The sequence below is a fragment of the Leguminivora glycinivorella genome, chromosome 27, assembly GCF_023078275.1.
Source record: "Leguminivora glycinivorella isolate SPB_JAAS2020 chromosome 27, LegGlyc_1.1, whole genome shotgun sequence".
NCBI classification, from domain to species: Eukaryota; Metazoa; Arthropoda; class Insecta; order Lepidoptera; family Tortricidae; genus Leguminivora; species Leguminivora glycinivorella.
This window is the reverse complement of record NC_062997.1, coordinates 4,728,583-4,865,178: the sequence shown is the minus strand read 5'-3', so window position 1 is coordinate 4,865,178 and position 136,596 is coordinate 4,728,583. Positions and strand designations below refer to the sequence as shown.

Genomic DNA, 136,596 nt, shown 5'->3' with positions numbered 1-136,596 from the left:
CAATTGATAAAAATACAATTTAAATCGATCAATTAATCTTAATCGATACATTGGTCTGATCAGCAATCTCTCGTCCTAACTTATTGCTGTGTCTTTATACGATCTACAATATTCCACTCGAACAAACCGGACAAACCGGATCGTGATCATGGTTCGGTACGCCCGTTTGGTACAGCTTTAAAAAAACCATTACCAAAGATTTTAAGCGCGCTCCAGACCCAGACTATGCGTGTAAATCACGGCGCTAGGCCGCGAACGCGCGAGTGTGAATCCGATACGCAGAAAGTTCCACACTCGCGTTCGCGGCGTCGCGCCGTGATTCGTGCGCATAGTCTGGAACGGGCTTTATATATTACCGTTTTGAGCATAGAGGAATAAGTAAGGGAAGAGTTGTAACTCCATACATCAGTAAATAAATAAATAAATAAATATTGGGGGACACCTTACACAGATCAACTTAGCCCCAAACTAAGCAAAGCTTGTACTATGGGTCCTAAGCGACGATATACATACTTAAATAGATACATACATACTTATATACATAGAAAACATCCATGACTCAGGAACAAATATCTGTGCTCATCACACTAATAAATGCCCTTACCGGGATTCGAACCCAGGACCGCGGCTCAGCAGGCAGGGTCACTACCGACTGAGCCAGACCGGTCGTCAAATGCGAGTTATTTGTATAGGCACAGTTAAGTTCTAGCGACAATCACGCGTCAATCACGCGTCAACTAGCGTAAATTATCAGTACTGCTACTTGTCAATAAATGTCGCGACGAACGAAGAGTCTAATGCTCACCAAGTTTTAGCTAATATTACAATAGTATTAATCAGTATTCTGTTTTCAATTCCTTCTGCTTGTAATATAAGTTGTAAACTGTTCTAATGTAAAATTTTTGACCGACAAGACACTGTTGCCACCTAGTATTGAGTAGTGGTACTGATAATTCACGCTATTTGATGCGTGATTGACGCGTGATTGTCGCTAGATGTCACTTATCTATGCCTATACAAATAACCCGCATTTACTGATGTATGAAGTTACAATTCTTCCCATATTCCTCTTCGGTTTTGAGTGAAGTCGTCTTAAACCGCGACTGTATGTATTTAATATAAAACATAGTTATATAAGTAGCATAATTTGATACGATGCACCAATTGTATATAGTAGCATGTAAACCAGTGATCTCTCAATATGTAAGCTTGGAGCGTTATGTAATGTCTTAATTATGTGGAAATAAAAATATGGTAACAGTAGAAGGTATTTTATTCGATAAACACTTCATAAATTTGTTTTTTTATCATGCAGAAACGTCTGCGAGCGATATTACATATTTTTTAATTACAGGAAAAATGGAAAAATTCACACCTCCGGCAGGACTCGAACCTGAGACCTTTGGTTTTGCCGGAGCCAGCCGCGCTTCCAAAGGCCAAATGTTTTGGGTAAATGTTGCTTACGCCACCCTAAGGCGTTTAAGAATTGAGGGAAGGCATGGATAAATTCGCACACATCCATCAAGCCTCCGTGGCGCAGTTGGGAGCGCGGCTGGCTCCGGCAAAGGCAGAGGTCGCAGGTTCGAGTCCTTCCGAAAGTGTGAATTTTTAAATTTTTCCTGTAATTTAAAAACACTACATAAATAAATAAAAATAAATATTATAGGACATTCTTTCACAGCTTGACTGAGTCCTACGGTAAGCTCAAGAAGGCTTGTGTTGTGGGTACTCAGACAACGATATATAAATATACAAATACATACACATAGAAAACATCCATGACTCAGGAACAAATAGCTGTGCTCGTCATACAAATAAATGCCCTAACGGAATTCGAAACCCAGGACCATGGCTTAGCAGGCACTACGAACTAAGCCAGACCGATCGTCAAAACAACTTTAACATGGCCACAGTATAATTAAAAAGTATAGTGGGTTACCCTCATCTGGCAGAATAATTTTGTTCAAAAACACACTTCGCATAACATGTTTCGCAGAAAAACATACGAATGGTAATTTTGTAGAAAATCTAGTTGGCATTATTACTACCACGCATAAGACACATTTGGCAGAAGATTGTTTTACAGAACATTACTTTGGTCGACTTTGATTTAGCATAATTTTATGTACCATAATAAACGTATAGCATACCATTACAAGAGCAAAATTATGACACGCTATCGAAAAGGAAATACTGCCTCAGAGCCCCCGTTAGATACGACGACGAGCGAAGCGAGGAGGAGTGTTAGAAACCTTGCATCCCCAACACATCTGACTCGCTATCAAAAAGCAAATTGCAACTTTATGCCGCCTAAATTATGCACAAAATATTATTTGCGAAAGTACTATTCGACTAGAAGACTATTATGCTCATCAACATTATGTCAACGTACGATTCGGTAGGTATTATACAAATCTGCGAAATGATTTATGCCAAAGCATATTCTGCGTAAGGTATTTCTGCCAAACGTGACTTCTGCCAAGAACTATTATGCAAATCAAATATATGCGAAAAAAGTTTCTGCAAGACAACAGTGAACCGTGAATAGTAATTATAGTGAATAATATATTATATGGCGCAGTCGGTAGGATACGGACCTACGCTAGGAAATCTGATTTGGATTCAGGTAGATTCTGATTTAGATTAGTGGTATTTGGTCGAGGTGGTGAAGTGGTTCAACACGTCAGCCGCGGCTGGAGACCCAGGTTCGATTCCCGGCTTCGCCATCAGTGGGCTTGATCGCTTTTTCTTTAGTATATGATAACTGTATACTATATGGTATATATTTAACTTTATAAGTACAAGATTTGTTATAAATATGAGATTCGGCGTCGTTGAAGGCTGGCGTGAAGTGTCATGCGTGGCGTTTTTTAGCGCCATCTATTAAATACTATCATAACTACACTGACGTTGTCTATATTTTTTTTTCGAAATGTGTATTGACGTGATCTCACGATATTAAAATAAAGAAGCATGTCATTTGTTCTTATAAAAAATAAAAACGCAAAAATATTTGGGGAAAATAAGACTTAGGCCACTTCCAAGCTGCGAAACAGCGCCATCTAGTTTTAAGCCTAAACATTTCAGGGGTACGCTTTCCAGTATTATATAGTCCTGGGTAGTACCATAGTAAGTAAGCATTTGGCCTATAGCTGAGAATGTCCTAGCTGACCGTACAGTCAACAACACAGCTGTGCATACAGACAGTCATATAAATATTAAAAAAAAAATATCAAAATTATTCATTTGTATACATTTTGTACAAAATCTTACAGTTGCTGGTGTCTCCTTTTAAGTTATTTGCGAAATAACCTGTGCTAGGAGGCACCGCTCTTCATAACTATAACGTAATACATCGTCACTACTTTGAAAAAATCTCGTATCTCACGCTGCTTCTCAAAGTTAAAACGCAGTAAGTCTATATGAATTCCATACATACTTACTACAATTTTCTTTTCTTTTGTGTGTGTGTGTGTGTGTGTGTGTGTGTGTGTGTGTGTGTGTGCGCGTGCGCGTGTGCGTGTGCGTGTGTGTGTGTGTGTGTGTGTGTGTGTTACACACCTACCTACATGTATACACACCTTAATGTACAGGGAATAAAGTTCTGTATACATATATTTGGCACTTTGTCTGTGTTGTTGACTGTACAAAGTATTTCCGCAGTAGTTTGACCACACTATTAAAGACACTTTCGTACACAAGTCACCCTTCGATTTGAGAGCATGGCGGTGACAGTACTTATATTAAATGCAGATGGGGAGTCTGTTTGTAAGTGCTCTGAACCAGGACGAAATAGGATCATTAAATGACATGAATAAAATAGTATTTTATGCAACAGGCGTTTAAAGGAGGTCAAAAAAGACGAGTGGCGTGAGTAACAATTTGAGGCGAAGCCGAAAATTGTTATTGAGACGCCACGAGTATTTTTTGACTCAGTTAAACACCGTTGCATACAATACTTTTTCTACGACCATGCACTTAGTTTTTAATAGTTTTCTTAAATAAATTTCGTGAAATTCATTCTGTTTCCTATATTTTGACTCAAAGGTTTGCACTGTCAGCTCGGCTGCGCAAAGCCTTCCCGCGCACGCCCGCAGTGTCGTTATAAGGCGTTGCCATGGTTACAGAGCCAAACAATGCGTTTTCAGTTTTTTCGATACTGCGCGCATGCGCGGAAAGCCGGCGGACGCTGGCTTTGGGGAATAGACCTTTATGTAGGGTTTTAAAGATCTGTGCACGACCCTGTAAATGACGAATAACAGTTCGGGAGTAGAAAAAACACATTACAATAGCAAAGTTTTATTAAATCGAGAATATAAGTAAGTATAAAAGCTAATTTATATGTTTTTTTTAATTGACATTAACGTAAACTACTAAGGTAAGGTAGATAAGGTAAGGTACACTATTTCCACATACTCAATGTACACATCCTAGAATTGTGCAAACTCGCGATACATGCATTTAAGACCAAATAAAAGTAACAAACTACCCGGTAGAGTAGTTTATATCGGTGTATCCTTCAAAGAAATCTAATTAAGATCGCCATATTATTGGGCTGTATGAGGTATATCGTTCGTAAAAGTTTTAAATTAGTTTATTTAATTTTTAATACAAAAGAAAATCATTGCTAAGAGATGAATAAAAGTTTTTACATTTTTTAAAAAATTCTGAAATATAAATCAATAGAAATTAAAAGAAAATATCATAATTCATGTCTATAAAAAATCCAAAACAATGATTTTAAACACCCACAAGACCAATAATAAAACGAAAAATTCAAACCGAAAATGGAACACACACCCATTGATACCAACCGAAGAGCATAAACAATATTTTATATTTTTTTAAAGCGAGGGCGCGGCTAGAAAATTCATCCGATCGCTTACCGAGCGCGTAGAATTGTTAGAAACCAGCGTAACATGCCTCAAAAACCGTACAAACCCTAAGAATTCAGAGACCGCATATAAACTGGTTAGTAGAACTTTAGGCCACTTTGATTCGGTATGAGTTTCCGAACGTACCCCCAGTGGGCGGGTGATATAAATATAAAGGTGTGAGCACACGTCAACCGCAGGACTACATGCGCGTTTATTTTGTTGTCACCTCATGTGTGGACGTCTTTACTTGTTTTTTTTGGACCACGATTTTTCGACCTATACGTTATTTTATTAATATTCAGTTGACGCAGTTTTTTATTTTTCAAATATAACATTTTTTATTAGCATTTTGCGGTATTTTGAGACCGATACGACCTTCCAACTTTCAAGAAAAGTGCTTACACCCATTTTAAAGTCCAGAAACGCACCTCGAAGCCTTCTGGTGTTTCGGTTGTCCATGGCTGGCAGTGATCGCTTACCGTTAGGCGACCTGTCTGCTAAATTGCATCTTGCATTGCAAGTTGTTTGTTTTTTAGGTATTTTTAAAACCAGAAAAAATATTTTTAAAGTTTTTTTTTTTAGTTTTTTGACAACACCGACATAGTTTTGTAGAACTCAAACTGTATTTTTAACCGCCTTCCAAATCTCAAGGGAAGGGGTTCTCAATTCGTCTGTATGTCTTTTTTTTTAATGTTTGTTCCTCGATATCTCCGTCGTTACTGGACCGATTTTGAAATATTTTTTTTTAATGAATGTATATGCATACAGATTGGTCCCATTTTTCTCAGAACTCAGTTCTGGTGGTGGGATCCTGGAGAAATCGAGGGAACTCCTCAAATCTGAAAGGCATACATATGGTAATTTTTGTGTTTTTAAAGGAACAGCATGCATTTACGTACGGAACAGTGACATTTGGTGCAGTGGAACTCCTGATGATGGTCAGAATGGAACTCCTGAAATCTGAACGGCACACTTATAGTGACTTTGGTATTTTTATAAGAACAGCATACACTTACGTCCAGAACAGTGACATATGGTGCAGTGGAACTGCTGATGATGGTTAGAATGGAACTCCTCAAATCTGAACGGCACACTTATAGTGACTTTGGTATTTTTATAAGAACAGCATGCACTTACGTCCAGAACAGTGACATTTGGTGCAGTGGAACTGCTGATGAAGAGTGAGCCGCCCCTGGTTAGGGTTCCGTTCTGATAATCATTCTCATCTGTAAGTACTTCAGAATCATCCAAATTTCAAAATTGGTTCAGAAATGACGGAGATATCGAATAACAAACATTAAAAAATTTACAGACGAATTGATAACATAATCCAACATTTGAAAGTATTTATCACCAGAACCCCAAAGGCAGGCGGTTTTTTTTTCTTAAAAATTATTTTGTAAAATGTTTTTTTAGTTTACATAGTTTTTAGTTTAACGTTTACAGATTTATTAGTTACTTAGTAATCATTGAAGACCAGTGGAGATCTTTTCGTTTGTGTTTTACATAAAAATATACCTAATATAATTCAGTAGATTCCTCTTAAAAATTCGACAAGCGATTAAAATAAACAACCGGTTAACTCACTAAACCGTGTTATCACTTATTCAAACTTCAAAATCACGGCACTTTGATCTCAAAATCACAGATTATACAAATCAATACGAACCAGATGTTGACAGCACACTCCCGCCAAAACTAAACGTCAAACGCACGCGGTCCAAACGAACGTCGCGCACCCTTAAAAGCGCAGCACAAACTTATTCTTACACTTACCGTGGCGCTACTATCGCTAACAATAACAAACATTTACTGTGGCGGAGTTTTAGTTCCAATTTTCGCCACGGAAAAGGAAAGTTGGTCTAAAAAGGTCATTACAACGATTTGCTGCGATTAAGATTAGGGAGTCCGTTTTGAGGGGCGCTAAGTGTTTACTTATTTATTGAATTACGAATATGTTTTTAGTGGTAATGTTGTCATAGATTTCGATCGGTCTAAACTAAATGTTAAAAGTTAAAGTGAGTAATTCGATATGGCGTGGCCTAGGGGTTCGTGGCGTTAGCCCGGATTGCTAAAGACGCCGGTTCGAATCCGGCCTTCACCACTGGTGGTGCTCGTCATTTTTTCTTTAATATTACATCGTATTTCGATTTTTAATTTATATAGTAGTATGACTACTTAAAAAACACATCAAAATATTTGTTAAAAATAATTTGATTTGTTCCCATAGTTACGTAGAGATAGTCTGAGGCTATAGTACATTACGATACAAGTGCGTAAAAAAGGAAGTTCGAAATGAGTGGCGATAGATTAAAACACGACCGAAGGGAGTGTTTTAAATCGACACGAGTTCCGAATTTCCTTTTCGCACGTGTATCGTACGACGTTTTTCAGTACAGATGAGCCTCCGAAGTTTTGACCTGGCATATAATGAACCACTTCTCGCACTAGTGCGTAAAAAAAACAACATCTGTACTGAAAAATATATTACTATTCTTTCCAAGTCAGAATTGGTCAGAATTTCATACAATTACCTATATCCCCCGACTACCCATATGTTTATTTTTCCCCATAACTTCAAACCATTATACACAATACACATGTAGATCAAAGGGCTGTATCTGACGCGTATCCCCCCCCCCCCCCTCCCCCTCCCGAGACGCAATCGCATATCTTTACTTCAAAAGATTTGGATCGAGATGTGTTTAATGGAACAATTTCGATTATGGCGCATATAAGACAGAGGTATTGTTTTATTTCGATATAGGAGGTATTGTATACTATTGCGGTTGTTTACATATCTTTGTTATTTCCTACAAACTTCGACACCCTACCTAATGACCAATTCTAGGGTATTTTTTTGTAAGTTTTGGTATAATCTTCATTACAGCTCCTATTGTGCCTGAGCTGTAAGTTCACATTTTTGACACATTTGTTTTGAAGTATGTTGCGATGTGGCTAAGACGTATCGTTTGCCAAATCTAGCGATTATTTACGAATTGGTTGAATCGATTAGGCGATTTCTATCAGTATACTGAAATGTTATTTGAATCTAAATGAGAAACTCTGCCACATCAGTAGTTTAAAAGAAATGACTGATTAAATGACGTAATAAGTAAATCCTGCGTGATAAAAGAATATGGTAAAATGCTCACTAACGAAGATCCGCAAAAATGTAATGGTAGATTATGTTTAAAGTAAGCGATATACTATTTTTAAGGACTTGATTTTTAGGGTTCCGTAGTCAACTAGGAACCCTTATAGTTTCGCCATGTCTGTCTGTCCGTCCGTCCGTCCGTCCGTCCGCGGATAATCTCAGTAACCGTTAGCACTAGAAAGCTAAAATTTGGTACCAATATGTATATCAATCACGCCAACAAAGTGCAAAAATAAAAAATAGAAAAAAATGTTTTATTAGGGTACCCCCCTTACATGTAAAGTGGGGGCTGATATTTTTTTTCATTCCAACCCCAACGTGTGATATATTGTTGGATAGGTATTTAAAAATGAATAAGGGTTTACTAAGATCGTTTTTTCATAATATTAATATTTTCGGAAATAATCGCTCCTTAAGGAAAAAAAGTGCGTCCCCCCCCCCTCTAACTTTTGAACCACATGTTTAAAAAATATGAAAAAATTCACAGAAGTAGAACTTTATAAAGACTTTCTAGGAAAATTGTTTTGAACTTGATAGGTTCAGTAGTTTTTGAGAAAAATACGGAAAACTACGGAACCCTACACTGAGCGTGGCCCGACACGCTCTTGGCCGGTTTTTTAAAATTTCATTAGGTTGCGCGAGTTTACGTTTTGTCGTCATGTGTGAAAAATGTGAACTTACAGCTCTGGGACTATTGTCTTATTAGCTTAAACCAAAATAATCCAAATCCCGATTCAGATAAGGAAAAATTCCAGTTTTAGATTGATTTTGATACGACTAATGTAATCGTCAAAGTCCTTCAAAATAAAACCTAAAACAATTATCCAAAGGAAATGTTCAAACGAACAAGACATGATTTTATAACCTTCCAAGAGTTCCAAGTGCTGGATTTTGTCATCCTAAAAACTATGTAACCAAATTAAGTAAGTAAAAGTAGTTGAGCTGTAGAAATTTAAAAATACCAAAACGATTTAAACTATTCGACGACCGGTCCGGCTTAGTGCGTAGTCAGCCTGCCTGCTACGTCGCGTCCCGGGTTCGTATCCCGGTAAGGGCATTTATTTATGTGATGAGCACAGATATTTGTTCCTGAGTCATGGGTGTTTTCTATCGTTGCCTGCTCAAGAAGGCTTGTGTTGTGGGTACTCACAACACAAGCCTTCTTGAGCTTACCGTGGGACTCAGTCAATCTGTGTAAGAATGTCCTATAATATTAAAAAAAAACATAAACGTGTAGTATACTCCAGTAAATCGAATTATCTATTTAGATTTTTTCAGTACAGATGGTGTTTTTTTTACGCACTAGTGCGAGAAGTGTTTCATTATATGTCAGGTCGAAACTTCCGAGGGCCATCTGTACTGAAAAACGTCGTTCGATACACGTGCGAAAAGGAAATTCGTAACTCGTGTCAATTTAAAACACTCCCTTCGGTCGTGTTTTAATTTATCGCCACTCGTTTCGAACTTCCTCTTTTACGCACTTGTATCGAAATGTACTATTCTATTCACGAATGACCAGAAATATTATAAAGATATACATAAAACCAAAACCAATAAAATAAAGGCACTAATCCGTAAAACATTATTAACATTAACGCCACGCGCCCGCCACGTTTCAGACACACGGCGAGAGCATATGTTAGAGCGAGAGGGGAGGTTTTGTTTTTAAATCCGACAATGGGACATGGGATTAACTGGTGGCAGACGGATGGGACAACGTTGACTTTGATTTGGAACGAAAATAGTTATTTGTTATACAAGGGGGCAAAGTTGTATTTTAACGCCGAGTGTGGAATTGAAAAACGAGCAAGTGAAAGGATTCTATAGTTGAACCACGAGCGAAGCGAGTGGTTCGAGAATAGAATCCTGAACTTGCGAGTTTTTTAACACACGAGAAGTAAAATACATTTGCACCCGAGTGTAACACAAAACTTTTCCCCTCACTATAGCGAGGAAACTACAACGCAAAAAAATGCGTTTATGACTGCTTCCAGTAGTTCCACAGGTGGTAAATCATCTTTATTACTAGATTCAATTACTTTTATCAATTTTAAAGCAGTTAATTTGACTTTATTCAAGATCAAATTACTTTACCCACTAGTGGATAAAATGCGTTTTTACCCGCTGGTATTAAAGGACAAAACACGTGTTTCCGAGCTAGTGAGGGGAAAAAATATTAATGATCTTTATTGAATGACGAGACTGATATTTTATCCCGCCAGGCGGCGCCTGTGCAAGTGTCTAGGCATGCCACTGTCCTTCATATGTGAGAGAAAGAAAAAGCATATCATCTTCTCGCTCTCACGTATGAAATTCTTTATCTGTGCAATGCAAGTGCCTTTGAGTGTGGCTCCTCTTTACATAAAACAAATATCAAAATAAAAAAAAACACTTGTACTTAGCAAGTTTCGTGGCCTAAACATGCTACTCATACTATATAATAATAATAATAAATGTTTTATTGCAGGCAAAAAAAAACCCATACATGTCTTAAGAACTATCTATAAAACTATCTATAAACTAGCTAATATTAGTATTCCAAAATAATAATTCTATTATTATTTCCGATTCTCGTTCTGGTGAACAGATAGCCAATGCCTAAAAATATGACTATTTGGGTTCTCGCAGATTGTCTCTAAAATTTCGTTTTTGGAGTTCCTAATTGCTGTCCAAAATGAGGCAACTCTAGCTCTTAGGATCGCGAAAAAATCAGGTACTCTGGCCGTCGCAAACATGTCTGATGCACTGCAGTATCTAGGCTTTCTCATCAGGATACGATATGCATCATTATATTGTACCCTGATGCTACTGTATGCCCGTCTCGTGTACTTTTTCCACAGCTGACACGTATAAAAACTTTGGCAATATGCTTTAAAAAGTCACGATTTTATATAATACTATTTTTCTCAAACATGCAATGAAATATTGTCTTTACGTTCCTTAAAATGGGCTGGGAAGTATCGCTTTTTGGGCGCAACAACTCGAGAGGACTGTAAAGGGATTTCATATTATTTTTTAGGCCTAGGCCTGCAAAGTAACTTTTTTTTATAAAATATTGTCCTTTAGAGCATTTTTTTTTATTTCATTGTATGTTTGAGAAAAGCACTATACATGCCTCGGCGTGAAAACGGATTCCCGGCTTCGTATCCCTATCCGGCCTCGCTCGCACGCTCGCTCGGCCGTATATACCCACTTGGCCGGAAATCCTCATTTTCCCGGCCTCTGATGTAATGTACTATTGAATCGATGCCATAGTTAGCCCCAGAAACCAACAAAATTAAACGTGAATTTCGGATCACTCCGCGATTCTATCGCCGCGCTACAACATGTCGGCGGCCGCGACTTCGCGGCCCTTTCAATGCCACGTTTCCACGACCTTCGCGCGGCGCAATTGAATTCAATGTCAGTTGCTCGCAAGCGGTCCGTTTCTTTATGTAGGTAAGAATTTAGAATGGCGGCATTTTGTGAACATCAAAGGAGTGCGCCTTCTGTACTTGTACTATCATTATATTTTGTGGAAGAAGCCGAAACACGTATGCCTACAATTTATATATTAAATATGTAAAATCGGGTAACTCGCGTAAAATTATCGAAGATAGCTCAACATGTTTCGTTCGTTTTCACATTTTCCGATCCGATATCGGAGGTCGGAAGGATTTCAATGGAAAAAATCCAAGAAGGCGCCTGTAATGTATGGGATACGGTCCGACATCCAATATCGGATCGGATAATGTGAAAACGCACTAACGAGGAGCATTTTCATTGAGCACGCGCGATGCTGATAGTATCCCGACGCAGATTGCGGGCCGCTCCTCATTATGGAGCAGAACATGTCGAGCGATCTTTGACAATTTTACGTGAGTTACCCGATTTTACATATACCGGGCTCTACGCGGCGCTACGACATTTTCGCTACATACGGGGAAACCCATGTAATCGGCTACGCTTCTACGAGCGGTGTACCCGACAGTCGGGTTCTTGGTAGCGAAAGTGTTAATAATGACAGTGTCTCATGGTAGTTATATTATTAAAATTCCTAATTTATTTTCAGTAAATCTCTAATAGGAGCGAAATCCACTAAATGCACGCATTTCCATGTAAATGACAGCCACAGGTGGCTGACATCGCTCACGGTTGTCAACATCGACATATGTTCGCTTGTTCAGCTGAACGCGTAGCAGTTAATATGGATTTACTAGCCCATGTGAATAATTACTTACTAGCAAAGTGGTTTGTACGGCAAATCACGAGTTCAATCACTTTTCACCACACCAACTGGTAAAGGCTCTCTTTTCTATTCGAAAACGGATAGCAAAATTGCATTTTATCCACAAGAGAGCAAAGTATTTCATACAAATTTTAACCTGATGCCCTAAGCTGTTTGTTAGGTTACATGCATTAATGATGATTTTGGATTATAAATGTAAAATAAATTGATGGATTTGCTTTAGTTTCATGTTTTACAGTTAATATTTTCATAGAGTTGGTGAAAAAAAAAGGATTCCACATTCTGAATCACTCGCGTACGCTTGCTTGGGTTGGGTATCAATTTTGGCATCTGCGGTTAAACAACAACTTTGCCCCCTTGTAACACAAATAACTAGTGGATAAAGTAATTTGACCTTGAATAAAGTCAAATTAACTGCTTTAAAATTGATAAAAGTAGGTGAACCTAGTAATAAAGATGATTTGCCATCTGTGGAACTACTGGAAGCAGTGATAAACGCATTTTTAGGGTTCCGTAGTCAACTAGGAACCCTTATAGTTTCGCCATGTCTGTCTGTCCGTCCGTCCGTCCGTCCGTCCGTCCGTCCGTCCGTCCGCGGATAATCTCAGTAACCGTAAGCACTAGAAAGCTGAAATTTGGTACCAATATGTATATCAATCACGCCAACAAAGTGCAAAAATAAAAAATGGAAAAAAATGTTTTATTAGGGTACCCCCCCTACATGTAAAGTGGGGGCTGATATTTTTTTTCATTCCAACCCCAACGTGTGATATATTGTTGGATAGGTATATTTTAAAAATGAATAAGGGTTTACTAAGATCGTTTTTTGATAATATTAATATTTTCGGAAATAATCGCTCCTAAAGGAAAAAAAAGTGCGTCCCCCCCCTCTAACTTTTGAACCATATGTTTAAAAAATATGAAAAAAATCACAAAAGTAGAACTTTATAAAGACTTTCTAGGAAAATTGTTTTGAACTTGATAGGTTCAGTAGTTTTAGAGAAAAATACGAAAAACTACGGAACCCTACACTGAGCGTGGCCCGACACGCTCTTGGCCGGTTTTTTGCGTTGTAGTTTCCTCGCTATAGTGAGGGAAAAGTTTTGTGTTACACTCGGGTGCAAATGTATTTTTCCCCTCACTAGCTCGGAAACACGTGTTTTGTCCTTTAATACCAGCGGGTAAAAACGCATTTTATCCACTAGTGGGTAAAGTAATTTGACCTTGAATAAAGTCAAATTAACTGCTTTAAAATTGATAAAAGTAGGTGAATCTAGTAATAAAGATGATTTACCACCTGTGGAACTATTGGAAGCAGTGATAAACGCATTTTTTGCGTTGTAGTTTCCTCGCTATAGTGAGGGGAAAAGTTTTGTGTTACACTCGGGTGCAAATGTATTTTACTTCTCGTGTGTTAAAAAACTCGCAAGTTCAGGATTCTATTCTCGAACCACTCGCTTCGCTCGTGGTTCAACTATAGAATCCTTTCACTTGCTCGTTTTTCAATTCCACACTCGGCGTTAAAATACAACTTTGCCCCCTTGTATAACAAATAACTATTACTTCTCGTGTGTTAAAAAACTCGCAAGTTCAGGATTCTATTCTCGAACCACTCGCTTCGCTCGTGGTTCAACTATAGAATCCTTTCACTTGCTCGTTTTTCAATTCCACACTCGGCGTTAATACGACTGCCCCCTTGTATAACAAATAACTATTTCGCCCTCTTCATTTTCCTTCGTCGTAGAATTCCGACTCTGCTCTCAACGTATAACGTTTCAGCAATTTGTGGACACCCGATAGTTTCCCAGAGTATAGTTTTCCTCGTAGATGTGTCTTTATTGCACTTACATATTGGTTTACAATGTTTGTGTACTTACATACTTACCTAAAGTATCTTGTATGCGATCTGATTATAAGATAAGATAATCATTTATTGCACGTTTTTCAATTCCACACTCGGCGTTAAAATACAACTTTGCCCCGTTGTAGGTATAACAAATAACTATTACATAGGTATAGGTACACGCGATCACATGGCAATCTTTCTTAATAACTTTCTTATTTCTTTCTTAAAAAAAAAAAAAAATAATCTGTTTATTTCTAAGAAACGTACATGCATTTATAACATACTTACCTGCTAATCTTAAATTGAAAAGATTATTTGAGTTAAGGAGTCTAGTTACATATGAATTGTTATTTATTTTATTGATACATAATGAAGATGGTCTAAGAGCGATGATTGTAAGAGCGTTTTCACATATTTGTCTGATCGAATATCGGACAGTAGGGAGTCAAAATTCAAAAATCAAAGATTTTTATTAAAGATTATCGGTCCTACATCCGATATCGGATCGGATATTGTGAAAACGCACTAATAGTCCGCCGTATCAATACAATAGAGTTCAGAAGTTCTTTCTGTCTGTATGTCTGTCTGTCGATTTGTCTGTCTGTCTGTCTGTCTGTCTGTGAAAGCTGTGTTAGTCAGGAGTGTTCTTAGCCATGTTTCATGAAAATCGGTCTACTCTGTCGCGGTCGGGAGTTTTTTCAAAATTTTAATTCTGTGGTTAGGTTACGTATATCTAAAAACCGGCCAAGAGCGTGTCGGGCCACGCTCAGTGTAGGGTTCCGTAGTTTTCCGTATTTTTCTCAAAAACTACTGAACCTATCAAGTTCAAAACAATTTTCCTAGAAAATCTTTATAAAGTTATACTTTTGTAATTTTTTCATATTTTTTTTAAACATATGGTTTAAAAGTTAGAGGGGGGGACGCACTTTTTTTCGTTTAGGAGCAATTTTTCCGAAAATATTAATATTATCAAAAAACGATCTTAGTAAACCCTTATTCATTTTTAAATACCTATCCAACAATATATCACACGTTGGGGTTGGAATGAAAAAAAATATCAGCCCCCACTTTACATTACCCTAATAAAACATTTTTTTCCATTTTTTATTTTTGCAATTTGTTGGCGTGATTGATATACATATTGATACCAAACTTTCAGCTTTCTAGTGCTTACGGTTACTGAGATTATCCGCGGACGGACGGACGGACAGACAGACATGGCGAAACTATAAGGGAAACTAAAAATGACCCCTCTTAAAAATAGTCAGCTTTCTACCATTAGTAGAAAAAGTAAAAAGTAGAAATAAAAAGGTCAAAATTTATAGAAATCGAAACGATACTACAATGTTTCCTATTTTGTGCCAGATTTTTTTGCCAGACTGCAATACAGCGAGAACTCCAAATTTTTTTGGGCCGTTAACACTTCATGCCTTTTTAATTTGCCACGTTTCTACTGACGGGAATGGCTTGACAGACTATACCTTCTCTCGAGTCTGTAAAGAGCAACCAGTCAGTTCCCATCCATCAATGTTTTTCGCAACCGGACACCGAAGAGTTCCGCAAACAGCCATGTTTGTCGAGATGTTAGCGAATTTAACAGGGATCACTCTTGTTTGCCGTGTAAAGTAAAAGAGTAGAATATACACCCCGTTTTTATTGAATTCCGTTAACTTTTAGGGAAGGTTTTTTAGATCAAATACAATTAATTTCTCTAAGAAACTAGCGTCTTAACTCTTACGGTTATCGAGTTATTAAAAAAAATAAAGATAATTACTGAACAGGGATCATCCACATATTACGTCACACCAAATTTCAGGTTTTTGGACCCCTCCCCCCCCTATGTCACGCTTTTTTGTATCCCTTTAACAGGGATTGTTACATTTAGTATGACCCCTCCCCCCCCTTACACTGTGACGTAATATATGGATGACGCCACACGTGTGTGACAGCCTTTACCAATTCCTAATGTTATTTGTTTTGACATGTGCCGTCAATAACTTGACACTAACTTGAATGTTATTCTCGCGTTATTCTTAAGTATCTCTCATAATAATAAATTTCATTTATTATATATGAAAATGATGAATTTTTTTTGCGAATTTAACTAAAAGTGATACCTATACAGGGTGGTTCCTGGTAATGAATCTAACTACGTGTCGATTTTAACGGAAAACAAAAAAAACACGGTGTAGATCGATTCTTCTTCAACATTTTGTCAGGAGTTACAAATGGTTTTGATACGATCTTGGCATTCATATTGGTAATTCAGGGACATCTCATAATTTTTAACCGTCGCCTCATATCTCAAGAAGGACGGTTATCAAGTCGTCTGTATGTTTTTATTTTTTTATTTTTTATGTTTGTTCCTCGATATCTCCGTCGTTCCTGGACCGATTTTGAAAATTTTTTTTTTGATTGAATGTATATACATACAGATTGGTCCCATTTTTCTCAGAACCCAGTTCTGATGATGGGATCCTGGAGAAATCGAGGGAACTCCTCAAATTTGAAAGGCATACATATGGTGATTTTTGTGTTAATAAAGGAACAGCATGCATTTAGGTACGGAACAGTGACATTTGGTGCAGTGGAACTGCTGATGATGGCCAGAACGGAACTCTTCAAATCTGAACGGCACGCTTATAGTGACTTGGGTATTTTTATACGAACAGCATGCACTTTCGTCCAGAACAGTGACATTTGGTGCAGTGGAACTGCTGATGATGGCCAGAACCAAACTCCTCAAATCTGAACGGCACGCTTATAGTGACTTTGCCATTTTTATAAGAACAGCATGCACTTTCGTCCAGAACAGTGACATTTGGTGCAGTGGAATTTCTGATGATGGTCAGAACCGAACTCCTCAAATCTGAACGGCACGCTTATAGTGACTTTGGTATTTTTATAAGAACATCATGCACTTTCGTTCAGAACAGTGACATTTGGTGCAGTGGAACTGCTGATGATGGCCAGAACCAAACTCCTCAAATCTGAACGGCACGCTTATAGTGACTTTGCCATTTTTATAAGAACAGCATGCACTTTCATCCAGAACAGTGACATTTGGTGCAGTGGAATTTCTGATGATGGTCAGAACCGAACTCCTCAAATCTGAACGGCATACTTATAGTGACTTTGGTATTTTTATAAGAACAGCATGCACTTTCGTCCAGAACAGTGACATTTGGTGCAGTGGAACTGCTGATGATGGCCAGAACCAAACTTCTCAAACCTGAACGGCACACTCATAGTGACTTTGGTATTTTTGTAAGAAAAGCATGCATTTAAGTTCAGAACAGTGACATTTATTTAGTTATGTTTGTTAAGCATATGTTTTGAAGTCAAAGTTTGTCAAGCTTCGATTTCTTATAATATAATCGGATTCATGAGGAATTGAGGAAACTCCTCAAACCTTAACGTTATACGTATATTAATTTGTATTTCCATCTAATAATTAAAGCATTAAAAGCAGTTTTAAAAAATACTTACACATTTCTACATAATCCAACATTCGCAAGTAGCTTTCACCAGAACCCGAAAGGCGACGGTTTTTTTTTTCTTAAAAATTATTTTCATAATATTAGCCCCCCTTAGAACTTGTACACTCCTTTATGCAGTGTACTTAACACAGCAAAAGGGAGTGTTCAAGTTTTTAATGGGTTGTCCTTGACATCCTTGAGTTGCCGGCGTCCATCGGTTAGACAGACACGGCGACATGGCGAATCTATAAAGGTTCCTAGTTGACTACGGAACCCTAAAAAAGATTCAGACCAAGATACATTAGCAATGATTTTGATAGCCTGTTAATTACTGTACAAAGTAAAAGAGCAGTTTGGAGGTTAGTGTTAAACGAAATTAAATCGTGATCCGAACGTTATTATTTCAAAGACTTTTGACATTTATGGTACATTTAATTCATACCTTTTTCTACTCCCGTACTGTTATTCGTGAGTTACAAGGTCGTACATAGAACTGTAAAACCCTACATAAAATATGTCAGGACAAGTCTATCTAGTCTATACCCTGAAAACATTTAGTAGCAGTAGCACGATATAGCTGTTACAGTTCAGTAAATACATTGCTACCAACCTAACAAACCAATTCGCAGAGTCGAGACTCCTTCGTTTTCTGCTGCGTTCATTGGCGACGCGTCGAATCGCATTCAAATGTATGAGAACTCGATTCAACTCGGCTCGATTCGTCTTAGTGGCCAGGCTTCAAAGAACCATACCATAGACAGTTTTATTTTCATGTTTGCACTCAAACTGCTTATTCAAAATGGTAGGCGGTCCACTAGATAACTAAGATGACTGAAAGTAGGTATTTGTTGATTTATAATTTTCTTTCAAAATAAGTGCTTGGTCGTAGAAAAAGTATTGTATGCAACGGTGTTTAACTGAGTCAAAAAATGCTCGTGGCGTCTTTATTAACAATTTTCGGCTTCGCCTCAAATTGTTACCCACGCCACTCACCTTTTTTGACCTCTTTTAACCACCAGTTGCATAAAATACTATTTTCAACAGGTATAAAAAAGTTACATTCATTATAAGATAAGATAGAATATACCTAATGCATGCATAGTTATTTTACTCAATCTCTAGACATCATGAAGTCCGGACCACATAAAGTTTACAACCACGTATTCGACGCAAATTCTTATGCAAGTACTACATAGAGACGTGTAAGATCAGTTATTTTTATTCTACAATGGTGGTGAACAATAGTAACATCACGATACAAGTGCGATAAATAAGAAATTCAAAACGAGTGGCGATAAAAAATAAAATACGAAAGTAGAGAGTTGTAGAGAGCTTATAAGCACACGTATCGTACAACGTTTTACAGTACATGTAGATATTTAATTTTTTTACATATTATAGTTGCTTAATGAGAATAAGCTCATAACCTAAGAAGTGCGATAAATTAGCGTCACCTGTAATAATCATAATAAGACTCACTTAAGAGTGAAACAATAATCAAGTAGTCACTATGAGATCTTAGCTCTTGATTCCCACGCCCACGGCAAACACGTGCAAAACGCCAAGAATCCACTTTAAAAAAACAACATTCTTCAACGGATACAACTTAATCCAAAAAGGCCACACACAGTTTAAAAAAAAAGTATAAACATTGCCCTCACCCCTTCGAATTAAAAAAGTAAAAAAAATACGCTTGAACGCACCCAAAAGGCACAATAGGTGACAATCGTAAAATGGCGACTAATTTGACGTTTAAAAACGCGCCAAATACATTGTCACGTAATTTATCGATGTTGTGATGACAAAATGTGTTTTATTAATGATATTTGCTCGTTCTTTAGAAAGTTTTATACCATAAATAATGCTTTTATGTTTACGCTACAGTTGCTTTTTAAACTAATGTTTACAAATTGCCTTGTTGGGAAACTGGTTTGAGTTTTTGACGTCTTAATTAAAAATTATTACGGTACATAAACTCCTTGAGAGTTTTCTTTCATTAGTACCATTAGTTTAGCGTTCAGCGTTGGTTTTGAAATGGTCGCTAATTTGCTATACTTACTTGTACCTACTATACAATTATATTGACTTTGAAACCGTATCGGGCCCATAACCTATTTACTTTCAGTGCCTAGAAAGAAAAATTTGTAATTAAAATAAAAAGTATTAATAATTGTCAAAATTTTAACAACGTAGTAGAAAGAATACGTAGGTATAACCAAGAATCCAAGATAAGCAGTGCATGATTGATATTTAAAAAATAACAGGGCTGTCAATATCGCTGTCAGCTTAATATAACTCTACATAACTTTTAATTTTTAGGAAATATTATTATGAAAACATGTGCTTTTTAGTTAAAAAAAAAACCACAGTTACATACCGTTTCTTTTCACAATTTTAGAATTCACCTTCCAAACCTAAATTGTTATTTCATTCGCGTACCGTATTTCATGAACACGAAACTTTTCGCCGCACGTCATCGCCAGTTAGAAAATTGAACTTTGAATTTCGAATTTAGAGTTCTCAATCATAACGGGTGCGGCGGGCAGCTGCCAGTCCGTTGTTTAGGTTTAAAAAGTTTCGAACGGTTTGAAAAAAAAAAAGTATCGGAGCACAGGTATTCTGACTTGCCTAAAGTTACGCCATTTTTAGTTCGGAAATTGTATCATTGAATTTTCGATGTTTATGATGTATTTATGCTACATTTATTTCAGTGTTTTAACAGCACCGCACCTGTTTGTAAGATGTTTACTTTTATATTTTTGAAATGTTTTAGTAATAGGTTTTTTTTCAGTATTTCCATGTTTCTTCTGGTTTCCAATTACTTATTGAACCAGTGTTATTATTTTCAAGCACATACATATATATATTGTGCTGCTTTTAAACATTGTATCCATTGATGTATCAAGATTGTATCACAATATAGTATAGTAGGTATTTGGTAGTAAGGTTATTTCAGGTCCAATAATCACTTATAAAATATTAAAAACCTATTTTATCACTAACACTCATTAATCAAAATCTAAAGAAAACAGTATTGTCCCAGCATTGTCATTACAGCTTATTGAAAGGGGTCGCAATTTTACGAGATTTTAATGTTGCCATATGCGGGGTCGTAACTAACGCGATTGAATATCTGTTTAATAAATATATGGCAACATTTCATGGGTCATTAGATTGGTTTTTGATTTATTATTTGTTATAAGATAAAGTTTCAACGAGAGATAGGGTTAAGAATATCATAGCAACGATGGGGTGTATATAGGCAAAAAAGTTGTTATAGTCAGATACAGTTTAGTTTAGAGGGTGCGACTTTTTTGTCGTGACCATGGGCTAGTATGAAAGTGCGCCCACGAAGCGACGCAACTTTTCATACAAATATGTCCATGCGACAAAAAAGTTGCAGCGAAAAGTCGCCCCTGTGCGCGCCCTCTTAGTAGTAGTAGTAGTTGTGGTAGTAAACACTTTATTGAACAGAACAAATTATATGTACAGTACAGTGAATAATTATAACGGTTATGTACAAAGGCGAGCTTATCCCTTTAAAGGATCTCTTCCAGCTAACCTTAAAATAACTGAGAGAGGAAAATAGATGGTAGACAAACACAACTATAAAGTTAGTTTACTTTACAGCGATGTTGATAGGGCGTATTTTAGGCTTGTAGCTCATTTTGCATCGAATAGTGAAAAGTCTACTTTATTCAAGGTCAAATTACTTTACCCACTAGTGGATAAAATGCGTTTTATCCACTAGTGGGTATAAATCTAATTTCATGAATGCTTCACCTGAAGCAAATCAGTAAGTCAATCTGGGAATAGGTAGCTTGAATTATTATTAAATATCTTCTAAATGAAACATCATATCTTGCGTTAAAAAAAAATGCATTTAGACCGTCATCATCATCCTCCAAGCGTTTTCCCGGCATTTGCCACGGCTCATTGAAGCCTGGGGTCCGCTTTGACAACTAATCCCAAGATTTAACGTAGGCACTAGTTTTACGAAAGCGATTGCCATCTGACCTTCCAACCCGAAGGGTAAACTAGACCCTATTGGAATTAGTCCAGCTTCCTCACGATGTTTTCCTTCACCGGAAAGCGACTGGCAAATATCAAATGACATTTCGCACATAAGTTCCGAAAAACTCATTGGTACGAGCCGGGGTTCGAACCCGCGACCTCCGGATCGGAAGTCGCACGCTCTTACCGCTAGGCCACCAGCGCTTTTTTATTTCTTTTTATTATTTAGACTGTCATACCCTCAATAAATATACTCAAAAACCAAGTTATAAAAAGTAGTTAAACATAATATTTGCCTCTTCCAGTACCAGAAAAGCAAACACATACAAATATCATGGGTGGACGACATCCGAAAAACTGCGGGGCACTTCTGGATGAGATTAGCCCAGGACCGGGATAAGTGGCGTACACGAAGGGAGGCCTATGCTCAGCAGTGGGCGATTAATGGCTGAAATGATGATGATGATGATGATGATACAAATATCATTACATGATGAACCCAATGCGATATGGTAACAACAAAATGTTTGCCTCTTCCAATACCTAAGCAATACCAAAACAGTTTCTATTCTCTCTATTTCCGAACGTGGAAATTAAAAAATCAAGCTGTCAAAATCAAACGGGCCCGCGCTCGGAACAATTACGGCTGACGGACACGGCCCGCGGCGGCCGCTGATTGGCGTTCGGCCGGCTACGAAATGGAATTTTAATTGTTTCAGTAAATACTCCTGCGGGAATTTAGATGTAAATCGTAATGAGATACCTCCACCGGTATTAATAGCGGAGTATAATCATAAAGGAATAAGTAACTCTATGTTATAATTTTAATTTCTTTTTCTATTTTAGTCATTGTTTTGAGAGTCAATCGGTCCTTGACGGTACGGCCTACGGGCGGCCGGTTGCTCTTTCATTGGTAACGGCTGGTTTCATTGTGTTTTGTAGTGGTGTTTTATGATATAGGTTAGATCTGATAAGGTGGTCAGGTCAGGTAGGTAATAAGAAATGTTATAATGTACACGTTGGTATTTTTGATACCGTAAAACCGTAGAGGAATCATCAGTAAATGCAAGTTAATTGCAGTGACATCTAGCGTCATACACGCGTCAACCAGCGGAAATTATCAGTACGGGTCGGAATTTACCTTGTGCCGGTGTGCCCACGCGAAATATCTAAACTAAACTCGCAATGATTTTTTTTACTGGATTATATAACTATTGTTATTGAATTATTTGACTATACGAAACGAAATATTATCCACCTACGTCGTTAAAAATGAACAGTAGCTACCACTGCCATCTATCGCCAAGTAGACGAACTAAAAACGGGGCAGTACAAATTAAAAATAGTTATTGCTGCCACCTCTCGCTGAGTAGATTAACTGACTTACACCTGACATCTTTGGTTCAGTAAAGTAGTGTTTATTATGATAAGAGATGGCGCTATTCATATCATCAAACAAACGCGTTTTTTAACCCCCGACGCAAAAACGACGGGTGTCACAAGTTTGACGAGTTTGTCTGTGTGTGTGTCTGTCTGTGGCATCGTATACTATCGTATACTATCGTGTTCTTAGCTATGTTTCATGAAAAAAAATCGGTCTACTATACCTAGGGCTGCCATCCGTCCGGGTTTCCCCGGATTTGTCCTAGTTTGGAGGCCGTCCGGGCGGGGAGTCAAGAAGTGTCCGGGAAATGGATGAAAATTAAAGGTCATGTTTTTTAAAAATAAATTCTGACCCGTCCGGAAAAAAAATGCGATTTACGCCAAATGTCCGGGTTTTTTGTATCTTTGTCCGGGTTTGGCGAAATTCGAGATGGCAGCCCTAACTATGCCGCAGTCGGGGGTTTTTCAAAATTTTAATTTTGTGGTTATTTGTAGTCTGAATATATCATTCAAAAAGTTGTAAGCAAGTGTTTGTAGATATGATATCATATCAGTGGCTAAACAAGCATACGCGCCGCCTGATGGTGAGTAATCACCGTAGCCTATACACGCCTACAAATTCAGTGGATTTATGTCTTCAAGGAGTCCTGATCCAAAAATGGGGATTATATTCAAATAAAAGACAAAAATCACTTTGGTAAGCGGCATATTATTAAAAAAATAGATACCTTAAAAAAATTACACAAAAATATCACTAAAAAACTTAATTATTCTTGTCTGTTCACAATACTAGCGCTCTCTCGTTATATTGATTTCAAAAGTAAGGACAGGCCCGTACCTATTCGTCTATGAATCGCTGTCACACTTTTTGTAGAAAGCTGTTAGCACACGGGCAACTTTTGGCAGCGACTTTTTTGTCGCTCACATCATCGATCTATGGGCTAGTATGAAAGTGCGCAAACGAAGCGACGCAACTTTTCATACAATTACGTAGTTAGTTTTATTGGGCATTTTCCGCAAGTCGACATCCGTCGTGCCTATTTTACAATTACGTAAGTCGCCGAGCAACTTTGTCGCCCGTGGGCGCTCACCCTTAAAAAGCTTATTTTGACACCACTGTAATTAAGGCCAGTCTTTACTTAATTTAAATAAATCAATGTTTTTCATTAAATTCCTTTAACCCTTAAATGCATAGTGATGTATATATGCATCAGGCAATTCAGGCATTTTTGACTCTATTGACAGCATGTCAAAATTCAAATTTGAATCTTTGTCAAGGTCATGCATTTAAGGGTTAAGAGTGACGCCATAGTGAACAGTGTGATGACACGCTACAATCTCTTGGTAACATAATTAAGGCACTGGCCACCAGAAGCGAGTATAGTATGATCTTATATTTAATCTATGGTGCGACCAGTGCCAAAGATTTACAAATACCTCACAGCCTGCGTTTTAGAGGCCAACATGAAGGCTTGTCGTCTCAATGTAGTTTAAAAAGTTTGACTAAAGCTAACAACAGATGGCGCTGCAATAGTTTTCTATCTTGTCTCAAAGTTCTAATGGTCCAAATACCAAAATATTTAAATCTTAAACGCGTATGTATACAAATAAAAATTACAATTTAGCCGAAGTTTATTGTATATGCCCTTATTTCCAGTTTAAACCAATATAATCTGTGAGTTTTGTTTGATTTGTCACTTTTTCTATAGTTCAAAAAAGAGTAATGCATCCATACTAATGGGAAAGTGTTGTCTGTTTGTTTGTCCGTCTTTCACGCCAAAACGGAGCGACGAATTGACGTAATCTTTTAAGTGGAGATAGTTGAAGGGATGGAGAGTGACATAAGCTACTTTTTGTCCCTTTCTAACGCGAGCGAAGCCGCGGAAAAAAACTAGTTATTATATAGTTATCTAGTTTTTCCCCATAGAGACCACAAGCCTTATGAAATGTAAATAAATTAAGATTAATTTTCAGAATGTTTGTTCGTAACCGCCCTGCGGTTTCAACTCCGGATTAGAACATTTTAGACAGTTGATCTAGAGAATATACTATGTCGCAGACTGGGGTATTATCAAAATTTTAATTTTGTGGTTAGGTTATAAGAACAGGCAAGTTCTTTATTCTCAATCATCTAGTCCATATTCTAATTGCCGCGACGCTTATTAACTTAAATTACCACTTAATATTTAATAACAATATTAGGAACAACGAATCAAGGTGCATTACTTAATTCATTATCACTATATCACATAAGTTAGGAGTGTAAAAGCCCATGATTTTATTTCATACACAAATTATATGAAAATAGCTTATTTGCAACTCAGAAAGCTATATGAAAAGTCATCACTCTTGGCTATTTGACAGATATATATTTTAATAAATTATACAAGTTTTGCATATACATAGATACAATTTGATACAAATTTGCTATTGTTTTCAAATTATCAATATTAGAAAACTAATTCATAATTCGTTGTAAAGCGTTTGTGTGATTATTAATAATATATATCAAATTGAGTAGAATAAAAGTGGCTAAAATTATAAAAAAAAAATTAGTGACAAAACGATTTTAATATTATTTTTTTTAATGGATTTTCCATAAATAATGCTTATAGTAAAATACATATTATGCATTTATTAAACACAATTAAATTCCAACTTTTAGTTTACCAAGGACCATATAATACGGGACAGGCGAAGCCCATACAAAAAAAGCGTACCCCTAAAATGTATGGGCCTTTTAGGGTTACAACTAGATGGCGCTGTTTCGCAGCCTGGCAGTGGCCAAAATCATATTTTTCCCAAATATTTTTGCGTGTTTTTATTTTTTATAAGGACAAATGACTTGCTTCTTTATTTTAGTATTATTATATCACGTCAATACACATTAGAACAAAAATTTTAGGCATCATCAGTGTAGTGTAGTGAACCTTCAAATCAAGAGTGAACAGGCATCTTCTGGGCGAGCTCACTCCATCGTAGGCCACGTCTTTGCCTTTGGCTAGTCTGTGGCCAAGAGTGCCCATTTATAATAATAAAAAAAAAGTTATGATAGTATTTAATAGGTGGCGCTAAAAAAATGAGGTACAATTCTTAGTATGGAGACTATAAATCCATACTAATATTACAAATGGGAAAGTGTGTGTGTCTGTTTGTTTGTCAGTCTTTCACGTCAAAACGGAGCGACGACGTGATTTTTTAGGTGGAGATAGTTGAAGGGATGGAGAGTGACATAGGCTACTTTTGTCTCTTTCTAACGCGAGCGAAGTCGCGGGTAAAAGCTAGTCCTACATAAATTATCCTTGGTTTACTAATAATTCTCATACAAATATGAAGTCACACATTTTCGCCACTTTTATTAAACATAATTTTATTTACAATTTAAAATCAAGGTTTATAAATTGATTTTGGGCTGTATTAAATATAATTTGCACTGCAAACTTAAAATCTAATGTGTCATACTAAGTAAAGACCATAGCCCCTTCACACTTAAGAATCAAATACTCCAGTATAGGGTTGTAAATAGAAAAAAAACCAAATGTTTTTTTTCAGAATTATGAAAAAAAACATGAAAAAAAACCGAGCACCTTGGTTTTTTTTCTAAATATGGTTTTTTTTCAGATGAACAAATAATACGACAATAACGGTTTTTCGTGAGTTGTAACGTGTTTCAATAACAATAACGTACATTTTAATTCAGTATACAAACGTTTATTGGGGAATCCCCGATGCGGCGTGCAGCGTGGAGAGGCGGTGGTGTTGCCAACAGTAAATAGTGATAACTACAAACTACAGATTTCGTAAATGTTACTTTTATAAGACCAGAAATTAAAGTTATTTGATTAAATTCGTTTAATAGTTAACATTAAGTCTAAAAAACCGTATAAAAGTATTAACTACTTTGCAAATTTTGAGATTTCGTACTTTAGAAAAAAAACATACTCCAGAAAAAAAACTGTTTTTTTTTCACGGTTTTTTTTCATGTTTTTTTTCAAGCCAGAAAAAAAACCGTTTTTTTACAACCCTACTCCAGTAAAAATAAAAAAGGTAACAAGATTTAATAGTTATTAACCCTTCAATGAATAGTGATGTATATACAGAGACTCTGTATATACATCACTATTCATTGAAGGGTTAATAACTATTAAATCTTGTTACCTTTTTACAGAGTGTAACAAAAATGGTGGTGATCTGTTTAAGGGCGTATTCAGTATCGTATTCTGATCAGGAAAAAGTAGAAAAATTTTTTTTCGCGAAAAAAATTTTCATTTTTGTATGGGCCGGGCCGCGAGAATTGGCCGAACCGCCATACAAAGGTAAAAATTTTTTTCGCGAAAAAAAAATTTTCTTCTACTTTTTCCTGATGAGAATACGATACTGAATACGCCCTTAAAGGGATCACCACTATTTTTGTTACACCCTGTATACATCAATGCATTTTTTACTCTATTGACAGCATGTCAAAATTCAAATTTGAATAAATCTTTGTCAAGGTCATGCATTTAAGGGTTAATTAGTACCATAAATGGGGTTGGCTTTCAATCATGGGGAAACATTGATCACCAATTTTTTGAGAAATCTGGTGGATTTGTAAAAACAAGTTAAAAAAGATTTTTTTTCTTGCAACTATTAAGGGGTCATCCATATATTACGTGACAGCGTAAGGGGGAGGGGGGCGGTCATAATAAGTGTGACAATCCATGTGTGAAACAAAAATGAAGTGATGGATGGGTTAAAAAATCGAAATTTCGCGTGACGTAATATGTGGACGGCCCCTATCTGTAACCCCAGATTTAGCTAGTTATTTTAGACACAATTTCACCCACGTTTCAAAGGTTATTCAATGACTGGTCTTTTAAAAACAGGAATGTAAAACTCAATCGAAAACTTACATACATATTTACAAATTACAATATAGCAAACTATCAAACCTAGTTAATCACAATTTGTAAACTAGGTGGCGCTGTTAAAAATGTATAAAAAATAATTTTAGGGAATTCGGGCTAAAGTATATAAATAATTATTAAATTTATAGAATCACTCAAAAGAATGTTTGTAAAGTTGTTTTGCAGGTCGTTCATATAAAAATAAGAATTTGTTTTGAATCAATTTTGATCAAGAAAATCAAAATTCCAAATTTGGCTAACACACATATTACCTTTGATTATTGCCATAGTTAACTGAGCATTTCTCTTTTTTTCGCCACTTTTATGAAATGTGATATTTTTGAAAAAAATATGGTATTTCTACTCAGAATCACTAGCTTCTTCAATCCTAGTAGTTAAAAAAATTGTCCCATATGATTTTTCTTATTTTGTTACCGTTTTCCATACATGTTGTGTGGGGTAACCAAAGTGGAAAGTAACAAAAATGTATGGAAATTCTCGGACACTTTTTGTCTCCCAGTGAGATTGAAAGTACTCGTGATTCTGAGTACAATTGACCTAAAATTCCCTAAAAAAATCAAAATAAAAAAATGCCAAAAAAAAGAAATGCTGAACTTCAGTTGAGTATAATAATAGGTATTGTAGAACATCATGATTTAAAATGTCATAAAATTAATCAAGCAAAAATTGATAAGTATTGCATTTTAGTTGAAAAAGACAGCCTACTGTCTGCTTCTCTCTTTAGTTAACTGACTGAAAAGATAAAATAAAAAAAGTTGAGTGAAGCAAAAATCAATAAATTTTGACAGTGATTCCATAACCTAGGCTAAACCTGCATTTTGGGAACCATAAGAGTTAAGTGTGTGATAAAAAAATTCTATCTATATTCATCAAAATCGATTCTAAAGCGCCACTTAGCTTTAAACTAACCTAAGTATATATACTTAAAAGCACACATCACTATGACACTTGCATTTCCTCTTGGCACTCGTCTTTCTTCACACTTAAGTTCTGTATCAACTCGTTCTCACTAGGTTGCACTTCACTTACTGCACCGTGTTTAAACTCAATATGTTTATCCAGGCTAGATTTCTGAACACACTTGTACGGACAATGCGGACACTTTACAGATTTCTGCCTCGGCCGGTAAGGTTTCGTTTGACTCTTCAAATCAACTTTTTCACCGGCTTTCTCGTTCAAATGCCTCTGTTTATGTTTAGTTAAATTTGTCTTTTGTACACAGCGGTAACTACACTGATCGCACGAGAACGGCTTTTGATCTGTATGTAGATACATATGCTTCACTAAGTTTGGTTTCTGAACAGTCCTGTAATCACAGTACGGGCAAGCGAACGGTTTGTAACCGGTATGTGTTCTCTCGTGAACGACTAAGTTATTTTTCTGCGCGCATCTATATTCGCAGTATTGACATCGAAATGGTTTCTCTTTCATATGAACTAGAATATGTTTAGCCACATTGTTTTTCTGACCTGATTTATAATCACAGAACGTACATGAAAAAGGCTTTTCACCGGTGTGAGTTCTTTCATGAATTTTCAAAATGGCTGGCGATTGACATCTGTATGGACATTGAGAGCAAACGAATTTTCCAAGTTTTTCCATAGGATCATTGGCCTCTGTGCACGTTTTCGCATGTTGTTTCAAACCTCTCTTCGTTGAGAAAACATCATTACACTTATAACAAGAATATTCTCCTTTAATATTCATAGACAGCTCTTCGGTCATCTTATTTTGAGCGCTAGCATCATTTTCATTTTTCTCTGGAACGAAATCGTCCTGAAAATTTGAAAATGGAATCTTTCTGTTCGGTTTCTGATTTTCTTTCGGTTCTTCCATTTTCTTCGGGACATCTTGTGCTAACTTTTTAAATTCTTCTGCGTAGGGACTGGCGTTCTCGAATTGTCTATGGACGACTAGGTTCTCCGGGTTGTCTCTGACGTTGGTGACGTATTGTACGTAGTTCTGTGGTCTTTGGTAGAGGTCTAGGGAGTTGAGTGCGGGGACTGCTGTGATGTGATTGTTGTAGACGGCGTACATTTGGTCCTGGTGTATGGCTTGTTGAGGATGCTCTGTGTGGACGGGAATGTGACCTGAAAATTATGGTCTTAATTAATTATCAGGCAAATGCTTTGCAGGCAGACTTTGTCCTAAGCATGAACATTAATAGTACATTACATCAGAGGCCGGGAAAATGAGGATTCTCGCCGTTTTCACGCCGAGGCATGTATAGTGCTTTTCTCAAACATACAATGAAATAAAAAAAAATGCTCTAAAGGACAATATTTTATAAAAAAAAGTTACTTTGCAGGCCTAGGCCTAAAAAATAATATGAAATCCCTTTACAGTCCTCTCGAGTTGTTGCGCCCAAAAAGCGATACTTCCCAGCCCATTTTAAGGAACGTAAAGACAATATTTCATTGCATGTTTGAGAAATAGTACATTACATCAGAGGCCGGGAAAATGAGGATTTCCGGCCAAGTGAGTATATACGGCCGAGCGAGCGTGCGAGCGAGGCCGGATAGGGATACGAGGCCGGGAATCCGTTTTCACGCCGAGGCATGTATAGTGCTTTTCTCAAACATGCAATGAAATTAAAAAAAATGCTCTACAGGACAATATTTTATAAAAAAAAGTTACTTTGCAGGCCTAGGCCTAAAAAATAATATGAAATCCCTTTACAGTCCTCTCGAGTTGTTGCGCCCAAAAAGCGATACTTCCCAGCCCATTTTAAGGAACGTAAAGACCATATTTCATTGCATGTTTGAGAAAAAGTAATTTTGAGAATAATTGTTTCATTTCATTCTAATCTAAATCTAATCTAATCTAAATCATTATCATCATTATGTATTTACCTTCTTGGACACTCTATTGTTTATTCACCTTCACTCGTTTCGAATTTAGAGAAAGCATGGATTATCATAACCTAACCACCTAATTAAAATTTTGAAAAAACCCCTGACATAGTGGACCGATTTTCATGAAACATGGCTAAGAACACTCCCGACAAATTCAGATTTCAAACAAAAAAAAAATTAAATCTCAATCGGTTAATCCGTTCGGGAGCTACGATGCCACAGACAGACATACACGTCAAACTTATAATACCCCGTCGTGTTTGCTCTGAATGAATGTAAAAATGTAAAGCGTAGTGGCCGACTCCAAATAACGGGAATATTGGCATTTGCCACGGCTCATGGGAGCGCGGGGTCCGCTTTGACAACTAATCCCAAGATTTGGCGTAGGCACCAGTTTTACGAAAGCAACTGTCATCTGACCTTCCAACCCGAGGGGTAACTAGGCCTTATTGAAATTAGGCCGGATTCCTCACGATGTTTTCCTTCATCGTCGTCTGGGTATCCACAACACAAGCCTTATGGAGCTCACCGTGGGACTCAGTCAATAATAAATAAATAAATAAATAAATATTGGGGGACACCTTACACAGATCAACTTAGCCCCAAACTAAGCAAAGCTTGTACTATGGGTGCTAGGCGACGATATACATACTTAAATAGATAAATACATACTTATATACATAGAAAACATCCATGACTCAGGAACAAATATCTGTGCTCATCACACAAATAAATGCCCTTACCGGGATTCGAACCCGGGACCGCGGCGTAGCAGGCAGGGTCACTACCGACTGAGCCAGACCGGTCGTCAGTCAATCTGTGTAAGATTGTCCTATAATATTTATTGATTGTATTGTATAAAATGTTTCCAAATTGTCTTACCACTCATCCCATTTACATTGATCGCTTGGCTGATTTGGTTGACATTCTCATAGAAGTACTCTTCGTCCTGTTCCAACTTGATGTGGAAGGGCTGCGGGATCTGGTGGTGATGGTCCACCTGCCTAGGTTCTTCTAGCACCATCCTTGAAAAAAAAAAAATTGGTAAGTATTCACAAAGAGGATTATAGTTTTTTTTTATACTACGTCGGTGGCAAACAAGCATACGGCCCGCCTGATGTAAAGCGGTCACCGTAACGTATGGACGCCTGCAACTCAAACAGTGTCACATGCGCGTTGCCACCCCATTAGAAACTTGTACATTCCCTTTTGTTGGGTTAAGTACACAGCAAAAAGGAGTGTATAAGTTCTAAGGAGGGTTCCGGGTTACTATCGAAGTAAAATGTGTAATCACAGTGCATAGACTGCCATCTCTCGACACAGGCTTAAAACTTTCGAACCTCAGTTTTGACAATTTGGCCCATATTCTTAGCTTGATATGTGTTAAAATGTCAAATGAAATAAAAATATAATATGTGTTAAAATGTTAAATGTCAAATGAAATTTCTGATGAATACCAAAGACATATAACTCCGTATAGACAGATAAAGTCTAAGAAAAAAACGTACCTCAGTACCATACAGAAAAAGGTACGGTGGCCTAGATGGCATTACACCTTTGGGGTACGCTCAGCTAGGTGGCGCTAATATTAATATTTGACATTTTAAAACATATCAAGATAATATCAAGCTAAGAATATGGGCCAAATTGTCAAAAGTTTCAAGCCTGTGTCAAGAGATGGCAGTCTATGCTCTGTGATTACACATTTTACTTCGACAGTAACTCTCTATAATACTCGATCCTCTTTGCGCTCACGAAACGAAACGCTCGTTGATATCTATCTCTATCGCGCTTGCATATGCCACCGACGTGGTATAAAAAAACCGGCCAAGAGCGTGTCGGGCCACGCACAGTGTAGGGTTTCGTAGTTTTCCGTATTTTTCTCAAAAACTACTGAACCTATCACGTTCAAAACAATTTTCCTAGAAAGTCTTTATAAACTTCTACTTTTGTGATTTTTTTCATATTTTTTAAACATAAGGTTCAAAAGTTAGACGGGGGGGGACGCACTTTTTTTTCCTTTAGGAGCGATTATTTCCAAAAATATTAATATTATCACAAAACGATCTTAGTAAACCCTTATTCATTTTTAAATACCTATCCAACAATATATCACATATTGGGGTTGGAATGAAAAAAAATATCAGCCCCCACTTTACATGTAGGGGGAGTACCCTAATAAAACATTTTTTTCCATTTTTTATTTTTGCACTTTGTTGCCGTGATTGATATACATATTGGTACCAAATTTCAGCTTTCTAGTGCTAACGGTTACTGAGATTATCCGCGGACGGACGGACGGACGGACAGACATGGCGAAACTATAAGGGTTCCTAATTGACTACGGAACCCTAAAAAACTAGAAAATAGTACTTCTCACCTAGTCTCCATCATGGCATCCATTCTCCGTTCATCCATGTGGCTCATCAGCTCGTGTCCCAATTCCATATCCCTTCCCAAATTTTGAGGCAGCTCGAGCCTCAAATCCTGGTTGAGGCGGGATAGCTCTTGCTCATTCAGTTGAAGGTTTTGAGCCGCTTGCAGTTCCAACTCGTTTAGTCTGAGGTTCTGGTTGATGTCTTCGTTGCGCATTTGAGTTAGGTCGTTGAGGTTCTGCGCTAGGTCTAGCTGTAGACAAGACACGGAATTTGAGATAATAACCTAACCACAAAATTTAAATTTTGAAATAACCCCCGACCGCGACATAGTGGACCGATTTTCATGAAACATGGCTAAGAACACTCCCGACTAACTCAGCTTTCAGACAAAAAAAACTAAATCAAAATCGGTTCATCCGTTCGGGAGCTACGATGCCACAGACAGACACACACACAGACAGACAAACAGACAGACAGACAGACAGACAGACAGACGGACGGACGGACGGACGGACGGACGGACGGACGGACGGACGGACGGACGGACGGACGGACGGACGGACGGACAGACAGACAGACAGACAGACAGACAGACAGACAGACAGACAGACAGACAGACAGACAGACAGACAGACAGACAGACAGACAGACAGACAGACAGACAGACAGACAGACAGACAGACGGACAGACAGACAGACAGACAGACAGACAGACACGTCAAACTTATAACACCCCTTTTTGCGTCGGGGGTTAAAAAGTAAATAAGTATAATTATGTGACGTTATCCGGGTACCTTATTGTAGATGGCGCTTACGGCGTTATAAGCGATGTTCGTCTACAAATACGACCCCGCATGACGTAAGCGCCATTAACAATAAGGGTCCCCCATATCTAGCGTCTCGCGAGCGTCACGTCGGGCCAACTGTATGGGCAAAGCCTGACGCTGCGTCGACGTCGCGTCGACGCGGCGTCTTTTTCCATACAGTTGGCCCGACGCGACGCTCGCGAGACGCTAGATGTGGGGGGACCCTAAGGTCCCTTTACTAGAGCGTGTTGGGCCACCCTCAGTGTAGGGTTCCGTAGTTTCCCGTATTTTTCTCAAAAACTATTCAACCTATCAGGTTCAAAACAATTTTCCTAGAAAGTTTTTATAAAGTTCTACTTTTGTGATTTTTTTTCATATTTTTTAAACTTATGGTTCAAAAGTTAGAAGGGGGGGGGACACATTTTTTTGAACTTTTGGAGCGATTATTTCCGAAAATATTAACAATATCAAAAAAATTATTCTCGGATACCCCTATTTTTTTTTTATAACACGTTAGGATTGGAAGGAAAAAATCACTCCCCATTTTACTTATGGGGGGGAGGTACCCTAATAAATATTTTTTTTCCACTTTTTATTTTACCACTTTGTCCGCGTGATTGATATACATATTGGTACCAAATTTCAGCTTTCTAGCGCTAACGGTCACTGAGATTATCCGCGGACGGACGGACGGACAGACAAAAATGGCGAAACTAAAGGGTTCCTAGTTGACTACGGAACCCTAAAAAAGTCATATGTCACATATTAAGGGTCCCCCCACATCTAGCGTCTCGCGAGCGTCGCGTCGGGCCAACTGTATTGGCAAAGCCTGAGCCGTCGACGCGGCGTCTTTTTCCATACAGTTGGCCCGACGCGACGCTATCGAGACGCTAGATGTGGAGGGACCCTAAAAGGTCGATATCTACACTTTTACTACATGTATACCTCTAAATTCCTGGGCAGATGTGCAGGTATCTGGTTGAAATGGTTGGTCTTCAGCATGAGACTAGATATCTGTCTGGGAGACAGAGGCAGTTGGAAGTTGTGCGCTATGGTGGAGTTGATCGAGGTCTGTATTTGGTGCAGTTGCTCCATGGAGAGTGCGTGTTGATAATCTGGTTCCATGTGGGTTTTCTGAGCCTGGGAAAATGATACTTTTAATTACACTGTCGATAATTATGTTAGATGGGTTGCTTGCAAGCGTAGATTCAGTGAAAATTACCCCCTTTTCTCAATTAAATAAGGGTTTTTTTTTATTATTATAAATGGGCTTACTCTTGGCCACAGACTAGCCAAAGGCAAAGACGTGGCCTAAGATGGATTGAGCTCGCCCAGAAGATGCCTGTTCACTCTTGATTTGAAGGTTGCCGGGTTATATGGGTTATGTGAGTGAGTGTTATAAGGGTGTAAATTTGACTTTTGCTCGCAGCTTCGCTTGCTTAGAAAGAGACAAAAAGTTATCTATGTCACTCTCCATCCCTTCAACTCTTCTTCTTCTTTGCCTGTCCCTCTTCCCAGTTCATCTGGGGTCGGGTCTCCTTGTATTTCTGCGCCAAAGTGCTCTGTTCTGGCTTGTCTGCGTACTCAGGTTCTCACTCAGAATCTCTTTTTGCATGTCTGACCACCAGGTATCGGGTCGTCTTCCCCTTCCTCGGGATTGGTTGGGTATCTTTAGGGCTTTCTTAACAGAATGGTCCTCATCCCGTCTGAGGATATGGCCGTACCAGCGCAGCCGGCTTTCCTTCACCTTTTCAACTATCGGTGCTACCTTAAACGATCCTCGGATATGTTCGTTTCGGACCTTATCCAGTCTGGTAACTCCTCCCGCCCATCTCAGCATTTTCATTTCGCTGGTGTGGAGCTTTTGTTGGTGTACTTTCTTAAACGTCCAGCACTCTGCACCATATGTCATGGCTGGTCGAACCACCGTTTTGTAAACTTTTCCTTTTACTCTAACAGGCATTTTGTGATCGCAGAGGACACTAGATAGTGATCTCCATTTAAGCCATCCGATGTTGACACGGTGATCTACGTCTTTATCGACTTTTGCATCCGAAGTAAGCACCGAGCCTAGATACTTGAAACTGTTTACTTTGGGTAGTGCTTGATTGTCTATATAAATGTTGCATCCAGTTTCTTCTGTACCTCCAAAGTTACATTCTAAGTATTCGGTTTTACTCCGACTTATACGTAGCCCGTGACTTTCTATGCGTGTTGTCCACTGACAGAATATTTCCTGAAGGTCTGCTGCATTTTTCGATAGTAAGACGATATCATCCGCGTAAAGCATACATTCTGGTGTTGGCTTTTGTATGTCTCTGGTGATGTAGTCCATGCACATGTTAAACAGTACAGGGCTTAAAGCTGATCCTTGATGGACCCCTACTTCTACGCCGAATGCATCGCTAAGGCCGGCAGGGCTTTTTACATGTGTTTTGGTGTTTTTATACATATCTTGGACTATAGTTATGTAGTACTCTGGGATGTTTTGCTTTCTCATCGCCTGCCATACTAGCCTTCGAGGGACTCTATCGAAAGCTTTTTCTAAATCGATGAAAATGAGATATAAATTTTCTTTATTCAAACGGTGTTTTTCCATCACAATCCTGAGTGTTTGGATAGCATCGATCGTCGATTTTCCAGGCGTGAAGCCATACTGGTTTTCGGTTATGAGGATATGATCATATAAACGTGAGGCAATGACTCTTTCGAAGAGTTTTAACGTGTGTGACGTGAGCTTTACTCCTCTGTAATTGCCACACTGTGCAATATCGCCTTTTTGCTTATAAATAGGGCACAGTGTGCTATTACGCCAGCCTTCAGGGATTTTGCCATCTTTGATAATGCAATTGAACAGTTTAGTCAACCAGGGTAGTGCCGTTTGGTCCGTCTTCTTCCAGATGTCCGCTGGTATCTGATCCGGCCCCGTGGCTTTGTGATACTTCATTTTGGTTAATGCCTTCTTTACTTCTTCCACTGTTATGCAGTATATGGGTCCCTGGGTGGCAAGCTCATGTAGCATAAGTGCGTTAGGGTATTCCTCGTTCATTAGTTGTTCGTAATATTCCTTCCAACGGTTGTTGATATCCTTATTTGCTGTAAGGAGCCTGCCTTGGGTGTCCTTGATGTATTTGTTAGTTTTGATATCGAGCGTGGATCTGTAACGTTGTCGGGCAATTTTATAAATGGCATTCTCCGTTTCCGCCTGTTCTAGTTTATCATAGAAGTCTTCTCTAGATTTTGCTATGGATTGTGCTACAGCAGATCTTGCTATCTTCTTGTGGTTTTTATACTCAAGACGATCTTCTTCTAGACTTGACTTTTGCCACAGCTTGAATGCCTTTCTCTTTGCTTTTATTAAGTCTTTAACACTTTCGTTCCACCAAGAGGTCTCCTTATTCAGACGCAGGCCTCCGCGCGATATTCCTAGAGATGCTTTTGCATTCTTAAGGCAGATGTGTTGAAAGTCGTCCCACATTTGGCTGCCCGACTTGTTCTCCTCCATATCTTCTATCACATAGTTGGCCGCCCATTCAAGGAATTGTGATCCCTTGGGAGTATGTAACTCTTTCCATTTTATGCTCTCTGACCGGTCTATGTGCATTTTTATAGGCTTGGGTAGAGTCATCACTGCGACTAGGAGTCTATGTTGTGACGTAAGTGCATTACCTGGGATCACTTTGCAGTCCTTATAAAGTTTAAGGCTATTGCTACTGGTTACAATGAAGTCTATCTGTGTTTTATGGTTTGAGCATTTATAGGTGATAAGATGTTCAGCTTTCTCCATCCCTTCAACTATCTCCACTTACAAAATCACGTCAATTCGTCGAGTAATATTAGTATGGATATTATGGAGGTCATTTGTGTGATGGGCTTAATTTATTTCGACATAAATTAAACTAACACTTGCCACAAAAATTGGAGCTTATGAGGAAAACACACAAAACCACAATCTTTGCACAAAAAACTACAATGAATTTCCTTAACAAATTTAATAAACTATGCCAAATTGTTTCAACACTTTTTGAGCAATCAAGTAGTGAGATCTTGGAACAAGCTCCCAGAGGATGTGGTCTCAGCACAAAATGTGAATCAGTTTAAAAAAAGACTAGACAAGCACATCACATCTACAACTCGGCTATGATTACTGTCACAATGATCACTGGATACAGGCTATATCAGTTCTTTAACTGCCTGCCTGCTTATTAAATAATAATAATAATAATCTTATACTATTAAACGAGCAATTCTTGTATATTTATTTATTTATTTATTTATTTATTTATTTATTTATTTATATATACCGACGATCTCGGAAACCGCTCTAACGATTTCGCTGAAATTTGTTTTGTGGGGGTTTTCGGGGGTGAAAAATCGATCTAGCGTAGCCTTAGATCCCGGAAAACGCGAATTTTCGAGTTTTCATGAGTTTTTCTTTCGCATTTGTAAACGTAAAATATGGTCCTTAATTTCGCCGCGCGCGCATCGATTCCGCGTAGCTCAGTCGCACGAGGTCGGTCTAATGTACGCAGATAGATCGTAGGTGTCAGGGTTTCGAATCCCGGCCAGAAATTAAGTTTTTGTTTTTTGTCTTTTTTTTGTTTTTGTATTTATAAGAGTTTTTTTTTTATCTAAAGACGTGATATATTAAAATAGAACCGAGCGAAGCTCGGTCGCCCAGATATTAATAATAACGCTGTCAACTTCAAACGTGTTTTGCTAATCTCTCTAAAAAATTTTTGTATATTTTGTATTTACATGTTGATTTTTGAGTTACTTTTTGTGGAAACCAGAACCCAAGTCAGTTCTATTTCACGATAAAAATGATCGACATGTACGACAAGACAAATATCACGGAATGATTACGAGAAGTAAAGCACGCGGACAATCAGCGGTTCTACAAAGCGCACGCCCACCACCCTCGCCCGCCTCGTCCGTCTCCTCGCAACCGCCGTCGAGCGACGAGTTCGCCACCGCCGCGGCTGACACCAGCGAGTCGAGCGACGAGAGCGGGCCGCCGCCACCGCCGCCACGACCACCTGCGCGACGAGGGCGGCCACCGCTGCCGGCACGCTTGGGGCCTGCGGGACATCCTGCCCCGCCCACGGCTCCCGCTGCCGGTGGTGTAGTGCGCCGCATGAGATGGTCTCAGTTGATGAACGAGAACGTCATGCGAGCGTACTATGGGGCTACAGAGGGGGGAACTAGGCTGTCAGCGTATCGTCCAAGAATGCTGCTTCTGTTTCAGACGCTTGAACCCACCACCACCGTATCGGAGCAGCGACTATCGGATCAGGTGCGCGTCATTCAGCGGTCAAGGCGGTTGGATGACGCCACACTTGATCGGCTTCGCCAGGAGGCTCTCGCTGCTCGCGCGGACCCCGCCTCGGGGCGGAATTTGCCCGCCATGTCGCCGGACCCGGTGCCCGAACCCGACCTGGCACCGGATGCGCCGCGGGTTGATTCCGGTAACGACGGCGGGGACTTCGCGAGTCAGAGCGTGAGTGAGCCTGCTAATGAGCAACTGAGGAGGTCTTTGGAAGAGGCGATTACGCAGTATCGCTCCACAAACAATCCTAGGCCACGATTACCACGTCTGCCTATGAATAGACGCAATCTAGCGTTAATGGGAGCCTTAAACGCTTTACTAGAGCCATTTATACGGACTAGATAGATAGAGACCTTTTTTGTCTAAAGTCTTGGAAAAGGCTGTTTATGAGCAGTTCTACAAATATATAGAAGACAATAATATTCTACCTGACGTGCAATCAGGGTTCCGCAAGGGAATGGGAACGGTTACAGCTCTAATGGATGTAGTAGATAACATCATTTCAGAGCAAGACAATGGCAAGGGTACCTGTCTAGTGTTATTAGATTTTTCTCGCGCCTTTGATTGTATAGATACTGCCTTGCTAATCGCTAAATTGCGTTTCTATGGAGTAGGTTCGAGATCACTGGCGTGGTTTAGTGATTATCTGAATGGACGCACGCAATCCGTTAAATTAACTAAGTACGATGGTACAGTAATGATATCTGACTCTAGAAACCTAACCCGAGGAGTGCCTCAAGGCTCTATACTCGGCCCTTTACTGTATATTATATACGCTGCTGATATCACCAAAAGCATCAAAAACTGCAATTATCACCTATACGCAGATGACGTTCAACTATATTATGCAGCCCGTCCAAGTCAGTTCGATGAGGCACTACAAAAAATAAGTACAGACCTGGAAAATATCTCCACTTGGGCAGATAATAACGGATTACTGTTGAACCCACTTAAATCAAAGTTTATGATACTCGGATCCAAAGTACAACTCTCTAGGATTTTATGTAATGAACCTAAAATTTTTATAAGGGGTTCACTGATCGAACGCGTAGACGAGGCTAGAAACTTGGGATTAGTCATTGACAACCAGCTGAGGTTTGAGAAGCATATAGGAGAATTAGTGAAGTCGTGTTTTTTTCGTCTTAAGGTCTTATACCAAGTACGATACCTCTTAAATGAGGAAATTCGTAAGTTGTTGTGCGAATCGCTGGTACTCTCTAAGTTAAATTATGCAGACATTGTGTACGGGCCACGACTATTGGAAAAAACTCGTCGTCTTATCCAAAGAGTCCAAAATGCCTGTTTCCGTTTTTGTAGCTCAATACCACCGAGAACACACATTACACCATACCTTAACAAAGCATCCATATTAAACATGTCCTCACGGAGGCACTTACATCTAGCTAGTCTCTTATTTGGCGTTTTGAATGACAAAAAGCCCCATTACTTATTCTCTAAAATACGCATATCCTCTTTCCATGAACGACATGGTACACGGTCTACCAGGCGATGTCTCCTAGAAGCTCACCCTCACAAAACTGTTGCTTTTACAGGCTGTTTCCGGTATCTCGCAACCAGGTGCTGGAACAATATCCCGCCCCCGATTCGTAAAATTAAAACTAAATTTACTTTTAAACGTCATTTTAAAAAATATCTTTTAGAAAAACAAAGTTTGGGTATCCCTTATGGCTACCTGGTTGCAGATTACCGGATTTAGCTTCAGGTTTAGCTCTAGCTGTAGCAATTATTTTACTATCTATCGATCTAACAGATCAAACACACATTTCTTTTCATCATAGCATTCATCTCACTCGTTTCATAGGCAATTATTTATAGATATTTTAGGTATATAATTTCATCTCTTTACAATATTTCTTATTCAATCAATTATGTGTTATCGTGATCTGATCCGGTTCCGGCAGAATATCAGTGCTGCTGCCTCAGGGCGTAGCGTAATACTGAGCCGTGACCCTTTTGTCTTGTTGCGACGCGCACAGTATCATAGTGCGCTATTGTAAAAATCTGTGTAATTTCCTGTTTTCCAATTTGCTTATTATGTATTCTAATTCTTTTTTGTAACTTATTTCTTTTGTGCCTGTGTGGTGACGGGTTAAGAATTTCACCTCCCCCTTTCTTCCCGTGGGTGTCGTAGAAGGCGACTATGGGATATGGGTTAAATTGTGGTGTGGGCGAGAGGCTGGCAACCTGTCACTGCAATGCCACAGTTTCGTTTTCTTTTAACCCCTTATTTGCCAAGAGTGGCCCTGAAGCTTTAGTAGTTTCATGTGCTCTGCCTACCCCTTTATGGGATACAGGCGTGATTGTATGTATGTATGTATGTATTTCTTTTGTGTATTCTGTGTGTATTGTGACAAACAAATAAACGTATATCTATCTATCTATCTATCTACTAGTAAAGATCTAGATGATACACACTCGATCATGTACTGCGGAGCCATCGCGGCGTGCCGTGTTGCTCGAGTCAAGTTTCCGGACGCTGACCGTGCAACTAGGACCGTCGGAGGTGTCCCTGCATGGCAAGTACGGATCGAGCGTCGTATCAACTCGTTTAGGACTCTCATTGCAAAGCTGATCTGCTTCAGAGGGGGTAATAATCGCCCTCGAGTAATGCGTTTTGTGAACCAGGCATTCGCGGGGACGGACATCAGGCCCCGCGACTATTTGGCCAATGTCACAGAGCGCATCGACTTCCTGAAGCAGAAAGTCTATGCATGGGCAAGCCGTATTCGCCGCTACAGAAAGCGTGTGGACCGATTCCAGCAGAATCGTCTTTTTCAAAGCGACCAAAGGAAAGTATACCGAAGGTGGGAGGAAACCGACCCTCGTGTGTCTGACGTGCGGCTGCCGGATGCTACTGCCATGTCTGATTTCTGGCGTAGCATCTGGTCGGTGCCCGTCGAACACACGGAGAGTGAGTGGATGACCGTTGTCGAACGCGAGTGCGAGAACATCGAACCTATGGGGGCTATCACCATCAGCCCCGACGACGTAAGTTGTGCTACCCGTACGGCCCAGAACTGGAAAAGTCCTGGACCGGACGGATTGCACAACTTCTGGCTAAAATGGTTTCGATGCTCGCACTCGCGTTTGGCAACGCAATTTCAACAAGCCCTCGATCTTGGTTCTCTCCCACCTTCCCTAACAACTGGTGTTACTTTCCTGCTCTATAAGTCCGGTAGTACCACGGAAGCAAAAAACTACAGACCCATTACGTGCTTGCCTACACTTTACAAGCTCCTTACATCCATTTTGAGAGCAAAAATTAACGCGCATATTGTCGCTAACAACATTCTGGCTCCCGCTCAAAATGGATGTAGGGTTGGGTCCCGTGGTACTAAAGAGCTCCTCCTCATAGACATGACCATCTGCCAACAAGTTCGGCGGAACAGGGGGGCCATCTCGGCCGCTTGGATTGACTATAAGAAGGCCTATGATTCGGTGCCTCATTCATGGCTGAGAAGGGTATTGGAGCTGTATAAACTTGATGCAGCTTTAATATCCTTCCTGGCTGCATGTATGAGGCAGTGGACCACAGTCCTTCGTCAACCAGGAGGCAGGGATGGCCCCCTGGCCCGCAGGACTTCATAAGGATTGAGCGAGGAATATTCCAGGGTGACAGTTTGAGTCCATTATGGTTCTGCCTAGCTCTGAATCCCCTCAGCACGCTGCTGAAGGATTCTGGGCTAGGTTGCCGGCTTCGGAGAGAGGGTGAAGTCATCTCTCACCTTCTGTACATGGACGATCTCAAACTATTTGCACCGAACACCCAAGACCTGATGGTGCTATTGAAAACCACAGAAGTTTTCAGTACCGCCATCAGAATGGAGTTTGGTGTCGATAAGTGTGCGGTCATGCATGTACAGCGGGGGGAGGTTGTAAATTCAGAACATTTTCAACTTTCTGAGACGATGTCGTTCAGATCTATCTCTGAATCAGAAACCTATAAGTACCTTGGTATGTCACAGTCGTTGGGTATTGAGGATGTTGACATTAGACGGTCGGTGAAGGAGCGCTTTTTCAGTCGGCTCACAAAAGTCCTTAACAGTCTTTTGTCAGGAGGCAACAAAGTGCGCGCCTTTAACGCCTGGCTAATGCCTCTACTCACATACTCCTTTGGCATACTACGGTGGACCCAGACTGAGCTGGACGCCCTGGATCGGAGGGTCCGTTCACTGCTTACCACACATCGTATGTTACACCCGCGCTCGTCTGTTATGAGATTGTACATCCCACGGAAGTGCGGAGGTCGAGGCTTCCTAAACGCCAAAGATCTCCACAACCGTGAGGTGTACAATCTCAGGAATTACTTCCTTAACAACGAGTGTGGGATGCATCGTGATGTGGTGGCAGTTGACGGAAACCTCACGCCGCTCTCCTTGGCGAAAGAGAACTGGCGCAAACCTGTGGTACTAAGTACTGCGGACCGCAAGGCGGTATGGGAGAGCAAGCAGCTACACGGGCGGTTCTACAAGGCCCTCACGGGACCCGATGTAGACCTGCTCGCATCGGTGAACTGGTTACGATTCGGGGACCTCTTCGGAGAAACCGAGGGTTTTGCCTGTGCAATTGCGGACGAAGTTATGATGACGAACAACTACCGGAAATATATCCTGAAGGACGGTACGGTCGACATTTGTCGGGCATGCCGCCGTCCCGGAGAGTCACTCAGGCATATCATTTCCGGTTGTTCTCATCTTGCTAACGGCGAGTACTTGCACAGACATAATCTCGTAGCCAGGATTATTCACCAGCAACTTGCTCTTCAATACGGCCTTGTGGACCGCGAAGTACCGTACTACAAGTACTTACCTGCGCCAGTTCTTGAAAATGGTCGTGCCACGCTCTATTGGGATCGATCTATTATCACTGACAGGACTATTGTAGCCAATAAGCCTGACATTGTGATAATAGATCGACTGCAACGCCGGGCAGTGCTCGTTGACATCACCATCCCCCATGATGAGAATCTCGTGAAAGCCGAGAAGGACAAGTCCAGTAAGTACCTAGACTTGGCTCACGAGATAACCGCCATGTGGGATGTTGATTCAACGATCATTGTTCGATAGTCGTTTCAGCGAACGGTCTCATAGCGAAGAGTCTCGACCAACATCTTAAGAGACTCTCGCTAGGTGGCTGGATCAAGGGCCAGATGCAGAAGGCGGTGATCTTGGACACGGCGCGGATAGTCCGACGGTTCCTCTCTCTGCAGCCCTAACCACCGGCAGCTTGGGCCCTGCCCCGCTGCTGGCGGCACCCTAGGTTAGGTTTTTTATAATGTGTTTATATGTTTTTTTATATTGTTTTGTATGTGTTTTTGTATTTTACTTTTATATCCATATTATAAACAGCCTAGCCTAAGATAGAAAATAAATACTGGGAATAATAATAATAATTAGAGATGGGCCGAATATTCGGTAAATATTCAGTATTCGGCATATTCGGCAAGTTTTTCAATGTTCGTATTCGGCCGAATAGTTCGGTTATATTGCCGAATATTTACCGAATAAACAAAGTAAATAAATAGCGTAAATTGTTTCGTAATTCTTGGGATAATGACATCCTATTTCAGGATTCTAAGGACCAAAGGGGGTTAAAAATGCGTTAAATATAAGTACCTACAATAAATATGTAAACAAGTAAAAATAACGTAGCTTAAGAAACAAAAATCTAAATTTTCTTATGCACTAAATTATAGGAACATTAAGAGCCTTAGTTAGTACTCATTACCAATCATTGAAAAGTTTTTAACTCTTAAGCCAGGATTTAAAATATAGTGGAACCGAATATTCGGCCGAATGTTCGGTTCGGTACCAGCTGAACCGAATGTTCGGCCGAATATTCGTATTCGGCAAAGTCCGTATTCGGCCCATCTCTAGTTTCAATTATGATGACAATCACAACTAAATGATAATTGTACATGCAAATAGCAAAAGAAACTTAAAACAGGGTGTTAAAAGTTTGACGTGTCTATCTATATGTTTGTCTATCTGTGTGTCTGTCTTCCTGTCTGTGTGTGTCTCTCTGTGGCATTGTAGCTCCCGAATGGATGAACCGATTTAGGTTTTTTTTTGTTTGATAGCTGAGTTAGTCGGAAGTATTCATAGCCATGTTTCATGAAATTCAGTCCACTATATCGGGTTTTTTTTTTTCAACATTTTAATTTTGTGGTTAGGTTATCTCTCAGGATATTAACAATTTAAAATTTTTTTATAGATCTTTTCAAATTTTTAATTATTTTGAGAATTACCTTTTATAGATATAAATGGAAACTGGTTTTTGCTCCTAATTTTTACAAAAATAAAATCTAAAACCATTGTTAGTGCATAGTTATGGGTAATATATCAAATTATGCAACATATTTTACATAATGGAAACATTCAGAGAGTAATATGGAGACTATTTTGGTATATAAAGACAGTAATCCTTTTTTTTCTGAGAATATTGTTAAACATTTTGTATTAATAGATTTTTTTTTAATTTCTGTTGACATGTAAAAGTGCCCCCGTGGCCTATTTGCTGAATAAATGATTTTGTATTTTGTATTTGTATTTGTATTTGTACGACACAATTTTAGTTCCTCATATATAATAACTTAACAAGTGGGATAATAAAATAAAATGACCATTTCTGGTAGAAAATGGTCAGGAAAACAGCTTAGTTTTATATTTAAAATTTATGTACTGCTACTTAGTACATCATTTTTATTTTTTGTCACATTTCTGAAATATTGTACCTATGAAGAATAGCCATTTAATGACCAACAAGGACATAAATTACAATATGATGTTAGACAAAGATACAAATCCCAAAACCCAGGAAAGCTTAAGAATGAAAAAAACTAAACAAAAACCGTTGGATCAACCTAAAGCGTTACATTAAATTTGTTGCATACTTTAAATTTCCAATTATATACTTACATTCTCCATGTATAGTTTGTAGTGTTGTTGCAATTCATCGTCGATTATTGCTTGATCCTCCCGTTTTACGAAATCCATGCCTTGTTGAAGAGAAAACAAAGAGAACTGCGATAAAAAACTGTTTTTTCGTAACGAACAAAACCTAACCTCTCCAGCATTTATTCAAGTTCAAGCGTTTACAAATTCTTTGTGTACTAGAGAGGAATGAAGAAATTACATAAAATTTAAATACGTTATTAGGAGTGTTTGATAGAAAACAGTGATTTTATAATTTCATTGTTGAATAAAAAATTACCGAGTGAAAGAAAGGAAGCAGCACATAGACAATATAGAATTTGCATCAACGAACATCTGTCGGGCTTGGCTATTTAGGGCTGCCAGACCGTTATTCAGAATTTTCTGTGATCTGTCAGAAATTTTACTACTCATTTTGTACACATAGTAAATAAGCATTTTTTTCAGTACATATGGTGTTTTTTAAGGGGATATTATTAAGCGCACAGCAAAAAAATAATCGCCTATCAATTTATCGTCATCAATAATATACTTCTGTACATCAAATTAATTACTTCACTGCAAATAAACTAAATGATTAACAAAACTAGTAATGCAGATTATTCCAAAATACACATCAGCACGACATTACTTTTTTCCTCTAATGCAAGACAATTAAATTCCTTTAGGAACAAAAATACAACAATCTTATCAAAAATACTAATTGCGCAGCAATTTACCCGTCTTCATAGCAAATTATTCAATTCGAAGAGCATACATCCTTTTTTCTTATTTTTTAAGTATTCACGTTCAGCTAATTTAATAATTATTATAGCTACAATATCTTAATTCATTGCATTATTTCTAAGGAACAGAACTGTCACCGTCACGAAAACAAACTTTTGCTAGAAAATTGGGTTAGGTTAGGTTAGAACTGCGACCCTCACGGAAACAAACTTTTGTGAGAAAAGTGGGTTAGGTTAGGTTAGAACTGTGCCCCCCCCCCCCTCCCGAGGGTGCCCACCTTGCCGTGGTGGGGGGGCTTAGTAACCGTGGACTGGTCACCCACGGCGAAGCTTAAGAGGTACCCAGGGCCGGCTTGTTGCTGGGCGAGCTGGCCCGAGGAGGATGCTCCAAATGGGCTTGTAAAGCCCACTTGAGACGCATTTGGGAGGACTGCCGTGGGAGGGAAGATCCGGCAGTATGGGATGCCGCTCTGTGCCCTCCCACGGTAGCCGAGGTGGGATCGCAGGAGGAGAGGCGTGATGGTATAGCGGTGCGCCACTCTCCCTACCCCCTGCGACCTTGGCGGGGCCGCTCCGCTGTAGCGGCATTGGTGGGGCCGCAAGGGAAGAGGAGTGCCGGTATTACGGTGCGCCGTTCTCCCTATCCTTTGCGGCCGACTAGGTTAGCGGTGGAACCAAAGACCATGTCCACCGCCGGGCGCCGGAACTCTTCTGGCGCCCATGGAACCTGCGGGTGATGGATCGGGAGTCCCATCACCCACCTAAACGAGGTTCCGAGCTGGAAGGCCCTCCCGCGTTCCGAGGGCCTTCAGCGGAGTAAGCTGCCTAAGCAGTCTTCGAGAAGGGCCCGCAAGGGCAACGCTGACGGGGTATCGGAGGCCTGCAACCGAGTGCCCGAAACCCCGTCCAAAGAGCGAGCGGCGGAACGCCCCAGGGGGTTTAGTCCGTGCGAGTCGGACATACCCACTGGCTTCTCCCGGGCCAGTGGGATCCATAACGGATTCCCCTGGGTCAAAAAAAAAAAAAAAAGGTTAGAACTGTGCCCAAGGAGGCGGCCATCGTTGAGTCTTGGGGGCAAAGTAATGGTTCAGTGGACGTTAGGGTTGAGCATGAGGTGGAACAACTCGGAGCTGCGCTGATTCGCATCTGCGACGCAGCGATGCCTAGAGCAAAACTTCTTTCGACGAAACGACGGGTGTACTAGTGGATACCAGAACTCATTGCTAGAATTCACTGCCAGAATCAATTGCGAAACGCTTGCGTGGCTGCGCGCCGTCAATACACAAGAAGTAGAAGAAGGCGCATCCGAGTTCAAGAAGAGGAAGATGCTTTTTACGAATTGTACAGGGCCGCTCGTAAAACGCTGCATAATGCTATCGCGCAGGCCAAAGAGGCCAGGGAAGCGCTCAACAGGGATCCATGGGGCAGATCGTATCGGAGCGTAAGGCAAAAGCTCCGGCCCTGCCCCCCCCCCCACTGACCAGCAGTCTCGAGCCAGATCTTTTGGAACGAGTTGTCAGTGCTCTTTTCCTAGAAAGGGGCGGCTTTGTGCCACCAGCTATGGCATCTGGTTGTGCCATACCACCAGACGTGGTTAGAGAGGTACCGCCAGTCACGGAGGTCGAACTGAGTGTTGCTGTCTTGAAACTCCGTTCCAAAAGACAGCACCCGAGCCAGACGGCATACCTGGGCGAGCCCTGGTAGTCGCGCTCAGCGAGATGGAGGAAAGAGTCAGAAACCTTTTCACTGCGTGCCTAACCCAGGGGCGTTTTCCCGATAGGTGGAAAACAGGCAAGTTGGTGCTCCTTCGGAAGAACGGGCGCCCACCTGATCAGCCGTCAGCATATCGCCCCATAGTGCTGCTTGACGAGACGAGCAAGGTCTTCGAAAGTATAGTCGCCGCCCGTCTCGTTAAGAGCATGCAGCCGGGTCTGAGCGATTGCCAATATGGCTTCCGTCCTATACTGCAGTGATACGGCCTATTCTTGCATACGGCGCTGTGGTTTGGTGGCCTAGAACCAAACTCACCACAGCGAGGAATAAACTGCAGCGTTTCCAAAGGTTAGCAAGCATTGCTACCACGGGCTGCATGCGAACTACACCCTCAGAGGCCCTGGAGGTCCTTTTAGGACTACCGCCCCTGGACCTATTCATACAGCAAGAGGCGGCCTCCGCGGCGGTGAGGCTTAAATCACTCAACCTCTGGGGTGCATCGAACGGGGCTCACACCATGATCCTTAGGAACGCCATTGACTACCAACCACTAATGATGGCTCCTAATGACAGGGTACCCAAAGTATACGTCTTCAACAGAAAATACAACATACAACTTGTTGAGGAGGAAAACGATTGGTCGAGAATACACGAACTACGCATATACACCGACGGTTCTAAAACCAAGACAGGGTCGGGTGCGGGCGTGTATTCTCCCGAAATAAACACGCATATCTCAACAGCCTTAGGCGAATATAGCTCCATCTACCAATGTGAATGCTTCGCCATTATACAGGCTGCCAACGCAGTGGCTAAGCGACGTATCACAAACCAAGAGATACGCATCGTGTCTGACAGCGCTGCAGTACTGCGAGCCCTAGATAGTAAGACCATTCAGTCCGGGCTCATACTAGAGTGCCACCGAGCATTGGAGGTGATAGGGTCAAACAACCTAGTCACGCTACAATGGATAAAGGGGCACAGCGGCTCTCTAGGGAACGACGCAGCAGACGAGCTGGCCAGAAAAGGTTCGGACCGGAAAGCGACTGGGCCAATCCCGATGCTTCCCTTACCGTTTGGTCAACTCAGGTCATGGATGCGTCAAAAAACCAGAACACAACACGCTGAACAATGGGCAAACACCAGTACCTGTAGACATTCCCGGGAAGTAGTGCCACACCCGGATACGCGCTTAACAAAGCGCCTACTAACTCTGAATAGAGCATCGCTACGAATAATCGTAGGCAACATTACTGGACACTGCCCACTTAACAAACATTTACATGTTATAGGTAAGACCGACAGCCCTCTATGTCGAGGATGCCTGTCGGCCGAAGAAACGGTCGCCCACGTCATCCTGGAATGCGAGGGAGTGAACACACAACGGGCTCAAATCCTCAAAACGACGAGGTCACTCCGAGAAGCCTGTGGAGACACCAGGAGGATCCTGCGCTTCTGGGCGGAGTTAGGCTGGCTAGACCCCTAGCTGGCAAATACAGCACGCACAATGGCCTCTATCTTTGAGGCTAAGTGCGGAAACCGGAGCCCATAACCATAACCATAACCATAACCATGGCTTCCGTCCGCAGCGTTCGACACTAGACGCAATTGCCCACGTAAGGGACTTCGCAGAAGAGGAGATCTCCCAGGGTGGGACTGTGATGCCTGTGTCACTAGACATTTCGAATGCATTCAATACCTTACCCTGGGAGACAATAAAGGCGGCACTCAAATATCACAATGTGCCCAATCATCTACAAAACACAGTGGCGGAATACTTTGCCGGGCGGCTTGTGGTATTCCCAACTAAAGATGGCTGGGGAAGACGGAAAATGGCGTGCGGTGTTCCACAGGGCTCGGTGTTGGGGCCGCTCCTGTGGAACATTGGATACGATTGGGTCTTACGCGGGGCCACTCTGCGGGGGGTCAGCATCTCCTGCTATGCTGATGACACTCTCGTGTCGGCCCGTGGCAGAACCTACAGGGAGGCCGCCTATGTAGCCACAGCTGGGGTAGCACACGTAGTGCATAGGATTCGGGCGCTAGGTCTGGAAGTCGCACTGCACAAATCCGAGGTTCCGGTCTTCCACGGGCCTCGAAATAAACCTCCGGAGGGAGCCCAAATTACAGTGGGGGAACTTCCATAGCCATCGGGTCGACGATGAAGTACCTGGGACTCGTTCTCGACGGTAGGTTCGAGGAACACTTCAAGCGTCTGGCCCCAAAATTGCTGGCTGCTGCCGGCGCGCTTGGGCGTATTCTCCCAAATCTGGACGGGCCAGGAGGAGCATGTAGACGACTCTATATGAGCGTGGTACGTTCAATGGCCCTCTACGGGGCGCCAATATGGGCGGACACCCTGAGATCTAAAAGTGAGGCCCTTCTGCGTCGTCCTCAACGAGCTATAGTTCTCAGGGTGGCTCGAGCGTACCGCGACAATTCGTACGCGGCAGCTAGCCTACTAGCCGGAAGCCCGCCGTGGGACCTTGAAGCCAAGGTTCAAACCGCGGTCTATTGGCGGGTGACGGCAGCAAGGAGGGAAGAGAACTGGCCTGCCCCTCAAGAAATCCAAAAGTGGAGAGAAGAAGCACGAGAAGTGCTCTTCGAGCGTTTGGAGATCCCGGGAGCTAGCCGGGAACCAGAAAGAAGCGGCCGCTGTTCGGCCCGTTCTAAAAGAATGGGTGGAACGTAAGTACGGCGCACCTTCTTTCCATCTCACACAGCTCCTGACGGGGCACGGCTGCTTCGGCTGGTACCTGTGTGAGAGGGTGGGAAGGAGCCTACTACAGCGTGTCACCATTGTGATCGAAGAGCAGTGGACACGGCCCAACACACGCGCGAAGAGTGCCCTGCTTGGGATGAGCCTCGCGCTGCCCTGTTCACGGTTATAGGGGGTGATCTCTCACTGCCGGCGCTAATATGCCATATGCTTAGCAGTGAAGAGGAGTGGGAGGCAGTGACCACCTTTAGCGTCGTTGTCATGACGCAAAAGGAGGCCGCCGAAAAAGTGCGCGAGCTCAGCGCCGCAGAAGGCCAGGCAGGCGGCGAAGAGTCTTCGCAGAGAGACTGATGCCGCCCTAACCGAAACTTGCGGGTGATGGACCGGGAGCTACATCACCCGCCTGAAGAGTTTCTGTGCTGGAAGGCCCTCAAGCGTTTTAAGGGTACCTTCAGCGGAGTAGGCTGCATGACCAGCCACAAGAGCCGGGCCCGCAAGGGCAACGCTGGCGGGGCAACGGTGGTCTACAACCGTGTTCCCGAAACCCCGCCCAAGGCGAGCGTCGGAACACCCCAAGGGAGTCCATGGGAGTCGGACATACCCACTTGTCTTTCCCGGGCCAGTGGGATCCAGGTTAGAACTGCGACTCTCAGAGAAACAAACTTTTGTGAGATAAGTGGGTTAGATTAGGTTAGAACTTTGACCCTCACGGAAACAAACTTTTGTGAGAAAAGTGGGTTAGGTTAGGTTAGAAGTAGTCAATAAGTTTTAAGAGAAAAAAACCGCCGCCTTTGGGGTTCTGGTGAAAGCTACTTGCGAATGTTGGATTATGTAGAAATGTGTAGGTATTTTTTTAAACTGCTTTTAATGCTTTAATTATTTGATGGCAACAAAAATCAATATACGTATACCGGGGTTTGAGGAGTTTCCTCAATTCCTCATGAATCCGATTATAAGAAATAGAAGCTTGACAAAATTTGACTTGAAAAGTCAATATGCAAAATAAATGTTACTGTTCTGAAATCCATGCTGTTTTTATAAAAATACCAAAGTCACTATAAGTGTGCCATTCAGATTTGAGGAGTTCGGTTCTGACCATCATCTGCAGTTCCACTGCACCAAATGTCACTTTTCTGGACGTAAGTGCATGCTGTTCTTTTAAAAACACAAAAATCGCCATATGTATGCCTTGAAAGGCAGAAGAAGATCTGAAGATTTGAGGAGTTCCCTCGATTTCTCCAGGATCCCATCATCAGAACTGGGTTCTGAGAAAAATGGGACCAATCTGTATGTATATACAACCAATCAAAAAAAATTTCAAAATCGGTCCAGTAACGACGGAGATATCGAGGAACAAACATTAAGAAAAAATACAAACTAATAGAGAACCACCTTCTTTTAAGATATTTTAGGCGGCGGTTAAAAAAGCCGTTCTTTTCTGAATGCGCTTTAAATTTTTTTTTTTTGCTGGTCACTTTATGTTGTAATTAATAAAAAAAATGATTGCAATTAGAATAATGTCGCCACCCCATGTACTTGTTGTCGCCACCCCTCCTAGCCGCCTACGGTACATTTACGAGTCCGTAAAGGAGAAGGATGGCAACTTATTTGTGTGTGTGTGGTCAATATATATACTGACCACCAAACAGAATGCATGGTATACATACCTGACATTTCTATAGATGATTCCTCATCCACGCTCACGCTGTCCCAACCTTCTCGGGGCCAGGTGAGCCTCTGATCTGCTTCGCTTGCTTTTATGTTACGGCGGCTGATTGTCACTCCGTGATCTGTGGGTTTTAAGTGCTCATGAATATGGTATTCTCCTAACAACCGTCCCTTAGAACATACATCATCGTCATACTACTCATACTAAGGATTGATCTTATTCAACCAGACAGGGTACACCAAATACATCTTCCTCGGACGCCTACACGCCCAAGTGGATAGTCGAGACGTACCGCCACACTACGGCACGTCTGTCTGGAGCTCGGCGGGTGTGAGGACGTGCTGAACTGTCAACACCCTCGTACCTATCATACCGACTCTTCTGGAGAACTCGTCTTCCAGGATTGATAACAGTGAGGGCCGTCGGCGTACCTCTCGACCCCCGGCGACCTCGTCTTTCCGGGCTGAGCCAGGTACGCCGCCGACGTGCCCCTCGACCCCCGGCGACCTCGACCCCCGGGCTGAGCCGAGCACGCCGTGGACTTGCACCTCACCCTCTGGCGATCTAGTCTTACCAGGATTGAGAACAGTGAGCCGTCGACGTACCTCTCGACCCCCGGCGACCTCGACCCCCGGGCTGAGCCAGGTACGCCGCCGACGTGCCCCTCGACCCCCGGCGACCTCGACCCCCGGGCTGAGCCGAGCACGCCGCGGTCTCACCATGATTGAGCATGCATGCTTATTCTAAGTGTGTCTACCTGTCACTTACCGGCACCTTTAGCGTGCCTTGTCTGCTGCGCCTCTGGAGAACTAGTCTTCCAGGATTGAGTACCATACTTACTATTTAGATAAACAACTCGGCACCTAGTGGCACCTTTAGTGCGCCTTGTCTGTTACTAAGATAATCGAGGTAATAGCCTTTAGTTAGATATGGAAACAATTGTAAGAGATACCATTACACCACTGTGAGCCACCAAGTATAAATAAATACTTAGCTTTAGTCGTCTCTGCAATATCTGGATAGCACGTGGATCACTTCACTGTGTGTTACACTTTTAAGTACTGGCGCGTTTCTCGCGCCTCGTGGAATGTCTACGTGGCACGTAGTTTGACAACTTTGAGATACTTACTATGGCTCCACCCAGAGGGCGCCGCCAGTGTTGCCGCAGGGGAATATTCTTGGGGCTCTATAGTTTCGCGTTGGTCGCGACACTCCCCACTACAGGCAGCAAAACTGCGACTAAGTTGCTGGTCCACTCCTTAATCTTCTCAAGAGCACGAAGCGCCGCTGCTCTCTTAGGTCTGGACTCGTCGTGATGTTCAGCCGACGCGATGTTCTCTAGGTGGTGCGTTTCAGGATCAGTGTTCTCGCAGAACGTCATGTCTTTGACTGCGAGTGGGTCTGGTTCGGGTATGGACTTAGGCTCAGGCTCGTGTAACTGACTAGATGCAGGCTCTAATAAGACTGAATCAGACGGTATTTCTTCTGACTCGTTTAATTCTGTTAATTGATAAGATTTCTGCTCAGAAGTCTTAAGAACGTCGTTAGTGGATTCTTTCATCACGTCGTCCCTTCTTGTTGGATGTGGGACGTCAGGAACCTGTACAGATTCTTCTACGCTTTCTTCATGTGACGTTTGTTTACACTGTTCCAACGTACGTAAAAGGAGAGCTGTAATTGACTCTCTCTTTAGGAAGAGCAGGGGTTTCTGGTAGTCTATAAGGTCCTCCATCATGTTTCATACATTCAGGGCATCCCTTTAATATCCGTTGGACTTTACTTCTTCCTTGAGGAATCCAATACATTTCTCTTATTTTATCAAGCGTGTGGCTGACACCTACATGTTTGTTCTCTTGATGAGTTTTCATTATAATTTCCTTCGTGAAATCTGACTCTTTTGGTATGAGTATAGGGTATCGTTTGTCGAACGACCAGTTTGCGTTTTTCATACGACCTTTGCATCTCAATAGGTCATCAATGTCCTTGAATACTCCTAAGTTTCGACTTAGATTGGTTTCTTTTCCTTCTACCTCTAGAGGAAAATATTTAGCTTGAATTTCTTTTAATTTATGAAGCTTGTCGTCTGTTGACTGATTATTTCCTATCACTTCATTTGGTGTTATAATTTCCTCCGTTTTCATCGGGTTGACATTAACAACTGGATCTTCTTTATCGACCATCTCTATGTCTTCTTGGAACCCAAGACCCTCCCCTGTCAGAAGAGAACTGGTTGGCTCACTGCCGGATGTGGTTGGCCATTTCTGTGGATCTTCTGTTATAAACTGCGGACCATTCAGCCATTTCTCCTTATCCTCCTCTGCACGAAGGGGTCTTGTGCCTACATCTGCTGGGTTCAAGCTTGATGGTAGATATCTTATCTCCAGGTCTTTGTTTGTCTTGATTTCTTCTACTCGTCTGGCAACGAAGGGAGGAAGTAGTTTGTTAGACTTACACCATTCGATGACAATCTGACTATCGGTCCATAAGACTTGTCTTACTATTTTCTGTTGCAGAAACTTAAGGACGAACTTCATCAGTCTACAGCCTATCAGTACTCCCAGAAGTTCTAGACGGGGTATCTTGAGGTTATCTTGATCCTTGGTTGGTATCAGACGGGATTTACCCATGATAAAGCTTTTCTTCGAGCCACAGACTAGAAACACCGATGCTGCGTAGGCTTGTAGTGAAGCATCTGTGAAGCAGTGCAGTTGGTAATTCGCTTCCGTTGGTGTCTTCATGTAACATCTATCCACCGATACCTTTCCTATGACTTCTAGGTTCTGTCGGATGATGTTCCACTCTTCTGTTAGCTCGCTTGATAATGGTGAGTCCCAAGATACTCCGGCCTTCCAAAGTCCTTGCAGAAAAAGTTTAGCTGATAATGTATGAGGTGCCGCGTAACCGCACGGGTCATAAATTGATGCGATAGTCTTCAGTATTCCTCTTTTTGTGACTGCTTCCTCTTGGAGGTTGGGCTTCAGCTGGAGGGTGTCCTTTTTTATGTCCCACTCTAAGCCAAGTACTTTTATCTTGTTTTCTTTACATGTATCAGGGACCATCTTCATGAATTCTTCGGAGTTAGAACTCCAATCCCTGAGTGACATTGAAATATCTTGAAAAGATCCTTTTAAACTTTTGTAAAGCTCTATTGCTTCAGCTGTAGTACTACAGCCTGAAACAAAGTTGTCTACGTATATGTCATTCGCTTTCTGCCTGACATGCTGATCTTCTGCATTATTTAAATGTTCTTTAATAGTCGCATTCAGTAGAAACGGTGAAGATATCACGCCGAATGGAACTCTGCAGAATCTTAGGTAAAGTAGGTTATCCTGAGATACTGGTTTAGAGGTATCTTTAAGCCATAAGAATCTGGTAACGTCGTCGACGATCCTTCTCGTGTAATGCCATCTGTAAAAACGCCTTTTCTATGTCGGACGTCAATCCTATGTGATGTGTCCTGAATTTGATGAGTAACCCTGTAAGGTCTTCAAGCATGAGTGGTCCTCTGTATAAGCACTCGTTCAGACTCTTGGTGTTCTTGTTACTCTTGGAACTAGCATCATACACGATTCGCATAGGTTTTCCTCGATGACGTACTCCATGGAAGGGTAGGTAGTGAATAGCGTTACCAGTTGACGTTCCTGATGTGGGTACGACTTCTATTATACCCTTAGCTAATTGTTGTTTAAATGTATCGTCGTATGACATTAAGGTTTCTTGGTCCATGCGCTTCAGTAAACTTGACAGACGCCCAAAGGCGATTCCAAAGTTATTAGGTAAGTCAGGCGGATAAGTTATCCATGGCCAGCTTACCGTGTATCTATTGTTAATTTTTACTGTAGTTTCATTAAAATTTTTAATAGCTTCTTCTTCTCTTGTTGCTTTAGGTGAATCACAAATTCCTATACATTCCAATTCCCAAAGGTTTTTAATGTCTCCATCACAAAGAGGTGAATCTGGTTGATGAAGCTTCGTTTCAATACAAGTTTGAGCATAAGTCACTACATATGATTCCTCTTCAAGCTGTGGTTCCGTCTTGCCACTGACTATCCATCCAAGGGCAGAATCCACTAGAAACAAGTTACTATCTAGTTGTATCTTAGTTTCATAAATAATGTTAAAGTAGTAGTCGTTTCCGATTAGAATCTGCACCTGTCCGCTTACAGAACCATCATCCGCCAGTACATAAGACTCGGGTACGCCCCGTAACTTGACATTTGGGATGAATCCTCTTGAAATGCGTTGGACACAGTTAGCTTGTATAACTATCTTCTTATTTGTTCTAGTTACTAACTGTAGAATCACTATAGGACTATGTATTTCCTTCGGAGGATCTTCACCGAAGGTGAAAATTGTCAAGAGACTTTCTTCTTCGACTGGAAGCTTCAACTCCTTGGCCGCTTGAAATGTGACATAAGAACGTTGAGACCCTGGGTCTAAAATTAAACGGTATTTACACAATACATTATTCTTATCACCTAAGGGGTTAGCATAAACAACAGCTGTCTGTAGAGTGGTGATTCCTCTTTCTGAAATAGTCAAGACTGTTTCTTTGTTTTGGGATCCTTTGGAAAATTTGAAGGGCATAAGGCCATGTTGTGCCTTTCCTTTCCTGGGCAAAGTCTACAAGTCCAGTTTTCCTTACAGTCCTTTACAAGATGATTCTTCCTAAAGCATATAAAGCATCTTCCGGTCAACCGCTTCTTTCTTTCCTCTAAAGTAGAAGCGTCCTGGCACGTATAATTGCGGTGTTTGCCGTTGCAGAATATACAACCTAAGATTTTCCCTTTTTCCTTTGGGTTAACAGTTGCAGATCTGTTAGCAGATGTTGCAACATTAGATACGCTCGGTTTGCTTCCTTTTTTGGGTTCATTGGCCCTTTGAAATTTTCCTTTTCTATTTAGTCCTTTTCTATTAGTACTTCCTTGATAATGTTGAGTATTTGAGGTATTATTTCCCTGTTGGAAATGATGCATTCTCTTCGCACGCTTTGCGTTCACATGCAGGGTACCGACAGTGCTGTCATCTACCTCATGTGATCGTTTCCTTCCAGCAATTCTCTCTGCATCTTCCTTTGCAGTGATAATTTTATTCAATTGTTCCCGGAGTTCTTGTGTGGACTCATTCTGAATTTTCAACTTTATTTCGTATATTAAATCCGAAGGAAATTTCTCCAAAATCATGAAACGAAGATGGTTGTGGTTGGTGTTTTCGCCAAGAGACTCTAGGATTTTAAGATTGCGCTCCACCTCGTTGAAAGTTCTTCTACAATCTTCTGCGCTGCTTTTTGCCGCTTCGATTTTGTATAATGTAGCATAGTGGGCATCAATCAGATGAGCTTTCTTGCCAAAACGTTCCTTTAGTAGAGTGACCGCTATCTTATAGTTTCCGTTAGTGGTAGGCAGGCCATCAATAGCTTTCTTAGCATCACCCGTCACTGAAGTTTTAAGATAAGACAGCTTGTCTACATCAGGTAAGTTTCTTGAGTCGATATTGCTGCTAAAACTATCCCAAAATTCGCACCAGGAAAGCACATCCCCGTTATAAACCTGTAGTTGGAGTTTCGGTAGTCGACAAGAGGAATTCACTTCAGGCGGCTTTTCCTGGGTCTCACGGGATACGGTGACTTGGTCGATCTTCGCCTTGAGTTCTGCTAAAGTCTCTTCTGCTAAAAGCTGCTGGCCACTAATCAAGAAAATTTCATCTGATGCAGGAGTTGTAGCTAAACGAAAGTATTCTGATAAATTAGCGTTGAGCCTATTCACTGCAGCTTGCAGTCTGTTATAGACGACCTGAGCCTGTCCTATGTTTTCTGACCGAACCGTACTGGGTATTGTTTCCAATTCAGCACCAATTTTTTCACTGGTGATTCGAAGTCTGATTAAGAGAATCTCGTCCATCTTGTCCTGGAAGGTACAGAAATATATACTATAAACTAGTATCTTTTATTAAAACTCTTATTGGGAAAAGTCTATTTAATTATCCTTCACAAGGATAGGTTTCTGACATTTTCTTTAATTATTTTAGAATGCTACTAGAAATGAGGAATTGTTTATTTTTTATTAATCTATTCTTATTATGGAAAACAACACTCAATAGTTAAAAGTAACAAAAGATTAAAATTTAATTTAATTTATGAGGACTCTTATTTGAAACTTTAATACTTTCACTTTAAAATTAATTTAATTAATGAGTTCTTTTATTTCCAAATTTAAATTATTTCACTTTAAATTGAATATCACTAAAGAAAATTGGAATATCTGTAAACATAACATACACACAGACATGTTATTGAACTCAAATTTATGTTAAGACTTATCACTTCTTATCAGTGCTTGTCAGTAACGTTGACGTTTACACGCAGGTAACTATAATATAACTTTGCACTGTCACTTTCACTCATTCAGCTTACTCATTTGTTTTATTTTTGTATTTAATTTGTATGACGTATTTTAACGAACACTATTGACACAAATTCACTTCTTATACTAAACCTGTAAAGAAGATGTTAATTCACATATACACACAATCAACATAAAAAAAACTTTCTCAAAGTTCTTTAAGGAATAAGTAAACAACATTGTGAGTTCAGGAAAAATATGCGAGATATGCATAACATAATATCTCACGATGTTAAAAGCTTCTCTAAACTTTTAAAGAATACTAGAATTCGCCATTTTGACTCCGCTGCAAATACATTTCTTCATCCAAGTTAATCTTCGCCAATAACAAGTACAATGTCAAAATATTCAAGATATCTCTAATAAAACGTAATACGGATGTTAAAACTTGAATATTGACTGTAATATTATTTCTACTTTAGAACTTTAAACACGCCATGTTTCTTTGCCAAAACCACGAGGTCGTTTTCGCTAACTTTACGGCAAATTAGCTGACGATTGGTTTTTCTTTGAACAAACTTCATGTGATGACGAAGTAGTTATTTAAAAACTTACCGAGGAATTTCTTTTCTCTTTTCTCGTCTAATCCGGTGGTATGTGTCGAGTCCGTGATGGTTCACGGAGGCCGGTTCGTGTTTTTGTCTTCCTATGACGTAAAATACACATATTTTCAATAATCGTACTCATTCACCAATTTAATTCTTCTATAAAGCACTTGAAATTGTACAAAACAACTGCATCTTACCTATAAACTGGATGCAAACTTCTTGGGAACCAGCGCTGTTGCAGCTTCTCCGTAAACAAAGTTTCAAAGTAAAGCGTATTCTCTACGGGAATTAGTGTTGCCAGCCTTAGTCAGAACTCCCTGATTTCTGACATATTTAACGAATAAACTAACCGTAACTTGTTTCTTCTTCGGTCCTTTTAGATGCATCGTTATTACTTTTATACAAATACTTAATACTAAAATCTTAATTCTAATTAAGTTTAACACACATGTATCAAGTAAAATTCAAAGCGGAAAATTCCTCTGCCCCTTCTTATTTTACGCTTGTCTTATAAGACTTATAAGATATACCTGCAGTATACCATAGGCTAGTGCTTCTCTTCTTATCCCTGAAAAGATCTTCTAGCTTATATACTAATCAATCCAATATAATTACGAACACAAAGACAAAATTCTTACCGACTTATATCTATACACAGTTCAGTATGACCGTTTGACTTAATTACACATTCATCTTATAAGAAAATTCTCATTACTGCCTTCCAAGTCGAATCCGTTTGTAAAATAATTTCTTCTCTTCACTGAAGTTATCCGGTTAATCCTTTCGAGTCGTAATTTTCTCCCGACATTTCGGGTAATCTTCTTACTGTAACTGTAGCAACACTACTTCGTGCTATGGCCGCCGCGATGGCGCGATGGCCGCCATGTTTCGCTTTTGGCCAATCAGAGACGTATTCGTGACGTATCCCGGAAGCAACTGAAGCAACTTTGTTCAATAACATGACCTTTTATTTTTGAATAATGAATTTTTAATTTCATAAATTCGGACGAATACTGAAATCTTCATACTTTTATTTTTTAAACATTATTTATAACAATTGAGCCTTTTTTCTTATACGGGGAATAAAATGTATCTTATAAGTAAGTAAACCATCCTTTAGCCGAGAGAGTACGCCATGATGTATTTTCTCATATCCTGCCGTATTACACAGTCAATGAAATTACTTTATTCTTAAAAGTCTTCACTTATTGAGCTCTTGAAGTAACTTTCATAACTAAATGAGCCAAAATTGATGTTGAACCAGACCCTGTAATTATATGATTCCGCACGTGTACTTAAAGTACAAATCTTGCAATTTTTGTTACTATTGACACACACATGTTATTTTTCTTAGAATAATACGTTTAATGTTAGGATAGTATACCTTGCATTCATTTTAGGTTATGCCTTGATTCTATATCTGTTCAATCCCAGCACTAACCACCATTGTCGCCACCCCTCTCCTAGCCGCCTACGGTACATTTACGAGTCCGTAAAGGAGAAGGATGGCAACTTATTTGTGTGTGTGTGGTCAATATATATACTGACCACCAAACAGAATGCATGGTATACATACCTGACATTTCTATAGATGATTCCTCATCCACGCTCACGCTGTCCCAACCTTCTCGGGGCCAGGTGAGCCTCTGATCTGCTTCGCTTGCTTTTATGTTACGGCGGCTGATTGTCACTCCGTGATCTGTGGGTTTTAAGTGCTCATGAATATGGTATTCTCCTAACAACCGTCCCTTAGAACATACATCATCGTCATACTACTCATACTAAGGATTGATCTTATTCAACCAGACAGGGTACACCAAATACATCTTCCTCGGACGCCTACACGCCCAAGTGGATAGTCGAGACGTACCGCCACACTACGGCACGTCTGTCTGGAGCTCGGCGGGTGTGAGGACGTGCTGAACTGTCAACACCCTCGTACCTATCATACCGACTCTTCTGGAGAACTCGTCTTCCAGGATTGATAACAGTGAGGGCCGTCGGCGTACCTCTCGACCCCCGGCGACCTCGTCTTTCCGGGCTGAGCCAGGTACGCCGCCGACGTGCCCCTCGACCCCCGGCGACCTCGACCCCCGGGCTGAGCCGAGCACGCCGTGGACTTGCACCTCACCCTCTGGCGATCTAGTCTTACCAGGATTGAGAACAGTGAGCCGTCGACGTACCTCTCGACCCCCGGCGACCTCGACCCCCGGGCTGAGCCAGGTACGCCGCCGACGTGCCCCTCGACCCCCGGCGACCTCGACCCCCGGGCTGAGCCGAGCACGCCGCGGTCTCACCATGATTGAGCATGCATGCTTATTCTAAGTGTGTCTACCTGTCACTTACCGGCACCTTTAGCGTGCCTTGTCTGCTTGCGCCTCTGGAGAACTAGTCTTCCAGGATTGAGTACCATACTTACTATTTAGATAAACAACTCGCACCTAGTGGCACCTTTAGTGCGCCTTGTCTGTTACTAAGATAATCGAGGTAATAGCCTTTAGTTAGATATGGAAACAATTGTAAGAGATACCATTACACCACTGTGAGCCACCAAGTATAAATAAATACTTAGCTTTAGTCGTCTCTGCAATATCTGGATAGCACGTGGATCACTTCACTGTGTGTTACACTTTTAAGTACTGGCGCGTTTCTCGCGCCTCGTGGAATGTCTACGTGGCACGTAGTTTGACAACTTTGAGATACTTACTATGGCTCCACCCAGAGGGCGCCGCCAGTGTTGCCGCAGGGGAATATTCTTGGGGCTCTATAGTTTCGCGTTGGTCGCGACGGAGGAATTTGGTTCCGCCTGACAACACTGATCATAGACAATAAGTGGTATCGTTCAGAAATGTTACTGAAACAAACTTTGAATTACTGAACGCCTAAAAAAATATTAAAATAAAGGTTACTGTACTATATTAATAAAAACGTAGCTATTGTTTTAGTTAATATTTTATTAAAAATATGATTTCACTACGAATTCAGGGTCAAGGTTGAGATAAGTTGATTGTATAAGTTGCATAACATATCGCCAATCGCCAAAGCCTCACCGGCATTGTTTTGACCTTTAAAAAGTTACAGCTGTCAAATTTTAATGTATTTAGCCCGGAAAGTTCTTTTGCAAACTGCACCTGTTCTAACAAAGATTTTGGAAAATAAGCCGGCAACTGTTGTTTCAGGAGGATTTAGCATATTCAAGAAAAGGTATAGTGTTAGCACATTGCTTTTAATTAATTTATTGTAGATTAGTCTTGGACTCTTGGTGTTTTTTGTAGTTCTACGCACACCGCCTACCGGTATTTCTCTATAATTAGTATTCTGGACATGTTTTTCAGCACGGTATCGCAATCCCTTTCGATTAGTAGCCGATACCTGGAAGTTAATACGACTCCAAGTTCCATTAGCTACTGATTATTAATCAATCATAAGACCATAAGTGTGTACTCTATTGTATGAGTCTCTAAAACTACCCTCCCATTAACATCTATAGCCTGTCTGTTAGTGTTAATTTTAAGGAATTTATAAATAAAGAAAGAAAAGTATCTTACACTAGTTTTATTATTAAAATAGTAGTCTTAATTTTCATCAGCAAAAAGTACTTTACATTTGCTTAATACGCATGGTCATGATCTTGTACATGTTTCCCTAGGTTTTCCTGCAAAATGTCGAAGACAGCTCTAGTGATCCTGGCCCAGGGTGCCGAGGAGATGGAGACGGTGATCACAGTTGACATGCTCAGGAGGGGAGGTGTAAGTTATTCTAGTCTTGATACATACATACATACAACCACGCCTGCATCCCACAAAGGGGTAGGCAGAGCACATGAAACCACCAAAGCCTCAGTGCCACTCTTGGCAAATAAGGGGTTGAAAGAAAAAGAAACTGACATTGCAGTGACAGGTTGCCAGCCTCTCGCCTACGCCACAACCCAACCCATAACCCACAGTCGCCTTGTACGACACCCACGGGAAGAAAGGGGGTGGCGAAATTCTTAACCTGTCACCACACAGGCGCCACACAGGTCTAATCTTGATCTGTGCTATATTTACCATAATAAACATTTTTAACACGCTTTTAACAGCAAAGACATATGTAACTCCGTATGGACAGATAAAGTCTAAGAAAAAAACGTACCTCAAAGCCCTACCGAAAAAGGTACAGTGACCTAGATGGCAATACACCTTTTTGGAATGCTTGGCTAGATGGCGCTAATATTAATATTTGACATTTTAACACATATCAAGCTAAGAATATGGGCCAATTTGTCAAAACTGAGTTCAAAAGTTTTAAGTCTGTGTGGACAGTATTATAAGAACATATTTATTTAAAAGTATTTAAGAAGAAAATTATAATCTAAGGAAAAAAAAATGACATGTGAATATAAATGTAATTTGTAAAATGAAATTATTTGGTCAATAAAGGCTTTTTCCCCTCACTAGCTCGGAAACACGTGTTTTGTCCTTTAATACCAGCGGGTAAAAACGCATTTTATCCACTAGTGGGTAAAGTAATTTGACCTTGAATAAAGTCAAATTAACTGCTTTAAAATTGATAAAAATAGGTGAATCTAGTAATAAAGATGATTTACCACCTGTGGAACTACTGGAAGCAGTGATAAACGCATTTTTGCGTTGTAGTTTCCTCGCTATAGTGAGGGGAAAAGTTTTGTGTTAGCCATAGGCCATAGCTACTATACTAAAGCGGTGGCTACAGGTAAGCTATCCGTGCCCAGAATACATAACTACTTTGGAGACAGATCGCTAAAAAAGCGCATCCCATATCTGCTCAATAGCTTACCTGAAGCCATCCGAAGTGAAAAGCACCCTAATAAATTCAAAAACCAGTTAAAAAAGCACTACCTGAATACATTACCTTAATATAATTTGTTCTATTTTTGTTAAACTGTTATAATATGTGTCATACTGTAAAAATGTTTATAAAGTAAATTATTAAGATTAAGTATTATAGATATGAGAGACTGCTGTTCCTGCAGTCAAACTCTTTCCAGAGTTTTGCGGGGCAATATTGTAATTATAAGGTTACAGCTGTATTTAATAATAAATAATAATAATAATGACGCTGTCAACTTCAAACGTGTTTTGCTAATCTCTCTAAAAAATTTTTGTATATTTTGTATTTACATGTTGATTTTTGAGTTACTTTTTGTGGAAACCAGAACCCAAGTCAGTTCTACATGTGACCAAACTTATATTGGGTATAATTCACCATAAAAATGATCGACATGTACGACAAAACAAATATCACGGAATGATTACGAGAAGTAAAGCACGCGGACAATCAGCGGTTCTACAAAGCGCACGCCCACCACCCTCGCCCGCCTCGTCCGTCTCCTCGCAACCGCCGTCGAGCGACGAGTTCGCCACCGCCGCGGCCGACACCAGCGAGTCGAGCGACGAGAGCGGGCCGCCGCCACCGCCGCCACGACCACCTGCGCGACGAGGGCGGCCACCGCTGCCGGCACGCTTGGGGCCTGCGGGACATCCTGCCCCGCCCACGGCTCCCGCTGCCGGTGGTGTAGTGCGCCGCATGAGATGGTCTCAGTTGATGAACGAGAACGTCATGCGAGCGTACTATGGGGCTACAGAGGGGGGAACTAGGCTGTCAGCGTATCGTCCGAGAATGCTGCTTCTGTTTCAGACGCTTGAACCCACCACCACCGTATCGGAGCAGCGACTATCGGATCAGGTGCGCGTCATTCAGCGGTCAAGGCGGTTGGATGACGCCACACTTGATCGGCTTCGCCAGGAGGCTCTCGCTGCTCGCGCGGACCCCGCCTCGGGGCGGAATTTGCCCGCCATGTCGCCGGACCCGGTGCCCGAACCCGACCTGGCACCGGATGCGCCGCGGGTTGATTCCGGTAACGACGGCGGGGACTTCGCGAGTCAGAGCGTGAGTGAGCCTGCTAATGAGCAACTGAGGAGGTCTTTGGAAGAGGCGATTACGCAGTATCGCTCCACAAACAATCCTAGGCCACGATTACCACGTCTGCCTATGAATAGACGCAATCTAGCGTTAATGGGAGCCTTAAACGCTTTACTAGAGCCATTTATACGGACTAGTAAAGATCTAGATGATACACACTCGATCATGTACTGCGGAGCCATCGCGGCGTGCCGTGTTGCTCGAGTCAAGTTTCCGGACGCTGACCGTGCAACTAGGACCGCCGGAGGTGTCCCTGCATGGCAAGTACGGATCGAGCGTCGTATCAACTCGTTTAGGACTCTCATTGCAAAGCTGATCTGCTTCAGAGGGGTAATAATCGCCCTCGAGTAAATCAGGCCCCGCGACTATTTGGCCAATGTCACAGAGCGCATCGACTTCCTGAAGCAGAAAGTCTATGCATGGGCAAGCCGTATTCGCCGCTACAGAAAGCGTGTGGACCGATTCCAGCAGAATCGTCTTTTTCAAAGCGACCAAAGGAAAGTATACCGAAGGTGGGAGGAAACCGACCCTCGTGTGTCTGACGTGCGGCTGCCGGATGCTACTGCCATGTCTGATTTCTGGCGTAGCATCTGGTCGGTGCCCGTCGAACACACGGAGAGTGAGTGGATGACCGTTGTCGAACGCGAGTGCGAGAACATCGAACCTATGGGGGCTATCACCATCAGCCCCGACGACGTAAGTTGTGCTACCCGTACGGCCCAGAACTGGAAAAGTCCTGGACCGGACGGATTGCACAACTTCTGGCTAAAATGGTTTCGATGCTCGCACTCGCGTTTGGCAACGCAATTTCAACAAGCCCTCGATCTTGGTTCTCTCCCACCTTCCCTAACAACTGGTGTTACTTTCCTGCTCTATAAGTCCGGTAGTACCACGGAAGCAAAAAACTACAGACCCATTACGTGCTTGCCTACACTTTACAAGCTCCTTACATCCATTTTGAGAGCAAAAATTAACGCGCATATTGTCGCTAACAACATTCTGGCTCCCGCTCAAAATGGATGTAGGGTTGGGTCCCGTGGTACTAAAGAGCTCCTCCTCATAGACATGACCATCTGCCAACAAGTTCGGCGGAACAAGGGAGCCATCTCGGCCGCTTGGATTGACTATAAGAAGGCCTATGATTCGGTGCCTCATTCATGGCTGAGAAGGGTATTGGAGCTGTATAAACTTGATGCAGCTTTAATATCCTTCCTGGCTGCATGTATGAGGCAGTGGACCACAGTCCTTCGTCAACCAGGAGGCAGGGATGGCCCCCTGGCCCGCAGGACTTCATAAGGATTGAGCGAGGAATATTCCAGGGTGACAGTTTGAGTCCATTATGGTTCTGCCTAGCTCTGAATCCCCTCAGCACGCTGCTGAAGGATTCTGGGCTAGGTTGCCGGCTTCGGAGAGAGGGTGAAGTCATCTCTCACCTTCTGTACATGGACGATCTCAAACTATTTGCACCGAACACCCAAGACCTGATGGTGCTATTGAAAACCACAGAAGTTTTCAGTACCGCCATCAGAATGGAGTTTGGTGTCGATAAGTGTGCGGTCATGCATGTACAGCGGGGGGAGGTTGTAAATTCAGAAAATTTACAACTTTCTGAGACGATGTCGTTCAGATCTATCTCTGAATCAGAAACCTATAAGTACCTTGGTATGTCACAGTCGTTGGGTATTGAGGATGTTGGCATTAGACGGTCGGTGAAGGAGCGCTTTTTCAGTCGGCTCACAAAAGTCCTTAACAGTCTTTTGTCAGGAGGCAACAAAGTGCGCGCCTTTAACGCCTGGGTAATGCCTCTACTCACATACTCCTTTGGCATACTACGGTGGACCCAGACTGAGCTGGACGCCCTGGATCGGAGGGTCCGTTCACTGCTTACCACACATCGTATGTTACACCCGCGCTCGTCTGTTATGAGATTGTACATCCCACGGAAGTGCGGAGGTCGAGGCTTCCTAAACGCCAAAGATCTCCACAACCGTGAGGTGTACAATCTCAGGAATTACTTCCTTAACAACGAGTGTGGGATGCATCGTGATGTGGTGGCAGTTGACGGAAACCTCACGCCGCTCTCCTTGGCGAAAGAGAACTGGCGCAAACCTGTGGTACTAAGTACTGCGGACCGCAAGGCGGTATGGGAGAGCAAGCAGCTACACGGGCGGTTCTACAAGGCCCTCACGGGACCCGATGTAGACCTGCTCGCATCGGTGAACTGGTTACGATTCGGGGACCTCTTCGGAGAAACCGAGGGTTTTGCCTGTGCAATTGCGGACGAAGTTATGATGACGAACAACTACCGGAAATATATCCTGAAGGACGGTACGGTCGACATTTGTCGGGCATGCCGCCGTCCCGGAGAGTCACTCAGGCATATCATTTCCGGTTGTTCTCATCTTGCTAACGGCGAGTACTTGCACAGACATAATCTCGTAGCCAGGATTATTCACCAGCAACTTGCTCTTCAATACGGCCTTGTGGACCGCGAAGTACCGTACTACAAGTACTTACCTGCGCCAGTTCTTGAAAATGGTCGTGCCACGCTCTATTGGGATCGATCTATTATCACTGACAGGACTATTGTAGCCAATAAGCCTGACATTGTGATAATAGATCGACTGCAAACGCCGGGCAGTGCTCGTTGACATCACCATCCCCCATGATGAGAATCTCGTGAAAGCCGAGAAGGACAAGTCCAGTAAGTACCTAGACTTGGCTCACGAGATAACCGCCATGTGGGATGTTGATTCAACGATCATTGTTCCGATAGTCGTTTCAGCGAACGGTCTCATAGCGAAGAGTCTCGACCAACATCTTAAGAGACTCTCGCTAGGTGGCTGGATCAAGGGCCAGATGCAGAAGGCGGTGATCTTGGACACGGCGCGGATAGTCCGACGGTTCCTCTCTCTGCAGCCCTAACCACCGGCAGCTTGGGCCCTGCCCCGCTGCTGGCGGCACCCTAGGTTAGGTTTTTTATAATGTGTTTATATATTTTGTATTGTTTTGTAAGTGGTTTTGTATTTTACTTTTATAATCATATTATAAAATAGCCTAAGCCTAAAGAAAAAATAAATAAAGAGAATAATAATAATAAAATAATAATGTATTTTATAAAAAGGTGTTATAAATTTGATCTGTCTGTCTGTGTGTGTGTCTGTCTGTGGCATCGTAGCTCCCGAACGGATGAACCAATTTAGATTTAGTTTTTTTTTTGTTGAAAGCTGAGTTAGTCGGGAGTGTTCTTAGCCATGTTTCATGAAAATCGGTCCACTATGTCGCGGTCGGGGGTTGTTTCAAAATTTTAATTTTGTGTTTAGGTTATGGATTGCTTAGAAAAAACTTTGACCACGATTAGGTTCTATTTATCAAAGCATGTTTTTGTAGTGTTTTTTAAACTATAAGTTTATTTCAGGTGACGGTCACATTAGCGGGTCTCGATGGAAGCGCTCCAGTGCTGTGCTCTCGCCAAGTCACTCTGGTCCCCGATAAGGCCCTAGCTGATGCGTTGGCTGATACTCCTCAATATGATGTGGTATGTTTATACTTTTTTGTCGGTCTAGCTCAGTCGGTAGTGACCCTGCCTGCTGAGCCGCGGTCCTGGGTTCGAATCCCGGAAAGGGCATCTATTTGTGTGATGAGCACAGATATTTGTTCCTGAGTCATGGATGTTTTCTATGTATATAAGTATGTATTTATCTATTTAAGTATGTATATCGTCGCTTAGCACCCATAATACAAGCTTTGCTTAGTTTGGGGCTAAGTTGATCTGTGTAAGGTGTCCCCAATATTTATTTTTAATTTATGCTAAAACTGATACTTATAATTGCAGGTAATCCTTCCCGGTGGTCTTGAAGGTTCAGACCGTCTGTCCAAGTCGTCTGTTGTCGGTACCCTGCTGAAGGATCATGAGAAAGCTGGTAAAATCGTCGCTGCTATCTGTGCTGGTAAGCAATATCATCATCATATCAGCCGAAAGACGTCCACTGGACATAGGCCTAGGGTTGCAAAAAAACGTTTTTTTCTGGCTTGAAAAAAAAAACATGAAAAAAAACAGTTTTTTTTTCTGGAGTATGTTTTTTTTTCTAATGTACGAAATCTCAAAATTTGCAAAGCGGTTAATACTTTTATACGGTTTTTTAGACTTAATGTTAACTATTAAACGAATTTAATCAAATAACTTTAATTTCTGGTCTTATAAAAGTAACATTTACGAATTCTGTAGTTGTTAGTTATCACTATTTTCTGTTGGCAACACCACCGCCTCTCCACGCTGCACGCCGCATCGGGGATTCCCCAATAAACGTTTGTATACTGTATGTTAATCGAATTGAAATATACGTTATTGTTATTGAAACACGTTACAACTCACGAAAAACCGTTATTGTCGAATTATTTGTTCATCTGAAAAAAAACCATGTTTAGAAAAAAAACCTGGTACTCGGTTTTTTTTTCACAATTCTGAAAAAAAAAACATTCGTTTTTTTTCTATTTGCAACCCTACATAGGCCTCCCCCAAAGATTGCCACAATGACCTGTCCTGCGCCACCCGCATCCAGCGGACTCTTGTGACCTTCACCAGGTCATCAGTCCACGTTGTGGGGGGCCTACCCATGCGTCTTCCGATACGCGGTCGCCATTTGAGAACCTTTCCGCCCCAACGGCCGTCAGTTCTACGTGCAATGTACTAAACCTATCAAGTTGAAAACAATTTTTCAGTACAGATGGTGTTTTTTTACGCACTAGTGCGAGAAGTGGTTCATTATATGCCAGGTCAAAACTTCGGAGGCTCATCTGTACTGAAAAACGTCGTACGATACACGTGCGAAAAGGAAATTCGTAACTCGTGTCGATTTAAAACACTCCCTTCGGTCGTGTTTTAATTTATCGCCACTCGTTTCGAACTTCCTTTTTTACGCACTTGTATCGTAATGTACTATTCCTTGAAAGTCTTTATAAAGTTCTACTTTTGTGATTTTTTTCATATTTTTTAAACATATGGTTCAAAAGTTAGAGGGGGGGGGGGACACTTTTTAGGGTTCCGTAGTCAACTAGGAACCCTTATAGTTTCGCCATGTCTGTCTGTCCGTCCGTCCGTCCGTCCGCGGATAATCTCAGTAACCGTTAGCACTAGAAAGCTGAAATTTGGTACCAATATGTATATCAATCACGCCAACAAAGTGCAAAAATAAAAAATGGAAAAAAATGTTTTATTATGGAAATACGGGAAACTACGGAACCCTACACTGAGCGTGGCCCGACACGCTCTTGGCCAGTTTTTTATTTTCCTTTAGGAGCGATTATTTCCGAAAATGTGAATATTATCAAAAAACGATTTTAGTAAACCCTTATTCATTTTTAAATACCTATCCAACAATATATCACACGTTGAGGTTGGAATGAAAAAAAATGTAGGGGGGGGGGGGGTACCTTAACAAAACATTTTTTTCCACTTTTTATTTTACCACTTTGTCGGCGGTATTGATATACATGTTGGTATCAAATTTCAGCTTTCTAGTGCTAACGGTTACTGAGATTATCCGCGGAGGGACGGACGGACAGACAGACATGGCGAAACTATAAGGGTTCCTAGTTGACTACGGAACCCTAAAAGGGGTCAAGTAGCCTATTATCTTGCACCTGTGTTCTTAAAACTCTAAATATTCTTATTTTTCAGCTCCCACCGCGTTTGTAGCGCACGGCATCGGTCACGGCAAGCGTGTCACTTCTTACCCCACCACGAAAGACAAGATCACTGGAGACTACACCTACGTGGAGGGAGAGAGGGTGGTTGTCGATGGCAACGTTGTTACCAGCAGGGTGAGACACACAGACACACAAACAAATGGCTATGATATTGTCTTCGGTGACCGCGATAGTTACTCATGAAATAAAACTATGGAAACGGATTAAATCGCGTATAATGAATTTAAAATATATCCCGACGTTTCGAACTCTTTACAGCGTTCGTGGTCAACGGGTGACTGAGGAAAAATTAAAATCACCCAGTCACCCGTAGACCACAAACGCTGTAAAGAGTTCGAAACGTCGGGATGTATTTTAAATTAATTATACGCGATTTAATCCGTTTCCATAGTTTTATTTCCTAATGGCTATGAGTTATCTTAGTACTCGGACAATGGCGATCAAATGTGCGAAGGAAGCGCGTTCCTACGCAACATAGAGGGATAAGTAAGTATAGTTGTAACTCCGTACATCAGTAAATGCAAGTTATTTGTAGTGACATCTAGTGTCAATAAAGCGTCAAATAGCGTAAATTATCAGTACCACTACTCGACACTAGGTGTCAACAGTGTCGCGTCTGCTAAAAATGTAATATTAAAACAGTTTACAACTTATATTACGAGCAGAAGGAATTGAAAACAGAGTACTGATTAATACTATTGTAATATTAGCCAAAAATTGTTGAGCAATATACTGTCCTTTCGACAAGTAGCGGCACTGATAATTTACGCTATTTGACGCGTGATTGACGCTAGATGTCACTACAAATAACTTTCATTAAAGACATATATAACTCCGTATAAACAAATAGTCTAAGAAAAAAACGTACCTCCGTACCATATAGAAAAAGGTACGGTGGCCTAGATGGCATTACACCTTTGGGGTACGCTCAGCTAGATGGAGCTAATATTAATATTTGACATTTTAACACATATTAAGCTAAGAATATGGCCGAAATTGTCAAAACTGAGGTTCAAAAGTTTTAAGCCTGTGTCAAGAGATGGCAGTCTATGCACTATGATTACACATTTTACTTCGACAGTAACTCTCTATAATACTCGATCCTCTTTGACTTGCATTTACTGATATATGGAGTTACAAATCTTTTCATACTTATCCCTCTACACGCACACAGAAGCTCGTGTAGGTGAACGCGTACCATGCTTGTATGAGTGAGATAAGACAGGCGGTAACCGTGAGGTAACCGAGAGCGGGTGAGCGTTTCAGCGGTTAGCAGGGAGTGACCATACTGTACGATAGCACTCTTAACATGTCAGGAACAAATATTTGTGCTCATCACACAAATAAATGCCCGTACGAGGATTCAAAACCAGGACCGCGGCTTAGCAAGCAGGGTCACTACCCACTAGGTCAGAGCGGTCGACACTTACTAATAGTTATTTGTTATACAAGGGGGCAAAGTTGCATTTTAACGCCGAGTGTGGAATTGAAAAACGAGCAAGTGAAAGGATTCTATAGTTGAACCACGAGCGAAGCGAGTGGTTCGAGAATAGAATCCTGAACTTGCGAGTTTTTTAACACACGAGAAGTAAAATACATTTGCACCCGAGTGTAACACAAAACTTTTCCCCTCACTATAGCGAGGAAACTACAACGCAAAAATAAATTAACTTTTTAACAAAAAATAAAACCGCCTTCAAAAATAAGCGCGTTACAAAACACGGAGAAACTAAAAAGCCAAAAATAACAAACCTTTGAATTCAGATTTCTTATCAGATTGCAATAATCTAAACATCCAAATTATAAACAAATCAATTATTTTTGAAGTCGGTACCAGACCTGTTTGCCCCTCCCAACCATACGCAGGCTGGCCCCGCCTTCAAAAATAATTGATTTGTTTATAATTTGGATGTTTAGATTATTGCAATCTATTTGTTGATTTTTAGTGGTTCCTAGTGATATTATATTGAGGAGTTGACCTTCCATCATCAGCTCAGCCACATAAAATTACTACCGTCAGGCATAAATACTGGTATATCTTTGAAAACCTTTGAAAAATACACTAAAAACCTTACATGTGCCTATAACATTTGAAGAGTTCCCTCGATTTCTCCAAGATACCATCATCAGACCCTGACTTGGTGTCAATGGGACCATCTCGGGGTTATACCCGTTCGATCAAAAAAAAAATTTTCAAAATCGATCCAGGATTCTCGGAGATATCGAGTAACATACATACAAAAAAAAAAAAAACATTCAGTCGAATTGAGAACCTCCTCCTTTTTTGAAGTCGGTTAAAAAACGCGTTTATCACCGCTTCCAGTAGTTCCACAGGTGGTAAATCATCTTTATTACTAGATTCACCTACTTTTATCAATTTTAAAGCAGTTAATTTGACTTTATTCAAGGTCAAATTACTTTACCCACTAGTGGATAAAATGCGTTTTTACCCGCTGGTATTAAAGGACAAAACACGTGTTTCCGAGATAGTGAGGGGAAAATATTATTATTATAGGCTATTGGTACTAAAAGATGTATTCTTTTCAGGGACCGGGCACAGCATACTGGTTCGGGCTGTCTCTCATCGAGCTACTGACCGGTAAAGACAAAGCGGACCAGGTGGAAAAGGGCATGATCATCAGCTCCTACTAAACAGAAGTGTGGCTTTCCATCGACTAAGGGTCCTAGTACAACAAGGACTATGGTGTCAGGTAGCCACAATATAAATTTTGACAAAACCCCTACATAGTAGACCGATTTTCATGAAACATGGCTAAGAACACTCCCGACAAACTCAGCTTTCAAACAAAAAAAGCTAAATCGGTTCATACGTTCGGGAGCTACGATGCCACAGACAGACACGTCAAACTTATAACACCCCGTCGTTTTTGCGTCGGGGGTTAAAAAGTTGGTATTTTAGAACTGTCCCTATTATTTTATACTCTTTAACCCCCGACGCAAAAAAGACGGGGTGTTATAAGTTTGACGTGTCTGTCTGTGGCATCGTAGCTCCCGAACGTATGAACCGATTTAGATTTAGTTTTTTTTATTTGAACGCTGAGTTAGTCGGGAGTGTTCTCAGCCATGTTTCATGAAAATCGGACTACTATGTCGCGGTCGGGGGTTTTTTCAAATTTTTAATTTTGTGGTTAGGTGCCAGGCTATAAGGACTCTCTAGTGATGGAAAGACATTTTGGTTACTGCAGCGTAAGGAGAGTCAAACTCACAACATTTAGGAATGGAACTAATTAAGGTTTTTTTTTACATTTTTATTATTTCTTTTCAAGGTTTGTTCCATGTCTGTTTTCTAAAATAAGAGAATTAACGTCTGTTTGTCATTAAAACTGATTTATTTTATTAGTCACTACTTGTAAGTGTTATTCGAATAAATATGTGTATGAAACTTGTGTGATTTCATTGTAAGTTGCCATATAGGTCTATATGGCAGCCCACACCCCATGCCCCGTCCCCGTGTCATCAAAAATAAGCAAAGCATAAGCGTATCGCTTCAACATTTATTTTGCGAACCGCCAAGGAGTGGAATGCCCTGCCTGTGTCTGTGTTTCCACAGAAGTACAATCCAATGGCCCGTTTCTTGAAAGGTACAAGCCTTGTATTACAAGTGTGTTTCCGTGACAACCCATACGATTTGACAGTTCGCGCACCTGTAATACAAGGCTTGTATGTCCATAGCTTGTACCTTTCAAGAAACGGGCCCCAGGTCTCTTTAAAGCTAGAGTAAATAGGTATCTCATAGGTAAGCGTGCTCCACCGTAGACCGCATCATCACTTACCATCAGGTGTGATCGTGGTCAAACGTCTACCTATTCCTACTAAAAAAAAAAAAAGACCCCGGCCCCCTATAGAGCTTACGTAATACATGAACGATAAACGGTACATCGATTTAAAAGTTATAAATAAAACAGTTTCTTAGATATGTGACCACATTTTAATCTCCGTGACAATACTTATTAAATTACATCTTTAAATTTAACACTTATACAAAAATTCTACAAGTAATATTCGATAATTTGATTTTAAGAATACTTATTTACATTTCATAAAATACTAGAGAAATGAATCCTTATAAAAGCATAACCTGAGAAATATATAACTACGCGCCACGTTGCGGAATTTCATTGGAACTATTTTATTCATACTATACTAAACTGTCACCACATACATCATCAGAATAACAGCCTCTTGACCATAGAGGAATAAGTAAAGCCCCATTTAGATGGTACGAGTTTCTCGCCCGTTCTGGTCGAGAAACTCGTATGACATTATCGTATGCGATTATCGTTCGAAAACGTTTACATTCGTGCGAGAAATAAAAACTCGCATACGAGTATCGTATGCGATACTCGCCAGGCGATTATCGCCAGGCGATTATCGCCAGGCGAAATAGTTTAGACGGAGAGTTGAATTTTCGGGAAATAATTCCATAACATTTCTCGACTCGTCTAAACCGGTTCTCGTATGACATTTCTTCTCGAACGTGCGATTATCGCACGAATCGGAGCGAACCGATTTTCATGCGAGTTTTGCCTGTCAACTTGCGTGCTTAGTTGCTAATTAATTAATTATAAACACATATATTGTATGCTTTTTTATAATATTGGATATAATTTACTTTGGATTTATTTGAATTTAAGTTGAATAGTACCCAATAATATTAAAAACACTATAAATTATTTATGACGGTCTAAATAATAATTATATAATTGGGAAAATAATGAATTCGACCTTAGCGTTACTTATAAGTCGACATCCAGGTTACGCAACCAACCGATCGCGTCAGGATATAATTGAGCATAGAATATAGATAAAATTTATTTTAAATGATAGCATTATACTCCATATGGGGTAAAATGCCAGTAAACATTAACACTATAATGTTGATAATGATAACCCTAATTTATTTTTGGTTTTAGCAGTTACTGAGAGTTAATAGATAATATAAAAATACCATGATTTACATGATTTCTGTTTCTAGGTAAAAAGAATTCATTTCGACTGGGTAGCGCATAAACTCGTATACGATTCTCGCATACGTGTTTTGTTTACACGGAGACATACAAACATCAAAGGCGAGGCGATTATCGCCTCCTCCCGTGCAATATCGTACGCATAGTTTACATGATGCGATATTTTTTCTCGTACTTCGATAATCGTACGTTCGAGGCGAGAAACTCGTACCATCTAAATGGGGCTTAAGGAAAAAGTTGCGACTCCATACATTAGTAAATGCGGATTATTTGTAGTCAGGGCTCGGATACCGGTTAAATTGTCAAACCGTTGTACTTGCGGCAAAACCTTTAAAACCGCTATTTTTAAACCGGTTTTTAGGGGAATGCTTTCATAAAGGTTTCGTTCGATTAACCGGTTTAGAACAAAATAAACCGGTTTACCGGGACCAAACAAAAAAGTCGCTGCGTGAACGTAGGTATTTACGCGGCGCCGGTGCGTTTCGCCGCTCGTCGAATAAACCGGTTTATATCGGTTAAAATAAAGTTCTCATAACGTTCGCTTCTTTACAAAGTTCGGAGTAAAATCGAAATAAACTGGTTTTAACCGGTAAAAAATTAACCGGTTCCGAGCCTTGTTTGTAGTGACATCTAACGTCAAACACGCGTCGTCACGCGTCAAATAGCGTAGATTATCAGTACCACTACTCGACACTAGGTGTCAACAGTGACGCGTCTGCCAAAAATGTAATAGTAAAACAGTTTACAACTTATATTACAAGCAGGAACTGAAAACAGATTAATACTATTGTAATATTAGCTAAAAATTGTTGAGCATTAGACTTTTTGTGCGTCGCGACATCTATTGACAAGTAGCAGTACTGATAATTTACGCTAGTTGACGAGTGATTGATGCGTGGATGACGCTAGATGTCACTACAAATAACATGCATTTACTAATGTATGGAGTTACAATTACTGAACTGCCACCCCATACATTAGAATAACAGCGCCCTCTTGACATTCATACTAATCATACTAATATTATAAATGGGAAAGTGTGTCCGTTTGTTTGTCTGTCCTTCACGGCAAAACGGAGCGACGAATTGGCGTGATTTTTTAGATGGAGATAGTTGAAGGGATGGAGAGTGACATAGGCTACTTTTTGTCTCTTTCAAGCTAGTAATCATATATTTCTGGCCATGCTTTAATACAGACGGACTGGCGAAAGCATTCCTTTTTGACTAAGGGACTCGAAAATAGTTTTACAAATCGTAAAACCCTTGGTATTACATGAGCATTTCTTTTTTTTTGCCATAATTTTTTTTTTTATTGTTTTAGGGAATTTTAGGTCAATTGTACTCAGAATCACGAGTACTATCAATCTCACTGGGAGACAAAGTGTCCCAGAATTCCCATACAGTTTTGTTACTTTCCTCTTTTGTTACCCCATACAAAATGTACGGAAAATGGTAACAAAACAAGAAAAAAATCGTATGGGACAATTTTTTTAACTACTAGGATTGAAAAGGCTAGTAATTCTGAGTAGAAATAGCATTTTTTTTTCAAAAATATCACACTACATAAAAGTGGCAAAAAAAAAAAAAGAAATGCTCACGTATGGTAACGCTACGAAAGTAAGAAATTGATTAAGGTAGTATGTTACTCTAGGTAAAAAGTATGCCTAAAATCATACTAAACTAACTTCGCAGCGATTTGGACAGCCCAGCTGTTTCACGTGATATTTCTAAGAAATTATGACATTTAACTCCTGCAAAGACGTTACCAAAATCGTTGCACACTTAGCTTGGTCGCACTCTTGTGTATAAAACTGCGTGGGCAATAGTTGTAATGTATAGAACTATATGTCGTATGTCACATTGCTATCGTTGCTGAAAAAAAGGCCTGTTATAAAAATATCATGTCTAAATAATATGTGAGTGTGTTTAGTAAAACGTTCCACTTTGTCGATTGCTATAAAGCTTTGTCAGTTTATTCATATAAAGATACAAGTAAATCTCGCCTTAATGGTAACCGACAAAGTGGGACTTTACTAAACACACTCACGTCTTAATAATATGTCTTTTAGAAATCAACAAAAAATAAAGAGATATATTCAAATATACACACAAATAAACAACACTTACTAGAAACTAATGTATACTAATATTATAGACCGTAATATCTTAGTAAAAAGTAGAGATTTTCTAAAGAATTAACTACAACATTGAGAACTAGGCTTCAATACTAGATTACATGCCTTGGCCAGTAAAGTAACGGCCAGTAACACTGTTCAACGCAGCCGCGAAGCGGTAGGGCCATTTTTTTTTCAAAGTTGTCCACCCCACTTTTTTTGGATTTGGAAATTTTTATGTGGTTTCCACTCAGAATCGCGAGCTCTTTCAATCCTAATAGGAGAAAAAGTGTCCCAAGGTTTTTTTCCAATTCCGTTACAATTTTTTCATACATTTTGTATGGCGGTAACGGAATGGAAGACGGAATATCAGGATTGAAAGACTTAAGAAAAGAGTATGAATCGCGTAAAAAAATACCCATGTCACTAAAAAAAGGGGGGGACGCAACTTTGAAAAAAAAAATGGCCCGGTAACTTTGTTTAGCGGATCGAAACTTAACGTTTTCCGGCCGACGGTCAGAAACGTTTTATTTTACATTTAATACTAGTTTTATTCTTACTTTTATTATAACTTATATGTAAATTGTAAACTATGTTATTATATCCAAGATATTAAAATGACAGTTCGATTGGTCAAAATGTGGCTCTTTGCATCTTAGAATGGTGTTTACGGCTTGGCAATAACCTAATCACAAAATTAAAATTTTGAAGAACCCCCGACCGCGACATATTGGACCGATTTTCATGAAACATGGCTAAGAACACTCCCGACTAACTCAGCTTTCAAACAAAAAAAACTAAATCTAAATTGGTTCATTCGTTCGGGAGCTACGATGCCAGACAGACAGACACATCAAACTTATAACACTCCGTCGTTTTTGCGTCGGGGGTTAAAAACAGATCAGGACAAAGTGGCAAAAATATGTATCAACAACCTTAAAGTTTAAGCAATAAACTCTTAATTACCGTTTTAACCCCCGACGCAAAAACGACGGGGTGTTATAAGTTTCACGTGTCTGTCTGTGACTTCGTAGCTTCCGGATGGATGAACCGATTTAGATTTAGTTTTTTTGTCTGAAAGCTGAGTTAGTCGGGAGTGTTCTTAGCCATGTTTCATGAAAATCGGTCTACTATGGCGCGGTCGGGGGTTTTTTCAAAATTTTAATTTTGTGGTTAGGTTATTAATATAATGAATGTACCAAATCGACCAATCAAATTGTATATATTTTAGTGTCCAAGATGTTAAAGTATTCATAGATATGTACACAAAGTAAAATAAAAAAATAGAAACAGGCGGTCTTATCGCTTAAAATAAATCACATATAATACAGGCTGGAGATATATCAAAGACTTAAGATTATTTATATTTATCGAATATTTTGTCCTTAGATAATAGCATAGATGAATAAGTAGAGAAAGACTTGTAACTCCCTACATCAGTAAATGCAAGTTATTTGTAGTGACATCTAGCGTCAAACACGCGTCAACTAGCGTAAATTATCAGTACTGCTACTTGTCAATAGATGTCGCGACGAACAAAAAGTGTAATGCTTAACAATTTTTAGCTAACATTACAATAGTATTAATCAGTACTCTGTTTTCAATTCCTTCTGCTTGTAATATAAGTTGTAAACTGATTAAATATTACATTTTTGACAGACGCGACACTGTTGCCACCTAGTGTCGAGTAGTGGTACTGATAATTTACACTATTTGGATGCGTGATTGACGCTAGATGTCACTACAAACTTGCGTTTACTGATGTATAGAGTTACAACTCTTTCCTTCTCTTGTTTTCTCTATGGATAAAAGAAGGCAGGAGTTCGGACATAATTGGCAATTTGTATTGAATACTTCACACACACTTGTACTTAGATGGACGCTCCTATTGGACTATTGCTACAATTTAAGGATGACTCAGCAATTAAGACGATACAGGAGGTCAATTCTCCATACAAACGCTCTCTACTATTTTCTCCCTGGTTTTTGAAGATGGAGCAATGATTTTATCAACACAGATTATTATTATTTTTATCTGTGTCGGACCGTTTTGATTTTTTTTGATATTTTTATTTTTAAAGACGCTAGAGCCAATCAAAAATTTACAAAAACGGCCTTTTTCATTATGGCGTACTGACGCGACCGGCATCATCCGTTTCATATACTCTTTGCACCTCGCTGCGTGCGAGCGCTACTCTAGGACAAACCGCGCGGCGCACAATTTTTTTTTTATGGGATAGGAGGCAAACGAGCAGACAGGTCGCCTGATGGTAAGCGATCACCGCCGCACATGGACCCGAAACACCAGAGGTGTTGGAGGTACGTTGCCGGCCTTTAAGATGGGTGTTAGAAGAATTATTACTGAGTCGTCCTTATACTGTGCTATTGCTCAATACACGCATTACCATGGCTTGATTACTTACATTGAGTTGATTACAATCATACATATACTCACACCTGTTTTCCATAAGGGGTAGGCAGAGCACATGAAGCTGAACTTTCAGTGCCACGCTTAGCGATTAAAAGATTGAATGAATACTAAAAAAATGCTATGTACAGCTTTTGGATCGGGAATCTTGAGCGTTACGAGAGTTTCAACACACTAATATTATTAGGGTAGATCGTAGAGTGTATTATTGATCCACGAGCGTAGCGAGTGGTCCGGGAATCACGAGCGTAGCGAGTGGTTCGAGAATCTTGTGCCTTGCGAGAAGTAGCTCCTTAGCCAGTTATAAAAACTTTGTGTAATATGGATACCCGATCAAGCGAAAGAATCGACTATTGAACCACGAGCGTAGCGAGTGGTTCGGGAATCACAAGCGTAGCGAGTGTTTCAAGAAAACAAAATAGCTAAATAAACATTGCCCGTATAGACAGTTGAAAAAATTAAATATTCATTTGCGATCTTTTTGATGCTATTTCCCCCCTATCCCTTTCTTCTTTATGGTTCTTCCCTATATGTTTCTGTAGCTCCTTCAACGCACTATACTGCCGCGGACAAAGCTTACATTTGTATGGGAAGTCTGAGGAATCGCCGTGGGAGCGCGATACGTGGCGCGCGCGAGTGGTTGAAGAGGCGAAACTGCGGTGGCATATTTCGCAGGAGTAGGGTTTTGCCGTGCTGTGGGACTGAAAAAGAAAAAAAATAGTGAGTGGAGTTCCTCCGTGTGGAATCTGTCTGTGGCATCGTAGCTCCCGAACGGGTGAACCGATTTAGATTTAGTTCTTTTTTGTCTGAAAGCTGAGTTAGTCGGCAGTGTTCTTAGCCATGTTTCATGAAAATCGCGATCGGTTTTTTCAAAATTTTGATAATGTGGTTAGGTTAGTTAACTAATCAGTTATCTCTCATCACACAAATAAATGCCCTAACCGAGATTCGAACCCAGAACTGCGGATTAGCAGGCAGGGTCACTACACTCACTGCCGACTAGACCAGACTGGTCGGTAAAACTCAATGTAGAGGCTTAGTTTCTGTATACAGTGTTTACAGCTGTATGTTTTTTTAACGTGTACTCACAACTTTGAGATGCCGCTGGAGACTAGAATTGGTTCCGAAACTCGTCTTACAGATATCGCAGGAGAATGGGCGTTCGTTGCGGTGTGTTCGCTCGTGGATCTGAAAAAAATAGGTAAGTAAGTATATAAATATAGTATTTTTCATCACACCCGCACTTTAAATGTACTATTGCACGCAGGCGGAGCGTGAGTTATAGAAATAAATCTAGTATTTTTCATCACGCCCGCACTTTAAATGTACTATTGCACGCAGGCGGAGCGTGAGTTATAGAAATAAATATAGTATTTTTCATCACACCCGCACTTTAAATGTACTATTGCACGCAGGCGGAGCGTGAGTTATAGAAAAATCGTTCTTCCAAGGGAATAATGAAATTTCTTGTACCGTACTTAACTTTTTTACATCTATTTACATATTTTTTACATTGAATTGAATTGAATTGATTGACTAACTCGAGTCTTTAAATCGCTCCGGCAAGCCGTCGCGATTTAACTTACTCTCGTTAGTAATATTCAACTTCCTCCCCTTGTTGCACAATGTACTATTATGCAACAGGCGTTTAAAGGAGGTCAAATAGGACGAGTGGCGTGGGTAACAATTTGAGGCGAAGCCGAAAATTGTTATTAAGACGCCACGAGTATTTTTCGACTCAGTTAAACACCGTTGCATACAATACTTTTTCTACGACCATGCACAGTAATTATTACGGTAAGTATAGAGGCGATGTAATGACTGGCGTAGACGGACCAAGCTAACAATGCATCGATTTCGTGTTTAGAGACGGACCAAGCTATGCATCGGTTTATGTAATATTGTGTTTTAAAGTCTGAAAATGATAATAATGCGAATTTCGTAATGAAACATTCTCAATAATGATTAATGACACCCATAATTTGATCTTCATAGAGTGTAAAGTTAGTTTAGACGCATAATTTATAGAGAAATTTAATATCAACGACGATTTTTCCTGATTTTATCATAGTAAATGTCACAAAATTAGTTTGGTCCGACTCAAAATGTGTAAGTTACTGGTGTCTATCTATATTACCGTAGCTCTCACACTCATAAACCGATTTTTTTTTCTATAAAAAGTGTAGTAATGTTTAAATACCTTTTTTTTGTAGATTTCTGTATTTTATGTATATTTCAAGTTATTCTTACCTGCAAGTTATAGCTCTCGAAAAACCCTTTCCCGCAGTAAGTGCATCTAAAGGTGGTCCCTCTAGCGGCGCGCTCGTGACACTTCATATGCATCTTCAGTAGAGCTTGCGAACCAAACTTTTTAGAACATTGGCTGCAGCATTGGGTTTTCTCCTGTAGACAACAATTGAATTAAGTTAATATTTATTTATTTATTTATTTAAACTTTATTGCACAAAATATACAAAAATGTACAAATGGCGGACTAATATTATCGTGAGATCATCATCCTCCTTGCCAGCCTTAGAGTCTGCTTTGACAAGATTTGGCGTAAGCACTAGTTTTTAACCCCTGACGCAATAACCTAACCACAAAATTAAAATTTTGAAAAAAAACCCTTGACATAGTGGACCGATTTTCATGAAACATGGCTAAGAACACTCCCGACTAACTCAGCTTTCAAATAAAAAAAAAATTCGAAATCGGTTCATCCGTTCGGGAGCTACGATGCCACAGACAGATACACACACAAACAGACAGACAAACAGACAGACGGACAGACAGACAGACAGACACGTCCAACTTATAACACCCCTTCGTTTTTGCGTCGGGGGTTAAAAACGACGGAGTGCTATAAGTTTGACGTGTCTGTCTGTCTGTTTGTAATTTTAATTTTGTGGTTAGGTTATTACGAAAGTGACCGCCATCTGACCTTCTTACATGGTACAATATCTATATTTAATATTAACCACAGGTATAATAGATATCCTGCTAGGAAATAACTTAGTGACTTACCAGATGCGTATCCCTATGTTTGGCCAAGGAGTGCGGGTACTTGAACCTCTTAGGGCACTCGGGACAGGCGAAGCCGGCGCCAGCAATATGTGTAGCCATGTGCTGTCGCAACGCCAACCAACCGACTAATGTGGCCTTGCAGACTTTGCACTCGCGGAGTCTAGTCGGGTGGTATCTGTGGCAGAAGAGGTGGTGTTACATTTTGGTGCCGCGCGACCAGGATTTACAATACATCGCATTTAATACGGTCATAGCCAAATAAATCTAGACTGTAATAATAAGGCCCGTGTGGTGACGGGTTAAGAATTTCACCACCCCCTTTCTTCCCATGGGTGTCGTAGAAGGCGACTGTGGGATGTGGGTTAAATTGTGGCGTAGGCGAGAGGCTGGCAACCTGTCACTGCAATGTCACAGTTTCGTTTTCTGTCAACCCCTTATTTGCCAAGAGTGGCACTGAAACTTGAGTAGTTTCATGTGCTCTGCCTACCCCATTCAAGGGATACAGGCGTGATTGTATGTATGTAATAATAAGTTTTCCTACTCCCGTACTTACGTACGAATTACAATTCGTCATTTACAGGGTCGTGCATAGATCTTTAAATTAAAACCCGACATAAAAGATGTCAAGATAAGTCTAATATAGTTTATTACCCAAAAAAGCATTTATAGGTTTTGTAGCAGTAAGATTTTGGGTTTTAAAGCACTGTGTTACATTTTCACTGCGCACTTTTTCAGTTAGCTAAAGTGAAGTGTTATGAAATATTATAGTTGACTAAGTGTCAAAGACTATCCAACACTGAAAAGTCAGCACGTATAGTTTTATTCTGTGGTGTTCTAATTGACAGATTTAAGTCGACGAATATATTTTTTTTGCATTTTTTTCTATCTATAACCAATTAGTACTCTTAAGTTTATTTATTTTTGTATATATCGTATTTATCTTTTTTTTATACTACGTCGGTGGCAAACAAGCGTACGGCCCGCCTGATGGAAAGCGGTCACAGTAACCTATGGACGCCTGCAACTCAAAGAGTGTCACATGCGCGTTGCCACCCCATTAGAAACTTGTACATTCCCTTTTGCTGTGTTAAATACACAGTAAAAAGGAGTGTACAAGTTCCAAGGAGGGTTCGGGTTGCCGACGACTAAAAGGAAAATAAACGGAATAAGTCAGTTCCGTAAGTCCTCCCGTCATCGGCACACCGCACCCTCGTTGAGCTCTGGCAGCCTTACTCACCGGCAGGAACACAACACTATGAGTAGGGTCTAGTGCTATTTGGCTGCGGTCTTCTGTAAGGCGGAGGTACTTCCCCAGTTGGGCTGTGCTCTAGATTCGGGCGAGATATCATTCGCTATGCCCTACCTCCTACAATTTTAAAAAGTACTCACTTCTGCCGATGGTTTTTCAGACTGCCTTTCGTGGAGAATATCTTATCGCAGTCTTTACAAGGAAACGTTTCCCCCTCGGCGCCTTCTTTCACCTCTTTAGCGTTTAATCTGAAACATAATAATTTTTTTCATCACATTTGCTGTTTAAAGGTCTCATTGCGTCTACGTGTACTGGAGAATAATGTACTATTTTATTCCCAAGGGAGTAATAATAAAGTACCAGCCAAGGATTTTTTTTGCTGCCACGCGACATGTTTGAGTTAGTCAAGTGATACTGGTCTTTCAAATAACCTAACCACAAAATTAAAATGTTGAAAAAACCCCCGACCGCGACATAGTAGACCGATTTTCATGAAACATGTCTAAGAACACTCCCGACTAACTCAACCTTCAGTCAAAAAAAAACTAAATTCAAATCTGTTCATCCGTTCGGGATACGATGCCACAGACAGACACACACAAACAAAGAGACACGTCAAACTTATAACACCCCTGTTGTTTTTGCGTCGGGGGTTAATAGTACATTGTGCAACAAGGGGAGAAAGTTGAATATTACTAACGAGAGTAAGTTAAATCGCGACGGCTTGCCGGAGCGATTTAAAGACTCGAGTTAATAATATTCATACTCCCCGAGTTACACACAATGTTTTTCATCACGCTTGCATTATAAAAAATATGCAAAAAGGTGAAAAAGAGTTCAATACAGTACTAGAAATTTCTTAACTCCCTAGGGAGAACGATTTTTCTATAACTCACGCTCCGCCTGCGTGCAATAGCACATTTAATGTTGTGATGAAAAACTATAAAAATGTTACCTTTCTACAATCCTAGCTTCCTTCTTTATACTCTTCTGTACTTCTCTCTCCTTCTCCATCCTGTGTCGAGTTTCGGTGGTCAGACCGAACGTATGCCATTTTGTGTGGACCAGGAAACGCTTCGGATGTTTGAAGATGAGGTTACAGTGGGTGCATTCGTAGTAGGCTTTTGGATTTGAACCTGAAATAGAAGAATTGTGTTAAAAACCGCGGAGTCAATATGAAATAAGTCATTATCATGTTGCTAAATGACATTAACTTAACCACAAAATTAAAATTTTGAAAAAACCCCCGACCGCGACATAGTGGACCGATTTTCATGAAACATGGCTAAGAACACTCCCGACTAACTCAGCTTTCAAACAAAAAAAACTAAATCGAAATCGGTTCACCCGTTCGGGAGCTACGGTGCCACAGACAGATAGACACGTCAAACTTATAACACCCCGTCGTTTTTGCGTCGGGGTTAAAAATGAAAAAAAAAAAAATGAAAAATAGTTTTATTTCAGATAAGTAGGTATAAAACTAAACTTAAGTATTACATTTGTAAGGACTACAGCTTATGTAAATGTCTTTAGGTACCGGCCACACCAGAGCGTCGCGTGTCTCGGGGCGCGCAACGGACGTCCGCACCTGAGTGTAATTCAAAAAGCGTCTCCTCAGTACATTTTGTATAGGAAGGACGTAAGACGCGCCCCAGGTGGCGTGGCGGCGGCGTGGCGCGCGCCGCGCCGCTTGGCGACACGCGACGCTCTGATGTGGCCGGTCACTAACCATTATCTAACTTATCTCAAAGTGAAATGCAACCAATGGTTTAATTGGTTCCCGCACTAGGCAAGCCTGTGTCGCGGAGGCCAGTACTGGTCGTACAAATAATATGGATGAAATGTTTTGATATAAAAATATGGAAGAACCCCTGCTAGAAAATTTTCAAATATAGGGCCCCTAGCCTAGGCCTAATTAAGTGTGCTAATGAGAGAATAATTTTTCGGCCAAAAAATCAAAGCCATATTACTCGTACACTAAAAGTTATAATAACCGGAGATTTTAACATAGATACTCTTAAGAAAACTACTACAGCAAAAGATTTTAAGTACCTATTGACTAGCTATAATATGAAAATAGGAATACACAAACCAACTCGACCAGTTAGCAACACTTGCATAGACAACTTTTTGTATAACATGCGAGGCGGAAAGTTTAAAATCCTCGAATTAGCACTTTCAGACCACATGGCCATATTAATGAAATTTCCTGTAAAGAAAACATGTATTCTAACTCACTGGTTCATAGAGAAAAGAGATTATGCAGAGGATAACATAGTTAAATTTATAAAGTATCTGGAACACCTTAGTTTTAATAGTACATATATGGCTAATAATCCAAATGATGCATACGACTCTTTCATTAGTGATTTTCTGCTTTTATATGACATGTGTTTTCCTGTGAAACGAGTAAAAGTTACACTACTTAAAAAACCGAAGTGGATAACCAGAGGTATACGTACCTGTTGCAAGCGTAAAAGGCAACTTCTTTGGAATTACCGGAAGTCTACTAGTGTCAAAGATAAACATATATACAAAGAATACTCAAAACGACTCAAAAAAATTATTAAACTGACACAAAAGGCCCAAAATGACTATAACATAAAACATTCGTCGAATAAGGTAAAGGCGGCGTGGAAAATTATAAATAACGCAAAAACCAATCTGCCAAAGGAAAATATACCAAAATTACATGTTGAAGGCGCCGTGATAGAAAATCCTAAAATGATCGCTCAGGAGTTTAATAACTACTTCATAGATGTGGTAGAACGCAACTTAGCGAACAAATTTGACAGCTCTGACACTGTCATACCACATACAAATGGGAATAGTAGTTCGGTACCGCTCGGAACTATCACTGGGAGTAGTTTGATATGTAATACTATGTCCTCTATTTTTATGTCTCCAACAACCCCAACTGAGATTTTTAATATTATACACTCATTGAAAAATACAAACAGCGTAGGATACGATGGCATAAGCACAAAAATACTTAAACGAGTTTCTCACATAGTTGCCCCTGTTCTTAGCTACATCACAAATATGTGTATAGAATATGGTGTTTTTCCTGAAAAGTTAAAGACTTCAGTAATTAAACCTATACACAAGAAGCATAGTAAATATGATACTAAAAACTATAGGCCAATAGCACTTATACCAATAATTTCAAAAGTTATCGAAAAGGTTATTTACAACAACTTGTACAACTACTTTGAGAGCAACAATCTATTCGCCAATGAACAGAAAGGTTTTCGTAAAAATAAGAACATCAACATGGCTATTTATGAGCTGTTAACGAAGGTGCTTGCTAACGTGGATAAACGGCTCCCAGTGTCAGCCATCTATATGGACATGACAAAAGCCTTTGATTTTGTCAGACACGATATACTTCTAGATAAACTCTGCAAGTATGGTATCAGGGGAAATGTTTTAGAGTTAATAAGATCTTACCTTAGTAACAGGAAACAAAAGACACAAATAAATCATATCGATCTTAAATCAAAGGTAGAGACTATTTATTCGTCATGTCTTCGAGACATTAGGTACGGCGTCCCCCAAGGGAGTATTTTAGGTCCCCTTTTATTTATAATATATATCAATGACCTCCCGCGAGTAACAACGCATCCAACAATTTTATTTGCAGATGACAGTACAATTATTTTCTCTGATAGTCCACCAGATACTATAGAATCTGATATCAATACAACTTTAGAGTCCACTATCGAATGGCTTGACAGAAATAACCTTCATATTAACCTGGCCAAAACATATATAATGAATTTTAAACAGAGATGTAAAAATCTATTGGTTCCAGTAGCAAAATTTAACAACTACATAATCTCAGAAACGGACCATACAAAATTTCTCGGTTTAACATTAGACAATAATCTTTCCTGGAAACTTCAAACCGAAAATGTCTGCAAAAAGTTGAGCCAATATTCGTACACTTTGTTTATGCTACGTAAAATAGTGAATCAATCAACAGCTTTGACAGCTTATCATGCATACGTTTCCTCAACGCTCAGATATGGCGTTATTTTTTGGGGAAACTCTACTAATCGTGAACTCGTATTTCGAGCACAGAAAAGGTGTTTACGATCTTTGTGCGGACTACACTATTTAGAACCATGTAAACCCTTCTTTACTGATTTGAAAATTCTTACATTTCCTTGCCTATACATATTCGAAATCGCTTTATTTGTTAAAAGTAATCCACACCTCTTCAAATATTTCTCTAGTGAGAGACGATGTGATAAAGTGATAGGTATGCCATCAAAGACCAAATTACTTTCAAAAAGTATTATAGGAATGGCACCAAAAATTTTCAACAAATTACCAAAGACAATTCGAGGTAAAGAGGGTCTGAATGAATTTAAACAAGCTTTGAAAATGTACCTGATAGAAAAAGCCTACTATTCGATCAATGAATTTATTAATGAATGTAATGAATGATTGCACAATCTTATGTCTCTATTGTTATTATTATTTTATTTTCAATTTAAATACTGTTATTGCTTGACATGATTATATAAAGTTACTTTTGATATTTCCAATTTGTTTATTAGTCAGTTTAGTTTAATTTTATGCATGTAAATGTGTTTAGCATAAGTATTTTTTATATCGTACGCCGAAAGGCACACCATGGTCGGACCTATAATGTAAACTGACACCTATTGTAATGTATGTAACCCATGATGACGAAATAAATGAATTGAATTGAACTAACTTTACTTCAATACTCAAGGCTAGGTAGGGGGCTAGGGGCTACCCCTGTTACAAAAAAAAGTGGGGTGGACAACTTTGAAAAAAAATGGCCCACCCACAGATGTCATATATACCATAGATCAAGCAAACGTATCTACTTAGCGTGTCAAATGAACTCAGTGAAATCCACTGAGTTGTCCGTCTTTACTCGCAGCTTGCAGCTTTCGGGCGTCAATTTTTGTAAGTTGAAGTCAACCAAAACATAAAAAATGCCTCGTTACGTGATATTCAATTGCAACAACACAAAAATTATGAACAATCAAGAACCTGAGACATATTTAAAATTACAGGCAAGAATCAACTTCAGTACAAAATTTGACACGCTCGGCCCCTATACAAATATATGAATTTGTTTCTTCTATCTAAATTAAGTTCTGTGGGCCCACCTATAATATTTCAGACAAAAATCTCACCCGTTTTCATAGCTTCCTTTGCTATGGCAACATTATTCTCCTCAACGATAACAGCATCCTCTTCTAAAGCGTCTCTGGGTGTCGCGTTACAGTCTTTCAGGAATGGTGACGGTGCACTATCGCTTTCATTGCTGTCTATCGGCTCCACCTTTAAGTAAGAAGATATTTGATGATTAAATGTCAAAGGCCACGAGGGTCGCTGAAAATAGGAAGGCATGGCGTGAGCTTGTGAAGGCCCTTTGCACCTCTGGGGTGCTCAAGGACTAGAACAACAACAACAAATGTCAAATATAGACTAATATTTATTAATTCAAATTAACACATAACCTAACCACAAAATTAAAATTTTGAAAAAACCCCCGACCACGACATAGTGGACCGATTTTCATGAAACATGGCTAAGAACACTCCCGACTAACTCAGCTTTCAAACAAAAAAAACTAAATTGAAATCGGTTCATCCGTTCGGGAGCTACAATGCCACAGACAGACACACACACATACAGACAGATAAACAGACAGACAGACAGACGGACAGACAGACAGACGGACAGACAGACATATAACACCACGTCGTTTTTGCGTCGGGGGTTAAAAATTATAATAATGTTCTTATTGACGACCGGTCTGGCCTAGCGCGTGGTGACCCTGCGTGCTACATCGCGGTCCCGGGTTCAACCCGGCAAGGGCATTTATTTGTGTGATGAGCACAGGTTCCTGAGTCATGGATGTTTTCTATGTATATGAGTATTTGTATATTATATATATCGTTGTCTGAGTACCTGCAACACAGGCCTTCTTGAGCTTACCGTGGGGCTCAGTCAATCTATGTAAGAATGTCCTATAATATTTATTTATTTAATTAATTGGAATTTCTCCTTGAAACAGTGTTGAAATCAAATCATTTCCTCAGAAAATTAGTAACCAGACTTGACTTCAAAATAAAGTCAAAAATGCTCTAAAAGCAGAAGTATTTAGTCAATTGAAGTCAGTCATAATCACGCCTGTATTCCATAAAGGGGTAGGCAGAGGACATAAACTACTCAAGTTTCAGTGCCACTCTTGGCAAAAAGGGGTTGAAAGAAATCAAAATTTTGACATAGCAGTGACAGGTTGCAAGCCTCTTGCTTACGCCACAATTAAACCCATATCCCACAGTTGACTTCTACAGGGTGAATCCACGTAAAAGTAACGTTACGACTTCATTGAGTGTTTATTTGAACTACAGCTGCAAATGAAAGGATCTTGGCATATATCGGGAAAGTAACACTTATTTAGAGATAGATTATCACTTGAACATGCATAAATGGAACATGCCATAAAATCGTGACTCATGTCGCTCTTGCCGCGGATTGACCCTAAAATAGGCGAGACGGCTAAAAAAAAAAACTAAGCCGTCAGTTAGATTATCAAAAAATTTTAGACACATATTTTTTCTTTTTTCTCGTAAACAAAAAATGACGGTACAGTAGTGTGTTGAAATGTTTCGCGTTCACGCCTAGGTACAATTTTTACTTAGAAGTGACGTCACAAGCCCCCACTCCGGAACTTTGATGCTCTATATCTTTGTATTTATACATTAATTCAGTGTTTGTAGACAATCTAACTGACGGACTAAACCCAATTCCATTTTTTTATGAATGTAGTTGTCATCCTTATACTTCTAAATTATAAGTAAAATAAAAAGTACCTTCACTTGCACTATATCTTCATCAACAACTTCCTTTTTAATATTAACTTCTACTATTAATTCTTCTTTTTCCGAATCTTGTCCATTGGACACTTTCCGTCTCTCCTCTTTTTGGCTGTGATTAGTTTTCATAAGACTCCGTCTTAACGGTTCACAGTAGATTTCAATCTGTACAGGTGAAGATTCCTTTTCATTGTTGATTTTACTTTTAACATTTTTCTTTTTCCTTTTTGAACGATTTTCCTTCGGCTTTGAATTTAAATCCTTAGATTTGTTTGATGAATTATTGTTGGTCATATTTAAACCATGGATAACTGATTTTGTATCTTCTCTGGTTCTTTCGCCATTAGAATTTAAATCATTAGTATTTAACATTTCATAGCTAGGATTAATATTTTTGCTTAAATCTTTACCATCAACTTCTTCATGTAGTTTAGTCCTCCTTGTACTTGATTTGTCTGAAAGTGCTTTACTCAAAATTGATTCAGTATTTACATTCTTAGGTGTACTATTTATAAGTATATCTTCAATTAGTTTCACTGTGTTTTCTAAACTTTTTCTCTTATTACTATCCATAAATGTTTTTTCTGGAGTTTTTCTCGGATCAATTGGATTTTCTTGTACAGAATTATACTGATCCTGACTTGAGTCCATTCCCAGATGTTTCTGTAGCGCTTTTGTATGTAATTGAGGTATATGTAGAGGTACTCTCTGACTAAGACTTTCTCTGTCATCTAAGTTGTTTACATCGTAAGTTTTGCTTTCAGTATTGTAGTAATTCATCAAATCAGGCCTGTTTGTATTTAAATTCATGGGCAGAATATTGTTTTCAACAGTGCTTGGTGCCGTATTATGTGGTAAACTCGAATTAGGATGGCCATAGTCTGTTTGAAAGTTCAAATGGTGATAGCCTGGAAAGGGGCTCATAGAATGTCCCATATTCACAGGCGAATGGCCGTATGAACGATAATCTGGCAAATCATACCCTGGTGCTGCAGCTTGTGGCGTTTGTTGAGGCATTTTAGGCAAGTTACCCAAGTTATGACCTAAGTTCATAGGATTTGACATTTGGGTCATATTCACAGGTATTCCCATGTTTACCGGCACATCGTTCGGCCCGTAAGGCCCACTGTTGTGTAACATAACTAGTTCGATACTGAAATAACCGCACTATTTAGATTTAAAACTCATTTCGTTTCTTAAAATCCTAAAGTAAACACGATCACAAACAGTGTAGAAAGCCATTTTGACATATTTCTCGTCCACCCAAAAACCGGTAATAAATAAGTGATAAGGATTTACTAAATGTGTAGATTTCGGTTAATTACAATCGATCAATTTGTATATGTATTTAGTATTTTTGACGAAAATGTAACTCAAAACATTACGAATGACTTTATAAAATACTACACAAAGCATTTCAACAAAGTATGAAATGGCAAGTGGCAACGAATACAAAAAAACCCTAAAAATGACTACGAATTATCGCATTTCTTACCTCAAACCGGTATATGTAGTAAGTTTGAGGTTTGATCGCATCACTAGAACAATGTTGCTCTCATTGATTTTTTTTCTTTCCGGTTTTCATTCATTGTCGCTTTGACATTTGTCAAAGATGGTTGTGTTCGTAGTTTGTGTACTCTAATAAATTATTTACGCATGATTCATTAATTGTAGTACACACATCCTTTAATTACCCAATTAAATCCTTTAAAAATGGCATTAAGTGCGAAAGCGGAAGACTACTTCCGTACAATGAATCCGCTTGCTTCAAAAATGTACGAAGACATTTGCGAAGCTAAAAACTCTTACGAAAACATCTGGGATACGCTTACTGAGAAGGAAAAGGTATGTTATTGCGCTTCCTTGTTTGCCGTTTTCTATTATTTAACCACTATGTGCATTCTCAAGTAAGGTTTATGTAAGATTCTTTCTAAGAACCTATTCGTAAGAACCATGCACCGTTGCAATATTTTCATATACATGAGGGCAATGGCCTGCAATTATAAATAACTCTGCCTTCTCGAGTGATAGTATGGTATTATAGTCACGTTAGTGAGCATTAAATAGCAGGGAAACACACGCCACTCAGTTTTAATGATCAATTATGAGATTAGAGATAATATACTAAGTTTTTCTAATTTAACATGGTACCAAAACTGCTTAAAATAAATGCATATCCGTTTTAGTGATAAACATACATTATACACCCTGTTTTTATTGAATTCCTTTAACTTTAAGGGATGGTTCTTTAGACCAAATTCACCAAATACAATTAATTTCTCTAAGAAACTAGCGTCTTAACTCCTACAGTTATTGAGTTATTAAAAAAATAAAAATAATTACTGAACACGTGTGTGACAGCCTTTACCACTTCCCAATGTTATTTGTTTTTACATGTGCTGTCAATCACTTGACACTAACTTGAATATTATTCTTAAGGGTCTATGAAACATTTTATTTTACGAATTTTGCATGTTGAATTTAAAACGAAAAAGAAAACACGGTGTATGTTATTGACCTTGAATGGGAGAAAAGTTTAGTTTTCATCCTCACATTCAAGTTTTTGCCCGCACTGTGCATAAATTGATCAGTCATATAATATTAGTTCTATATTTTTAACCCACAATTTGACGTGTCTGTCTGTGTGTGTGTGTCTGCCTGTGGCATCGTAGCTACCGAACGGATGAACTCATTTCAGTTAGTCATTTAGTTTTTTTTTGTTTGAAAGCTGAGTTAGTCGGGAGTGTTGTTAGCCATGTTTCATAAAAATCGGTCAGTTTTTTCAAAATTTGAAATGAAATATTTATTTTCCAAGTAGGCATATTACAATGCGCTTATGAACGTCGAATAAAGCTACGCCGGCTCTAACCCTACGCCTCAGCCTCGAGAAGATTTCAGTCCCCCCTCAGTTGGAGGGGGGATCCACTATGGGATGGCAAGAAACTCGACGGGCCACTTCTTTTCAAAACATTACATCTTATAATTAACATGGCATTAAAAAACAAGATACAATTTAATAAGCAAAAGTATTCATCAAAAAAAAAAGATACAGACTAGGTACCTACTCTATGGAAATTCATTTCAATAAATTATACAAAGTACAAAGCTACTCATCATCATCCTCCTTGCGTTATCCCGGCATTTGCCACGGCTCATGGGAGCCTGGGGTCCGCTTTGACAACTAATCCCAAGATTTGGCATAGGCACTAGTTTTTACGAAAGCGACTGCCATCTGACCTTCCAACCCGAAGGGTAAACTAGACCTTATTGGAATTAGTCCGGTTTCCTCACGATGTTTTCCTTCACCGAAAAGCGACTGGCAAACATCAAATGACATTTCGCACATAAATTCCGAAAAACTCATTGGTGCGAGCCGGGGTTCGAACCCGCGACCTCCGGAATGAAAGTCGCACGTACTTACCGCTAGGCTACCAGCGCTTCAAAGTACAAAGCTACTATGATTAATATATTTTATCTTATAATAAAATAGCCTTTATTTCAGACGTTTTGTTACATTTCATTTTGTTGTTAACACACATTATATTATATTTCCTAATTTTTGTCTGTATGCCTTTTGTAGGCAAAGGCCTCCCCTAACTCCTTCCATTTGTCTCTGTCTTTTGTTATTGTAGTCCAGGAACTTCCTACTGCACGCTTTATCTCATCTTCCCATCTTCTTCTTGGCCTGCCACGTTTCCTCTTTTTGTATTTAGTGAACCGGTACATTATCGCTTTAGACGACTTTTCTTTCCCTCTTATTGTGTGACCTGCCCATTGCCATTTTAACTTTTTAATTGTTGTAGTAATATCTTTTGTTTTAGTACATTTCTTTATATCTATGTAAAGAAATGTACTAAAACAAATATCTTATAGATAGATATTTTTCCCCTCACTAGCTCGGAAACACGTGTTTTGTCCTTTAATACCAGCGGGTAAAAACGCATTTTATAAAGTAATTTGACCTTGAATAAAGTCAAATTAACTGCTTTAAAATTGATAAAAGTAGGTGAATCTAGTAATAAAGATGATTTACCACCTGTGGAACTACTAGAAGCAGTGATAAACGCATTTTTTGCGTTGTAGTTTCCTCGCTATAGTGAGGGGAAAAGTTTTGTGTTACACTCGGGTGCAAATGTATTTTACTTCTCGTGTGTTAAAAAACTCGCAAGTTCAGGATTCTATTCTCGAACCACTCGCTTCGCTCGTGGTTAATGGTTTAACTATAGAATCCTTTCACTTGCTCGTTTTTCAATTCCACACTCGGCGTTAAAATACAACTTTGCCCCCTTGTATAACAAATAACTATTATCTTAGTTTCTGTTAAAGTTTAGTTGACATAAAGTTATCTATTGTTGCAGACTGAAATAATAAACGAATCAATCATAAAACCCGAAATCTCTCTAAAATACGCTCTACTCGACACGCTAGAGTTTGATTTAGACAACCCGCCGGTCCGGAAAGATGATCTTATGTCATTCTTCGGTCGAGACCACGGGCAGAGGATTATTCAGGATGAGAACACTTCATATAGAGATGAGCATTCAGCGCCGTTCCTGTATCAGACGAAGAGTCAGCTTAATCTTTGTGTGTTGAGCGAACACAGGTATGGCGTCATGCATATATTACGTCACAGTGTAAGGGGGGGGGGAGGGGTCATACTAAATGTGACAATCCCTGTTAAAGGGATACAAAAAAGCGTGACATAGGGGGGGGGGAGGGGTCCAAAAACCTGAAATTTGGTGTGACGTAATATGTGGATGATCCCTATGTATATTTTATATCATTGCCCTCCAAGTTTAAAATACTAGTATTTTCTCAAATAAAATCTCGAAAATAAGACAGTATTTCTTAATGTAGCTATGACTCACAAGATAATGAATATTTCCAATTTTTTTTAACCCCCGACGCAAACACGACGGGGTGTTATAAGTTTGACGTGTCTATCTGTCTGTCTGTGCGTGTGTCTGTCTGTGACATCGTAGCTCCCGAACGGAAGAACCGATTTATATTTAGTTTTTTTGTCTGAAAGTTGAGTTAGTCGGGAGTGTTCTTAGCCATGTTTTATGAAAATCTGTTAACTATGTCACAGTCGGGGTTTTTTCAAAATTGTAATTTTTGCTAGTCTATTAAAGTTTGGATATTTCTTGATCTCAATGGCCTCGCGCAACATCGTGGGTATACTATTAGTTTACGTAATTTTTACACTCATTAATTGCGCTTAATTGTCCCAGGCCACCAAAAGAGCCTCCCACATCGCCGCCCCCCGTAATGTCCGAGCTTGCGATGTCCCACTCGAAGGTGGTTAGCGAGCTGAAGAACGCCCTCAAATCTCACGACATATTGAAGTATAAGGAACCTCAGGAAAAAGACACGTCGCCAGGATTCATTACCAAGTTTATGGGTAAGTTAATGTTTTTTTCTACTCCCGAACTGTTATTCGTCATTTACAGGGTCGTGCATAGATCTTTAAAACCCTACATAAAAGTCTATTCCCCAAATATAGCGTCCGCATTCTTTCCGCGCAGTATCAGCGCGGTTCTGTAACCATGGCAACGCATTGTTATAACGATACTGCGCGCGTGCGCGGGAAGGCTTTGGGCAGCTGAGCTGACAGTGCACACCTTTGCGTCAAAATACAGGAAACAGTGTGAAATACACGAAAGTTATTCAAGAAAACTATTAAAAACTAAGTGCGTGGTTGTAGAAAAAGTATTGTATGCAACGGTGTTTAACTGAGTCAAAAAATACTCGTGGCATCTTAATAACAATTTTCAGCTTCGCCTCAAATTGTTACCCACGCCACTCGTCTTTTTTGACCTCCTTTAAACGCCTAATCACATACTTAAAATCCAAAATTTCAATATAGCCCTGGGCCTATATAACATGTCCTTTATAAAAGACACAATTTTACGTTCTAGAGCACCACTTTTTGTACTTGAAGGGCATGTTTCTAATTCATCTAACATTTTCAGGTAACTTCAAGTCCAAGGACGAGGAACGGGAGTGCCTAGTCGCCGGCACGACGGCTCAGATAGTGGCCTCTAGCGAGAATTTCTTCAGGACCAACTTTAAAAGTCCTCACTCGGAGACTAAGTTTGAGAAGGACTATAGAAGTAGCATTGCAAAGAGTAGCAGTGGTGAGTACCGACTTTCTTTTTCACCCCCGACGCAAAAACGACGGGGTGTTATAAGTTTGACGTGTGTTTGTGTGTGTGTCTGTCTGTGGCATCGTAGCTCGCGAACGGATGAACCGATTTAGATTTTTTTTTTGTCTGAAAGCTGAGTTAGTCGGTAGTGTTTTTAGCCATGTTTCATGAAAATCGGTCTACTATGTCGCTGTCGGGGGTTTTTCAAAAATTAAATTTTTATTTTTAACCCCCGACGCAAAAACGACGGGGTGTTATAAGTTTGACGTGTCTGTCTGTCCGTCTGTCTGTCTGTCTGTCTGTCTGTCTGTCTGTTTGTCTGTCTGTCTGTTGGTGTGTGTCGGTCTGTGGCATCGTAGCCTCCGAACGGATGAACCGATTTAGATTTTTTTTTTGTCTGAAAGATGAGTTAGTCGGGAGTGTTCTTAGCCATGTTTCATGAAAATCGGTCCACTATGTCGCGGTCGGGGGTTTTTTCAAAATTTTAATTTTGTGGTTAGGTTATTTTAATACTCCATCATCATGGTACCACAGTATAATAAAGAGTACTATTGACAGTATGGCCACTCCCGCTCCCCGCTGAAAACACCGCCCACCCGCTCTCGGTTACCTCACAGTTACCGCCTGTCAAAAACGCGAACAGTCGACCTGTCATATTTCACTCATTCAAGCATAGTACGCGTTCACCTACACGAGCTTAGACTGCGTGCTAGGAACGCGCCTCTTTCATATATTTGATCGCCAGTGTCCGAGGTGTGCCAGTGCCTAGCGCTCTATTATTTCCACAGATGTCATATATACCATATAGATCAAGCAAACTTATCTACTTAGCGTGTCAAATGAACTCAGTGAAATCCACTGAGTTGTCCGTCTTTAATCGCAGCTTGCAGCTTTCGGGCGTCAATTTTTGTAAGTTGAAGTCAACCAAAACATAAAAAATGCCTCGTTACGTGATATTCAATTGCAACAACACAAAAATTATGAACAATCAAGAGCCTGAGACATATTATTGGCTACCTGGTTGCAGATTACCGGATTTAGCTTCAGGTTTAGCTCTAGCTGTAGCAATTATTTTACTATCTATCGATCTAACAGATCAAACACACATTTCTTTTCATCATAGCATTCATCTCACTCGTTTCATAGGCAATTATTTATAGATATTTTAGGTATATAATTTCATCTCTTTACAATATTTCTTATTCAATCAATTATGTGTTATCGTGATCTGATCCGGTTCCGGCAGAATATCAGTGCTGCTGCCTCAGGGCGTAGCGTAATACTGAGCCGTAACCCTTTTGTCTTGTTGCGACGCGCACAGTATCATAGTACGCTATGGTAAAAATCTGTGTAATTTCCTGTTTTCCAATTTGCTTATTATGTATTCTAATTCTTTTTTGTAACTTATTTCTTTTGTGTATTCTGTGTGTATTGTGACAAACAAATAAACGTATATCTATCTATCTATTTAAAATTACAGACAAGAATCAACTTCAGTACAAAATTTGACACGCTCGGCCCCTATACAAATATATGAATTTGTTTCTTCTATCTAAATTAAGTTCTGTGATTATTTCTTAGTAAAGGTTTCAACATCACATCGAGTAGTTGATAAAACACGTAGCTATGTTACTCATAACAAATGTTAAGTTAGGCATTGTACTGCCTATTATTAGATCATCTATACCACGTGTTCATTAATAATAATAAAGACCAACTTAGCCCCAAACCACACCTCGGACACTGGCGATCAAATATATGAAAGAGGCGCGTTCCTAGCACACAGTCTAAGCTCGTGTAAGTGAACGCGTACCATGCCTGTATGTGTGAGATGTGACAGGTCGACTGTTCGCGTTTTTGACGGGCGGTAACTGTGAAGTAACCGAGAGGGGATGGCGGCACTTTCAGCGGGGAGCGGGAGTGGCCATACTGTACGATAGTACTCTTTATTATACTGTGCCCAAACTAAGCAAAGCTTGTACTATGGGTGCTAAGCGACGATATACATACTTAAATAGATAAATACATACTTATATACATAGAAAACATCCATGACTCAGGAACAAATATCTGTATTATCTGTACTCATCACACAAATAAATGCCCTTACCGGGATTCGAACCCAGGACCGCGGCTTAGCAGGCAGGGTCACTACCGACTGAGCTAGACCGGTCATTGACTATACCAAAGACATATGACACAGTATGGGGGTTCTTCAAAAAAGGAGTGTACAAGTTTCTAATGGGTCGGCAACGCGCATGTGACACCCCTTGAGTTGCAGGCGTCCATAGGTTAAGGTGACCGCTCTCCATCAGGCGGCGATACAGGCAGGTATAAACACATTATAAAAAACCTAACCTAGGGTGCCGCCAGCAGCGGGGCAGGGCCCAAGCTGCCGGTGGTTAGGGCTGCAGAGAGAGGAACCGTCGGACTATCCGCGCCGTGTCCAAGATCACCGCCTTCTGCATCTGACCCTTGATCCAACCACCTAGCGAGAGTCTCTCGAGATGTTGGTCGAGACTCTTCGCTATTAGACCGTTCACTGAAATATTATTAATATTATTATGATTCAATACAATGTAAAGTTTGTTTTATTATTAATCTACTGGCCTAGTCCTTTGTTAGCCGTATAACTCATTAGCTTATCTACGTGCTTAAATAGGATGTCTCATCCATGCTAATTAGATAACTGATGTGAATCACATTAAGTATGTACCACAGATGTCATATATACCATAGATCAAGCAAACGTATCTACTTAGCGTGTCAAATGAACTCAGTGAAATCCACTGAGTTGTCCGTCTTTACTCGTAGCTTGCAGCTTTCGGGCGTCAATTTTTGTAAGTTGAAGTCAACCAAAACATAAAAAATGCCTCGTTACGTGATATTCAATTGCAACAACACAAAAATTATGAACAATCAAGAGCCTGAGACATATTTAAAATTACAGGCAAGAATCAACTTCAGTACAAAATTTGACACGCTCGGCTCCTATACAAATATATGAATTTGTTTCTTCTATCTAAATTAAGTTCTGTGGTATGTACCTACTTAGTACCTTGTTCTTCTTCTTTTTTTTTTTTAATACTACGTCGGTGGCAAACAAGCATACGGCCCGCCTGATGTAAAGCGGTCACCGTAACCTATGGACGCCTGCAACTCAGTGTCACGTGCGCGTTGCCACCCCATTAGAAACTTGTACATTCCCTTTTGCTGTGTTAAGTACATATGGGGACATAAATTTGAATTTTATTTTCCAGATCTCTCCGAAGAAAACCGCGGTCTGCTCTCCTCTAGCCAAGCGTCGTCAGGAACAGACTTCCAGTCTACGGAAACGTTGACAGACTCAGTGCCAAAGACTGGTTACGATTTCTTAGACAACTGGTAATAGCATATCAAGGTCACTATCCAACTACAACTTTTTTAGTATATCACCAGAAAAAGGCGTGATATTCAGTTTTATTTCCCCCTCGGAAACACGTGTTTTATCCTTATTTGACCTTGAATTTAGTCAAATATACTCAAATAAATAAAACAGATGTCGAACTACTGGAAGCAGTGATAAACCCGTTTTTTGCGTTGTACTTTCCTCGCTATAGTGAGGGAAAAGTTTTGTGTTACACACAGGTGCAAATGTATTTTACATCGCGTGTATATTCGCTTCGCTCGTGGTTCAACTATAGAATCCTTTCACTTGCTCGTTTTTCGATTCCACACTCGGTGTTAAAATACTACTTTACACCCTTGTATAACAATAGTACATTGTGCAACAAGGGAGGTAAGGGGGACATTAAAGACGCGTGTTATTTTTCACGACTGCCGCAGGCAGGAGTTGTTAGCGCGATGTAGAAGTCGCCGCTCTCGGTACAACGCCATCTAGCGTGATATTTGGTAAACAGTTTTCTATGTCCATAAGGCCCTAACCCTTATAAACCATCCCATGAATAGCGCGATGTAGAAATTGACGCTCTTGGTACAACGCCATCTAGCGTGATATCTGGTAAACATCTTTCTATGAGAGCAGCTTTGCCCCTTGTAAAACAATGCTTGAACCTTTGAAGTAATGTTTAAGTTAAATTGTGTTTTGCTATGACAATAATTCAACATGAACTCCAAATAATATAGACTAGTTAAAAGTCTATAAAATTCTAGTAATTTTTTTCGCCATGTCTGTCTGTCCGTCCGTCCGTCCGTCCGTCCGTCCGCGGATAATCTCAGTAACCGTTAGCACTAGAAAGCTGAAATTTGGTACCAAGATGTATATCAATCACGCCAACAAAGTGCAAAAATAAAAAATGGAAAAAAATGTTTTATTAGGGTACCCCCCTACATGTAAAGTGGGGACTGATTTTTTTTTTCATTCTAACCCCAACGTGTGATATATCGTTGGATACGTATTTAAAAATGAATAAGGGTTTACTAAGATCGTTTTTTGATATTATTAATATTTTCGGAAATAATCACTCTTAAAGGAAAAAAAAGTGCGTCCCCCCCCCCTCTAACTTTTGAACTATATGTTTAAAAAATATAAAAAAATTCACAAAAGTAGAACTTTATAAATACTTTCTAGGAAAATTATTTTGAACTTGATAGGTTCAGTAGTTTTTGAGAAAAATACGGAAAACTACGGAACCCTACATTGAGGGTGGCCCGACACGCTCTTGGCCGGTTTTGTTGTTTGAAAGGTATTAACTATTATAGTTTAAATCTTTTTTTATGACAACTAGTTATAATACTGATAATTTTAGGAATTGAAGATGACATATATTTATTTTGCGTCGATTGCGTTAGTATTATCGCTTGCCAAATATTAAAATTAGTTATACTAACCCTTAATATGTAGTATAAGGTCAATACGGGTAAGTTTGTCATACGGAGAACTGTGTCTGGCCTTCACATTTACCACTAATTATTAAGCAAGTAGCGTAACATTACCACAAAATTAAAAAATTAGAAAAACCCCGAACATAGTGGACCGATTTTCGTCAAACATGGCTAAGAACACTCCCGACTAATTAGTAATTCAGCTTTCAAACAATAATAACCTAACCACAAAATTAAAATTTTGAAAAAACCCCTCGACCGCGACATTAGTGGATCGATTTTCATGAAACATGGCTAAGAACACTCCCGACTAACTCAGCTTTTAGACAAAAAAAATTGGTTCGGGAGCTACGATACCACAGACAGACACACACACAGATGGACACGTCGGGGGTTAAAAACCAGCCATAATACCACGTCGTTTTTAACCCCCGACGCAAAACCGACGGGGTGTTATAAGTTTGACGTGTCTGTCTGTCTGTCTGTCTCTGTGTGTGTCTGTCTGTGGCATCATAGCTCCCGAACGGATGAACCGATTTAGATTTAGTTTTTTTTGTCTGAAAGCTGAGTTAGTCGGGAGTGTTCTTAGCCATGTTTCATGAAAATCGGTCTACTGTGTCGCGGTCGGGGGTTTTTTATAATTTTAATTTTGTGGTTAGGTTATTGCATCGGGAGTTAATAATACCAGTTACACTTACCCAAGTATGACACACTAACCCGTATTGACATACATATAATTATTCATATATAGATTTTTATATATATACAGGACGTATGTTGTCTCTGTGACCCGACTAGCGGGTGCATATACATACATATTTTAGGGTTTATGCTTTTTTGGACTACTTTTTTTTTACTTCTCAAGCAATGCACAAGTTAAATTAATGTTGTATTAAGCAGAAACGAATGTAAATGATTCCATAATGCTTAGAAATTACAGAAAAAGTAGAAAAACTCAGTCTCAGACGGGACTTGAACTCACGACCTTGAGTCACTATCCCAGCGCCCTGCCGGCTAAGCTACCTAGACTTACCAGATGACTCAAGATATTTTTTTCTCAATTTCTAAGCATAAAATCTATGCTAAAGTTTCTCCTAGTCTTCTTTTTGACTAGATGTCACTAGTTTAGTTATTGAGTGGGATACTCATATTTTAAGGAACTGCATGTAACGTCCAAGTTTATTTTTTGTAGTAATATTTATTATCTAGTATTTAAAGACTATAAAATGAACGTTAAGTTGGAGAAACTTGTTCCAGTAAAAATCTTAACTGGCAAAAAAGAATAGAAAAAAATAAGGGCGCCACCGTCAATGTTAACCGATTTGTATGTGGCAACTATCGAGTCACAGTTGTAACTCCATACATCAGTAAATGCAAGTTATTAATAGTGACATCTAGCGTCAATCACGCGTCAAATAGCGTAAATTATCAGTACTACTCGACATTAGGTGCCAAGAGTGTTGCGTCTGCCAAAAAAATAATATTAAAACAGTTTACAACTTATATTACGAGCAGAAGGAATTGAAAACAGAATACTGATTAATACTATTGTAATATTGGCTAAAAATTGTTGAGCGTTAGACTTTTCGTTCGTCGCGACATCTATTGACAAGTAGCAGTACTGATCATTTACGCTAGTTGACGTGTGATTGTCGCTAGATGTCACTACAAATAACTTGCATTTACTTATGTATGGAGTTACAACCCTTTCCCTACTTGTTCCTCTTATGATGTAAACAGATTCGCATGTGGCAACTATGCAACTATTGAGTCAAGTTTTGTATCAGAACAGTAAGTGTTGCTATGATAAAAATAGATCCATTTCTACTGTTTTTTGTCAAGCTGTAGTAAATATTTTGGATGATGTACGAATCTCAGTAAAGTCTGATTTTATTATAATTTGTGGCTTTCCTTGTCTAAATGGTCCAAAAGCTTCATGTGCAATAACTTATGGGTTTCCCCGATATTACAAGCAGAAGGAATTGAAAACAGAATACTGATTAATACTATTGTGATATTAACTAAAAAATGTTGAGAAAAGACTTTTAATTCGTTCGTCGCGACATCTATTGACAAGTCGCAGTACTGATAATTTACGCTATTTGACGCTAGATGTCACTACAAATAGCTTGCATTAACTGATGTATGGAGTTGAAACTCTTTTTCTTAACTTATTCCTCTATGATTTAGACAAAGATAGCCACGTTTATATTAGTTATTAGTGCCAATTGGTGTGGTCTCGAAATTGTTCTATTGCATTTATTTTACGATTTTGAACATTTATTTATAATGTTGTATTATCCAAATATATGATAGTGCTTTTAATTGTTGTTTTATTCACCTCCGACGCAAAAACGACGGGGTGTTATAAGTTTGACGTGTCTGTCTGTGGCATCGTAGCTCCAGGACGGATGAACCGATTTTATATTTGTTTTTTTTTTAAAGCTGAATTAGTCGGGAGTGTTCTTAGCCATGTTTCATGAAAATCGGTCCACTATTTCGGGGGTTTTTTCAAATTTTTAATTTTGTAGTTAGGTTATTTACTCCAGGGAACCCAGCCATCACAAACACTTACGCTTCTGCATTAGGTTTTAACTGTTTGGCTTACCGATTACCTTAGTCTTAGAAGAAAAATTTACTTTTATGCTCTAGAGCAAATATGATTTTATGTGGTGTAAGCACGACAAAGGTGCACTTTTTGAGCATGAGAGGTGAATAAACTTACTAAACATTGAAAAAAAAAACAATTGAATATCTCGAAAACTTTTAATCTTACATTAATACTTAAAGTACCATTAAACTTAAAAATAGAATCAACATATTCATGTACTATCAAAGTAATTTAGTTACAATGCAATATCTTTTACAAATAATTTGTAATTACAAGTTTGTAGTACTGTCATCTCCATTTTATTAACAGATCAAGTTATTATTAATAATGATTTTAAGCAGCAAAAAAATAAAAATGCCAAACGCGTAGTTCACCATGGGATATACTGGTGCTAGGCTTGTGTAGTACATGTACTAATAGTACAAAAGACACGATTCCCTGCACTGTACTAGACCGAACTACTCCCAAATGATTCTGCTCTTTAGTACATTTAGTACACTCACACACGCGCAACAGTACGGGAGCGAAGAGCCAAGGAGTGACAATGACAGCAAAGCGATCCGGTGTGATCCGACCGCAACCAAGCAAGAACCAACTGACTATGAGCGCGTGAAAACGGCCGAATAGCTCTCGGCTAGTACGAGCGAGCGTTACTGTACGCCATATGCTCAATTTGTCTCTCACTCTCGGTGTACTACTGTACTAAAAGAACGAACTAGTACACTTCGGAGATCATAGTTGGGAGCTAACTTTTCAGTGAACGAGCAGGCACAACTCGCTGCAGCAGCGCAGATGCTCATGAACATCTGAACACGCCTCTATGGTCAAGTAGTGCGAGTCTAGATAATGGTGTTCCCACACTGCCCTGTTATAAATGTTACAATCAGCCTGTGTGGAAGAACCATAATGAGCATCACGGGCGGTTAAAAATATCTGACAACAGTACAGATCAAGTGCGGATCCGCGCATGGTACAAAGGATATCCTTCGTATTTTTCCGGAAATGTTCGTATTTCTCGTGCTAGTTCAGTCAATGTCAGTACATCTTGTACTAAGAGTCTAGTGATGTGCAAGTTGCGGAAACTTTCCAAAAAAATCGTAAATTTCTTGAAAAATTCACGAAACTTTCACGAAAAATAAAAGCAATTTAAATTTATGAAATGGAAAGTTTCCATCCATACATAGTATGGAAAGTTTCCGAAGCTTTCCTATGTGAAAATTTCAGAATTATGGAAACTTTCCGTCGGCTCATCAGTAACTAAGACTGACTGAAATAGCATGACACGTTCGTACGTTTCCGTAAAAATACGAAGGCAAATCTTTTCGCAGTACATCTTTACAAGACCTTGCTTAGTAATTTATAAACACACAAGATTTGTGGAACATAAAAAACTTCAATCACATACACAATTTACAATAGGTAAGCAACTCTTGACAACTATGGAGATGACAATTTTGTTTTGCAGTAAACTTATTCTAGGCGTCAAAGAATTTTTATTTCAAAGGGTGTGTGCAAATGTACTAAATAGTGTTCAGTAGTTGTTCATACAGGGTGTAACAAAAATGGTGGTGATCCGTTTAAGGGCGTATTCAGTATCGTATTCTCATCAGGAAAAAGTAGGATAAAAATTTTTTTTCGCAAATTTTTTTTTATTTTTGTATGGAGATTCGACCGATTCGCGCGGATCGGCTCATAAAAAAGTGAAAATTTTTTTAGCGAAAAAAAAATTTTCTTCTCCTTTTTCCTGATAAGAATACGATACTGAGTACGCCCTTAAACGGATCACCACCATTTTTGTTACACTCTGTATAAGGTTGCCTTACCACTGAAGCAAATAGAAGTGATAGGATTAATTCAAAATGTGCTTACTGGTACAGTAAAAAAACTGAACATTACTAAAGCCAGACCAAAAATGACTATTGTCAAGAGGGCGCTGTTACTTTCGATGTATGTGACAGTTCAGTACATAGGGGAATAAGTATGGGAAGAGTTGTAACTCCATACATCAGTAAATGCGAGTTATTTGTATAGGCATAGTTAAGTGACATCTAGCGACAATCACGCGTCAAATAGCTACTACGATACTAGGTGTCAAGTGTCTCATCTGCCAAAAAAATAATATAAGAATAGTTTACAACTTATATTACAAGCAGAAGGAATTGAAGACAGAATACTGATTAATACTATTGCAATATTAGGTAACCATTGGTGAGCATTAGACGTTCGTCGCGACATCTATTGACAAGTAGCAGTACTGATGATTTACGCTAGTTGACGCGTGATTGTCGCTAGATGTCACTTAACTATGCCTATACATATAACTCACATTTACTGATGTATGGAATTATATCTCTTCCTTACTTATTCCTCTACAGTTTAGTATGAAGAAATAGTTCTAATAAAATTTCGCAACATGGTGAATAACTGCATAGTCATATTATACTTCTGTTCAGGTTTTATTTAGCTTTAGAATACATTTAAAAGTAAAGAAGAAGTCTCACCCTACAGTAATTTGTAATGTAGGCAAGAGCTTCAATATCAAGATAGCATTTGTACGAACACCCTTTTCTGGTTTATTTTATATTATGATTCACAATATAAAACAACTCCTATTTATTAAAATAAAGGTCCTTATAATCCACAGTATTATACATTAGCATAGAAAGCTAGGCTTAGCACAAGTATACCTCGATGGTATATCGCGTGCGAAATGAGACTACTATATCGTCACTACTTTAAAGAAAACTTGTATCTTCGTCTGTCAATGAAAAGAAAATTGTAGTAAGTATGTATGGAATACATATAGACTTACTGCGTTATAACTTTGAGGAGCAGCGTGAGATACGAGATTTTTTCAAAGTAGTGACGATATTTTGTGTTACTGTATCAACAAGATTATTATTGGTCAGGGTGTTTAGCCAAAATGAGAATAGTTTTTTCTTGTGAAAAAAAAAAAGCTAATACCTCTATCCCACTCATTCTGAGTGATAGATATTTCAGTTTTCTTCACCACAGTGCAAACAATTGGCATTATGGCTAGACATTCTTTATTTTGCAGTGCAAAATTAAATGATAATGCAAATTTAATGTAGATTATAAGGATATCATTACGAAAACAATTATTATAAAACTTTGTCTCTGTATTCCTACAGAATCAGACTGAAATCATGACGTACAGATGTGCAGACTTAGAGATGGACTCTTCTTTTTTTTTTACTTCATGTAAATGAGTTGTGGCCACAATTACCATAGACAACAGAACTGTGTTATGGTGTATGCTATGAAAATAACTCCAATCTTTAGTTTTTTTTTGTAAATATATTTGTCATGCTTCTTCTATCAACATTTTTTTTCAACAACCGGGTTAGCACATGATTAGCGCGAGAGTATGTCGCCGCAAAATATACCTATCCTATCATTAATACAATTAGAAGACGCGTGATCTATCTCTAGGCGACAAAATCTCGCGCCAATCATGTGCTAGGCCAACTGACTGAAATAGCGGAACATGTTCGTATGTCTCTGAGAAAGTATGACCATAAATAACATTAGTTGCTTGTATCATATAAGTGAACTTTTTGTGTTGTCAATAGCAAGTGTACATCGCAAATATGTTTTATTAAATCAAACTATACACACCGCTGACTCCACAGCATAGAGGAATAAGGGAGGAGTTGTAACTCAATACATCAGTAAATGTGAGTTATTTTTATAGGCATAGTTGACATCTAGCGACAATCACGCGTCAAATAGCGTGAATTATCAGTACCACTACTCGATACTAGGTGTCAGTGTCTCGTCTGCCAAAAATTTAATATTAAAACAGTTTACAACTTATATTACAAGCAGAATGAATTGAAAACAGAATACTGATTAATACTATTGTAATATTAGCCAAAAATTGGTGAGCATTAGACTTTTCGTTCATCGCGACGTCTATTGACAAGTAGCAGTACTAATAATTTATGTCTATACAAGTAACTCGCATTTACTGGTGTATGGAGTTAAAACTCTTCCGTTACTCGTTTCTCTAAGCTCCACAGCGACCATGGTAAAGACAAAGTAGTATAATAATCACCATATAATGCTTCAGTCACTCTGTCCAGCGGCTTGACGGAGCAACACGTAGATCTTCTCTTTGATCCAATCTTTGTTGTACGGTGCGTATGTGTTGGTAGACTTTTGGTACACTAGACAACTCAGATCAGCAAGCTGAAATAAAAGGGGAATAAAATTAGCTGTTATACACTAATTTTATTGCCAGTTGTAGGAGATTATAAAAGTAGTAACAGAGTAGTCACGCCTTGGAACAAGCTACCAGAGGAAGTAGTCTCAGCACCCAACATCAACAGTTTTAAGAACAAATTAGACAAACATAATAATATGAGATAAACCTAGAAAAAGATACCAGGATACAGGCCATATCAGTTGTTTTTTCAACTGCCTGCCTGAATTATATAAATAATAATAATTAGATTAGATTTAGATTTAGATTTGCTCGCATCAGTGAACTGGTTACGATTTGGGGACCTCTTCGGAGAAACCGAGGGTTTTGCCTGTGCAATTGCGGACGAAGTTATGATGACGAACAACTACCGGAAATATATCCTGAAGGACGGTACGGTCGACATTTGTCGGGCATGCCGCCGTCCCGGAGAGTCACTCAGGCATATCATTTCCGGTTGTTCTCATCTAGCTAACGGCGAGTACTTGCACAGACATAATCTCGTAGCCAGGATTATTCACCAGCAACTTGCTCTTCAATACGGCCTTGTGGACCGCGAAGTACCCTACTACAAGTACTTACCTGCGCCAGTTCTCGAAAATGGTCGTGCCACGCTCTATTGGGATCGATCTATTATCACTGACAGGACTATTGTAGCCAATAAGCCTGACATTGTGATAATAGATCGACTGCAACGCCGGGCCGTGCTCGTTGACATCACCATCCCCCATGATGAGAATCTCGTGAAAGCCGAGAAGGACAAGTCCAGTAAGTACCTAGACTTGGCTCACGAGATAACCGCCATGTGGAATGTTGATTCAACGATCATTGTTCCGATAGTCGTTTCAGCGAACGGTCTCATAGCGAAGAGTCTCGACCACCATCTTAAGAGACTCTCGCTAGGTGGATGGATCAAGGGCCAGATGCAGAAGGCGGTGATCTTGGACACGGCGCGGATAGTCCGACGGTTCCTCTCTCTGCAGCCCTAACCACCGGCAGCTTGGGCCCTGCCCCGCTGCTGGCGGCACCCTAGGTTAGGTTTTTTATAATGTGTTTATATGTTTTATATTGTTTTGTAAGTGTTATTTTTATTTTACTTTTATACTCATATTGTACAAAACCTAACTTAAGAAGGAAGATAAATAAAGAATAAAAATAATAATAATATTTAGCTACTTATATAAAAGGAAGAAACCTGAAATCTCTTACATATTAACCGAAAATAAAAACTATCTTTTCCTTTTAACAGCACTATTGGCTATAATTTCGCAATGAAATGAACATTTTTAGATTCCTGATTACAAGAACAATAAGTTAAGCAGCATTGACAAAAATTTACTTATTGAAAATTCAATGTTCAAGAATGATTTATGATTTGAGTCAAACACAGTAGGTAAAGAAAATTAGCAGTTAGGTATCGATATTAGGTGCAATGTATTTTTATCATTTTTTTATATAAACAATCAACTAAAAACAGTACATAACTGAATGTTTGTATTGCTCTTACCTGATCAACAAAGTCGAACAGTTGCGATATGTCGTATGTGATAGTCGGCGTATTAGGGTTTCGCCGTTTTAAATGCTCTTCGTAGATCTTACACACGCCCTCCATGCAGTCATTTACACTCTCGTAGTCTGAGTAAGTTCTAGTCTCAGGCCTGGGGCCCGGCTGAACCAGCAATATTGTGTGAGACTGAAATCAGAAACATAACCTCACTTACCGCCATTTTTTCCGTTAAAATATTTTATCTTGTCTATAAAAAGTAAGTGTTTCTTACCATTTCGGCGTTTTATTATATCTAGAGCTAGATAATGCCTATTAATCTTGCCCCGCAAGGTTCTTGGAGATGAAATCGGTTTATGCCCGCTTTCCAGAAAAAAAATGTTTGACCAAATCGTGTACTGTACTTTATTGAGATTCGTTCAGAAAACGTAAAATTTCAATCATATCTTGAAAATTTAGTAATTATTTATAACGATAAAATTCACTTAAGGTCTATAAAAATATATTAATATTTTTATAAAGTTAACCTTTCCTCGTTATTTTCATCAAAAAATTAATATAGCCTTGTATAAAAAAAAATATGAAACCATTTTCAACACCTTTCTAAACGAAATCCATGCGATCCGTTCCACGCTTAAATCAAACTGAATCGGTTTGTAACTGGCTGTTGAGACCACTTTTTCGTTCCTGCTTCTGGTATATTTATAATTTCATATTTTACAAACGTAACCATTTTGCTTCAAATATTTAATTAAAATTTGTAAAGGGTTCAATTTCAATAATGAGCAAATTAATTAATTACTAGCTTTAATGAAGAGGAACGTTATATATCTAAATGGCGGGATCATTTTGTTATTTGACATATTCTGACCCAATCAGCGTTGAGCAAAATAAGAGAAGCTTTTCATCCATTGGTTGTATTGCGAGATTACGTCAAAATTCCAAGTTTTTTTCAGAAATGTCAAAAAGTCAAAACAATGCTGGATTCCGAGATTTCTCAGTTATTTACGCAAATATCGGAATAAATAGAGTATGTTTAGTTACTGTGTAACAAAAGTAGTTTCTTGAAGAGGATGCATGGAAAAATATATATCTTAGCCACTGTATAGAGGACCATACTTTGTGTACAAAAAAATTACTTTTAACTGCACCAAAAATGGATGAATTCTCGCAAAATATCGAAGACATTGAATATTTACTCAAGAACCGTTCAAATAAAAAACCCCTAGCACTGTATGCTGGCAGTGAACATAAAAATAAACACGGTAGTAATGCCGAAAGTAGTAAATTAAGTGCCAAAGAAGTGTTAGCAAATGTGTCAAGGCAAGTAAAAGCAATGCAGAACGCTGACTCAATGGGCTCCAAGCGTGTCAGTAATACAATTAATAAGTTCAAGAAGAGAGAGTTCGTTCCTGTTAACATGATACCCGTTTCTAATGAGGTGAGTCATCGTAATTTAAACGTCTATTCTCCCAGTCAGCTTTGGGCATCAAGTTAAAATTAGTATGAAATTACTTTGCATACTTGTGACCATGTGAACCACAAAATTAAAATTTTGAAAAACCTCCGACTTAGTGGACCAATTTTCATGAAACATGGCTAAAAACCCTCCTGACTGAAAAAAAATCTAAATCGGTTCATCCGGGAGCTTAGATGCCACAGACAGACACACAGACAAACAGACAGACACGTCAAACTTATAACATCCCCTCATTTTATGTTGGGCGTTAAAAATGCAACTTTGTCAACCATTTTTGAAGTATCAAGAGGGTGTTTACCTGTTGGTGTGGTAAAAATATTATTTAAATGGGCAAAACAAACGCAGGATATTGACACATATCAGCTATAAGCTGCTTGTGCATTAACAAATAATAAAAATAGTACTCTCGTAAAAAAAAAGTCAAAAGTCACCACAACATTGGCAGAATCCACCTGGCTCAAAATAGCAAGGAGCCATGATAGGAAAAAAAATAAAAATAGTAATGCAGTGCATAGATAAATACAGATGTAGTGCAAAAAGGTTTTCCTTCATATTTTTCCGGAAACATTCGTATTTGTCATGCTAGTTCAGTCAATGTCAGTATGTCTTGTACTGAGACTGACTGAAATAGCATGACACGTTCATACGTTTCCGTAACAATACGAAGGTACTACATCTGTACAGTATAATTTTTCAGGATGATTAGTTTATGTGTAAACTTGACTATCAATATTAACCTCATGCCCACCGTACATACAATACACAATACAAAACAAGGAAGCAACACAAACAAAGGTAAACAACAGGCGGTCTTATCGCTTAAGAGCGATTTCTTCCAGACAACCTTAAGGTAGCGGAAATTGATAAATTTACATAATGTCAGTAGGTGTCAGCAAATTTGAAGAAATAAACTTAACGCACAATATAGACTAAAAATTAAACACATACATTCGTACATAGTTTTCCCATTTTGAATTTGAACCTTATTCTATAATTTATTGGTAAGATTTTCGTTTGTTTCAAAAATCAATGTAACAATAACAATGGAAATTCTACTTTATTCAGGCATGGAAGGTTCAAAATTAGATTGCAACACTATGTACATTGTAATGTACATTGGGCCTTACGAGGTTAACAATGTTTTCTGTTTAATTAAATTTTATCATTTCTTTTAGGTACCCCTAAAACTAAAGCTCCCTACAAAGTTTGAAACTCAATGTGTCTCTGACACACAATTGATTAATGTTATAGAAAATGCTGAAATCATTGACACACATAGAGGTGTCACTCAGGAATTTGACAAAACATTTTGTCAGAAAAGTGACAATGACAGTGATGATAAATCTGATGATGGCAGTTTAAAATCTAAAACAATAGAAAGCACAGATAAATGTGAAAGAGATGTTACTGTTAGTAAAGATAAAATTGATAATAATAATGAACTTTGTGAGATAGATACTCAAGACAGTCAAATGTTTAAGGATTCTGATCTTACTTGTGCTATGGATACTATTACATGTTGTGAAGATGATGTGCCAATTGATGTAAATGATGATGTTAATTTAAATAACAGTCAAGAAACCCAAGGCTTTAATGAATGTGTTGAAATATTTGATACTGAAATTGAAACAGAAAGGTCTTCAAGTCCTGTATTGAACACTTTTAAACGAAATGCTACACCACCATTAGTTGTTGACTTGTACACTTTTGAAAAATTTGAAGACTTAGCAGTTCCCATTATAGAAGAGCATGGAGACCTTAAATTAGCTAAAAATATGATAAATTCCCAAATTTTAGGAAGAGAAATATGTATTCCTAATCATTTTAATGAAAAAATTGGCAGAGATAGTCCAGTTTTAAGTAAAATTGAATGTATAACTACAAATATTAATAAAGAAGAAGTTGAAAAGATATGTTCATGTAGTAATAAATGTGTAGATGATGAAGATGTTAATTTGGGTACTAGTAACAAGAAGACAGAGTCAGAAAATAAAACAGAACTGAAGGATGAGATCCTATTTAGTAGTGATGAGGAATATGAATATCTACACAAGAATGTCCAAGAATTGCCATTGACATGTGCTTTAGAAACATCATTTTATGATAGATCTGATGTATTAGATAAAACTATGTATGTAGGATTTCAAACTGCTAGTAATAAATCTATTCAAATTAATACAGATTCATTCACCAAAGCTAAAAGCATATTAAGTGATATTGGTAATGAAGAAACAGGAAAGTCTTTGAGTGAATTAGTAGAAATATTTGACACTGGTAAGATTGTAAGCACAGATGAAGAAACTACTAATCATACTCCTAACACAGTTGTAGAAGATGAAAACAAAGAAAAAGCAACCCCATTTACAATCACTACTGATCTTAAGAAAAGCAGAGATGACACCTCAGTTTTATTTTTAACATCATTAGAAGAAGAGGAAGTTAAAGATGATATTGTCATGAGTCAAATTATACCATGCAAGAGTTTATCTAGATGCAGTCAAATAAATAACAGTGTTATTCCTGACAGAAAAACGAGTGCTTCAGTAAACTCAACCGCATTAGAACTAAACAAAGATATTGATGATGATACCATCATGAGTCAAGTCATACAATTTAAAAGTATACCAAGAACACCTAATGTGCATAATATAAGTACTACAAATGTTAGTCATGAAACTTTACATCTAAATGCAGGTATCACAAAACGAAAATTTGAAGGATTTAAAACAGCTAGTAATAAAAAGATCAAACTATCAGATAAAGCATTAGCTCGATGTAATAAAGTATTTCAAGATATTGATTTAGGAGACCCAGACCCATATGTAAGTTGTGATTCTAATATTGTTGAGACAGAAGAAAAAGAAGATAATTTTCTTGATGATCTCAAGTCTCAAGATTTTAATGTTTCTTATGATGACGACATAAAAACGATCTCTGAAAAAGATCATGTTGTTTCTGCTACAAAAATGAATCCGGAGGTACATGATAGTGATTCAAAATCAGAGTTAAGAATTAAAGAAGACCAGTCTGAAGTGAATGATGTGGATTTGCAAATAAACGATAACATTTTATTACAAGAGTTTGAAGACAATGAAATGCCCTTAGAAAATAATAACAACTCCTTTTTAGGGCTTAAAACTGCTAGTAATAGAAACATAGGTGTTTTTGCTGACTCTGTGGCCCCTACAGCAAATGATTGTAACAATGCTATAAAAAATGCTAGAAATATAAGTGAAGATAAAAATGAGCATATATTCAAAAAACCTGCAGATATCAGTAAATCGGCTACGTCGCAAACAAAATCACCTGTAGAAATTTTAAAGATAATCAATAATAACGACCAAGAAAGAAGTAACAGTGAAAAGCATTTATCTAACGAATTCATCGGATTTAAAACAGCTTCCCATAAAGAAATTATTGTATCAAAACAAGCTATGGAAAAAACTAAAGCTATCTTTAAAGACATTGATGAAGAAGTAGTAAATCATACAGAAAACGATACTTTAAATACCGAGAAGAAGCAAATCAATAACTTAACAGACGATTTCAACTGCGGCATAGATACGCAAGATTTTCTCGCAGAAGAATTGACACATATTGAAGAATTATTCAAAGATAATATTATAGAGAAACAAAAGTCTACTAGTCCCATATTTCAAGGTTTTCAGACAGCAAATAAGAAACCCATTGTCATTTCTGAAAAAGCTTTAGAAAAGAGCAAAAAACTATTAGAAGATATCACTAATAAAGAACTCGATGTTAAATGTAATACCATTGGAAACAATTCTGATACTACAAGTACTAATTATGCTAACAAAAACCAAATACCAGTTTTTACAGGCTTTCACACCGCTAGCAACAAAAAAGTTGTGGTTTCAAAAAAAGGTATAGAAGCAAGCAAAACTTTCTTTCAAGACATAGTGTTGTCTCAACAAGAAAACGAAGGACACAGTGAAGGAGTAACTGAAGTTCCCAGAAATAAAATTGAAAACTTAACTTCTAAAGTACCAGTTTCTGATATTGAAGTAATTGCAATAACAGAAATAACTTCACAGAACCGAACAAATACTGGTGGTTCAACAAGCACAGATGCAGAACCTCCTTTTGTCGGATTTCGAACAGCTAGTGCTAAACCTATAAACATATCAGCTAATGCTCTGAAGACAACGAAAAAGTTACTCAATGAATTTCATCTTGATGGTGACATAATGTTCAAAGAAATCTGCGACCAAAGAGATGAACCTAGTGGATTTATTGGTTTTCAAACAGCAAGCAATAAGAAAATTACAATATCAGACAAAGCTTTGGCTAAAAGTAAACAAATGCTAAACGAATTTCAATTGAAAGACGATATTAAGAATGACAATAGTGATCATATCAAGAATATACAAGACAACTCGTCGGAAAATACTAGCAAAAATCACGGAGTAAATGACAGAGCTGAGGATTCGAATACAAACATATCTAGTAAATTTATTGGTTTCCAAACAGCCAGTAATAAAAAAGTAAACATTTCAAAAGAAGCTTTAGCTAAAAGCAAACAAATGTTTCAGAACATTGGTGACAAGGAATGTGATGTTGAAAAATATTCTCGATCCGACGAAAATACTAGTCGTACTGGACTAGGATTTAAAACGGCTAGCAACAAGACAGTTAATATTTCAGAAAAAGATTTGGAAATAAGCAAACGAATTTTTGATGATACAAATGATCTTACTAAAACAGATAAAGGTACTCCGGTGTTCAAAGGCTTCCAAACTGCGAGTAATAAGATGGTAAAAATATCAGAAAAAGCGCTGGCTAAAAGTAAAAAAATGTTTGAAGATTTGAATTTGAGTCAACTAAATAAAGATCCAACATCAGTTTTAGACAAGCCTGTAAACAATGTCGACAGCTCCCAGATAAGTAACAACAGAACAGAAGTTTCAGAACAATCAGTAGCAATAACCAAAAGAATTATCAAAAATGTAAATCACGAAGAAAAAAATCTTGCAAAAAATGCTATTACAGGTTTTAAAGGATTTCAAACCGCAAGCAATAAGAAAGTACAAATTTCAGAAGAAGCACTATCAAAAAGCAAAAGGTTATTTGAAGACATAAATTTGAGTCAGGTGGGTAAAGATGCAAACATTACAGAAAATGTACCTAAAAACAATTTTGTAGGCTTTCAAACACATAACAACAAAATGGTTGAAGTATCAGAAAAAGCATTACCCACTACTAAAATTATATTCAAATCACAAGTTGAAAAATCTAATGATGATATCAAAGAAGACACTCCAATTTTTAAAGGGTTTCAAACAGCAAGCAATAAAAAAGTAGAAGTATCTGAAAAAGCGTTAGCAAAAAGCAAACGGTTGTTCGAAGATATGAATTTAAGTCAGCTGGATAAAGATACAAAAACAACAGATATACATGAAAACAAATTTGTAGGTTTTCAGACCGCTAATAATAGAGTCAAAGCTTCAGAACAAGCAATAGCAAAAACTAAAGACATGTTCAAAGACGTACTTGAAACAGAGGAAGAAAATGTTACGAAAGATACTGCTCCAGTTTTTAAAGGATTCCAAACAGCAAATCATAAAAAAGTGGAAATATCAGAAGCGGCGCTAGCTAGAAGTAAGAGACTTTTTGAAGATTTAAATTTAAGCCAGCTAGATAAAGATTCAAGATCAACACGTGAAAACAATTTTGGAGGCTTCCAAACTGCTAATGATAAAAAAGTTACTGTATCAGCTCAAGCATTAGCAAAAACCAAAGAAGTATTTGAAGATATAAAAGAAAAGGAGAATTATGATAAAGGTGCAAATGAAACAGTAAAACGTGAAGTTACTTCATTTAAAGGGTTTCAAACAGCAAGTAATAAAAAAGTGGTTATATCAGAAAATGCACTGTCAAAATGTAAACAGCTTTTTGACGACTTCAATTTGAGTCAACTTAATAACAATTCTAGACCCATAATAGATTCATCTGAGTCACTAACAGCAAAAGTAAATGAAGAAAATGAAGTTAAGAATAAACAAATAAATAACTTTGGAAATTCACCAAGAAGTAGTACGAGTAATAAGAAAGTTAAAATATCTGATGAAGCTTCGGTGAAAAGTAGAAATATATTCAAAGACATAAATGCAATAACTGAAAACAGTGATCAAAATAAAGTCAAAGAAATTAGAACTCCAGAAAACAAACTGATTCCATCAAATAATAAAGATATTGTCAATGATGTAATAGACACACAAGTTTTAAACGATTTTCAAGATACATTGAACACTGAAGATTTTTCCAAAAGCACACCAACATCAAAAAGATCTGGAAGCCCAATTCTTTCTTGTCCTAGAGCTAAGAAAAGAAAATTCGAAACACCGTACAGAACAAGTAATAAAATTGAACCAAAAAATCCTTTTGTACCACCAAAATTAGCAAAAACATATAATTTCAATGATAATTATAAGAAAGATAAGAAATACACATTGAAATGTGTACAAAAACTTGAAAAGGAACATGAAAAATTAAACACAGATCCTAGTATTGAATATAGTTTTGAAAATTTACGTAATTTCGAATTTAAAGGTAAAAGAAATGATTATAATTTAGATAAAATGTCAATAGAAGATCTTAAAAAGACGTTTCTAGGTTCAGTAAATAAAAAAATATTACCTGACGGTTGGTTAGATAACCATATAAAATTAATAATATGGAAACTGCTTTCTTATGAAGTAAAATTCCCAAATGTTATGGAAAACACATGTACAGTAAGGAATGTATTGGAACAGTTAAAATATAGATACGATAGAGAACTATATTATGTCCAAAGGCCGATTTTAAGGAAGATTTTGGAGAAAGATGAGGTGCCTTCTAAAACTATGGTGTTGTGTGTTGCTGCGATATATGTGGATAACGTTAGTGTTGCCAGGTATTTACCTTTTTAATTTGATACATGGTCAACCAATTGGAACCCTAGGCCACTGTAGAACTATGCCATAGTGACGTTATTAATCAGATTGTAAGAAATCTCTTACCACTTGTCATTTTGACATGGTTCTACAGTGGCCTAGGGTTTCAATTGGTTGACTGTACATGCATAATGCATAAATCCACGCCTGTGTAGCCGAATGGCACAAACGCTAACGAAACGCTCGTAGATATCTATCTCTATCGCTCTTGCGTATTGGCGCGACAAAGCCAGACTACCTTTCGCGGCGTTTCGTTTTCGTTTCGCGTCGCTGAAATGCCATTCGCCTACGGCACCTGTATTCCAAAAGGGACACTTGGTAGAAAATGAAATTGAGATTTTACTGTTAATACATTTCAACCCCTCGACTTCAGTCGACTTCTACGACACCCATGGGAGAAAAGTGGTGGTGAAATTCTTAACCCGTCACGAAAGATATCATCCTCCTTGCGTTATCCCGGCATTTGCCACGGCTCACGGGAGCATGGGGTCCGCTTTGACAACTAATCCCAAGATTTGGCGTACTAGTTTTTACGAAAGCGACTGTTATTTGACCTTCCAACCCTAAGAGTAAACTAGACCTTATTGGAATTAGTCCGGTTTCCTCACGATGTTTTCTTTCACCGAAAAGCGACTGGCAAATATCAAATGACATATCGCACGTAAATTCCGAAAAACTCATTGGTGCGAGCCGGGGCTCGAACCCGCGACCTCCGGAACGAAAGTCGCACGTACTTACCGCTAAGCTACCAACGCTTCACGATATGTTACCACAGAATATATAATAGTACAAGTACAGAAGGCCCACTGCTTTGATGTTCACGACATGCCGCCTTTTTAAATGCCTACAAAATTCCTACAAAGAAACGAGCCGCACGTGCGCAGCGTTCGGCGATAGGGTTGCCTATGGATTAAAACGAATTAATACTCAGATAAAATGTTATACTATTATATTCAGGTCTTGGGTACTTTGTAGGTGTATATATTACGTATTTATATATTTTTGTTTAAGTTCCAACATCACAAGCCTTATTGAACCTTTTCGGGGACTTAATCAATAGTAGATCTATATAAAAATGTCCTATGGTATTTATTTCATTCATGATATTTTTTTAACTATAAGCATTATTAGTCATTCAACACGCGGACATCGCATATGAACCTTAAAAAAACTCGCGACGTAAAGTAATAATAGAAAGTGCGAACGTGCGTTACGTGAGAACGCGCGCCACCCCTGATTAGGCCGCGAACTCGCGGCCGCCAGTATGTACTTGTAGCGCAGCGATAGAATCGCGGAGTGAGCCGCCCCTGATGTTACCTAAAATTTTTATGAAATTTTAAAGTTTTTTAAAATTGTATATGTTCTTTCAACAATCATCTACTGCTATCTGAAGTTTATTTGGAGGAAATCACTGTATCAATTAAGATCCTCTTAATTTAATGACTATTAAATCTTAACCATATTTTTCAGTGTAATGGTTTTTTTTTTAGTGTACCTCAGTCACCACAGAATGTAGAACTATTACTTACTGACGGGTGGTACTGCGTCAAGTCTTGTGTAGACCGAATGTTGACAAAGCTCGTTGTTTATGGCGCTATCTCAGTCGGTACTAAGGTACGTAGAAACCTCAATTATCTAAGTGTACCTCAGTTAACACAAGTTGTGGATAAGCTATTGATGGGACGCACTGTGTCTAGTCTTCTTGTGTAGACAAAATGCTGACGAAACTTTTAGCCAGTGGCACTGTATAAGTTACTGAGGTACATCATCATCCTCCTTGCGTTATCCCGGCATTTGCCACGGCTAATGGGAGCCTGGGGTCCGCTCTGACAACTAATTATTAACACAACACTACACTACAGATGGGAGGTACTGTGTCAAGCAAGTCTTGTGTAGACAGAATGATGCCGAAGCGTTTAGCCAGTGGCGCTGTAGAAGGTACTAAGGTAAGGTACTTACATAAAAAACATAGGTATATTATTTCAGTGTTACTCAGTTAATAAAAAAACCAATGCCAACGTAACGAAGTTTTTATTAACTTTGTACTTATCAATTTTAATTTTTATTGTAATTTAATTTTGCTTGTTGACAGATAGCAGTATGCGGCGCTGAGTTGATGAACTGCGAGCAGGGTGTAGCGCCTTGGGAGGTAAGTTCAATATAATGCACTTAGGCACTGTTCCCACCGCGAGCTAGTAAGCTATGAGCTACCGGCTATAAAAACGGACAAAAGATAATCACTCCCGTGCAAATAAAAGAGACACGGCGATGTTTATAGTTACTCGCCCAGCGGTGTGCTATCAATACCGCCGTGTCTCTTTTATTCGCACGGGAGTGCTTATCTTTTGTTCGTATTTATAGTCCCGACGCAAAAACGAAGGGGTGTTATAAGTTTGACGTGTCTGTCTGTCTGTCTGTCTGTTTGTCTGTCTGTGTGTGTGTCTGTCTGTGGCATCGTAGCTCCCGAACGGATGAACCGATTTTGATTTAGTTTTTTTTTGTCTGAAAGCTGAGTTAGTCGGGAGTGTTCTTAGCCATGTTGTATGAAAATCGGTCCACTATGTCGCGGTCGGGGGTTTTTCAAAATTTTAATTTTGTGGTTAGGTTATTTGACCGTAGTTCGATAAGCCTGTCCAACAACAGGAGGACTTTTCTATTATATAATTACTGATTGATCGCATAGTGTTGTAAGTTATTCTGTGTCTTAAATACCAGTAAATAAAACCTTATGAAATTGTAACTTTGTTTTGCAGGACACATCATCAGTCCGACTAAAGCTACACGGTAATAGTACCCGACGGGTTCGCTGGGATGTCAAACTGGGTGCTTGCACGGAACTCATCCAGTGTACTCTAGGTAAGCTGTTCAACATACTATGGCCACTCCCAGTTTGGTTACCTTACAGCAAAGAGGATCGAGTATTATAGACAATTACTGTCAAAGTAAAACGTGTAATCACAGTGCATAGACTGCCTCTCGACACAGGCTTAAATATAAATATTATAGGACATTCTTACACAGATTGACTGAGGCCCACGGTAAGCTCAAGGCTTGTGTTGTGGGTACTCAGACAACGATATATATAATATATAAATACTTATATACATAGAAAACATCCATGACTCAGGAACAAATATCTGTGCTCATCACACAAATAAATGCCCTTACCGGGATTCGAACCCGGGACCGCGGCGTAGCAGGCAGAGTCACTACTGACTGCACCAGACCGGTCGTCAAACTCGTCACCGGTCGTTAAAACTTTTGAACCTCCGTTTTGACAATTTGGCCCATATTCTTAGCTTGATATGTGTTAAAATGTCAAATATTAATATTAGCGCCATCTAGCTGAGCGTACCCCAAAGGTGTATCGCCATCTAGCTCACCGTACCTTTTTCTATATGGTTTTGAGGTACGTTTTTTTCTTAGACTTTATCGGTCTATACGGAGTTATATAAGTCTTTGCCTTACAGAACTCTGTCTTATCTCACTCACACAAGCGTGGTACGCGTTCGCCTACACGAGGTTGGACTGTGTGCGTAGGAACGCGTTTCTTTCATATATTTGATCGCAAGTGTCCGGGGTGTGGTTCAACTGAGTGAGCGATTAACTGTAAGGCGTGCACGTCAAAAAACTGAAGCGTCAGCTCACACGTCAAATTTGTACATTTTTTAACCCCCGACGCAAAAACGACGGGGTGTTATAAGTTTGACGTGTCTGTCTGTCTGTGTGTGTGTCTGTCTGTGACATCGTAGTTCCCGAACGGTTGACCCGATTTAGATTTAGTTTTTTTTTTGTCTGAAAGCTGAGTTAGTCGGGAGTGTTCTTAGCCATGTTTCATGAAAATCGGTCCAATTGTCGCGGTCGGGGGTTTTTCAAATTTTTAATTCTGTAGTTAATGGAAATGATACCTAACTGTATTTCTTTTCCCAGGTGCAGCTAAACCAGACGGGGGTAAAATGGCGGTGACAAGGGTGGTCGTGACGAGAGTCTATCCTCCGCTGTACGTTGAGAAAATGGAAGATGGAAGCACTGGTAAAGAATAAATACAACGGCATTCTTTTTTAACATTTTGAAAAAATTACAACTATAACAAACTTGTTAAATTTAGTCAGTTGTAATAGTTTTCGGGGCGAAAAGTGAATACATCTCAGAGGAAAAAATTCTATAGAGAGGACAAGCCGCGCGCGGCCTGGTCGCAGATGTAGGCCCATTGGGCCTACACCGCCGCCAGTTCGCCGTCCGCTGTCATCGAGTGTACACGCGCGCTGTTCACCGACGAAAAACGAGTTTTATCAAAAATGCCGAAGTGTGCAATAATAACTTGCAAACATCGCAGTGACCTGAATAATTTCCAAGCCGATAGGATAACATTTCATAGGTAAATACTATTTATTTCCTTTTATTTCACATAAAACACGAATTCAACGTAATACTCCGAGTTGTACCATGTAACCTTACGTTTGCTTGTGCTTTAAAACGTTCATTATACATTGCGGCTACACAAGGAACATATTGTAAACAGTGATTAAGAGGCCTTATTCCTAAAGACGAGCGTTTTTTTGCAAAATGTAACCTTTTTCATTCAAAATTATAAAGAAACTATAAATGATTATTAATAAAATGATAATGTTCCTAAAAGTACATATCTTAAGCTAGAAAGTCAATTGGTAATACTTTAAAATATGTCTTTTTATACTTCTAAAAAATCAGTTTTTCGGAAGACGTTTTCAAATTTCGTAGTGGGATAACTCGTTTAGAATCGTGATTGTGCTGTTAAAAATGTTATTTGGGGTAATAAATGATCACAATCCTATTTGTTATATCCTGTACGAGTTAGCTAATACTTTGACATTTTAAGATTTACTTGAAATGGTGGATAAATAACCTTCCGTGTCCTCCCCATTTTTTCGATAAAAAGAGGTTTACATTATGTATTTTTCCTGCGATTCCTGCATTTTTTGTAACTCTTAAATAATATTATCCTAAACTAGAACTTCTTTTTGACCTATAAGAAAAAAATCATACATATAAGACATACCTTTCTGTCTATAGATATTTTTTTAAAACACCTAAAATTCGAATAAAAGACACTGTGCTAACGCGAGCCCGCTCAGTCTGCGCCGAGCGCTCGAAGACAACGGACCTGCGTTTGATCGTCCGGCGCACCTAGCTTTCGTAAGCAGCTCGATAGTTCCGAGAAGTGCCGTAAACTGCGACTAAACAAATCTTGATCCTTTTTACACCTTATGCAATTTTAGCATTCGACATGCTTTTCATATGATTTTGGATTTTAAGTTATACGTGAAGTTTGTTGAGAATTTGAATTATTATTATATTTTGGGACCATGATGAGGTTCTGGTTCTCATGATGATGGAGTCAGGCAGGAAATGTTCAACAGAACTGCTATTCTACTTATCATAACTCCACCATGTTTGGGCTCATTAGATTTGGGCCGACGAGCACCATCGAACTAGATGAGGTCCAAGGTCTCATGATGGAGTCAGGAGGTGGTCAACAGAACTGCTATTCTCCTCATCATAACCCCATCATGTTTGGGCTCATTAGATTTGGGCCGACGAGCACCATCGAACTAGATGAGGTCCAAGGTCTCATGATGGAGTCAGGAGGTGGTCAACAGAACTGCTATTCTCCTCATCATAAGCCCATCATGTTTGGGCTCATTAGATTTGGGCCGACGAGCACCATCGAACTAGATGAGGTCTAAGGTCTCATAATGGAATCAGGAGGTGGTCAACAGAACTGCTATTCTCCTCATCATAACCCCATCATGTTTGGGCTCATTAGATTTGGGCCGACGAGCACCATCGAACTAGATGAGGTCCAATGTACATATTTTGATTTTCACCCTTTCAAATGTTTCTAAGACGCAATGTTTTGCACAGGTCACGTCATGCACAGTTAAACTGTGGAATGAATTGTTGCCAGCGGTATTTCCGGACCGATGCGACCTTCAAACCTTCAAGAAAAGAACGTACATCCATCTTAAAGGCCGGCAACGCACCTCCAACACTTCTGGTGCTTCGGGTGTCCATAGCCGGCAGTGATCGCTTACCATCAGGCAACTTGTCTGCTCGTTTGCCTCCTATCCCATAAAAAAAACGTTTAATAATTTTTAAGAAAAAAAAACCGCCGCCTTTTGGGTTCTGATGAAAGCTACTTGCGAATGTTGGATTATGTACAAATACATACATACAATCACGCCTGTATCCCATAAAGGGGTAGGCAGAGCACATGTAGAAATGTGTAGGTATTTTTTAAAACTGCTTTTAATGCTTTAATTATTAAATTTTTTAAATCGGTCCAGTAACGACGGAGATATCGAGGAACAAACAAAAAAAAAACACGAATTGAGAACCGTTCTTCCTTGAGAGATTTGAGGCGATGGTTAAAAAGTGACACAACATCATGAGCAGTTCCACTGCACCAAATGTCACTATTCTGGACGTAAGTGCATGCTGTTCTTATAAAAATATGAAAGTCACTATAACTGTGCCGTTTAGATTTAGGGAGTTCCGGTCTGACCATCATCAACAGTTCTACTGCACGAAATGTCATTGTTCCGTACGTAAATGCATGCTATTCGTATAAAAACACAAAAATCGCCATATGTATGCCTTTCAGACTTGAGGAGTTCCCTGGATTTCTCCAGGATCCCATCATCAGAACTGGGTTCTGATAAAAATGGGACCAATCAGTATGCATATACATTCAATAAAAAAACAGAAATCACTATTAAACTATTCTCTAATTTCAAGTTCCTAACTAAAATTTTTCTAATAAAAAAAAACAAATTGATCCCGATACAAACTTTCACCCCCTTTTTCCCTCTACTAGGGGTGTAAATTTTCATAATCGATTCTTATCTCTTCGAAATTTTGTTAATGCAATCTATACAAATTTCGACTTTCTAGCTTTCGTAGTTTCGGCTCAGCGGTATTGGTTGTTGAATCAATCAATTAGGAAACCTGTATTTATATATGTATATGTAGACTACTATACTTTTACTACATTCATACACCTTATTTACTACTACCATACCATGAACAGGAAATTCCCCGTATAAAATTGAAAATTATGTTATTACCAATTTAATTCAAAACTATCAAGATTATTTGTGTCGGCGTTGAAACGCGCGTTGAGTTGCAGGTGCTCGCGTACCGAGCGCCAACGCCATCTATCGATGGCCGTTTCGTGAAATTGATGAGCGCTCTAAGGAATAAGGAGTCTTAAAAGACCCCTTCGTTTTTACGTCGGGGGTTAAGAACTATGACAAAAAGAAATACGTAAAGTACAGCGGGGCAAATCTCGACTGGGGAGCAATTGAAAACATTTCATATTTTTGAGTACTACTTTTTAACCGACTTCAAAAAAGGAGGAGGTTCTCAATTCGACTGAATGTTTTTTTTTATTTTTTTTTTATTTTTTTGTATGTATGTTCCTCGATATCTCCGAGAATTGTGGACCGATTTTCAAAATTTTTTTTTTGATCGAACGGGTATAACCCCGAGATGGTCCCATTGGCACCAAGTCAGGGTCTGATGATGGGATCCTGGAGAAATCGAGGGAACTCTTCAAATGTTATAGGCACATGTAATGTTTTCAGTGTATTTTTCAAAGGTAAACCAGTATTTACGCCTGATGGTAATAATTTTATGTGGCTGAGCTGATGATGGAAGGTCAACTCCTCAATGGTTAGGAGTTAAAGGATAATTCTTTCACTAGTGTACATGTATTCGGACTGATACATATAATATCAATAGGAACCACTAAAAATCAACAAATAAATAAACTTTTTAACAAAAAATAAAACCGCCTTCAAAAATAAGCGCGTTACAAAACACGGAGAAACTAAAAAGCAAAAAATAATAAACCTTTGAATTCAGATTTCTTATCGTATTGCAATAATCTAAACATCCAAATTATAAACAAATCAATTATTTTTGGAGTCGGTGCCAGCCTGCGTATGAGTTGGGTGGGGCAAACAGGCAATAGCAAGGCGACGAACAGGTCTGGTACCGACTGCAAAAATAACTGATTTGTTTATAATTTGGATGTTTAGATTATTGCAATACGATAAGAAATCTGAATTCAAAGGTTTATTATTTTTTGCTTTTTAGTTTCTCCGTGTTTTGTAACGCGCTTATTTTTGAAGGCGGTTTTTTATTGTTTGGTTTGAAAGAACTCAATACTAAAAGATACACGTATTTTTTTATTTTTCCAAAAACTGCTATTTTAATGAGAAATTCCCTTTTTATTACTGCTTCGAGCAGAAAGAGCGTAAGTTACAAACGTCAAGACACAGCTTCGTGACGTCACATGTGTTGTTTCATACACCTAAGAAAACGACAAAATCATTCCTAAAAAAAAAGTTTTAACAGTCAGCTTAAACAGTCCGGTATGTCTGACTGTCAAGTGTCACTGTCAACCACTAGTGAATGACTACGAATCATAGACTAAGCCATGATTTTTTTAATATCTTTGCTACGAACTGTGACAAGTTTCACTGTCAAACTCAAGTGACATCCCAACTGGAAGATTTTTTTGATATAGTGGCAGCTCTAAATCAGCTATTTGACGTCAATTCCCCTTTAAACTATTTTTATACTAAAAATGCGGAAAAAAAAATAAAAAAATGATTTATGTGATCTACAAGCGTATATCTCGAAATGGGTTTCGATTTAGGGACATTGAAAATTTTGAAACGTTGTCAATTGTAACTAATCCATTATTACACTATGATGTTGAGTTCTACATGTATCCACTGAACACACCTACCGTATGTCTTTATCGGATGTCATCATAATCCTCCTTGCGTTATCCCGTCATTTGCCACGGCTGGAGCCTGGTGTCCGCTTTGACAACTAATCCCAAGATTTGGCGTAGGCACTAGTTTTACGAAAGCGAATGCCATCTGACCTTCCAACCTGGAGGGTAACTAGGCCTTATTAGGATTAGTCCGGTTTCCTCACGATGTTTTCCTTCACCGAAAAGCGACTGGCAAATATCAAATGACATTTCGCACATAAGTTCCGAAAAACTCATTGGTACGAGCCGGGGTTCGAACCCGCGACCTCCGGATCGAAAGTCGCGTCTTTATCGGATGTCATAATTTTTTTTATAATAATTTTTACAGTAACACTATCAGAGAGATTGGAGCAAATTCGTCAAATGAAGTACGAATCGGAACGTCAAACCCTCATGGAGAAACTATATGAAGAAGTGGAGAAAGAAATGTCTGATCAGGTAAGTTCAAATTGTACCCTCTTAAACCTAAAAAGTTACTGACTTAATTAGTTAAAGAACCGGCCAAGTAGGGTTCCGTAGTTTCCCGTATTTTTCTCAAAAACTACTCAACCTATCAAGTTCAAAATAATTTTCCTAGAAAGTCTTTATAAAGTTCTACTTTTGTGTCTTTTTTTTTCATATTTTTTAAACTTATGGTTCAAAAGTTAGAGGGGAGGGGGTCACATTTTTTTTTACTTCAGGATCGATTACTTCCGAAAATAATTTAATATGATTACTTCCGATAATGCTCATATTATGAGCATTATCAAAAAATGATTTTAGTAAACCCCTATTCATTTTTAAATACATATCCAACAATATATCACACGTTAGGGTTGAAATGAAAAAAAAATCACTCAGCACTTTACGTGTAGGGGGGATACCCTAATAAAACATTTTTTTTTTGCACTTTGGCAGCGTGATTAATATACATATTGGTACCAAATTTCAGCCTTCTAGTGCTAACGGTAACTGAGATTATCCGCGGACGGACGGACAGACAGACATGGCGAAACTATAAGAGTTCGTAGTTGACTACGGAACCCTAAAAAGTGTTTGGTCCCTTTCTGTCACGTTGACTTATGAACTTATGAGAAAGGGACAAAACACTTGTTCAGCTGTGGTGACGGGTTAAGAATTTCACCACCCCCTTTCTTCCCGTGGGTGTCGTAGAAGTCGACTGTGGGATATGGGTTAAATTGTGGCGTAGGCGAGAGGCTGGCAACCTGTCACTGCGATGGCACAATTTGGATTCTTTCAACCCCTTTTTGCCAAGAGTGGCACTGAAACTTGAATTTCATGTGCTCTGCCTACCCCTTTATGGGATAGAGGCGTGATTATATGTATGTATGTAGTTCAGTAACTTTTATAAATGATGGGGCTAATATTTAATGGGCCGATACAGCAAGCGATGATGATGCAGTTGGCACACCTCGGACACTGGCGATCAAATATATGAAAGGCGCGTTCCTAGCACACAGTCTAAGCTCGTGTAGGTGAACGCGTACCATGCTTGTGTGAGTGAGATATGACAGGTCGACTGGTCGCGTTTTTGACAGGCGGTAACTGTGGGTAACCGAGAGGGGGTGGGCGGCACTTTCAGCGGGGAGCGGGAGTGGCCATACTGTACGATAGTACTCTTTATTATACTGTGCAGTTGGCATGCAGTTCTCAGAGAAATTGCAGTTGTTTTGCAGTCTGTCTCTGTCTGCACTTATTTGCCTGTAGACAACATTTCAAAGTGGAAAAATACCGCCTTGGGTGACACTAGAACTCACGTCGTCTCGATCGATACTCCAGCGCTCTGCCAACTAAGCCACCAAGACTTCAATCAAGCCAGGGAAATTTTCCACCAAATTTCTAAAAAAATTCAAGTACGAGTAGGTATCGATCCCGATTAAAACTTTATGTAAACTCATGGACGACCGGTCTGGCTCAGTCGGTAGTGACCCTGCCTGCTAAGCCGCGGTCCTGGGTTCGAATCCCGGTAAGGGCATTTATTTGTGTGATGAGCACAGATATATGTTCCTGAGTCATGGATGTTTTATGTATATAAGTATGTATTTATCTATTTAAGTATGTATATCGTCGCTTAGCACCCATAGAACAAGCTTTGCTTAGTTTGGGGCTAAGTTGATCTGTGTAAGGTGTCCCCAATATTTATTTATTTATTATTTATATATTATTTCAGGATTCTCAAGATTCTGAAGGTTACGCGAACGAGAAATGTATGGAGAGCGGCTCGCAAATATCCAGAAATATGAAGAAAAGCAAGGACCCTGATGAGTATAGAGTAAGCTTTATTTATCTACAATAAATACACTATTTGCGTCTGTCTATATGTCTGTTTGTGTGTGTGTCTGTCTGTGGCATCGTAGCTCCCGAACGGATGAACCGATTTAGATTTTTTTTTGTTTATAGCTGAATTAGTTGGCAGTGTTCTTGGGCATGTTTCATGAAAATCGGTCCGCTGTCGCGGTCGGGGGTTTACAAGCTTTTATATCACTTGCTTTTTTAGTATGTTAATGTGCGTCAAAACGTAGAAGCTAAATTTGACCCACTTCCCGGTTTCTGATTGAGCTGAAATTTTGCACACATGTAAATCACGTGACAATGCAATATTATGGTATCATGGAGCTGATCTGATGATGGAGCAGAAAGGTGGTCATAGGAACTCTGTTATGAAACGTCGTATCCCCATCGAGTAAGGGGTTTTTAACCCCCGACGCAAAAACGAAGGGGTGTTATAAGTTTGACGTGTCTGTCTGTCTGTCTGTCTGTCCGTCTGTCTGTCTGTCTGTCTGTCTGTCTGTCTGTTTGTCTGTCTGTGTGTGTGTCTGTCTGTGGCATTGTAGCTCCCGAACGGATGAACCGATTTAGATTTAGTTTTTTTTGTCTGAAAGCTGAGTAAGTCGGGAGTGTTCTTAGCCATGTTTTATGAAAATCGGTCCACTATGTCGTCGTCGGGGGTTTTTTCAAAATTTTAATTTTGTGGTTAGGTTATTAGAAACGTCTCGGAGAGCAGTAGATGACTGTTGAAAGAAAGGTACAGTCGGCGATAAAAGCTTGTGCCAAAAATTTAATTTTTGCAAAAAACTTATTTCATAACTTTAATTTTGTGGTACTTTAATTATGTAACTAACCTATTACATGTAATATGTCAGTATTTCACCACACCTCGGACACTGGCGATCAAATATATGAAAGAGGCGCGTTCCTAGCACACATTCTAAGCTCGTGTAGGTGAACGCGTACCATGCTTGTATGAGTGAGATATGACAGGTCGACTGTTCGCGTTTTTGACAGGCGGTAACTGTGAGGTAACCGAGAGGGGGTGGGCGTAGGGTTGTAAATAGAAAAAAAAACCAAATGTTTTTTTCAGAATTGTGAAAAAAAACATGAAAAAAACCGAGCACCATGGTTTTTTTTCTAAATATGTTTTTTTTTCAGATGAACAAATAATACGACAATAACGGTTTTTCGTGAGTTGTAACGTGTTTCAATAACAATAACTTACATTTTAATTCAATTAACATTCAGTATACAAACGTTTATTGGGGAATCCCCGATGTTGCGTGTAGCGTGGAGAGGCGGTGGTATTGCCAACAGTAAATAGTGATAACTATCAACTACAGATTTCGTAAATGTTACTTTTATAAGACCAGAAATTAAAGTATATGATTAAATTCGTTTAATAATTAACATTAAGTCTAAAAAACCGTATAAAAGTATTAACTATTTTGCAAATTTTGAGATTTCGTACTTTAGAAAAAAAACATACTCCAGAAAAAAAACTGTTTTTTTTTTCACGGTTTTTTTTTCATGTTTTTTTCAAGCCAAAAAAAAACCGTTTTTTTGCAACCCTAGGTGGGCGGCGCTTCCAGCGGGGAGCGGGAGTGGCCATACTGTACGATAGTACTCTTTATTATATTAAATTTTATAATATTAAATCTTTTTCAGTCCCATCTAACGACATCTCAAGCCCGTCTACTAGAATCCCACGCCTCTAAACAGAGAGAGCGTTTAATAGAGAGAGTGAGAGCCAAATTTCAGAAGAAGATAGAGGAAAACGGGCTCAAGACTGAGAGGAACGTCGTGCCGCTGCTGAAAGTTAGAGTCGCTGGGTTGGTAGAGAATGGAGGGAAAATTGAGATCACTAAAGGTAAGTAATCAGCCAAGCCACTCATTTTTAAGCCACGACGCAAAAACGAAAGGGGTTGTTATAAGTTTGACGTGTCTGTCTGTCTGTCTGTCTGTGGCATCGTAGTTCCCGAACGGATGAACCGATTTCGATTTAGCTTTTTTTGTCTGAAAGCTGTGTTAGTCGGGAGTGTTCTTAGCCATGTTTCATGAAAATCGGTCCACTATGTCGCGGTCGGGGGTTTTTTCAAAATTTTAATTTTGTGGTTAGGTTATTTATTTATTTGATGATCAGAACGGAACTCCTCAAATGTGAACGGCACACTTATACTCCAATTTATTTTCTTTTTTCTTTAATTTAATATTTTTATCTGATTTCAGGCTACTTATCAATATGGAAACCATCGGCGGCGGTCCTAGAATTAGTGACAGAGGGCGCTTGGATCGAGATACTCAACGTCATCCCTACTGGGATAAGGTAGGATATGTCAACCCGCATGTGACACCCTACTAATCTCATGGAAACATTGTTTTTGGAACCGCAGAGTTATTTGTGACGTTCTCAATAATAGGTACTAGTAGAGATGGGCCGAATACGGACTTTGCCGAATACGAATATTCGGCCGAACATTCGGTTCAGCTGGTACCGAACCGAACATTCGGCCGAATATTCGGTTCCACTATATTTTAAATCCTGGCTTAGAGTTAAAAACTTTTCAATGATTGGTAATGGGTACTAACACTACTAAGGCTCTTAATGTTCCTATAATTTAGTGCATAAGAAAATTTAGATTTTTGTTGCTTAAGCTACGTTATTTTTACTTTTTTACATAATTATTGTAGGTAAGTACTTATATTTAGAATAGAATAGAATAGAATAAACATTTATTCGTGAACACAGACAAGACAAAGAACACATAATACCAACAAGACAGAAAGTAATGAAGTGCCACGAAATGGCCTCATCTCAGCGTGTTGCTGGTGACTTCCAGCGCTGATCTTCCGATGTGACCATCAAGCAACAAGCATTTAACGCATTTTTAACCCCCTTTGGTCCTTAGAATCCTGAAATAGGATGTCATTATCCCAAGAATTACGAAACAATTTACGCTATTTATTTACTTTGTTTATTCGGTAAATATTCGGCAATATAACCGAACTATTCGGCCGAATACGAACATGCTGAAACAAAAACTTGCTGAATATGCCGAATACCGAATATTTACCGAATATTCGGCCCATCTCTAGGTACATTGTCTCTTACTATAAGGACGAAATTTACGCTTAAGCGACAGTGTGGTACTTTTTGCTTGAGAAGATTTGTTTAATTTTCCATCATCATGGTACTAAGATTGGTACTAGTGCTCACGCCAAATCTTGGGTTTCTTTGTCAAAACGGACCCCTAGGCTAACATGAGCCGTGGCAAATGCCGGGATAACGCAAGGAGGATGATGATATTGATGATCATGGTACTAAGATTATTGTTATTTGTTACAGAAATTCCGAAATCCAACTTTCAGCGGGCAGACAGACAGTTTTCAACCCATATAAACAGAAAAACGACAAATTGAAATTACACACAAACAAATTACAACGACAATGTTACGAAATCAAAGAAATAACCCAAAACCCAGCTATGACCACAGATCACAACGAAATAGACACCGTCGGCTTAATATTCTGCATCGAACCATCGACTAAAGACTTCAAAGAGCAAAGCTTCCAAAATGTCTACCTAGCAGATGCCGACAAAAACATAATCTGTGTCAACTTCTGGGGAGGATTAAAAAAATTCGGCTTCGAAAATGTTCTAGACACTGGGCAGGTTGTAACTTGCGTTAATTTGCAGAAAAGAGCTGGCAACTCTAGGAAAAGTATACCACAGTATAGAGTTACAGAGTTTAGCTATTTCACAAAAACGCCTAAGAGCAAAAAGGCGTTGGAAATCACGAACGAACTGGCAGCTAAGCTGTCAAAAGTAAAGGACAAATTCTGTGAAGATTGTCTCGTTTTAAAAAATAATTATTCCATTTTTAAAACGAGGGAGAATGAAAATGTAACGCCGTATAGGTTTAACTATAACATACCCAAAAGTATAGTGTCTCCGTTGAAAACTTGTGATACGAATCTAAATCTTACAGGCTTAGATTTCGAATCTAGTTTCAATTCTCAAGAAATTTCACCGCAACTGTTACTTAGGAAAAAAAAAGTCAATGAGAAAATTGAAAAAATAAGAATGTACTATGGCGAGCCACCTCCTTTGAGCTCTATACATATTTTAAACAAATCGAAAAACGCCTCTGCGACGTACAAAAGCCCGTTAATTTCAAATTTGGAACGTTCGAAAATGGAAAGTCCCCTGCAAAATGTTGCCAGTCCAAGTCTTGGTTTACAAAATGTTGCCAGCCCAGTGACAGTCAACAGAACTTATGTGAAAAATGTGAATCCTGTTAAATTGAATTTTTCTAGTGAAAATTTGGACGACAGTGTCGATCATTTTGCGGAAGAGTTTGATGCTAGTCCGCCATTGAGCCTTGATTCTGATATTCTAAATTAACGTTATTCTTTCATCACAGAGGTCGCTTCTTGTAATCTTGATGTAAACACTATTTGTCACATTTTTTATTTTATTTAATTCTGTAAAAATGATGGGCAATATATGTGTACATTGAAAAAAAAAATCAGTAAGAAAGTAAGACTTGTTTTTGTTCTTGAAAATATTATGCCTAGATGTAGTAGCGCCCTCTGTGATGAAGTATTAATCCAGGCAACTCAGTTGTATTAAGCTTTTTAACTTAAAATAATGTGATAAATAGAATCAGAGTACTAAACTCAATTGATTGTAAGTATTGAGACATTAATTCTGTAAGTGATTTTTAAAGTTTAATATTTTTATTGTAAAATATAGAGATAGTGGTATTGAGATTTTTTGATAATTTGTGGAAGTGCCTTCAATATACCAGTATTCACTATTTGTTTTATTATAAATAACAGTTTGTACAGCTTCAAAGTGTTATTAAAATATATTATTGTTGTATTTTCTTTTTTATTTCGCAATAGCGACTAGTTAACCTTTTTTGCAGACAGCTATCTCTTTCTAGCTTCCAATCATGTTGGGACATACAGTGCGCACGGCAATAGATACAAACTTGTTCCGAGGTGTTGCCGTGTGGTGACGGGTTAAGAATTTCATCACCCCCTTTCTTCCCGTGGGTGTCGTAGAAGGCGACTGTGGGATATGGGTTAAATTGTGGCGTAGGCGAGAGGCTGGCAACCTGTCACTGCAATGTCACAATTTCATTTTCATTCAACCCCTTATTTGCCAAAAGTGGCACTAGAACTTGAGTAGTTTCATGTGCTCTGCCTACCCCTTCATGGGATACAGGCGTGATTGTATGTATGTTGTTCCGAGGTAGGTTTAAGCATTTTACATCATAAATGTGATAGTTGCGAAGTAAGTGGCGCCCTCATTAGTTTTCAACTATTTGTCTCACTAACGGCATACCTTCCACTTGTAACAAAAGGTCTCGGGCCGTACTGTCGGGTCGGGTACGCTCGTCTGTCATTCCTTTTATTCACCTTCTTATGCTGATATG

At 39.3% G+C, this 136,596-nt stretch overlaps 10 protein-coding genes across 12 annotated transcripts; 4 read left to right on the top strand and 6 right to left on the bottom strand.

Annotated features, from left to right (window-relative positions):
• Positions 1 to 28,482: 28,482 nt before the first annotated feature.
• LOC125240282 (zinc finger protein 182-like) lies at positions 28,483 to 46,490 on the bottom strand. Its single transcript, XM_048148148.1, has 5 exons — positions 46,198 to 46,490; positions 34,876 to 35,070; positions 33,127 to 33,374; positions 31,629 to 31,771; positions 28,483 to 29,981 (listed from the first exon to the last, which is right to left on the bottom strand). Exons 1-5 carry the CDS (start codon positions 46,273 to 46,275, stop codon positions 28,831 to 28,833), a joined length of 1,815 nt encoding a protein of 604 aa, XP_048004105.1. The 5' UTR covers positions 46,276 to 46,490; the 3' UTR covers positions 28,483 to 28,830.
• Positions 46,491 to 52,926: 6,436 nt separating this feature from the next.
• Positions 52,927 to 56,411, bottom strand: LOC125240262. Its single transcript, XM_048148111.1, has 2 exons — positions 54,168 to 56,411; positions 52,927 to 53,159 (listed from the first exon to the last, which is right to left on the bottom strand). The coding sequence occupies exon 1, from the start codon at positions 54,771 to 54,773 to the stop codon at positions 54,225 to 54,227; it is 549 nt and encodes a 182-aa protein (XP_048004068.1). The 5' UTR covers positions 54,774 to 56,411; the 3' UTR covers positions 52,927 to 53,159; positions 54,168 to 54,224.
• Positions 55,065 to 56,142, bottom strand: LOC125240210. The gene is made up of 2 exons (XM_048148034.1): positions 55,147 to 56,142; positions 55,065 to 55,070 (listed from the first exon to the last, which is right to left on the bottom strand). The coding sequence occupies exons 1-2, from the start codon at positions 56,140 to 56,142 to the stop codon at positions 55,065 to 55,067; spliced, it is 1,002 nt and encodes a 333-aa protein (XP_048003991.1).
• An 18-nt stretch (positions 56,412 to 56,429) lies between the features above and the next one.
• On the bottom strand, positions 56,430 to 62,775 carry LOC125240261. 2 transcript variants are annotated; one of them, XM_048148109.1, is made up of 3 exons: positions 62,695 to 62,775; positions 59,995 to 61,686; positions 56,430 to 58,944 (listed from the first exon to the last, which is right to left on the bottom strand). In XM_048148109.1, the coding sequence occupies exon 3, from the start codon at positions 58,936 to 58,938 to the stop codon at positions 57,577 to 57,579; it is 1,362 nt and encodes a 453-aa protein (XP_048004066.1). In that variant the 5' UTR covers positions 58,939 to 58,944; positions 59,995 to 61,686; positions 62,695 to 62,775; the 3' UTR covers positions 56,430 to 57,576. The 2 variants fall into 2 exon arrangements, with proteins under 2 accessions (XP_048004066.1, XP_048004067.1); XM_048148110.1 differs by lacking the exon at positions 62,695 to 62,775 and having other exon boundaries at positions 59,995 to 60,085; positions 60,185 to 62,419.
• A 260-nt stretch (positions 62,776 to 63,035) lies between these two features.
• On the top strand, positions 63,036 to 74,372 carry LOC125240288 (protein dj-1beta-like). The gene is made up of 6 exons (XM_048148158.1): positions 63,036 to 63,191; positions 63,637 to 63,736; positions 69,349 to 69,468; positions 69,766 to 69,880; positions 71,611 to 71,753; positions 74,187 to 74,372. The coding sequence occupies exons 1-6, from the start codon at positions 63,082 to 63,084 to the stop codon at positions 74,289 to 74,291; spliced, it is 693 nt and encodes a 230-aa protein (XP_048004115.1). The 5' UTR covers positions 63,036 to 63,081; the 3' UTR covers positions 74,292 to 74,372.
• Positions 74,373 to 81,032: 6,660 nt separating this feature from the next.
• LOC125240361 (zinc finger protein Xfin-like) lies at positions 81,033 to 93,557 on the bottom strand. The gene is made up of 8 exons (XM_048148266.1): positions 92,308 to 93,557; positions 90,619 to 90,766; positions 86,397 to 86,577; positions 85,582 to 85,689; positions 84,193 to 84,367; positions 83,419 to 83,571; positions 82,258 to 82,356; positions 81,033 to 81,869 (listed from the first exon to the last, which is right to left on the bottom strand). The coding sequence occupies exons 1-8, from the start codon at positions 93,448 to 93,450 to the stop codon at positions 81,627 to 81,629; spliced, it is 2,250 nt and encodes a 749-aa protein (XP_048004223.1). The 5' UTR covers positions 93,451 to 93,557; the 3' UTR covers positions 81,033 to 81,626.
• A 363-nt stretch (positions 93,558 to 93,920) lies between these two features.
• Positions 93,921 to 102,044, top strand: LOC125240325 (uncharacterized protein C1orf198 homolog). Its single transcript, XM_048148212.1, has 5 exons — positions 93,921 to 94,155; positions 96,669 to 96,913; positions 97,542 to 97,711; positions 98,283 to 98,447; positions 101,717 to 102,044. The coding sequence occupies exons 1-5, from the start codon at positions 94,024 to 94,026 to the stop codon at positions 101,842 to 101,844; spliced, it is 840 nt and encodes a 279-aa protein (XP_048004169.1). The 5' UTR covers positions 93,921 to 94,023; the 3' UTR covers positions 101,845 to 102,044.
• Positions 102,045 to 109,766: 7,722 nt separating this feature from the next.
• On the bottom strand, positions 109,767 to 112,019 carry LOC125240348 (enhancer of rudimentary homolog). Its single transcript, XM_048148244.1, has 3 exons — positions 111,895 to 112,019; positions 111,624 to 111,809; positions 109,767 to 110,103 (listed from the first exon to the last, which is right to left on the bottom strand). Exons 1-3 carry the CDS (start codon positions 111,895 to 111,897, stop codon positions 109,981 to 109,983), a joined length of 312 nt encoding a protein of 103 aa, XP_048004201.1. The 5' UTR covers positions 111,898 to 112,019; the 3' UTR covers positions 109,767 to 109,980.
• Positions 112,020 to 112,642: 623 nt separating this feature from the next.
• Positions 112,643 to 119,437, top strand: LOC125240209 (breast cancer type 2 susceptibility protein homolog). The gene is made up of 3 exons (XM_048148033.1): positions 112,643 to 113,061; positions 114,276 to 119,195; positions 119,390 to 119,437. Exons 1-3 carry the CDS (start codon positions 112,777 to 112,779, stop codon positions 119,435 to 119,437), a joined length of 5,253 nt encoding a protein of 1,750 aa, XP_048003990.1. The 5' UTR covers positions 112,643 to 112,776.
• On the top strand, positions 119,159 to 135,623 carry LOC125240331 (breast cancer type 2 susceptibility protein homolog). Of its 2 annotated transcripts, XM_048148221.1 has the most exons (10): positions 119,161 to 120,013; positions 121,544 to 121,667; positions 122,146 to 122,202; positions 122,807 to 122,909; positions 123,984 to 124,085; positions 129,209 to 129,318; positions 131,051 to 131,152; positions 132,820 to 133,021; positions 133,381 to 133,477; positions 134,498 to 135,623. In XM_048148221.1, the coding sequence occupies exons 1-10, from the start codon at positions 119,700 to 119,702 to the stop codon at positions 135,555 to 135,557; spliced, it is 2,271 nt and encodes a 756-aa protein (XP_048004178.1). In that variant the 5' UTR covers positions 119,161 to 119,699; the 3' UTR covers positions 135,558 to 135,623. The 2 variants fall into 2 exon arrangements, with proteins under 2 accessions (XP_048004179.1, XP_048004178.1); XM_048148222.1 differs by lacking the exon at positions 123,984 to 124,085 and having other exon boundaries at positions 119,159 to 120,013.
• Positions 135,624 to 136,596: the final 973 nt, after the last annotated feature.

What these genes read in the sequence shown, in the direction of transcription:
- LOC125240282 (XM_048148148.1), bottom strand. Translation starts at nt 46,275, where the DNA reads ATGGATTTCGTAAAACGGGAGGATCAAGCAATAATCGACGATGAATTG. An exon ending in ACAAACTATACATGGAGAAT is followed by an intron (nt 35,071 to 46,197) that starts GTAAGTATATAA and finishes TCATTTTCCCAG; the next exon opens with GCTCAGAAAACCCACATGGA. An exon ending in GATGCCATGATGGAGACTAG is followed by an intron (nt 31,772 to 33,126) that starts GTGAGAAGTACT and finishes TTTTTTTTCAAG; the next exon opens with GATGGTGCTAGAAGAACCTA.
- LOC125240262 (XM_048148111.1), bottom strand. Translation starts at nt 54,773, where the DNA reads ATGATGGAGGACCTTATAGACTACCAGAAACCCCTGCTCTTCCTAAAG.
- LOC125240210 (XM_048148034.1), bottom strand. Translation starts at nt 56,142, where the DNA reads ATGTCACTCAGGGATTGGAGTTCTAACTCCGAAGAATTCATGAAGATG.
- LOC125240261 (XM_048148109.1), bottom strand. Translation starts at nt 58,938, where the DNA reads ATGGACGAGATTCTCTTAATCAGACTTCGAATCACCAGTGAAAAAATT.
- LOC125240288 (XM_048148158.1), top strand. Translation starts at nt 63,082, where the DNA reads ATGTATTTAGCCCGGAAAGTTCTTTTGCAAACTGCACCTGTTCTAACA. An exon ending in ATACTCCTCAATATGATGTG is followed by an intron (nt 69,469 to 69,765) that starts GTATGTTTATAC and finishes TTATAATTGCAG; the next exon opens with GTAATCCTTCCCGGTGGTCT. An exon ending in GCAACGTTGTTACCAGCAGG is followed by an intron (nt 71,754 to 74,186) that starts GTGAGACACACA and finishes TATTCTTTTCAG; the next exon opens with GGACCGGGCACAGCATACTG.
- LOC125240361 (XM_048148266.1), bottom strand. Translation starts at nt 93,450, where the DNA reads ATGTTACACAACAGTGGGCCTTACGGGCCGAACGATGTGCCGGTAAAC. An exon ending in AACATAGGGATACGCATCTG is followed by an intron (nt 83,572 to 84,192) that starts GTAAGTCACTAA and finishes TGTTGTCTACAG; the next exon opens with GAGAAAACCCAATGCTGCAG. An exon ending in TCGAGAGCTATAACTTGCAG is followed by an intron (nt 82,357 to 83,418) that starts GTAAGAATAACT and finishes TATTTTTTTCAG; the next exon opens with ATCCACGAGCGAACACACCG.
- LOC125240325 (XM_048148212.1), top strand. Translation starts at nt 94,024, where the DNA reads ATGGCATTAAGTGCGAAAGCGGAAGACTACTTCCGTACAATGAATCCG. An exon ending in CGCTTACTGAGAAGGAAAAG is followed by an intron (nt 94,156 to 96,668) that starts GTATGTTATTGC and finishes CTATTGTTGCAG; the next exon opens with ACTGAAATAATAAACGAATC. An exon ending in ATTCATTACCAAGTTTATGG is followed by an intron (nt 97,712 to 98,282) that starts GTAAGTTAATGT and finishes TAACATTTTCAG; the next exon opens with GTAACTTCAAGTCCAAGGAC.
- LOC125240348 (XM_048148244.1), bottom strand. An exon ending in TGTTCGACTTTGTTGATCAG is followed by an intron (nt 110,104 to 111,623) that starts GTAAGAGCAATA and finishes CTTTTATTTCAG; the next exon opens with CTTGCTGATCTGAGTTGTCT.
- LOC125240209 (XM_048148033.1), top strand. Translation starts at nt 112,777, where the DNA reads ATGGATGAATTCTCGCAAAATATCGAAGACATTGAATATTTACTCAAG. An exon ending in TGATACCCGTTTCTAATGAG is followed by an intron (nt 113,062 to 114,275) that starts GTGAGTCATCGT and finishes CATTTCTTTTAG; the next exon opens with GTACCCCTAAAACTAAAGCT. An exon ending in AAATATCTGATGAAGCTTCG is followed by an intron (nt 119,196 to 119,389) that starts GTGAAAAGTAGA and finishes TTTTTCCAAAAG; the next exon opens with CACACCAACATCAAAAAGAT.
- LOC125240331 (XM_048148221.1), top strand. Translation starts at nt 119,700, where the DNA reads ATGTCAATAGAAGATCTTAAAAAGACGTTTCTAGGTTCAGTAAATAAA. An exon ending in AGGGTGTAGCGCCTTGGGAG is followed by an intron (nt 122,203 to 122,806) that starts GTAAGTTCAATA and finishes TTTGTTTTGCAG; the next exon opens with GACACATCATCAGTCCGACT. An exon ending in GTCATCCCTACTGGGATAAG is followed by an intron (nt 133,478 to 134,497) that starts GTAGGATATGTC and finishes TATTTGTTACAG; the next exon opens with AAATTCCGAAATCCAACTTT.